Source organism: Orcinus orca, chromosome 5 (genome assembly GCF_937001465.1).
Source record: "Orcinus orca chromosome 5, mOrcOrc1.1, whole genome shotgun sequence".
NCBI classification, from domain to species: Eukaryota; Metazoa; Chordata; class Mammalia; order Artiodactyla; family Delphinidae; genus Orcinus; species Orcinus orca.
The window spans coordinates 145,981,413-146,085,922 of NC_064563.1; the positions used below are offsets into that span (position 1 = coordinate 145,981,413).

A 104,510-nucleotide genomic window follows, 5' to 3' on the forward strand; every position below is an offset into this window, starting at 1 on the left:
TCAAAGGAAGGAATTAAGTATTTACCCTGTCTTCCCAGGAGGACAGTATTTCATGGGAACCAAATAAATGCACATTTTACAGCCTGATAAATGCAGAAGGAACGGTGGTTAGAAAAACCATTTTTTTAAACCGTAATTGTAGTGGGCTGAATGGTGGCCCCAAAGACAGCAGGTCCTAAACCCTGGAACCTGTGAATGTTACCTCATTCGGAAAAAGGATCTCTGCAGATGTGATTAAAGATTTGGGGATTATCCTAGATCATCCAGGAGAGACCTAAAGCTAATCACACGTGTCCTTGCAAGAGAGACAGAGGGAGGTTTGATACAGATGTGAAAGGAGGCATCGACGCGGTGACGTGGCCACGAGTCAAGGGACGTGGGAGCCACCAGAAGCGGCAGGAAGGATCCTCCCCCGGAGCCTCTGAGGGAGCACAGCCCTGCCGGGACCTCAGTTTTGAATGTCTGGCCTCCAGAACTGTGGGAGAATAAGTTTTAGTTGTTTAGAGCCACCCAGTTTGTGGTAATTTGTACAGCAGCCCTAGGAAACCAAGACAATAATGAAACTAACTCAGACAAAGGTTATCCACTAGTGTTGAAACTGTCAGGTAAGTGACTGTGGGGAATTGGACGGGCACACAGAGCCAGAATCACACCTGGCACACAACTGAGCAGCAAAGGGGACCAGAGGGGTATCGGCCACTGTGCTGGACCAGGGTCAACCATGACGGCGGGTCAGCCAGGGTCACCACACCTTCTGCTTAACGAAGTGGGGAGTACACACGACCACAAACGGTGAATCATCACGCCTTTAGCTGTAACTTCTAGAACATAAGGAATATGGGGACAGAAGAACAAGCTAAGAGAATCCAGACACATGGAGAAGGTCAGATAGTCTGCCAGGGAGTGGCTCAGTTTCTTCAAAACCAGTGTTGCTAAAAAAAACATTATAAAAAACAAAACCAAAAAACCCCAGAGATGTGAGAGGGACTGTACAAAATAGAGTGTGAAGGGCAGAGGGGATTTATCGTGACTTCAGCTCACCAACCTGGGCGCTTCCAAGACCCTGACTGTGCATTCATGTGGTGACTTTTTTTGTGTAGTTGCAGAAGCAAAGTATTTTAACCATAATCACCTGCGTCCTCCGTCTCTTTTCTCCCGGCTCATTCAGACACGTCCTCACGATGGGGTCACTTGAACAATCGGGGCATTTTTAGAATCCGTTTAAGGGAGCATTGAGTGAGCTGAATTGAGGATAGACTTAGGAGTTTGGGTTTGGTAGAATATATGTATCTGTGTGTGACAGGTTTGCAGTAACTTCCACGTGTAGTTCTGTCATTGCTAGCTGTTCTGGAAAAGCTTCCAGAAACACTCCTGCCAGCCATTTGGATAACTTACCCAGGCTTCTGACACCCCAGGGCGTGGGGTCAAAGGTCAAGTCTCAGTCTGAACTTGTCTGGTGAGTCCAGCACCATAGATGTGGGAGTGGAGGAGTACAGGCTCCAGGCTATGGGAAAGCATTTCAATCATCAGATGTGCAGAGCTGTAAGGGAGGTTACTACTGATGCCAGATCAAAACAGAGTATCTCCTGTGGGGAATGTGATGATACAACGTATACAATTTGTTTTCTTTTTTTTTTTTATTGAAGTATTGGTAATTTACAATGTTGTGCTGGTTTCAAGTATACAGCAAACTGACTCAGTGATATATATATATATATATATATATATATATATATATATATATATATATATATATATATTCTTTTTCAGATTCTTCTCCTTTGTAGGTTATTACAAAATATTGACTATGGTTCCCTGTGCTATACAGTAGGTCCTGGTTGTTTATCTATTTTATATATAGTAGTGTATGTATGTTAATCGCAGTGTATACAATTTTTGAGGGACTCACACGCAGTGGGGTTTATCACAGTGCTTGTTTGAAATGCCAAGCTGGGGCAATTTTGTGAGTAGCAACATGCCCGCAGGGGAAGATAAGCGTTTTGTGCCCCTCGACCATTGGTATTTCATAAACCACGCTCAAGGAACAACTAATTTTCTTGCTAATGTCCCTATAGAAAACCTTACAAAATTACTGTCGTAAGAAGAGGCAATCAAAGAACATGCCGGCGAAAAAATTGTAGGAAAAGAAATACTAGAGAATTGTATTAGGCAATGAATTAGCAGCAGTAGTCTGACGGTTTTCTAGTTGTGCTATATGTGGATTTGTCACCTTTTAGCTCATAATCATTTTGAAATTTCTCATTCTGAATAAATATTTGCTTCATGTAACTTTATATCCATAGTGCTGTGTGCTGTTTCTTACAGAGGCCCCACGTTCAGGGGCATAACCACCAGATGCAGTGCGTGACCTGCGGCTGGGCAGACCGGCTCCCAAGGACATTTTGGGGTGAACTGGAGACCCTTGCCCTCTGAGTGACTCTGGGAACAGGGGAGGATGGGTGAAGCCGAGCTGGAGAAATGGGAGGCGGGGGCTCCTCCGGAGTTCATGATTTCAGAGCAGTGCGGCCTGAACTGGTGCTGGGAGAGAAAGGCGGGGCCAGGAGGGACCAACGCAGGCAGACCTCAGAGAGACTGCAGGTCTGGTTCCAGATGACAGCAATAAGGCAAACATCGAGGTAAAGCTAGTCACATGAACTTTTTGGTTTCCCTGTGTATATAAAAGTTACGTTTACACTATACTGCAGTCTATTAAGTGTGCAGTAGCCCTAGAAAAACAATTTATGTTGGTGGGAATGTAAATTGGTACAAACATTATGGAGAACAGTACGGAGTTTCCTTAGAAAACTAAAATTAGCAATCCCACACCTGGGCGTATATCCGGAGAAAACCATAATTTGAGAAGATACATGCACCCCAGTGTTCACTGCAGCACTATTTACGATAGCCTGGACATGGAAGCAAACTAAATGTCCATCAACAGACGAATGGATAAAGAAGATGTGGTACATATATACAACAGAATATTACTCAGCCATAAAAAAAAGAACGAATAATGCCGTTTGCAGCAACATGGATGGACCTAGATGTTGTCATACTGAGTGAAGTAAGCCAGACAGAGAAAGACAAATATGATATGCTTTTATCTGGAATCGAAAAAAACTGGTACAAATGAACTTATTTACAGAACAGAAATAGAGTCACAGAGGTGAAAAACAAACGTATGGTTACTGGGGGTAAGGTGGGGGAGAGGGGCAGGGAGGGATAAATTGGGAGGTTGGGATTGACATATACACACCACTACATATAAAACAGATAACTAATAAGGATGCCGCTTATAGCACAGGGAACCAGGGTCCACCATGTAGAGCACAGGGAACTCTACTCCATGCTCTGTAATGAGCTATATGGGAAAGAATATAAAAAAGAGTGGATACATGTATGTCTATAACTGACTCACTTTGCTGTACAGCAGAAACGAACACAACATTGTAAATCAACTCTACTCCCATAAAATTTTTTAAAAATAAAAATCAGTGTACATACTTTAATTTTAAAATATTTTATTGCTAAAAATTGCTAACCGTCATCTGAGCCTTCCGTGAGTCAAAATCTTGCTGCTGGTGGAGGGTCTTTCTTGGATGTTGACGGCGGCTGGCTGGTCGGGGTGGTGGCTGCTGAAGTTTGGAGCAGCTGTGGCAGTTTTTGAAAGAAGACCCCGATGAAGTTTGCCACGTCAACTGACTCTTCCTTTCACGAATGATTTCTCTGTAGCAGCAGTGCTGTGTGATAGCATTTTGCCCGCAGTAGAACTTCTTTCAAAGTTGGAGTCAATCCCCTCAAATCCTGCAGCTGCCTTATCAACTAAGTTTATGTAACATTCTAAATCCTTTGCTGTCGTTTCAACAGTCTGCACAGCATCTTCACCAGGAGTAAGATTCCATCTCAAGGAACCACTTTCTTTGCTCATCCATAAGAAGCAACTCCTCAATCGATTAAGTTCTATCATGAAATTGCAGCAATTCAGTCCCATCTTCAGACTCCACTTCTAATTCTACTTCTCTTGGTGTTTCCACCACATCTGCAGTTACTTCCTCCATGAGGTCTTGAAGCCCTCAAAGTCATCCACGAGGGCTGGAATCAACTTCTTCCAAACTCCTGTTAATGTTGATGCTTTGACCTCTTCCCATGAATCACGAATGTTACGAATGGCATCTAGAATGGTGAACCCTTTCCAGAAGGTTTGCGACTTACTTTGCCCAGATCCATCAGAGGAACTATCATCTATGGCAACTACAGCCTTCCGAAATGTATTTCTTAAATAGTAAGACTTGAAAGCTGAAATTACTCCTTAATCCATGGACTGCAGAGTGGATGTTGTGTTAGTAGTCATGAAAACAACGCTAATCTCACTGTACATCTCCATCAGAGCTCTCGGGTGACCAGGTGCCTTGTCAGTGAGCAGTAATATTTTGAAAGGAATCTTTTTCTCTGAGCAGTAGTTCTCAACAGTGGGCTTAAAATATTCAGTAACCCATGTTGTAAACATATGTGCTGTCATCCAGGTTTTGTCGTTGCATTTACAGAGCACAGGCAGAGTAGATTTAGCATAATTCTTAAGGGTCTTAGGATTTTCAGAATGTTAAATGAGCAATGGCTTCAACTGCAAGTCACTAACTGCATTAGCCCCTAATGAGAGAGTCAGCCTGTCCTCTGAAGCTTTGAAGCCAGTCACTGACTTCTCCTCTCTAGCTATGAAACTCCTAGACGGCATCTTCTTCCAATGCAGGCTGTTTTGTCTACGCTGGATAACAGATGTAGCCACCTTCATTAATTACTTAGCTAGATCTTCTGGATAACTTGCTGCAGCTTCCACATCAGCACTTGCTGCTTTATCTCCTACTTCTATGTCAGGAGACGGCTTCTTCCTTAAACCTCATGAACCAACCTCTGCTGGCTTCAAACGTTTCCTCTGCAGCTTCCTCACCTCTTTTAGCCTTCACAGAATTGAAGAGAGTTAGGGCCTGGCTCTAGGTTAGGCTCTGGCTTAAGGGAATATTGTGGCTGGTTTGATCTTCTATCCAGACAAGTAAAACTTTCTCCATACCGGCGATAAAGCTGTCTCGCTTTCTCATCATTCGTGTGTTCACTGGGGCAGCGCTTTTAATCTCCTCCAAGAACTTTTCCTTTGCATCCACAACTTGGCTGTTTGGTGCAAGAGATCCAGCTTTTGGCCTGTCTAGGCTTTCAACATGGCTTCCTCACTAAGCGTCATCATTTCTAGCTTTTGATTTAAAGTGAGAGACACGTGACTCTTATTTCTCTTGAACATTTAGAGGTCACTGTAGGGTTATTCAATGGCCTAATTTCAATATTGTTGTGTCTCAGGGAACAGGGAGGCCCAAAGAGAGGGAGAGATGGGACAACAGCCAGTCAGTGGAGCAGTCAGAACACTCACAACATTGATCCATTTAGTTGGCCATCTTATATGGGTGCAGCTCATGGTGTCCCAAAACAATGGCAATAGTCATGTCAAAGATCACTGATCACTGGAATTATCACTGAGCCATAAAAAAAGAATGAAATCATGCCATTGGTAGCAATGGATGGACCTAGAGCTCATCATACTAAGTGAAGTAAGACAGACAGAGAAAGACAAATATCATATGATATCGCTTATATGTGGAATCCAAAAAAATAAGATAAAAATGAATTTATTTACAAAACAGAAACAGACTCCTCACGGACATACAAAACAAACTTATGGTTGCCAAAGGGGAAAGGTCGGGGGAGGGATAAATTAGGAGTTTGGGCTTAGCAGATACACACTGCTATACATAAAATAGGTAACCAACAAGGACCTACTGTACAGCACAGGGAACTATACTCGATATTTTGTTATATATATATATATCTGAATCACTTTGCTGTACCCCTGAAACTGACACGATATTGTACATCAACTCTACTTCATTTAAAAAAAAAAAAGATCACAGATCAGATCACCACAACAAATATAAAAATAATGAAAAAGTTGGAAATATTGTGAGAATTACCAAAATGTGACCCAGAGACGTGAAGTGAGCAAATGCTCTTGGAAAGATGGTGCCAATAGACTTGCTTGACACAGGGTTGCCCCTAACCTTCAATCTGTAAAAAAACACAGTATCTGCAAAATGCAATAAAGCAAAACACAATAAAACAAGGTGGGCCCGTACTCAAGGAACTTGGATGTGACGTAGGTGTCAGCCCCCAGCCCACCAGGAGGCCTGAAGAGCGTACACACAGGCCAAAGCCATCTCTGCGGTCAGCCCTGCCCCTCAGCCTTTTGCGGGGACCTCCCGGCAGGGAGCCCTAAAGCCCACCCCGAGATGCCGAAGGCGCAGAACGGATGGGAGCGCCCCCTCCGGCGGCACCTGAGGGTTTCTTACCCAAGCCTGACATGTATTTGTTACGTTGCATTTTATGAGCATTGCACACAGGAATTCTTATTTTCTAGGTGTTTTCCTGGCTCGCTTGAGGGTAATTTGAGAGAGGGACTTCACTATCTAGTCACTCAGCTAACTTAGCCAGAATCCATTTCCATTAACCATCTTCAGCAGAGTTACAGTCATATGATGTTTTTCTTTCTCCTAGGAGAAAACAGCACTAAAAAAAATCATGGCAAAATAACCTGGTAACTTTTTTTGTTGGCTGCGTTGGGTCTTCATTGCTGCACATGGCCTTTCTCTAGTTGTGGCTAGCAGGGGCTGGTGGCTTCTCTTGTTGCGGAGCACGGGCTCTAGGCACGCGGGCTTCATTAATTGTGGCACACAGGCTCCGTAGTTGTGGTGCACAGGCTTAGTTGCTCGGCAGCATGTGGGATCTTCCTGGACAAGGGCTCAAACCCATGTCCCCTGCATTGGCAGGCAGATTCTTTACCACTGTGGAACCAGGGAAGCCCCAACCAGGTAACTTTTAAAGAACTGGAAGCAGAGGCTATTTCATAAACAAAGGATAATGAAGAAATTTATTTGCAACTCTAAAACATCTTAACAAACAACTAAGTAAGAAAGATTAGTGATAGATGAGTAATAACTACCCTGGTAACAGAAGCATCTTTAAGACTCAACCTCCTACCACTCGGGCTTTTGCTTCATCTTAATCCAGCAGCTCTGGCTGTCTGGCTTCCTCTTCTTCAAAATTAACGTTTCCTGGGAAGAAAAAGGAAATGTGAGTGTGTTACCTTTTTTCTATTTAAAAATGCATGATTTGCTAGCAGATCTTTTGCAATAGGTATTATAAATATTAAACATTTCTATTTATCAGGCAAAATCATGCAACGTTAAATTTTATCTTATACAGGCTTTTATAGTTTTTCTTTTGGTACCAGTAATAAACTAAGCAAAAGGTTTATTCAGAGTAAATGCTAAGACAAAGAACATCCATGTAAGTGAGAGTAAGGTCCAGCATTATCTTTTGCCTGCGCGCACTCATCAGTGAATAAAATTGCTGGACTATAATTTATAAGTAACACTGTTGAAACTCTGATCTCTGTGGAAGCTGTACTCCACGCTTCCCACCCTCCTCCCACACCCCCGTAAGAGCATTTGTGTATTAATGCTGAAAAATTAAATGGTAAAAGGGTTTAAATTTTGAAGGTGTTTGCTGTATATTATTATACGTGCATTATTATAAAGCATTATAAAGGTGAAAAGCATGTAGTAAAGTGAAGCCGTGGGATCAATCGACTGGGACCTGCAGCCCGAGGCATGCCGTATTGCTGAAATGCAGATTAGCAAGGACCCAGTTAGAGAGAACATGCATCGCACGGCTGTCCCTACCAGGACACCTAAGAAGGAGCGACATTCCCAGGGCAGGTCCTCTGAGATGTCCCATCCCTCAGGCCTGGCCCAAGGACGGCCTCAGTCAAAGGCAGAGAAAACCCTGCGCCCACCCCAGCGTGCCTGGTGCCTCCTTCCCTCCCGCCCTCCTGGCCCCCAGAGCGCAGGCTCACCCTGCTCTAAGCTGTCGTAGTGGAATTCCTCTCCGTCCTCCCTGCTGGCGTCTCCCTCCTCCTCTCCAGGATGCACTGAATCTAATTCCCCCTCTGACATGTCGTCGGTCAGAGGCTGGACCTCCTCCACCGGCTCTCCCCCGTCTGAGATGGAACAAAGGGAACCGGTATCAGCAGATGCCTTGCCACACCCACCCTGCTGACAGCAGTGCCCGCTTCTCCATCAGGGGACCACCCCCTAACTCAGAGTCACAGCTCCACCCAGGCCTGGCATCTGCTCCCTCATCCCCATCACAGTGATAGGCTCAGGGATGGGCATCACTGCTCTGAAGCACTAATTCCCAAGGGCTTTTTATTTTAAGTATACAATATATATCCCAAGGGTTTTGATGAGCATTTGGAGAGAGAAGCTCTCTGTTCCCTAGGGTTCTTGAGCGGATTGGGTGGCAATCTGATAAAGTCACTGAGCTTTGGTCGCCAAAGGGAAGAGGATGCTGGCAAGCAGAGCCAGTGCACAGGAGAGAGGACATCCGGGCGCGGAGCCCTGATCCAGCCACACCTGAGGCTCTCTCCTCCCCCCACCGCTCCAGTTGTATGAACCAATGAATTAGTATCAGTATTTTTCCACTTAGGCCAATTGGAACTGGTCTTCAATCACTTGCAACAGAAGGGCTCCTGCCCAGTGTAACCTACCTTCGACACTCCACAGCCCCCTGAGGACTTCTTAGGAAGCCCCCAGCGAGGGTCACAGAGAAACACTGTCCAGATCCCCTTTAGGAAGGACCTGTCATCCCAGCTGCTGTCGGAGCCTTGCCCAGGTCACACCCACCCAATCACTGACCAAGGGGAGGGACTCAGAGCCTACTTCCCGGGGAGCCCTACTCCATCTGCCCCCCAGGGCCTCCATATACCCTCAGCTCCTGGGGCCTCGCCCTGGCTTGGTCCATCCGCAGCGGGCTGCTCCTGGAGGTGGGGCGGGGTCCACAAGGCCAATTCTGTGATTTTGGTCACTTTCCATTTTGGAACGACAGTTACCGGTGTCTCCTCCTCATCCTCTTCTCCTCTTTCCTAAGTTAAAAAATGTAACTTGACCAACATGCATGGGACATTTAAAGTGAGGGGAGACGGGACAGGTTTTGAATTGCATTGGGGCATTTTTATAACAGGATTCAGTGATCAGGATAATTGCCAACTCTCCGTAGTATAGTCCAAGGGCTGAAAATGAATCTTGAAAGAACGAGGATGAGACACGAAGGTGAGGGCAACGCAGTTCCTGTACTCATTCCGCTGACGGCACAAAAGGCGTAAGTCTTCCCAGTTAAGAAATGACCAGGACTAAGCGCCCTTTGCAGCCGCTCAGCCACATTTCAGCTCTAAGATTCTTTAAACATAACAGAACAAACACTGAAACTGAGCAGGACCTCGTGGGGCTCCTGGACACCAAAGCCTTTGTGTGCCCCATTTCTTGTTTTAGGGAATAGGCCCCAGCCTCCATGACCTTCCCTGAGTTCCAAAGGGCAGGTTCAAGCGGTTACTAATCAGGAAAGGGAGGGGATGCAGAGATAAGAGGGGAGGAACCAAGAAACAGTGGTGCAGCCTTGGGGCAGGGTCCTCGTTCTGCCTCAAGGGACACACAAAACAATGTCTCTGAGCTCTTCTGCAGAACTAAAACCCCCAAGAAATGGAAGATGTTCATTTGAAGATGTGCATTTGATGAAACTGGAATGTTTCATCACTACTTGACGAAACATTGTTCATTCCAGAGAGAAGGTCACAGTTTGATAACCTTGAGAAGCTCATCAAGAGACCTCCTGAGGCCAGATTAAAGGAGAGCAGGCCCTGCACACACCCTGATCCTTATCAGCAGCCCCACCCTTGAACCATTGCTATGAAACTCCTCACCAAATTCCACCAGGTTGGGACACACAGTTTTGAGGGCATGAGCCCACTGTGTCCCCCCCCTTTGCCTGGCAAAGCAATAAAGCTGTTCTTTTCTGCTTCACCCAAAACTCTGCCTCTGAGATTTGATTCAGCACAGGTGTACAGAGGCCACGTTTCGGTATCAACATCACTGTAAGAAAAAGCCTAAAAACACACAAAGACATCCATGGAATGACATGGAAGGGCATAAACCCTGAAGCTCTCGTCTCAAGGGTTATGGAGAGAAAAATAAAATGCAGTGGAAGTAGACAAAGTTCATCAGTTCCAAACGTGGAATAATTTATAATAATGAATAATTCCAACAAAGGTTAACAGCCAACACGTGGCAATCTTACCAAGCATATTGGTCTACTTCTCAGTTTTGTAACTATCACAAAACTCCAAAGATTGAACATCAATCTATAAATATGGAAAACTTCACTGTCGCAAAGATGATAACACCTGTGACAAAGAGTGACAGACCCCTGCCTATTACTTCCGTTGAGTCACTCAGAAATACACTGCTTTCCTCCGTGTCCAAATGTCTGAGTTTCTCCAGGACAGTGGTGCTTAAACTTGAACTGCACCAGAATCCCGTGGAGTGGTTGTTGAAGTCCAGATCGCTGGTCCCAGCCTGAGTTTCTGATTCAGGAAGAATGGGGTGGGGCCCAAAACTCTTCATTTCAAACAGATTCCCAGGTCGGGCCAGAGCTGCAGCAGGGACTGCGCTTTGAGAACCGCCCCCAAGGGTGTCTGCTCTCTCATTGGCTCCTGTGTGATCATGTGATCTCCCCCGCCCTTCAGGCGCTCACTCCTCCAGCTGCTGGCCGTGTTGGCAGCTGGTTGCTCATAACAGAGTTCCTCCCAGGAACTGCCCTCCATCAAAGGAGGCCACATTGTCCAGGTTTCATGCCCCTGTCCACGGGCAGCCCACAGCCGGTGACTGGTCCACACGTGGGTCACAGGTCCTGGCCTCCATTCAGGACACTTTGAAGGGTCATCCCATTTCAGAGCTCCCATGGGGTCCCTTCAGAACCCAGCTTCCCCTTCTGCCCAATCCCCTTTCCTATACTCCCTTGGGGCAATTGGTCCCCACGCAGATCTGTAGGATCCGTATCACCAAGCAGCTCGTTTGCCTATGAACGTAGGAGTGATATAGACTCTGCAACCTACCACATCTGTTAAGCGATATTCCCCGTGCTGTTCACAGCCAATATCAAACACGTACTTTCCAGGGCCAACGGGCTACGAGCAAAGAGAAACCAAGAAATACTTCACTCTTGAGCGTCAACACCCAGTAGAAAGTACAAAATGCTTTATAAATGTGACTTTCATAAAACCTACCCCAAATCATGGAACTGGGGAAAATTCAGTATGGATTAAAGATGCTTTTGTGAACTAATGGCTAATGGAATGCAAAGTATAGGCCCCCTTTTGTTTGTTTTAAAAAAAAACTTTAACTACATTTTATAAAAGTAATGTATTTATGACAAAAATTTCACTTAGTTGACCCACACAAACTAGCTAAAAATAGTACTATTGATATTTTTTTAATTTTATCTAAATATACAATATTGTGTTAGAACTACTAATATTTTGATGTAGTCTCTGTAACCTTATTTCTAATACAGAGATTTTTTTTTAAATAAAAATCTGACCGTAACTACACGTGCTGACTCTTATTCTATCTTTACTTAGAAATAGGGCATGAATGACCTCCCATATCACAGATATTCTTCCATAACATCAGTTGTCAACCTGGTATGTTATTTCATCAAAGAATCATAATCTGTTTTACTCACCTACTATTGTTGACATTTGGTATGCTGATACTTTGGCAAAAAATGCTATGGTAAACATATTCTGAGTTAAATCTTTAGGTCCACCCGTGGCATTTTCCTCGGGGTAAATTTTCAGAAGTTGAATTTCTGGATAAAAGTATGTGTTTTTATATATATATATATTTATTTATTTATTTATATTTATATATATTTATATATATATATATATATTTTTTTTTTAAAACCAGAATAAGGCTCTAATAATTTTCTTTCCCACAACAGCACTTAAGAGCCTCTCGTCCGCAAACCCTTATTTTTTCTGGGCTTAACATTTGTTATACTTTTACATTTTTTATATACATGTAAAAACAGGACCTCATCCTTTGAAGTCACACCTTTTAAGTTATTAGTAAGGCTGAATTTTTTTTCAACATTTTTGAAATGTAAATCACGTTGATTAAGTGCTTTACAAATTAAATGTTACAAATATCCCAACCCCTTTTGTCAGATAGCTTTTACATTTTCTTTATGGTACTCTCTAATCTATACTGGCTTATTTTTATCAAGTGAAACCTTTTGGGTTTTCCTTTCTATTTTTGTATAGAACGTCCTCTTCCTCAATCCAAAGGTCATAAATACTTATTCTTCTATCTGTGACTTTCTTGTTTGCATTTAAATCTTTATTTCTTCTAGTAAGTATCTTCCTCTACATGCTGGAGGACAAACTTTGGTTTTATTTTTTCTCCCAAATGGTCATCAAGCTGTCCTAGCACCATTTCTTTTTTTTTTTTTTTTGCGGTACGCAGGCCTCTCACTGTTGTGGCCTCTCCCGTTGCGGAGCACAGGCTCCGGACGCGCAGGCTCAGCGGCCATGGCTCACGGGCCCAGCCGCTCCACGGTATGCGGGACCCTCCCGGACCGGGGCACGAACCTGGGTCCCCTGCATCGGCAGGCGGACTCTCAACCACTGCGCCACCAGGGAAGCCCTCCCAGCACCATTTCTTGACTTCTCCCCACCATGCCTTTTAACTGGAAATGACATCCTTTCAAGTGCTAAATTATTTTATATACTTCGATCTGTCTGTGGACTCTCTAACCTGCTTCACTGATCTATATTTCTCTATCCTAGTATCACACTGTTTTCATTATCGAAGATTTATAGTGTGTTTTCATAACTTGTCAGCAAGGATGTGAACAGGTAATTGTCTGAAGAAAGAAAGTCAAACCAGCAATAAAAGTGTGTAAAGGTGCTGGGCCTCACCGGGAATCAGGGAATTCCACATCAAAACTATGAGATAACATTTTTTACCCACCAGATTTGAAAAGAAAATGTTAAAGACTAATACTATCCAATGTTGATGGAAGAAGTGATGAAGAGACTCCCATAGCCTGCTGACCAGAGTATAAACTGGCTTAGCTTTTCAGGACAATTAGAGTAGTCATCATCATTTAAAGTATCAATACTTGTAGATTTCGCAATTCCAGTAACTAACCTACATAAAAACTTCTGAATACACAAAAAGATAGCTTTTGGGGGGGTATATTTTTGTGTCCTGATATAGTGTGGTTCTATTTATGTAATTAAAATCCCCATGCTGTAACTCTGTATAAGCTGTACGTGTAAGTCTGTGCCTTTGCGATGCTTGAGGTGGGCAGGTGGGATCCAGAGTCTGGGCGTTTCACGGGTGGAACTACGCTCTGGCACGACTTTAAAGTCTTTTTCTAACTAGCAGAACAAAGCCCCACTCTGCTCTTACTCCTCAGATGAGTCTAGGTTCGCAGCATTCATTGGTTCCTCCCAATTAACTCGTATCAAATTCTCTTTCTTCCACCCACCTCCGTGTGCCGAAAACTATCTCATGAGATTTTGCTGGGAGTGACGTATTCCATGTACAGATTTGAGGAGAACGTGCCTACACTTACAAAGACTAAAAGCAGAGTCTGCAATTAGGGTGTGAATTATATGGAAATGAAAACTGAGTTTTAAGGGTCTGAGGCTACTCTATTAAATCAGTTAGATGTTCCTCTGTCAAACTCTTAACACCTTTCATTTGCTCAGCAAACTCTTTCTTTGGGGAAAGTTTCTGCTCAACCCCTGATCAAGGCTACATGGCAAATGCAGGGTGGTAGGTAGGTTTCAAATTATTCAGGGTTTCTCTGCATCCCATCAGGGCTCGGGCAACAAGGACAGGTAAGGCCACAGAGTCCTCCAAACAGAAATGACCCATCACGGGTACTGCGAACCGGAAACCTTCAGACGCAAGGCCTCCAGTCCCACCACCACCTGGAGCAGGTGGGTGGGCGTGGGGCTCCAGGGAGGACCTGGTGGGTCTTCCTCCCTGCAGCTCCGGCTGTGGGCCTCCCGGGGGAAAGAAAGTCAAAAACACCCACAGGCTCAACTGCAGGAAATGCTCCGTCGTTGCAGACAAATACGTATTTCATATCCGATTTACTCATGAGACCAAGGTCAAGATGCCCCCAGTGCTATAATGATTCCCGCTGCTGGGAGAGAGCATGGATGTTACTGAGATGCAGAGAAACTATCTGAGCTTCCCCCGCCCCCGCCCTGCCCTCTGTGGGTATCAGTGAGGCTCGGAGCTCAGCACAGCTGCCCTGTTTCCCTATCTGGAGGGGGTGGGAGGGTTTGCCTGGGTTTGTCCTATTTTCTGCTCACACATTTACACAGGCTCGGGGAGGAGGGTGTTGCTTATTTCATTGGCAAACATCGCTGCCCGTCGACTTACATTTTTGTTCAAGAACTTGCCCTGGTACCTGTGGTTCAGGTGGATGAGCTCGGCCGTGCCCTTCTGCTGGCCGTTCACCCAGGTACCCACGTACTTGCTGCCCGTCTCCGCGTAGAAGTAGGTGCCTTGCCCGTGCCTGGTGAAGATGAGGACCACGATGCACTCGGTTCTGTTGCAGTGAAAACCCTTCCAGGTTTATGAGATACACATTTGTTTTTTGTTTTGTTTTTTTTGCGGTACGTGGGCCTCTCACTGCTGTGGCCTCTCCCGTTGCGGAGCACAGGCTCCGGACGCGCAGGCTCAGCGGCCATGGCTCACGGGCCCAGCCGCTCCGCGGCACGTGGGATCTTCCCAGACCGGGGCACGAACCCATGTCCCCTGCATCGGCAGGCGGACTCTCAACCACTGCGCCACCAGGGAAGCCCTGAGACACACATTTGAATCAAGGGGGGCCTAGGCTGAGGTGGGCTCACCAGTGGCTTCTATATCTGGGCCCAATCTAAGCACACCTCCTGCTCGCGGCCCCAGCTGAGAGCAGGCATCCCTGCTGGACAGCGGCGGCCTCCTGCCTACCAGCTGGCTGGCGCGTGGAAAAGGCAGGGCTCCTGGGAGCTGCAACTCAGCGCCCAGAAGGTTCTCCCGTGCCCTCCGTGGCCTGGGGCCCTTGGGTGGGTTCCCGGGAACCTGCAGTCGCGCAGCAGTACGTTGCTCCCACGCTGGCCTTAAAGCCATGAACCATGGGGCAGAGCTGGCCAGTGGGCTCTCCAGTCATGATTCTGTTGCTTAGTCACCGTCATGTGCTCATGACGTGAACTGATCTGCGGGCCCAGGGGGAGAACCGAACCTTTGGTGAGCAAACCACTCCCCGGTGTAGCTGTCATTGTTGACGTAGTAGTACACGCCGTGGCCATGCCTCAGGTCGTCCGCCCACTCCCCTGGAAGGGCCACACAAAAGCAGGGGTCAGGAGGAAACAGCTCCACCCTTCACTGCTGTCCCTGCCCACTCTGACCCCCCTCCATCCCTGCCTCTCGGCCGGACCGATGGACACCTGGAGTGGGGAGCCGGCGGAGGGAGGCTGAGCCGGGCGTCTGGGGGGACAGGCTGGCAGGTGTATGTACTGGGCCACTGTCGCCTGCATGTGCTAACAGCGGCTTTTTCCCACTTGGCCGGCGGCACAGCAAGGCTTCAAGCCAGGGTTTGCTGCCCTATGGACAGTGGCCTCAGCTCCACACCCCTGCTGCCTCGTGTGCGTTCAGTGATCCAGCAACAACTTGGAGCCTCGGTGGTCTATTCTCAGCCACTTGCCAGCATTTCAATCTGTTTCCCACCTCGCACCTGCTCCGGCGCCTGGGGCCGCACCCCCGCACACCTGTGTTGAGCATCTTCGCCAAGTGGCCGCGAGCCGGTCTGTGCCCCTTTCGGCCAAAGCAGCGGCGAAGAAGTCCCATGTTAACTTGGGCTTTGGGCTGGAAGACTGTGGACTTACTGAGCTAAAATGAGTACTTAGCCTCCGACCTCAGAGAGGAAATCCCTGGGCAGTGACTGCGCCCTGCACCCATTAAGGTACAAACCCATAAGGAGACACGACAACTTACAACTGCCTCCAAAGGCGTTTTATATGTTAGCTAATAACCTTCGCAGTAAAAATTCCTTCAACCCCCTACTCTGAGCGCGTATATGTGTATCTCCACATATGCATATATCTTCTCATACATCACATATATAATATGTATAAATAGATATGTTGTTCAAATTAGATGAACATCTACGCTGAAATCAAAATGACAATAATGAGATTAGGTCCATCAGAATCTGGAAAGAATTAAATCCTAAATTAGATGGTGTCAAGTTGATTTCAAAAGCAGATGGGTCCTACGTCTGGAGCCAGGCTTCTAAGATTTACGAAACAAGACCAAAGAGCAATTCCGTCTCTGGTAGGAACAGCAGTGACACTGTCCACCCAGGTGTCAGATTCCGGCAGAAGCCCTGTTTGAGGATGCCTCGGTTCTGGTTTTATGTGGCCACCAGACCCGCAGCTCCAGCCCACACCCTCAGAGGGTGGAATCCGTGGTAAGAAGCGCTGCTATCGCACAAGCTGCATTGTGGCCCCCCGACGTTTACTGAACACATACGATCCGTCAGGTCTGGTTCTGAGCATCTCACGTGTGTTCACTCCTCTGACCCTCGCACTGCAGGGGAGAAGGCTGAGGCAGGGAGGGATGGGGTCCCCTGAACCAGGTCACACCTACTGTCACACCAGTTCCGGGGTTGGGCTCACAGACCTTTTTGGAAATCTGATGAAAACCAGATAACTTCCCAGAAAAGCAGCCCAGAACATAACCTTTGCACACCGTTGGCGAGGCTCACAGCCCACCCCCGCGCGTCTCTCTCGCTGGGTTAGGAACGGCCTTCACCGGTCTTTGGGGTGAGACGTCACACTGTCGTCACACCAGGTGACAATGGTGGGTGGGGCGGCAGTGCGGTTCTTGGAAATAAGGGGACAAGAGTTCCTGAGCCACATAACACTGGCACGTAACACACTGCGGCAGAGGTAAGGACGCCACGTTAACGAGGCAGAACGCCTCCCAGATCAGAAGCCTTCCGTGAAGGAACCACCATCTAAACCAACAGCGTGCTCATCAGAAGAGGGGCTGGTCAGCAATGGAAGACAGCAAGAGCAGCTCCAAGGACACTCTACCACTGAGTACCAGTTGACCTGGGTCCAACCCACCCCCCGAGGTCCGTGCTCGCCCAGCAGCCTCTCTCAGCGCATGGGCCCCCAGGAGGGAATGTGCAGGCCACAGGGACAGTCACATGTCCCCCTGTGGATCAGTTCACTAATTACAAGGCTCTCTGGTTTCTGCATCAACCCTGTGAACACAGGAACATAGATCGTATTTGTTGAATGACTGGGGAACTTGAAGCTTTCCTGTGTGTCTCAGCATTCCCAGAGAAGTTCCGTCCCCAAGTCCTCCACAACACGGAAGTCTGCTTTGTGGTAATACTTTACCTTCATATCTTGATCCGTCTGGATAGATAAAAGTGCCTCGACCGTGTTTTTTATTTTTAACATATTCTCCAATGTACCGCGCACCACTTTTAAATTTGTAGGTCCCCTGAAACACATTGATTATATAATTCATATCAATCCTGAATTTAATCATTGCTAACAGAGTATTAAATTGGGTAAACCACCCACTCAAGTCACCAATTCTGACCTGGCCGTGCCTTTTACCATATTCGTATTTCCCTTCATACGTGTCCCCATTGGGCAGTCTCGCTTTCCCATGTCCATGCCGCTCACCGGCCTCGTTCCGCTCCCCTTCGTATTCCTGGACCGAAGAAAACAAGATGATCACAGTTACCATTTATTAAGCACTAATCAGGGACCTCCCTGGTGGTCCAGTGGGTAAGACTCTGCGCTCCCAAAGCAGCGGACCCGGGTTTGAACCCTGGTTGGGGGACTAGATACTGCATGCTGCAAGGAAGATCCCACGTGCTGAAACGGAGACCCAGCGCAGCCAAAATAAATTTTTTAAAAAATGAATAAAATAAATAAAAGCACTAGCTATGTGTTAGGCATTTTATAAATAGTATTCCATTGCCTCCTCCCAATCCTTGGCCTTGTCTTACAGGTGAGGTAGGTACCACACCTGGGTGACATGGAGCATCCGTCCAGGGTCACACAGCTGGCACCTGTCCATGGTGGGACTTTCACTCTCTCCCTCCAATGTATTATGATAATCCTTTACACTGTAAACAAAACTGACCATTTTGAGGAAAATGCGAGGTGCACCAAGTTGTGTTCTTTATAGGAACACATTTGAAGTAGCATTTGCGGGTGGAACGTGTCCTAAACCCACCTTCCTCCAATAATACAGAACTTAAAATGCAAATCATCCCTGGGGTGTCTGTGGCCTGAAGACAGCTTTGACCTTCAAGGATGGTGGGAGAGGGGCAGGGGAGCTGAGGAATAAACTGGGCTCAGTTGTCAACTTGAGTCTCCCAACTCAATTTAGTTTATCTTATTTTTAAACTCCTTATCAAGAGACTTAAGGTTCAAACGCTCATAGCTAAGATCGATAATTAATCTATCTTAAAAGTAAATCAATAAAAAACATAATACAAGCTTGTCGCTTCCCTATTTTCTCCATCCTTCATGAAATAAACGTTTCTCAAGCACCTAAAACATGAGTGTAGAGTGCAAACAATGAATGATGAAATGGCGAGGAGCAATGAAATGAAATGGCATAGAGCAATGACTTGACATGGCGCTAGATCTGGATAGACATTACACATAAGCTCAGACACATTAAGTCAAGGGCTTCAGAAACAAACATTTTTGCAGTTCTTGTGCTTTTCTAGCACCGTTTGGCTCAGAAATTCATGCTCAGATTATAACGCAGAATTTTATAACCTTACAGACTTGTTTCAGGGTTAGTCTACGTCAAAGTGTACAAAAGGCTCCTCCTGCCGCCCCAAAGACCTCCCAATACACCCAGTACTGAGACGCTGGGGTGCCTGAATAGGAAGAGAACCCTTGAAAATGACCCCAGCTGTGAATCGAACCTGAAAATTATGGACACTAAAAAGTTACAGATCGGTAGGGCCATTTGAGGGGATGAACTAGAAAGCTTACTGGGAAGGTGATGTAGCTTGGGTTCCCCAGAAGCAGACCCTGGAGAGAGATTTTTTTTTTAAGTGCTCCCAGGAGAAACCAGCAAAGGGGGTGCGAAAACAGACGTGAAAGAGGTGGCTGCCAAGCATGGGGGGGATGTCGGGTGATGTCCCAGACTCAGCCTCATCGCACAGGGGGTTCTGGAGTGTAGATCACTGCGGTTTGTCCTGCCTTTTAGCACTAGCTGCTGGCTGTCCCGGGATGCATACATCCCAGGCACTTCCGCCGCTCCCTACTGGCCAGGTGACTCCAGTGCACAGAGGTGCTTGTCTTGAGCAGCAAATCAGGCAGAAGCTGGAAGATGGGTGTGCAGAGCCAGTAAAAAAAGGTCTGAGCAAGCACATCTATCTCAGCAGGGGTGCTAGATTTTTCAGGTAATTCTGAAACTATTTCAACTCTGTACCCTGCACACACACAGCGGATGAGGTTCCCGACCTGCCAGCCAGGCAATAGTCACCCTCTGGCTTCGGGCAGCACAAATACGCCCACATGGAGCCCAGCTCGCATCACTGAATGTGCATCCCTTACCTCCTCTCCGCTGTGTAAACCAGGAAATATTTCCAACGACCCGGGTCATTTCCAACAAGAGTGAAGAAAGCACATGTGATTACAGGCCTGTATGGTGATACTTCCGGAAGCCTTCGCTGAGCCTGGGACCGCCTTAGCATTTCTTGAAGGCTTCCAGGAAGCAGCTTTCCTCCATCTTCCTTTAATCCTGAGGAGCCAGGCTCCATTACAGAAATAGTTTCAGAATAATACACAAAAATACATTCAAGAATAGTATGGTAGCTTGGGATGACCCAGCCATCCAAGGAAACTGCCTCGATGAAGGGTGACAGCAGAGAAGAGGACGCTTCCAAAGCCTTGGATTTGGAAATCTTTGCCTTTAACGATAGGAGGAATTGGTGGAGGGGGGAGCGAGAAGGGATTCGGCAGGCGGACGTCATAACGTTTCACCTTTCACAGCCATCTTGCAGGACGCAGCGCCCGCTGTGGCCTGCGTGGTCCTTGCTCTCGGCTGGGCCTCCCAGTGGGACTGTGGCTGGCCTCCAGGCCACCCCACTCTCCGAAACCGGCTTCCAAGGGTCCGCGCACCCCTGGGAGCTCCCCCCCCCTTACCCGGAGATCTCACCCCAAGATATTTCTCTCCCTCCTCCTCCAACTCTTCCGAGCCCAGGTCCGACATGATCCCGCCCCAGTCTGGATCCCGGCTGCCGCCTGAGCCTTTCTAGTCGGTAGGTACCAGCTGCCTGCACCGCGTCCGCCGTCGCCACGGAGACGCGGCCAGGCCCGCCTTCCTCCCAACTGGGGCGTAGAAGCCGAAAGGTGGGGGTAGGAGTCACTGTTAACCATCGCATGCTGTCATAGCAACGGGATGCATCCACCAATCGCCGCTTGGGACGCGAGAGAGGCGGGGCCTGGGGCGGGAAGGCGTAGGGAGAAGCCAATGGCAGCCTTCGGGGGCTGTCATAGCAACGAGAAGGGGAGCCTCGGCCAATCGTCGCGCAAGAGAAGGGAGGGGGCGGGGCCTGAGGCGTACTAGGTACCCACCTGCTCGCTAACCTGGACACCACGTGGCTTGCCCCCTTTAACCAGCTGCTGGGTGATGCTGCAACGAGGAGGGGTGCAGGAAGCGCGTCGGGCCAGTTCTCTTGAGGCCTTCACCCCTGCCTAGGGCTGGGCACTGCCCCTTCCCAGCCCCGGCCAGTGGTTCCTCGGATCCCTCGGCAGGCCCTCTTCACCTTTCTGAGCTCTCTTCTGATCCTTCGGTGTTGGCGGTCCACAGAGATGTGTTCTTCGAGATCTTTTCTCGTGTTTGTAAACATCTCCTCCTGACTCAAGGAGTCAGCTCCGACCTACTAGCAGATGCAATCTACCCTGATGCCCGTCAGGGTTTGACGTCTCTCCTCCACCCTAGGTGTGAGTCCAGCCCCCTGGGGTTCCCATATGGAGCTCGCTCCCTCACACACGCCTAGACAGTCACTCACACGCGCACACATACACCTGCACATTGACACTCACTCCCACTCGTTAATGGGCCCCTCCTCCTAGCTTCCCTCTGGTCATCTGACCCTCGGCCTGCCCAGGGCCCCTCATGATCTCCTTCCCAACTCGTCTGTCACCAGCCCTGATCCCAGCCTGTAAGTTCTAGCAGTGGTCTCTAATTCAGCCTCTCTATCTCCAGCCTTTGGTACTCTTCACCACCTCACGTTCCTCCTCTACTCCGAAGCCCAAATGCAGACCAGCCTTATCCACTGGCGTTCAGTCCCTCCATGTTCAAGCCCTAAGTCATCCTCTCAGCCTCACAGCCCACCATCCCCTTCCTATACTGGTTTAGATGCTTCAGACAAAAGAAAACCACAGGCACTTGCCCCAGTACATCCTTCACTTCCCCACTTCTATGCCTCTGCCTGTGCCAGACTCTCCCTGGAAAGTCTTCCTTCCCCCAGCCCTGCCTATCAAAAGTCATAGCCATTCATCAAAGACTGGATACGAGACCACTTCCAGAAAAAGCTCCAAATTCATGATAAGGGTGCCCTCGTGGAGGAAGAGGGGAATGGGGCTTAGAGAAAGAGGAAAGGACTTCAGCTCTGTATCATCTATCTGGCTATCATCCATCCATCTACCTATATATGTTAAAGGTCTGAGTGTGACAACATGCAAAATTTAATTTTAAGTAGTGAGTTTTTATTAGTATATAATAACCATATTTCTCTGTATTTTTAACTTTTTGCTCTAAATGTTGGACACCTCCCTTCAGTTTCTATTGATCCTTCAAGTTAGCTGTGCTCACTGCGTCTCTCTTAATTCCCATCGTGCCTTTAGCCATCTTCATCAAATACACAAGACAAGTTCTGTCTCATGTGACGGTCATCTGGGTATCAGGAGCCATGCCGCCCTCATCTTCGTTTCCCCCTCAGCACCTCATGTTCTGCACACAGTGGATGTTCAACCAAGCCACGGAAATCCAGTCCATGTGGGCCTTTAGATCCCCTGGTGAGATGGAAATGTTTCTCCTTTATCACTTTTACTTAAAAGAATCTCTGTTTTGTGTGTGGAAGTAAACAAAGACCACCCAACGAGAACAAGCAAAGAGTATTTATTCGCGGCTTGCTATAGCAAGGGACTCAGCCACCATCACTTGCATTTCGGCAGAGACTCAAAGGCAGGCAGAGGAGTGGGACAGCTTTATAGTGGGCAAAAGGAAAGGGGTTGGTGCCCTGACTGCAGGCTGTGGGTGTGGGAAAGCTGCCGGAGGGCTCACGAGAACCGAGACAGCCCGTGTGTTTGGTTACAGTAAAAATTCAGCTTTCTCTGGTTGGTCCTAAGGGGGAAGGGGGGGGGCAAAAATTAAGGTGCCTCTCAGTTATAATCAAGTCCAGGCCATTTGGAGCCAATTGTTAAAGGGGTTATTGTTTGTTACTGGATCAGCTAGCAGAGCTAGCGACTGACTTCCTGCCAGTCTGGCCTGCAGTAGGCCGGCTTCTTGCGATGGCTACTGTAGATAGTGGGTTGGTTTCCTGGGCTTTGTCGCTGCCACTTGTGGGTCAGAGTTCTATTTCTATATATGGTTTGGCCATCGTACATTTGTATATCCAATTTTAATGTGTTTTTGCAAATTATACAAATAACTGTGTTTCATCTTAAATCTAAATATTGTATGGTGCTCTTAGCTGCTTTTGAGATTTAATACTTCAACAATAACCCCAACTTTTTGTTTATTTAAATCTAATATTTAAGTATTTTAAAAAAGTGATCTAAATGGAGGGAAAACAGGTCTTAAAGTCATCATCATTTAGTGGAAATATTACTCCCCTAGAGCCGGAATGCCCAATGTCAAATTCTGGGTTCCCATGGCCTATTCGCTTCGGTGACCTCAGGCAACTCACCTGCCCTGAGCCTCAGTTTCCTATTCTGTAAACTGAGGTGGAATAAACCCTTCCAAACTCGAAGAGCTGCCCTGGGGATCAAAAATGGTACCTTATTAATGTATTGTTATTTATTATGATAGCTATATAATGCCATCAATGAAGATCTAACAAAGAAATCACATATCGTTAATAGAAAGTTCTCCTCGCACCCACCCACCCCCCTCCCAGGTGTGTCGTGTGATGTTGCTGGGGGATGGCGAGATGGGGGAGGGTAGCAGTGCCTGAGGAAACACAAAGGCCAAATCCATGAGGTGAATGGCTGAATAATCAACAGATCTTCCAGAAGACACACAGCATGCCAACGTTTCCCTCTGAAACAACAGCATAATGGAAGGTTGCAATCTCAACCGCATCTCAGGCCCAAATCCATCACTTACCGAAAAAAGAAACAATGTACAGGCAAATTAACACACAAGACCCTACAATTATATTGTTTGTTAGTTGCAAAGAGAAAAAGATTGTAAACACCCCAAATTAACAGTTTTTCTTGTGGGAAAAAGTGGGGACTTTAGAAGGACCGATGACTATGGTTTTCTTCTTTATACTTGTCAGTTGCCACATTTACTACAGTGGGGTGTGTCTTTTTATAATAATACCTCAAAATATTTTAAATATTAGAGATCTGGAATGGTAATACAATCAAGAATATGCAACCAGATGTTAGCTTTTTTGCATATAAAAATAAATGTCAGGAATTCAGTTTTCAAATTTTCTCTAAAAATGCCAGTGAGTAATGTTTGCTAAGTTCTGACTCTGTGCTGGCAGTGTTTGAAGAGTTTTATATATGAATTATCTTAACAAATCCTCACTGTCATTTCTCCATTGTACAGCTAAGGAAACGGAGCCACAGAGAGGTAAAGACATTGCTCAAAATCACACAGCCAGTGGGATTCAAACCATGCCATCTGACCCAAGCTATTGCTGTAAATCACTACACTCTACTGCCCCCCCAGATCTCTGATTTAAAGGCATAACTGTGCTCTTCTGGGAGTGACTTTAACCATCTACCAAGCAGAGAACCACTGGCTCAAAGAGCCTTCGATTAAAAGACTCAGAAAGTGGTTTAAGCACACCCTGTCCTGGATCACATCATAAGCAGCTGGGTGCCTAGCCATTGAATTATTGGATCCTAAAATTTACAGCTGGATTTATGGCTTATGCAAATTAGTCGGAATCCTCCCCACCCGCCAAATCTTTCAGTCAATCTATAGTAATTTCATTACCCTGCAGGTTTAACAATCGTCCAAATAAGGCAAGATCAGGTAAACATCAGGACCGGCCTCCCAGCCTCCTGCAGCACAGAACCCAGAAACTCCTTCCAGAAAGAGGCTGCTCCCCGCTCACGGCAGGTAGGAAGCCCCACCTACCCTCTCCCTATGAGACCTGCGTAGTCCAGAAAGACCTCATTCGGCCAGCCTGATGCCGGGCAGCCCCAAACTCCCTGACCCTTAAGCCCCACGTGACACGCAAGTACTTGGTGATCACAGAAGCAGCGATTTCAAAATCCGAAGGCCTGCGAAACTGTGGCATAGCTCATCCTCCTTTCCCGGAGACAAAAAGGTGAGGCCTCACTAGGAGGAGTTTCTTCACTGGAAAAAGGAGGAAATCCTACTTCTCAACCTTGACAGGGAGGCACTTCCCCTACTCCCCCAGCCGGTCCTTCCCATCACCCCCCGGGAGGGGGTTCCCATCCTCTCCCCTCCCCCTCCCCCCCCCACCGCAGGGAGCGTGCGCAGATGAGCCCTCCGTGGAGAAGGGAGGGGCGAGGCGGCAAGGCTTCAGGTGAGCCGCGGAGGTGAAGGACCACGGTTCCTCCCAGCTCCATTCCCCCAGGCAGAAATTATCTTCTTGCTTTTCTTAAATATAAATGAGACCCTCCTCTCTCTACTTCTCCCACCTCCGCCAAAAGAAGGGGTGAAGGACACCCGATCCGTGGTTCTGCCCAGAGGGGCGGGGGATAGTGGCTTCGGCTTCTACGGTGGGACCGCCCCGGGGGAGGAAGGTGACTTGGAGGCCTCCTGGGGGTCCGCTTCCCGTGTTCCACAGCTTTCTGACCCACCTCCGAGCTGGGTCGGGGCTGCCTGGCAGTTGCCATGGCGACTGGCTGAGGCCCTGAGCCTGTCCCTTCTGGACCGTGGAGGACAAGGCAGAGGGGGGTCGGCAAAGTGCAAACAGGGTTGTTTCTGTGTTTGTTTACAAACTGCTCAGATAAAAAGCAGGGACTTTCAACAAAAGGAATTCAGGCCCATCTTCGGTGTGGAAATGTGTGGTTGTTTATTAAAATACTTGTGTTCTTGAGAATGGAACTATTTTTTATATATATATATATGTATATATATATATATACGCACATTTATAAACATACACTTTTAGGTATATCTATAGGTAGATATAAAAACACAGGCCTTGTAACTTCTTTTTTAAAATGGAGTTTTTATGGCATTTAGTGGGTAGGAGTCAGACCCAGGTTTGAAATCCTAGCTCTGTTTGCTTCTTTCTGAAGCCAATTTACCCATCTGTAAAACGGAGGTAATAGTTCACTGCCCTTTTAGGGCTGTTGTGAGGTCCAAATAAGATGTTTATAATGAGCTTAGCACGGGCCTAGCACACAATAAAACATCTAGTAAATATTAGCTATTACTAATAATTGTATTATTGTTACTCCGCACTTAGTAAATGTTAGCTATTATTGTTAATAATTACACTGTGGTTACTCACATAGTAACCAAGCACGTTCTGTCTATCCATGGGTCTTTGGGGAAGTTCTGACGTCAGGTTGTCTAGGTCATTTTCAATTGTGTCTTCCCGGAGAGAATCAGATTGCCAAAGATGTTTCAACCAGGTAATCGTGACAATCAGAAGTTAGTCTGTGAAAAACAGATTATGTTTAATGCTTATATCCATTAGCACTGATACACATGAGGATGGGAAGAGACCGAAGTTTCTAGAAAGATATTGACGAGTAGATTCTTACGTAAAAGGAACTCTTTTAACTGTTTGACGTTATGTCTCTTATAAAAGTGACAACTGACAAGGAGGAAATAAACAGATACACACACCCCTACACACCTACGTGAGGTATGCGGTTTCATGGAAGGATATTGAGAATGCTATAGTCCAGAAAGGAAGTAAATTCTTTTCCATCCAGGTAGTGGGATTATTCAGTAATTCAGCAGCAGCAGTGGGCGGACGGGTTCATGCAGTCAGGCAGGGTGGAGCCAGGAGACATCAGGAAGTTGGGCCAGCTCGAGTTTATGTTCGGCAGCAACTTGAGGGCACAGACTGTGCTCACCTGTGCTCACCTGTGCTCCCCTCACCGCCCCCCCCCCCATAGCAGTGCCCGGCACATAGTAAGTCCTCAATCAAAGAAGCTTGTGATCATGGTGTTAGGTAGCATTTTGTAACAGAGTTGTACTTTATGCAACACTTGGGAAAGAAAAAAAAGGTAAAGTATATCAACTTCTCATTCTTTTTTTCTTCTATCTTGTTTTTTTAATTCTCCTTAAATCAGATTCCATTTTCCAGGGGCTCTCTCAGTATGTCAGGTAAATAACTATGGCTTAGTGTGTGCTGGGTCCCTGGTCATATACTAGGGGTTATGAGGAAATGAGGGAAGAAAAAGTACAGACCCATTTGGGGCAAGTTTGACATTAATCCATGCTATTTAAAAAATTACCAAAACTATGATATCTGATGGCTACATGTTAGTGCCTCAACCTAGAATGGATGTCCTTTCCGACTAGTGGATAGGAAGGTTGCTTCTGTGTTTGATATTACCTGTCACCTTGCTCTGGCCAGTGGTAGAGGTGGTGGGAGAGCCCATGGTACAAGGGGCTGCACCTTCTAGGCCTAAGGATGGAGCAGTCTCTCTGAGCAAGGAGCAGGTGGGGAGGCTGCAGGCCGCTCTTCCCAGAGTCGGGCTCACCCTACCCAACCTTCAGGAGGTCGTAAGGACCAAATAAGACGGTGAGGATGAGAATGCTCTGGAAACGGCAGATGCTGGAGAAACGTAATGTGTAAGTTGAACTCACATTTTTAATTCACTGATTGTACAATATTTGATGCAAACAGAAGAATACATGTTCATATGTGTCAGTGATGTAGCAAAGTCACACACAAATACCCGGGAACCTACTTCCCCAGATAAAGAAATGAATGAAGAAATAAAGAGAATCACCACGGACATCTGAGTGCAGAGATCTCTGTCCACACCTCATATCCGACTCTGTAGAATTTGGTTATAGAGAATGAAGAGTTACTGGGCCGGTGGGAAGGAACCTTAAGACTAAATACCTACTACCACATTGCCTTTTAGAACGGCCGGCCTGGGCCTGCTCCCTCCAGCAGAGTGACCGATTCCTGCTGCTGCCTGGTCTGCTGTAAGTCCTTTCTCTTCTTTGCTAATTTGCTGGGCAAAACAGCGTCTCCTGGTGCCTTTACTTTGTACTTCCTTGATTATTTGTGAAGATAAGCACTTTTCCCTAAGGCTCGTTCTCCATCTACATTAGCTGTTGTTAACTATTTAGATCACATGTCTCCAGGACACCCTCAGAGATCCGTGTATGTCGTGCTCTCTTTCTGAAATGCAAGACCTACCTGGGTCTTGTTTCTCTACCTGGGGAATAGTTCTTCAACTTTACCCAGATGTCACCTCCTGGGGACGCCTTTGCCGGCTGCTTCAGGCCCCTCTGACCATCCCTCTGGCTGTGCCTGTTGCCCTCCTTGCATAGTTGTGACTTGTGTTTCGGGGTCAGCCTCCCTAAGGGTCCCAGGGCCTTGACCCCTGCAGTCTAGCGCAGAGCCTAGGCTCGGATTATTAAAAATTACTAAACGCTCTTGGCAAATTGGGGAAATACAGTAAAGTACAAAGAAGAAAGTAAAGAGGACCACTAACCCCACCTCCCAGAGAGAGGTGCCCCTGCTGGCATGTGGTGCGCGTCCTCCCGGGCTTTTTGAATGGGTACATATAATGTGTGTGCTTAATTGAAGTCGTTTTATTTATCACTTACCATTATGGGGTGACATGTCCAAACTTCTTCAAAAGTGTTTAAAAGATTGAAAAGTATGTCACCTTAAGGATATACCAAAATTATCTTGACTCAATCAAGATTTGATAAAAGAATGAATGGGAATGTTTAATACAAGTTTGAAGGATGTAGGGGGCGTTACCTAAGGAAATTGTACTCCATTGTGTTACTAAGAAAATACCGTTTCAGGTGTCTTTTCTGGGTACCTCATTCCCCCCTGCTCTGGGATGACCCCCAAAAGCCCTTTCTCAGCTCTGGGTGCTGGCCTCTCCTCTGTGGCTCTGGCGTACCTGCTTGTCTGTATGTACAGGCCCAGAGGGACCTTTAAAGTACAGTCCCTTGGTTTATAACACGTATTTTACCAAACCACACCTAGGCTGAAAAGTACTGAGCCTTGCTGAAGACCGTATAAAAATATTCCAACTTGGTTATCCTATTTATCTGCACTAGCTCAGCTGAGGGGTGACTCCCTAGTTGATGGACCGGTTTCCTATTTCCCTTTCCCTGACCTGCTATGACCTTATAGGCTTAAAACTAGGAGGAATTTACAGCGCATGGGCTCGGGCAACACGTGAGCTCCAGAGGGGAGCTCCACTGCCAGGAACACTTGGCCGATGGAAGCAACAGTCCCTGCATCCGGTGCAAGCCTCTCTAGCAGCCCCGCTGGAGTCAGGGTCCAGCTACGCCCAAGGCACTCGGGCATCCTCCAGCGACCACTCCCCTCACCCCAATACAGAAGAAAAGCAAGAAAGCGCTCAACTAGGAAAAACTGCCAGGGTCCTGGAAGCAGGGACCTTTGCCCACCTGTCTTCCATGAGCAGTTCGCCCAGGACCGCCCTCGCAAATGGCAGTTGTCTCAAGTGTTAGGTGTTATCGTAGGACTCACAAGGCTCCTCTCCCCCAAATGCGTCCCAACTCGGGTATCACGGGGTCTAAAATCCTACCGCTAACAAGCCGCTGCCTAGGCTAAGCACGTCGTTCTATGTTTTATTTTTTTTTAACATTAACGTTTATTTTTATTCTGTTTGAAAATACACGGCTTTGTCCTTTTTGTGCCTCTTCTCACAGCCCAGAGGCAACTGCTTCCCACTCTTAGCCCTTTCTCCACGTTTCTAAAGACGATGAGTACACCGCGACTTTACTGTCCAGCTTAGACCTCTTGCTCTGCAGACGAGATCTAGCTCTCTGACGTCCCCGAGGATAGTTCTAAGTGCTGTTAAGGCTGCTGCCTGAGATTTTCCCATCCAGGAGGAGAGCCTTGGGTGGGGACAGAAGGGGTGACTCACAGAATACGTGAGTCAACTAGGGTCGAATCAAGAGGTCTGCAGCCCGAGGCAGCCGGAGGCCTGGCCGTCTCCTCTCTGGGCCCCTGGGGACCCAGCAGACCTGCTCCTCCATTCTCGGTCAGGCTATGGCTCCTTGGTGTGTGGACTCTTGTCTGCCTGGAATACAAGATGTGCTTCTAGTGGGAGGCTCTTCATTCAGTTCTTTACCAACAACAGTAGCAATGGAACCAAAAATCTCCCCGGCTCGCCGGTTGAGCGCCCCATACTGCTAAAATCCTTGCTTTTTGATCAGTGGAGATAAAATGAAACTCCTTCACGGTCAGGAAACGCGTTCCGTTTCCTTCTCTCTCTAATAATATTTCATGCTTTTCTGCTTTCTAAGCTGGAGGCATTTTCACGAGCTCTGAAGCCCAGTATCCTCAAAGCTCCCTACAGGGAGCCATCGGCCCGCTTCTGCCCTCCCCAGGCGATGTCTGCTCCCCCCTGGATGCACACGCCTCGTGGTTTTCCTGCAGAGACAGAGCTTCTGGGCAGAAGGTCCTTTTTCCCAGTCTGATTTCTCCTTGCAATGCCCAGCACTAGCACAGAGCTTGTTTGCGCATAGTAGGTTTGCATTCCTAGTGCCTCTCTACCATGGATGACCCAACCCTCCAGCAGGTGGCAGAGTTACCTCTTTCTTAAGACCAGGGAACAGGAGTGAGTCTTCCCTGCGAGTTGGGGGCCGCGAAAGCCAACCCTTCCAAGTGGAGCTGTCCACCTGTCTGTCCTCTCTCAGCGCCGCTGGGGCTCACGGACACGCTTCCACCACCTCTCAGATGGGCGCTGAGAGAAGTTCATTGTCTCATGACCTTCCGTCTTGTCTCCGGGCCACACCTGCTGTCCCCTCCCCAGGGTTCCCAATGGTTCCCCGGAACCCTCTCCATTTCCCCAAAACACCTCCCTCTTCACTTTCACAACTGACTCCCTTCTGCGACAAAGGGGACAGAGGGAGGAACCCTCCCCTCGTACCTGCCCACCGGCAAAGTGACGGCTCTCCCCCCTTTTTCCATCGTCTCTTCTCCAACCCGAGGCTCATTCCTCCTCACATGTTCTGGATTCCTTGTCTTTCTGCCTCTGAAGGGACGTGTCATTCAAGCACGCAGCTCCCTTTCCTGGACGTGTGGACACCCACCCTCCCTTCTGGCTGCTCTGGGACCTGGGCCTCCCGTGAGAAGGGGCTAATTTCCAGGTCTGGGGCAGGAGGTGCATGGGATGAGCTTGTGAGGACATCTTGTCACCCTAGAAAGCAAGGACACTATCAAAGGTACCCGGGTCACGTCAGAAGGACTCACTGGCCAATGCGATTCAACAAGGAGAGTAACTGGAATGGATGCAAATACAGCAACTGTGGCTCAGGCCACTCATGCGGAGAATAAAAAAGCAGAACAAAGGAAATCTCACGGCTAACTTTTGAAGAATAGTAGAAAGTCAACTCATTATTTTGACAAGTGGCAAATAAAGGAATTCCACGTGTATCCTGCCTCTCCTATATAAACCGTGCTTCAGAGTTAACTAAGTAACTGATGAGGGGAAGTTTCTCTTTATAGAAGTAGGTTAGCAAATAAAAAGGAAACAATGAAATTATGATGTCCATTTCACAACTATGAATTCTACTTCTAATGAATTAATGAACTTAGGCAAGGAACGTCTAAGTACGGCAGAAGATGACCAGATACCAGGTGCCTCACTGGCTTGAATCGTCCCGAATCTGATCACGCCTCGGGAGCTCCTTGCCAATTTCAGGTAGTACAGGAAGTACATAAAGAATATGTTCGACCCTGTCACAACGATGGGGTCAGCACAGTGCAAAGCGTAGGAGACTCTGCAGGAAGAACGGCCTGGCCTCCGTGATAACAGCAAGACATTGCTTAGGACAAAGATGCAGGGGAATCTCCAGATGGAGAGATCTAGGAGACACATCAGACAATACATGTGTGGACTGTTTGGGTCCCCATCCGAACATACACTGACAGAGTGAGACCATCTATAGGGCACTCAGGGGAATGAGAACACGGGCTGGGGATTTGATGCTATTATGGAATTATTCTTGCTTGGGGAGCCCTGATGACGGTAGAGTGATTATGTTGAAAACTGTATCTTTTAGAGATATACACTGAAACTTTACAGGTGAAATATAACGTCTGGGATTTTCTGCAAAGTATCCTGGGAGAGGAAGTGGGTCAAGACAGAGGAAACAAAATCGGTGGCACATTGATGAAGCCAGGCAGTGGGTACCTGGGGCTTCATTATAAGGTTCTCTCGACTTCCGTCTACGCTTGAAAATGTCCATGCACTTCCCTGGTGGTCCAGTGGGTAAGACTCCACACTCCCAATGCAGGGGGCCCGGGTTCGATCCCTGGAGGGAGAACTAGATCCCCCATGCACGCCGCAACTAAGACCCAGCACAGCCGAAAGAAAGAAAGAGAGAAAGAAAGAGAGAAAGAAAGAGAGAAAGAGAGAGAGAAAGAGAGAAAGAAAGAAAGAAAGAAAGAAAATGTCCTTGCGTTTAAGAAATGTCCTTCCTCCCCGAGTCCTTCTCCAGCTTTGGGCCCTTCACTTCTCCCCAGCGCAGCCAACCTTCCTGAAATGGTTTTCTGCTCTCCTTCCTCACCCCCACCCAGGCCTCTGCCACCCCCCACCCAGGAAGCTTCACGACCTCCAGGGTGAGGCCAGTAGACAATGACTTCCTTGCAGCCTCCAGCTCCACGCCCGCTCCCTCCCCATCAGCAAACACTGCCTTGCTGCAGCTTCCTGGACATCACACTCTCTGGCTTTTCCCTCTGCTCCATCCACAGCTTCCAGGCCCTCCTCCCTGCCTGGCCCTTAGATACTGGCACCCCTGGGGGCTCAGCCCTAGTCTCTGAGCCCCGGGCAAGCTTTCTCCTCCCCTGCTGTCTGTACCAGGCCTCTCTCACCCACCTAGGATTCTTCCAGAGACTCCAGACTCACACATCCAACCCCAGTTAACAGCCCACGGGAACCAAATGCTCAACAAGTATAAATTAATTCCTTGCCCGCACCCTGCCCCTCAAGTCTGTCTGTCCTTCCAAGCAAGCGTGGAAGTCTGTCGCCTCGCTCCACGAAGATGCCGCCATCCAGCTCACTGCCCAAGCCAGACAGCTGGGTGTCATCCCAGCTCCGTCTTCTGCTTCCTCTCACCTCTTGGGCCTTCCTTAAGTCTGTGCTCCCAGACAACCATCCTCAGGCTGGATTGCTGCCAGGGTCCTCAGCCTCCCCCCTCCCTTTCCCTGCTCCGTCCCGCTCCCCATACCAGCCTGCGGGCTTGTGTCCACGCTGTGCTCCCTCTGCACAGACCATGTCCCTTCTTTTCCCCGAGCGCTTGGCCAACTCCTTGTATGCTGCTGAGATGTCACCTCCTGTGACCATCAGGTCTGGGTCAGGTGACCCTCTTTTGCACCCCATGTCCCCTACTGCACTGTGTGACACAGTGCTGTGACATCGCTGGTGACCTGTCGTCTGACCTCTCCACTAGCTGGGAGCTCTAGGCGGGGAAGGACCACATCTGTCCTGGGCTGCACTGCGTCAGGGGGTCTCCCCCGGCCTCCGCCCCCCTCCTAGATCAGGGCAGTTGGAGGGCAGGAGGGGAAGTGGGGCTGCGGACTCCCTGCTTCTTCCCCACTGCTGCTTCTCTACCAAAGTGCCGCCCTGGTCCAGGGGGTCCCTCTATAGCCTCAGCGCCCTGGGTTCCAGTAATGGCTCACTTCCCTGGCCTCTTCAGGCCTCGGGTGCCAACTTCCTGCTGCCTCTGGCCTGGGAGTGCCTTCTCCACCACCTGCTCAGACTTATTTAGCCTCGTAGTGGGTTAAATAATGTCCCCCTCCGGCCCCGCCCTGCCCCGCCCCACAAACTCATGTCCCTCCCTGAAGCTCTGAACGTGACCTTACTTGGGAATAGGATCACTGCGGATATAGTCAGTTCCGTTGAAGTCCTCCCGGAGTAGGGTACAGCCTAAATCCAACATGACTGGTGTCCTTACAAGAGGGGGGGACACAGAGACACAGACACACGGAGAGATGATGTGAACACAGACAGGCCAGGTGACGACAGAGGCCTATTAGAGCGATGCACCTACAAGCTAAGGAACACCCAGGATTGCCAGCGACGCCGCAAGCTGAGAGAAGGGCACGAAACCCATTCTCCCCTGGAGGCTTCAGAAAGAGCACGGCCCCGCCAGCATCTTGATCTAGACCTGTGGCCTCCAGACCTGTGAGACCATAAACGTCCATTGTCTTAAGCCCCCCAGTCCGAGGTCTTTAGTTATGGCCGCCCCAGGATATGAACCCAAGTCCCTTCCACTCTTGCCGCAAGCCTCTTGCTCTGTGGATTCTGCAAAGGCAAGGCCCCAGTTGACTGAGGCCTCAGCGCCTGGCACGCTCTGGCCCTGGTAGGCACCCAAGACACATCTGTCGGATAAGAGTGAATGTGCCTCTCATTTGGTCTGTTCCTCTTGTTCTGAAATAAAAATCAAAATAAATTCAAAGCAAGCGTGGAAGTCTCGAGTTAAAGCAGAGGCCCGGCCAGGCAGGTGTGCTGAGCGGGCAGCCCCAGGTCTGGGCACCCTGGACTCATCTCTCTGGAACCCTGGCCATGGGCTGTGGCAGCGGCAGCCTGAGGGCACACCTCCACCGGTCCCCACGCTGTGTCATGAGTTCAAAAAGCTGGATATGAAAAGTTCAACTGGGTTAGAAATTCATTTATTGATTCGCACAAGAAATATCAACATTACACCTAGAAAGAAAAGGAAGAGTGTCAGATTCTTAAAAATAATTTCAACTTTTGTGAAATTTGTGTGATTGTAAAAAAGACTTTAAAGTTATCATCTACCTGCACCAAGAAAGAGTGTCCAGAGTGACATCCCAGCTGTGCTCCGTCCTGAGCTTGTGTGCAGTCATTTCAAGCATAACACCTGATACGATCATCAAAGCAATCACACGTTTTCGTTTCAAAATGTGAACCGTTTTATTTGGAGATTTCATACAATTTACTAACTTCCCTAATCCATTTTAGGTGTTTCTTACAATCATACGAAAGATTAATATAGAAACTAATATTTTCTAAAAGATTAATATTTTAATCTTTGTAAAATTCATAGATGAATATTTTCGGCAAGTGTTATGTAGACCACCTCAGGTCCGTCTGGTTTTCCCCAGTGTGCCGTACAAACATCATCATTTTCTAGGTGAGAAATGGTGTGGAAACGTGGAGCATCCCCGTGCTGAGTCCTTCCGCACCTGTTCATGCACTTGGCAAACGTGGATGCGACCTTCTGAGTAGGGCAAGGCCCCGAGAACCCCTCCAGTCCCAGGCTAGGGGCCAGGAGACAGATTTAGAAATAACCAGTACCAGTTGGGTGTGCTAAGTCAGGAGCAAGAGGTATCTACAGTGCCCTGGGAAAGGAACAGACAAACACCTGACCTGGGTCTCGAAGTCTGAGCTCACTAGGAAGAGCCGGGGTCTGGAGAGCTAAGGCAGAAATAGCCACTCAACGTGTGAGAAAGTCCTGGAAACTAAAAGAGCGGTCCTGAGCTTTGGTCGTGAAGTCGAGAGTGGGTTAGGGTCTTGTTTTCCAGCTACTAAGGACTGAGGCTCTTTCCTGATCCGGAGGGGGATCTCGAAGGGTTCTCATCAGGAAAGCCAGGGTCCCATCTGCTTTAGGAGGGCAATGTGAAGGGCTGGAGGAGTGGATTCGGGAGGGGAGAGCTTGCAGGCAGGGAGGCTGACGCTCAGGGAGAGAGGAGGAGCCCGGAGCAGAGCCTGGGGTGGCTGGAGAGAGAGGTGTGCCAGGGTGGGCAGGCTTGCATCACCATGGATGGAGAGTTAGGGAAGGGAGGGAGGAGGACTGTGAGAGAGGAGGTCTGCGGAAAGAGACCTCGCCAGGGGGAGGGAGGAATCAGGAGGCGCGGGCCACCTCCCTTGCAGGATGAGGGGCCGGCAGCCATCCTGCGGCTGAACCTCAAGGCTACAGTGAGGCTGGCTCCTTCCTGCACTGAGAACGCTTCTCAAAGGCCTACAGAAGCGATGCATTCGACACCCAACTTAGCCAACGGGAAAGGATAGCAGGGTGTCCCCAAGCGCAGGCCTGGCAGGAGGTGGGTACCTGCCAGGAGGCTGTGCGCACTCTCCTTCTGACCTCTTTGGGCAGTTACTGCCAGGCCTTGGATTGGTTTTGTTAACATCTTTATTGGAGTATAATTGCTTTACAATGGTGTTAGTTTCTGCTTTATAACAAAGTGAATCAGCTATATGTATATATATGTCCCCATATCCCCTCCCTCTTGCGTCTCCCTCCCACCCTCCCTCTCCCACCCCTCTAGGTGGTCACAAAGCACCGAGCTGATCTCCCTGTGCGATGCAGCTGCTTCCCACTAGCTATTTTACATTTGGTAGTGTATATATGTCCATGCCACTCTCTCACTTCGTCCCAGCTTACCCTTGCCCCTCCCTGTGTCAAGTCCATTCTCTACGTCAGCGTCTTTATTCCTGCTTGGATTGGTTTTAACTTTAAGCATTGTTTTAACAAGGGGGAGACTTCTTCCTGCAATTTCTTCTGCAAAACATGCTTTCTGCCTCACTGGGCCCTTCCAGGGAGGTGCTTTCCTGGGAGCTGGGCACCTGGGCTGGATTTAGATGCCATGTGTCTACCGCGGGTGCTTTGCAGGTACCCCAGGAAAATAATCAGGCTTGTGCGGGGCGGTGCCCGGTCACTTTTTGGCAAGAAGTGAGCGTAGCATTCGCGAACACTGTTCCTGGGTGAGGTGGGAAGCCTGTTATGGTACCGGGGAGGGTCCGTCTGGTTCAGGAGACTGAGACCCAGTGCGGTTCTCCAGCACAGCCACGTGAGGGGCGTGTCACACACACACACACACACACACACACAGGTGTGATCAAAGATGGTTCACCACAGCCGATCGTGGGCCCCACTTTCACGTAATACGATGCTAGTCTCATGAGTCTGACCCCTGAGAGGAGGTAATAAGAATAATGTCCAGGAGACCAAGGCTGGCCCCCTTTAGTGCCGGTCCTTTCTCGGGAAGCCCGGCTCCGCTGCTGTCCGGGAGGACTTACCTTGAGGACAAAGGGTCCTTGGGGAGCTCTTCTTTGGTCAGTTTCGAACTCAAGCCCGGGCGCCCGCAGGCAGGTGCAAGGAGCGGGGACCGCGGGGAGGAGTCCTGAGCGGCGGTGGCCTGGGGTCTCCTCGTGGCGGCGTCCCCGCCCGGCCTCCCCGGGGCTGGCTGGGCCTCCGGGTGCGCTCCGGGGCCGCGGGAGGACCGGCGAGGGGATGAGGGGGAGGGGCCGAGCCGCCGCCGCCGCCGCCGCCGCCACCGCCCGGCCGGGCGCCCCGCTGCCTCAGGAAAGTGAAAGGGCCGCCGGGGCCTCCGCGCGCCGCCCCAGGAAGTCGCGAGCAGGAAGCGCCGGCGGCCGGGCAGCGGGGCGCCGGCCTGGGGGCGCAGGTGAGACGCGGGGACCGGGAGGGGGCCGGTAGGGAGCGGGCGGCGCGGGGGCCCCCTCCCCACCGCCCGCGCCGGCCGGGCCGCGGGACTCGGGCGCCGCGGCCGAGCGACACCTGCCAGCGCGGGCGACGGGCGGGGAGGCCGGGGGTCCCTGCGCCGGGCGCGCGTCTTTGTGCTCGTCCGGGGCGGAGGCGTCCGGCGGGCCCCGGGCCCGGGGCGGCCCTTGCAGCGGGCGGGGGCGGGGCTGGAGGAGCGGCCGGGCGCCCCCGGACCCGGCGAGCGGACCCCGGGGGAGCCGGTGCCCGGCCAGCAGCCGCCCAGCGGAGCCCCGGGCGGGGGCGAGCCCAGCCGTCCTCCGGGCCTTTTCCCCGACCGGGCGACCGCGGTGACAGCCCAGCCCGGGGCTCGAGAGGGGAGCCCCGCGCGGGGTGGGCGGCGCGGCGGGACGTGGGTGTGCCCGCCAGTCCTCCTCCGGGACGGGCCGCCGGGGAGGAGCCGACGCCAAAGCCGGCGGGAGGCTCGGAGCGCCGGCTCCCTGGGCCTTCGGCTTGTTCGTCTGAGCAGCTGGTTCCCGGAGCCGGTGAGCCTCCTGGAGGGATTTGACTGGACTCAAAGCCCCGGAAAGTCACCCGGCTTCGGGGCCCCAACCGTCAGGCTCTTTTTTCCAACACCCCCCAGCCGCCGGCCCTCCCAGCCCCTGCAGCCACGCTGCTGATCCTGGGGACCTGGCGACCTAGGACTGCGACCAGGATCCTGGAAGGCCCCTCTGCACACCGCCAGGTTTGAATTTCTCCGGGTGGAATTCCAAAGCCCGCCTTCCCTTTATTCTCCCTGAGCTTTCTGTCTGGAAAGTGCCCACCTGCCCTTGAATCTGAATTGTGTGAGGATGTTCGAGTTGGTAACTAGATTAGATCTCCCCCTCCCCCCATGGCTCCTTCTTTAATGTCTTTTAAGGTCAACCTTGAGAACCCAGGGCTCTAGACCTCCAGTGTCTCACCATGTGGTTTTGGAACGGCATTTGCATGTTCTGTGTTGTACCCGCCACCTTGAGGTTCTGTTTGTTGGTGGGAGAAAGTGGTACAGGTAGAGGATTCCTTTTTGTATTTAAGCCCAGGAAAGAAATACTGGCTATTGTCATTAATTTTTGATATTGCTTACAGCCTTTAAAGCACAGACCATACAAAGTGTTTTCTCTGAAAAGGAAGTTGTGTTTCTCTTTCTCTTTCTCTCTCCCTCTCTCTCTCTCTCTCTCTCTCTCTCTCTCTCTCTCTCCCCTAAGAGAAAAATGTCTGAAAACTTGTTTGGGGAACATGCATTCCCCCCGCCCCCTTTCAGTGTTACGCGCATCATTGCTTTTGAGACTCATTTTCGTCTCCAGCGAGTACGGAACTGTTCCCCAGGTAGTGTGCTGAGGGTGGGGCTCCGGAATGTGTATTGCCCTCAGGTCATCCCATTTTATAGTTATGTAGTTTATAGAGTAGGTTGGGCACTTCCGGAACATGGGTATAAAAATGTATATTTTAGATTGTAAGAGAGATGCTCTAATGGGGTGTTTCTGAAGTTGCTATCTTTAACAGTAGGATGAAACTGGGTATTCTGACACTTTTCCCTACTGGAGTGGTGAGTTCCAAGGGTGCCTATTAAGAGCCGTTTTTTTTTAAAGTACGTTTTCTTTTTTATGTGCTTGGATTATGTGCCAAAAACGGGGCTTAAACCAAGTGATCTGCTCCAGTTCTGCCACCCTCTCTTTGGAGGAGACCTGCCCAGAGGAAGCAGGTTGGAGGGAGGAGGGCACTGAGGGAAACTGGACCAACCTGAATTTGCCCCACAGCGTCCAGCCAACCCAGATCAGCCTCCGGGCCTCTTCCTCGACAAGGCCGTGGGGCTCACAGGAGAGCACGGAATTTGTCACTGATGACCTTGGCGGTCTTGACTGGCTGTCGCTGGAATGATTTTCAGTGGGCACCGTCCAGGCTTTGGAGGAAGGGGCCTCATTAAATAGAGCTCTTAATGTCCTACGTGTAAAATCTCTATGTTTACACATCTTAATTGCACTTACAGTGAAAACTTATAGCGCTTGAGTTCACCCATTTTACAGAGGTAAGAACCATGGTTTTAAAAGGAAATCAAGATTTTTTTTTTTCCTCCTGACTTTTCCAGTGTCTTCTGGATTTCTTTTTTTTTTAACATTACAGGTTTTACCAGAATTGAATTGAGGTTCATTGATTAGTCGATGTAATAGATGGCAATAGAATATTTCCAGATGAGCTGTAGGTACCTAGAGAAGCAGCATCTGGACAGAGGAGGAAAGTTGACTCTGACCATCCATTTCCAGGTGCTGTAAAACTTAGCCCAAATCCTTTACTCTAAAGGAGTCACTCAAAGATTGTTTCTCAAAGTATATTTAGGCCCGAACAGGAGTCCACTCATTCTGAGCAGAATTTTAGTAAAATGGTTTTTTTAAATATAGAGATTTGAGCAAAAACATTGCGAAGCACTTGTGGAGCTTGGTTCAGCGCATCTCCTGACCGCTCGCTCTGTGCTGGGTTCTGAACCAGGGGATGGGGACCAGGTGGCTGCCTGCAGCGCTGGGCCTTCCTCCCTGATTTCTACTGAGACGACACCAGCTGCTGTTTACGGAGCATCTCCTCCCCACCGGGCTCTGTGCTGAGGGCTGTCCATAGATCACTCATTTCATCTTTATAACAACCCTAAGTAGGTACCATCATCCCTATTTTTTAGCTGGGGAAGGTGAGGGAGCAGAAAGCTGGTGGCGTGCCTGGGATTACCCAGCCCAGGGTCAGCTGTCGGGGCAGGTGGCACTCTGGTGGGATGAAGAGCTGCGGCTGTGACATAGTTAGGACCCCGGTGGGGTGTGGGTGCAGGCCGAGTGGCCAGGCTGGCTGTCCAGAGCAAAGCTGTAGTTCCCCTGGCTGGAGCAGAGGGGCCTCAGTGCCTCACTGAGAGGAGATGGGGGGAGTGGGGAGGGTGTGAGAGCTTGGCAGGGTGCATTTTGAAAACTCACTCTGGAGGGAGAGCGGGAATGAACACGGGAAAACTCTTTTAATCGGGAAGACACAGGCACTGAGAAAGAGTTTAGGTCTTCTAAGTCGGAACTACTTGCTATTACTTATCTGTTCTCTCAAGGAAGTTGTTTAAAGACACTGAATACATTTCAGCTTTAACTCGAGATGAATGTTTAGTCAAAAGTCGCTTTCTTGAACACCGTTATATAACCTGTGACTTTTCGATAAGCATTAAGGTGGAACAGCGCATGCTTCTGCATGCACTGTGTGCTGTGTGATTTAATGCATGGGTCCCGAAGATTCCTTGTCACCGAACATAGGAGAAAAACTGAAGAATGGCACGAGTCGTGAGGTTGGCTTTGGGGCAGGAGACCAGGCCTCCCTGCGCCTTCCTTCCCGTCTGGCTCTGCCTTCAGCCCTGACTACAGAATGGGGCCGTTTTCCAAGGCCGCTGAGGTGACCACAGGTGTGAGAAATGAGGTGGCACAGACGAGCTGAAGTTCATTCCCACGGCATTCGTGCATTTAACTGCATTGCAAAGCCACAGTCAGATGATGGGCTTCATGACCTGCCACCTTGTCCAGGCCTATGTTCCTCTCTGTTACTGGCTCAGACGTAGCCCGGGACACAGCTTGGGGGAATGGAGCACGGCCAGTTCCCTGGCACTCTGGTGGTGGAGCACCTGGTGCGACCACTGGGCACATATGGGTCTCCTGTGAATATGAATGTTAGCTCTGCAGAGTACTGTGATTGGGAGTGAACAGGTTGATCTCAGGAGGGCTTCCAGATAAAGAGGAATTCAGTGGTTCTTTCTTTTTTTTTCCACTGTCCATCTGTTTATTATTTTTTTTAACATCTTTATTGGAGTATAATTGCTTTACAATGGTGTGTTAGTTTCCGCTTTATAACAAAGTGAATCAGTTATACATATACATATGTTCCCATATCTCTTCCCTCTTGCGTCTCCCTCCATCCCACCCTCCCTATCCCACCCCTCCAGGCGGTCACAAAGCACCAAGCTGATCTCCCTGTGCTATGCGGCTGCTTCCCACTAGCTATCTATTTTACGTTTGGTAGTGTATATATGTCCATGCCTCTCTCTCACTTTGTCACAGCTTACCCTTCCCCCTCCCCATATGCTCAAGTCCATTCTCTAGTAGGTCTGTGTCTTTATTCCCGTCTTACCCCTAGGTACTTCATGACCTTTTTTTTTTTTTTTTCCTTAGATTCCATGTATATGTGTTAGCATACGGTATTGTTTTTCTCTTTCTGACTTACTTCACTCTGTATGACAGGCTATAGGTCCATCCACCTCACTGCAAATAACTCAATTTCGTTTCTTTTTGTGGCTGAGTAATATTCCATTGTATACATGTGCCACATCTTCTTTATCCATTCATCTGTCGATGGACACTTAGGCTGCTTCCATGTCCTGGCTATTGTAAACAGAGCTGCAATGAACATTTCGGTACATGACTCTTTTTGAATTATAGTTTTCTCAGGGTATATGCCCAGTAGTGGGATTGCTGGGTCATATGGTAGTTCTATTTGTAGTTTTTTAAGGAACCTCCATACTGTTCTCCATAGTGGCTGTACCAATCCACATTCCCACCAGCCGTACAAGAATGTTCCCTTTTCTCCACACCCTCTCCAGCATTTATTGTTTCTAGATTTTTTGATGATGACCATTCTGACCAGTGTGAGGTGATATCTCATTGTAGTTTTGATTTGCATTTCTCTAATGATCAATGATGTTGAGCATTCTTTCATGTGTTTGTTGGCAATCTGTATATCTTCTTTGGAGAAATGTCTATTTAGGTCTTCTGCCCATTTTTGGATTGGGTTGTTTGTTTTTTTGTTATTGAGCTGCATGAGCTGCTTGTAAATTTTGGAGATTAATCCTTTGTCAGTTGCTTCATTTGCAAATATTTTCTCCCATTCTGAGGGTCGTCTTTTGGTCTTGTTTATGGTTTCCTTTGCTGTGCAAAAGCTTTGAAGTTTCATTAGGTCCCACTTGTTTATTTTTGGTTTTATTTCCATTCCTCTAGGAGGTGGGTCAAAAAGGATCTTGCTGTGATTTATGTCATAGAGCATTCTGCCTATGTTTTCCTCTAAGGGTTTGATAGTGTCTGGCCTTACATTTAGGTCTTTAATCCATTTTGAGTTTATTTTTGTGTATGATGTTAGGGAGTGTTCTAATTTCATACTTTTACATGTACCTGTCCAGTTTTCCCAGCAGCACTTCTTGAAGAGGCTGTCTTTTCTCCACTGTATATTCTTCCCTCCTTTATCAAAGATAAGGTGACCATATGTGCATGGGTTTATCTCTGGGCTTTCTATCCTGTTCCATTGATCTATCTTTCTGTTTTTGTGCCAGTACCATACTGTCTTGATTTCTGTAGCTTTGTAGTATAGTCTGAAGTCAGGGAGCCTGATTCCTCCAGCTCCGTTTTTCGTTCTCAAGATTGCTTTGGCTATTCGGGGTCTTTTTTGTTTCCATACAAATTGTGAAATTTTTTGTTCTAGTTCTGTGAAAAATGCCAGTGGTAGTTTTATAGGGATTGCATTGAATCTGTAGTAGAGTACAGATTCTGGGTAGTAGAGTCATTTTCACAATGTTGATTCTTCCAATCCAAGAACAGGGTATATCTCTCCATTTATTTGTATCATCTTTAATTTCTTTCATCAGTGTCTTATAATTTTCTGCATGCAGGTCTTTTGTCTCCTTAGGTAGGTTTATTCCTAGATATTTTATTCTTTTTGTTGCAATGGTAAGTGGGAGTGTTTTCTTAATTTCACTCTCAGATTTTTCATCATTAGTGTATAAAAATGCCAGAGATTTCTGTGCATTAATTTTGTATCCTGCTACTTTACCAAATTCATTGATTAGCTCTAGTAGTTTTCTGGTAGCATCTTTAGGATTCTGTGTGTATAGTATCATGTCATCTGCAAACAGTGACAGCTTTACTTCTTCTTTTCCAATTTGGATTCCTTTTATTTCTTTTTCTTCTCTGATTGCTGTGGCTAAAACTTCCAAAACTATGTTGAATAATAGTGGTGAGAGTGGACAACCTTGTCTTGTTCCTGATCTTAGTGGAAATGGTTTCAGTTTTTCACCATTGAGGACGATGTTGGCTGTGGGTTTGTCATATATGCCCTTTATTATGTTGAGGAAACTTCCCTCTATGCCTACTGTCTGCAGGGTTTTTAATCATAAATGGGTGTTGAATTTTGTCGAAAGCTTTCTCTGCATCTATTGAGATGATCATATGGTTTTTCTCCTTCAATTTTTACTATGGTGTATCATGTTGATTGATTTGTGTATATTGAAGAATCCTTGCATCCCTGGGATAAATCCCACTTGATCATGGTGTATGATCCTTTTACTGTGCTGTTGGATTCTGTTTGCTAGTATTTTGTTGAGGATTTTTGCATCTATGTTCATCAGTGATCTTGGCCTGTAGTTTTCCTTCTTTGTGACATCTTTGTCTGGTTTTGGTATCAGGGTGATGGTGGCCTCGTAGAATGAGTTTGGGAGTGTTCCTCCCTCTGCTGTATTTTGGAAGAGTTTGAGAAGGATAGGTGTTAGCTCTTCTGTAATCAGTGGTTCTTTCTTACACTTCATGTGAAGTTCATTTCAGTGACCTTTGAACAAGCTGCCCCCCACCCCTCCCGAGGACGGATGCTCTACCCCTACCTGGTGGCTCTCGTGGTGGGAGTGCCCTGTTGCAGGGAAGTCCAGCTCTGCTGTGGGCTGGGTGACCACACCACGTGCGGTTACTTCTGCCAGGGCCTCCGACGGTGCCATTGTCAGAACACTTGACTTTTCCACCCCTCCTTTTCCTTATAGAGAGCCGAGCCTCTGCTGGAAGGAAGAGGGGAGGCGAGACCCCACAGGACACCCCTGCATGCTTCCCAGGATTAAGAACCTATATATGAAGCATCTTATTTCGTGACCGAAGCTCCACGGTCAGTGAGACGTAAATGGCCCCACTTCCCCCCGGCATTCGCTTCATCGTCTCGTTCTCCAGGGATCAGTGGTAAGTCCTTGGGCACGGTGCCTCCGTGCAGCCAGTGCCCCCTGCCCCCAGTTTCATGATAAAACGCACGTGGATGACCAGCCTCCCCAGAACTGTCGAATGGTTTATTGGTGATGGAAGCGGTGACCAGGAACGGCTGAGCTGTCCATCTTTGGTTCTGACAGTGACAGACAGACTGAAAACCTTCGAGGTTTTCAGTGGTTTCTGGTCCACTGAAGATAATCCTGGCCCCCACCCACAGAAAAATGACCACTGACTACTGGCAGGATAATAAAAGGGCTGTGGGTGAAATAAGTATATTAACTCTGAGCTTAGTGAGTGGCCTCGCTGGGTCAGGACTTTCAGAGAGAAAATGAAACCTGAACAAGTTACACGCAGATCACTTTGTGTTCTGAGAGCGCCTGGTGTGCTCTGAGAAGCTCTCTCACAGGAGATTCGTGAATCCCACACTCCCTGGAGCAGGCGGATGGTGAGGGCGGAGTGCAGAGCTGGGCTGTCTAGTCTCTAACCCACACTCTCAGTGGGTTTTCTCCCCTGCTGATCTCTGTTGGGAAGGAAGAATTGTTCCTCTACCCTCATAGGTTGAATGATTGGGGGCATGTGAATTAAACTGACAGAAAAACAGATTCACAAGAGAAAAGACAGATTTAACCACGTATGTGTGGGAGTTCACAGAAAAACGTGACTCCAGGGGGCCTTAGAATTTGGGGATTGTATGCCATCGTAATAGGGGAAGAGGGGCAAGAGGAGGGCGCTTTTGGGAGAACAGGTAACTTTTTGGGAAGGTAGATGTGCCCTTAGGAGACTAGCTGAGAGCTAGGGTACCGTTGTGCCAGTGTCTGTTTAGGCGTGATGTGGACACGTCCCGTTTCTGGCATTAAGACTCAGTCTGTCCTGGCTGCTCCCAGGGGAGGATGTATGACAGCTGAGTTCTTTCTCAGAGGCTCTGCTTTTAGGCAGATAAGCGATTTCAGGACTCACGTGTCTTCTGCTCAAAATAACGCTGATGCTGCAGCAGCGTGTTCTGAATCCCTTCAGCTCCGTCTCACCGGCGCACTCTTGGCCTCCGCGCCTTTTGCAGTTTCTCAGGCCCAGGCTGGTGGGTGGAGCGCCCACAGGATCTCAGGTGTGACTTCAGACATCTGGCTCTTGCCACAGCAGTTCGCTTGTCCACTGGTCTCCCGTCTACTGCTAATCTAGCCACAAGTGGTTCCCTTTTATTTAGCGGGTGTTTATCTTTCCCTTGTTTTGAAACTTTATTTTGATACAATTTCAAACTCACAGAAGAAAATAAGAATGTTACCAGGAGCTCCTGTAGAACTCTTATAATCACAAATTCTATTTTTTTTTTTTAAGGTTGAGACCTACAGAGATAGAAAGGTGCTTCTCACACTTAGTGTGCCTGGGAATCACCTGAAACATGTTAAAATGCAGATTCTGACTCAGTAGATCTGGGTGGTAACTTCACTTCCCAGGTGATGCGGTGCTTTGCGTCCATAGACCACACTGTGAGTTGCAAGGAGATAGCGTATTTGTCTTCATTTCTATTCCATCTCTACCTCCAACTTGCTCTTTGACCTTGAAAGGTTATTTAACCTTTCTAGATCTCAGCTTCCTTAGCTGTAAAAGAAGAGAATTAGCTTTTCTTCTAACATTCCTGCGAAGGACATTTTTTTCTGTTTTTCTACCCAGCATGCGTTGCCTCTTCCTCACAGCACTTTGATTTCCTTTGGGGAATTGACTTCCCTCCTTTGTGTGCAGGTGTGATAGGTAGGTGAGTCTCAGGATTTTCCATCCCGTTATGGCAGCCCCGTGACCTTCCGCCATAGCCCAGGTCCAGCAGGAGGCAGGAGAGGACCTAAGGTGGGCTACGGGCCTCTCTCTCCTGGGACTTTCCGTCTTGAGTTGAGTGAACCTAGGGCAGAGGAAATGGTGAATCGCCTCTGGTCCAGCCGTGGGGGACCAGGTTCAACTGGCAGACAAATTCTTAACATTTGTCCTCATTTGCTTCTCCCCCTACTTTCTCTCATCTCTGTGTGTGTGTGTGCGTGTGTGTGTGTGTGTGTGTAGATGTGTTGTGTATGTATGGGTCGTGTGTGCGTGTATGTAAAATGCCCTCTCTCTGCCCGCTGAGGGGCCCTGGGAACAGTAACACCCCGGCAGCAGTGAGCACACCCGGTGCTGCATCTCAGTTTCTCTGTAACGTTTTCCACCGAAGGAGCCAGTCAGGCATCCTTGGAGGCTGGGTCAGCACTGGGCAGAGAAAGTGAGATGAGCCTGGAATATCTTGTGCCAAGAAATAAGGAAGTGCTTAAAAATGAAGGGGCACTCACTGGCCCAATCTGGGTTGAGATTTGAAATAAACGATACCAGTAATGGCTTATAGCCCATTGAATAAAACAAGCATCCAGTGAGTCCATTCTGCTATAACCAAATAATGCATAAATGGGAGGAAGGAAAGCTCCTTCCTGCAGTGCAACGCCAGCCGCTAAGTAGAGCAGGAGTGTCCAAGCTGGAGCGTCGCCACCTGAAACCATCAGGGCTGCTTGGTTTAGGCAAGGATCATCGATGGACACACACGACGGGGGGAAGGTTGGAGGAACAGGATATCTAGGTAACCTCAAAGTACGTACCCACAAACTCCTTATTGACTACTAGAGGTTTTACTAGCTCCTCTGAGGGGTGACCACGCAGAAAGCCCCTAAACCAGGCGGTCAGTGATAACATCACTGACGTCGTGGCCCTCCTTGAGGGTGCTCTGGAGAGACACAGTAGGCCTCGTTTCCTTGTTCCTAAATGAGGGATGTCTTCTTACTAATTTCTGTGCCAAACGATACTGTTCAGTGACTCTCGTCTAAAGAACTTTTTACTTATTTGCATATGACTGAGATAAATAACACTCAGATAAGGAAAGAATATTCTCCCTTGAGTCTCTGAATTGTCTGGGAATGCCTGCAGCATTCTAGAACATCGCTGAGGAAGCTTTGAAGGTGCCTCGCTGAGATAGGCTTTTTTTGCTAGAAACTTGGGGTTAACCCAAACACTATTCTTGTAGTATTGGTGGATACAGAGAATGCTATCTATTGTTACAGAAGGTAAGTGGAACACTGATGAAGTAAAGGTTTAAATAATTCATTTTTAATTGTATTTGCTTAATATTCATAAGCCTAAATGTAACACAAAGCAGAAATTAAAGTATCGGATTATATTCGCATCCTGGCGCTGCTATAACAAGTCCACAAACTGGGTGGCTTAAAAGAACAGAAATTGGGGCTTCCCTGGTGGCGCAGTGGTGGGGAGTCCGCCTGCCGATGCAGGGGACGCGGGTTCGTGCCCCGGTCCGGGAAGATCCCACATGCCGCGGAGCGGCTGGGCCTGTGAGCCATGGCCGCTGAGCCTGCGCGTCTGGAGCCTGTGCTCTGCAATGGGAGAGACCACAACAGTGAGAGGCCCGCGTAACGCAAAAAAAAAAAAAAAAAAGAACAGAAATTAATTTTCTCGTGGTTCTGGAAGGCAGACGTCTGAGATCAAGGTGTCGGTAGGGCCGTACTCCCATGGAAGGCTCAAGGGAAGCACGCTTCCTTGCCTCTTCCCGTTTCTGGCGGCTGCTGGCGGTCCTAGTTTTCCTTGTCCAGCTCTACCTGCATCACCCTGTGGCCTTCCTCCCTGTCTGTCTCTGTGTCTCCCCCTGGCCTTTTATAGGGACACGGAGCTGGATTTAGGATCTTAGTGGATTTTAGGTCGTACGTGAGTTAAGTATGACCTCAAGGTAACTAATTACATCTGCAAGACCCGATTTCCAAATGAGGCCACATTCTAAAATTTATGGTGGACATCAGTTTTTGGGGGGACAGTATTCAACCCACTGCAAGATGGATAAAAGGAAACAAATATTATCCAAAGTCCTTGCTTCACAAGTGATAAAGGAAGAGGGTGGACGAGGATAGAATTACCAAATGGGAAAGGGCTTCTGGAGGATTGTTTAATCCCCATAACCCAGGATAGCCCTGCAGAAGTAAAAAGTCTGCTCGCTCGCCCGGACGGGGGTATTGCCATGGCCGCTAGGAAGGCACCAGCCCCACAGTGGTTTAAAAGTGACTAGTGGGGCTGTGTTTAGGCCTTCCAGAAGTGGAAAGCTCAGCCTCTAGCTGCTGGGTCTTCCCCTCTCCCTCCAATCCTACGTAATAAGATGAGGAAGGAGAGAGGAAGGAGTTGAAAACAGAGGGAGTAGAGTTGGCCTGATACTGGCGAAATGAAAGATCGGGTTTCTCTTTAGGCGACATACATTCTGTGTGTGTCTAGGAAACTCCCGGTTTGCAGGGTAGGTTGACCCTTTGCCCTGATTCTGCAGAGCAGGTTCCCTCCGAGAACCCTGCTAACTGGCAGGCCAGTACTCTTCCCAAAGGACCTGATTCATCAAGGTGTTTCACCTCCACCCAAAACTGAACTGAAAATGTCTAGAGGCAAGTTCTCCACTCTGTAGCCCTCGGTGTTCTCGGGGCTTTCATGGTTGTGCTCCAGCGTGTGGCATCCCCCAGCACGGGGCGGTCACGGGAACCACTTCCACCCCTGCAGGCTCTGAGCAGGTGAGCATCCCATGCAAGACCGCCCGCTAGACAAGAAGGCGAGGGCCCGGGAATGGCCGCTGGGTTCCAATAACCTGGACAGCTTGACAGCCTAGTAACGAATGCAGGTGTGTTAGGGCCCCAGGGGTCTTCAGACCTGATCGAGGCATATGGACGAGCTCGTTATTTCGGGGTTTATTTATTCTATTTAATAAATATATTAAATGCACTTAATAAAACTGGAATATTTATAAGTGGAATGTTCTGGGTAGAGAGTGGAGACCATGAACCTGAGGCCCATTTTCTTTTTATTTATTTTATTTTTGGCTGCGTTGGGTCTTTGTTGCTGTGCACGGGCTTTCTCTAGTTGCGGCGAGTGGGGGCTACTCTTCGTTGTGGTGTGTGGGCTTCTCCTTGCGGTGGCTTCTCTTGTTGTGGAGCACGGGCTCTAGGCACGCGGACTTCAGTAGTTGTGGCACGACGGCTCAGTAGTTGTGGCTTGTGGGCTCAGTAGTTGTGTCTCGCGGGCTCTAGAGCACAGGCTCAGTAGTTGTGGCACACGGGCTCAGTTGCTCCGCGACGTGTGGGATCTTCCCGGACCAGGGCTCGAACCCGTGTCGCTGCATTGGCAGGTGGATTCCTAACCACTGCGCCACCAGGGAAGCCCCCCCAAGGCCCATTTAAGTAGACCTGCTCTTTCCAAATCCTTGTGAGCTGGGTGATGATGAAATTCAGAGTCTCCTGGCCAATGGCACACCTGTAAGCTGGCTGTGTGTAGCATCCTTGAGGGCTCCAAATCCTCTCAGACTCCGATTTGGGAGGGGCTGGAGGTAACTCAGACTGAGAGTATTTTCTTACTCCTTGTGGAGATGGGAAAAGGGAGCTCTGTACCCAGATGGGGGCCGATCGGGGTCCCCCGCAGTCCCCACTAGCCCTAGCAAGTGGGCATCAAGCAACCAGTGGGTCTAGCTACGGGCTGGAAATTCGGGTGTTGAAAGTTCCAGTGGCCTAGAACCTGCATAAGCTGCTGCAGAGGAGCAGGGGGTGGGATGCGGAGAGCTTCCAGCAAGGAGTTGAGAGACCTCCGCCCCCTACCAAAACGGATGACTTTCAGAAACACAAGGACAAAAGCCTAGACTTTTGTCACAGGTCCACTGTACTTGCATAGTCTGTGTTCTTTGCGATAGACGACACACTCACTGGGTTTTAGTTTCACTTTTTTCCTACCTGCTCATTGGCAGGGGTTCGAAGAGAAAAGTCCTAGGAAAACCATCAGTCAGTGTTTCCTTGATGAAGTGGGCGTGGTGCCCTCGCTGAGCGCAGGTGTTCCGGAGGTTGACGGTTTGAGTCCCACGGTACTACCAAGCCTTTTTTCCCACCTGAAATATGACCTTTTGTTAAAAAGCTGGCAATATTTATTTGACTCCTGCCTTTTCTGGTGGCCAGGGAGCCAGACACCCTCAGGAGTCTTCGTGTTAGTTAGTCCAGAAAGCTACCCTTGAGAAGTAAATCACAGCATTGGAAACGTGGGTGGGAGACAGGAGGAAGGTCCTCTCCTCATCGAGGGCCTTGAATGAGCCGCCTCCCCGGGGACCGTGGCCCCATGCAGCCCCTGTCTGTTCTGTCGCCCCTGCCTCCGCCTTGGGTCATTACGGGTTTAAGCCCGCACACAGTTGGAAGGTCACTGGCCTTTGCAGACCAGAACAGGACGGGTTCTTCAGGGTTAGGGGCCCCAAGGACTTTATCCTCCTGACCCGTTGTCTTCCCCGAAGGGCGGCTTTTCTATAGGGTGGTTCAAACATTTAGAACCACATTTAGACTTCTTGCTAAAGTATCTTCTTGTCTGTAGTCTCCATACACCTCAGCACTTCCTCTCGAACTGCTTTTCTCATAAACCAAGCGCAGCAGCAGGGCTTTGGGCCACTAGTTTTTATGCCATTGGCCTTATTCATAGCTTGTCAGCGTCATTGAGCTGTTCTCACTGAGGCCGGTGAAATAGTTATATTTCCGCCTTGCTGTGTCCTTCTAAAAAGTAAAAAATAAATATGATCTTAAATGCCCAGGGTAGCAGGCTTATAAGTCGCTTGCAGTTGATTCCGTTACGCACTAAATCATCATTCCTTTTTGTCTGCTTTGTAAACCCATGTGTACATCTGTGTCCCAGGTTTCTCTTTGGTTAGTTTTTCTCATGATGGTTTAAATAGTTTCAACTAACAAAGTAAAAGTGGCACATTTTTAAAATATTGTAGTGGTGTTATAAACAGGATTGATCTTTGATGTCGGACTGAGTAAAAAAAATACAGCATAAGGAAATTTAAGAATCCCGTTGTAATGGATTCTTAATGCACCTTTTTTTTTTAATTGAAGTATGGTTGGTTTACAACGTTGTGTTTAATTTCTGCTGTACAGCAAAGTGATACATGTATGTGTTCGTTATACATATATATGTTCGTTTTCATATTCTTTTCCATTGTGGATTATCCCAGGATATTGACTACAGTTGCCTGTGCTCTACAGTAGGACCTTGTTGTCTATCCATTCTCTATGTAGTAGTTTGCATCTACTGATCCCGAACTCCCAGTCCAGCCCTCCCGTCCGCTTCCCTCCCCCTTGGCAACCACAAGTCTGTTCTCTATGTCTGTGAGTCTGTTTCTGTTTTGCAGATAGGTTCACTTGTGTCATATTTTAGATTCCACATATAAGTGATAGCATATGATATTTGTCTTTCGCCTTCTGACTTACTTCACTTCGTATGATAATCTCTAGGCCCATCCATGTTGGTGCAAACGGCATTATTACATTCTGTCTTACGGATGAGTCATATTCCATTGCATATACGCACCACATCTCGTTTATCCATTCACCTGTCGATGGGCGTTGAGGCTGTTTCCATGTCTTGGCTATTGTAACTAGTGCTGCTACGAACAAACAGAAGGTGCATGTATCTTTTCGAATTACGGTTTTGTCTGGGTGTATGCCCAGGAGTGGGGTTGCTGGATCATACGGCATCTTATCTTATTTTATGTCATCCCTGCCACTGTTTTGTGTTTCAGGTACAGAGCCTTCATTTTTATTTTGACATTTTTGCTGTATGCAAGTTTTCACTTATCTCGAAAGCCTATCAGCATAGTTAAGGTAAGAAATCATTAAAAGCACCCGATGTCATTTCCTGCCTGTAATCTCTGTAAGGAACTAGTGAGCCGGTTGGGGGGAAGGGGAGTTTGGGGGAGAGCAGTAAGATAAATGGAGAAAATGGATTGTTGAGAAGCAAGGTACTTTGCTGCTTTGGTTTTTAGTTTCTCTTTTCTGAAATTAATAGCTTTAAAATGGTTTTGGGATTTATAATTTCAGAGGTGGTATACTTTCGGTTATATTCGTTGACTGTCCCAGAATTCTAAAGCTTAATTACATATCTATTCTGTCTCGTGTGAACTTTCCCTCCGAATATATCCAGTCTAAAAATGTTCCCCAAATTGCTTCTACGGTCATTAGGCTTTGATCCTAAGTCTGGCAGTGGTGGTGTTTCTCCATTATTCTTAGAACACTGAGTTCCTGTGTGAGTGATGGGTGGGCAGGAAGTTATTAAGCAGGCATTTAACTCGACTTGGGGAAAAGAAGCTTAAAGGAGACAGTCCTGCGTAGTACCCAGTTGTAACCTGGGAAGAAGCAGAGTCGTTTTCTTACCCGCACTGCAATGACATCATTTTGCCTGCAGACTGTCAGCTGGCTTGAATGGCTGCTGAGCCTTTATCATAGAAGGGACGAGGAAATCGTCCAGGGCCAAAGGTAGTTCATTTACAGCCCGACTACCCCTCCGTCACTTTCTCCTCATTGGCCGGGACGCAGGTCCAGGACTGTGATTCCACTGACCTTTGTAGTCCTGCCTCCTCTGCTCCCCGGGTCGGGGGGGAGGAGGGGCCGACTGCTGGACAGCTGTCGTCTCGGGCTCCCGGCCGGTGGCAGAGGCAGTGCCGAGGCTGTTGCTTCTCTGGGCGGTTCTGTGTTCCCCGGCCTCCAGCAACTCCCAGTGGGCGTGAAACATCATCCGTCTACTCCAAGGGTCCTAAAATTCCTCGACCCCTAGTAAGCAGGCATTTCCCCGCCCTTCCGGTCGCTTGCAAACTTCTCCCTTTCTTAATGTACGAAGTTTGAATAACTATGGCAATCTTTGCAGACCTTTTATAATGCAGTTTTCAAAACAGAGAAAAGGATGGGACAGGAGAGGGTGGGCCGTCATCCACTTGACCAGTGTCTCTAATATCAGTACCAAGGACCAACCCGCCCCTGTCAACTTAAATACTACTAATTCCTGCCTTCCTGGCTAGGGAAGTACACAAATGACTCAAGAGAAAGGCAAGTTATGAAAAGGGAGGAGACCGTTGAAGGGACCTTAGGGAGTGCCTAGAACTGAAGGAGCCGGCGGGGTCGGGAGCCTTCCTGCGGCTCCGATGGATCCTGCAAGGCCGGGCGAGGGTCCTGGGGCCAGTCCTGGCCTGCTGGGGGCGTCGCGGTGCAGCAGCAGCCTGGCAGGCGCGGGGCCCGTGTTGGGACCGAGGCAGCATGCTGAGGGGGGCTGGACACTGGAGGGTCTCCTTCTGGTGGCCACGAGGGTCCCCATTTAGCCAGGAAGGGATGCGGCATTGTTCCAGGCCACTCTCGCGGCTTCCCCGTCGGGGGCTTGGGGCTTAGTGACGAGGGGTCCAGCTCTTAGTTAAGTTTTCATCAGTCACGGTGACTGCCACTGGCTGAGCCCCGCGCCTGACAAGGTACGCGCCTCCCTTATTTAACCTCATCGTCACGGCAGTCCTGTGCGTGTCCTTTTGAGGAAACTGAGACTCAGGGGCCTAGTTCCTCTGTGCAGGCCAGGGCCACCTCAGGTGAATTCCACAGGGTCGGGCTGACTCCAGGGTCCCTGCCCTTACCCTCCCTGCCACGGGTCTCTAGGGCAGGTGTAAGAAGCTGGGTACAGTCGCAGCATCACACCCAGATTTTCTTCAACACGCAGATTGTCTGACTTAGCACCTTAGACGTGCCTGGATGTGTGGATTGGCCTAACGCAGAACCCCGGGGCTTCTTTGCCTTCTGAGATAGATAAGATGTCACACTCCATACGATAAGTTACTTCAATGCCTTGTGCTTTATTTAGCTCATCTTATTTATAAAACTAGAAGTAGTAACGGTGCTGTTGACCCAAGGAACAGCCTGAATTATCTATAACCTATATTTATTAGCACATTATGAGCAAAACGAAATTAAAATACATTTGCATACCTGGAATTGATCACCAGGGGTGATGAATCCTAAAGCGATTCATATTCTTTAATGTCACTTCCAGGGACGTGACATGTCGTGGTGGCACGAGGCTACTCTGTTTAGACTTAGTTTAACCACTGATGAAACCTTTCGTTTTTCTCTGATTTTAGTATATAGCAAAAAGGAAAAATAAGTGATAGTGATGAAAACAGGGCTGGGAGGAGGTGGGGTTACAACCCCGCTGTCTTCTGAGAGCTGCTCCAGTGCTAGCCCTGCTTCTTAACTGGAGGCCGATGGACAGGTGGGGCCTGCACACTGCCCGAGAGACACTCTCGGGGGCTCTTCCCTGGCCCCCCACCCCCGGTCTGGGCCAGAACAAAAGCCTGAAAGCAGAGGGTTTTCGGGGAGAGCCTGAGCTGCAGGGGATCCCCGAGGGGAGCCGTCACATTGACCGGTCTGCGTGTGAATGTCCAGCCCTCTCTGCACACACGGGACCCAGGAAAAGAAAGCCGTGAAATCCTCAGTGGCGGACAGAAAACAAAGCCTGAAAGGCTGGAAGTGCGTACCTTGGCTTTGGGTGGGAAACTTGCTATCTGGAAAGTTCTGCCGTTCCCAGTATTCGTATTTAAATAGGACACAACTCCAATGAAAATCTCAGCAATGTCTTTTTTAACTGAATAAAATAATCTTAGAGTTTATGTGAAAAGAATGACCAAGAATTAATTACCAAGGAAAGTGTGGAAAAGGGAACATTTTTAAAGCCACTATAATCAAATTATTATGGTATTGCATGAGGATAGACAAAGAGGCCAGTAGAAAAATATAGAAAATACTGTGGAAACATACAGTGGAATGGCTGACAGAGGTGACGGGAAAAGTATAGTTCATCTAATAAATGGTGTTGACACAACTGCAGATTCATCTGGAAGAAATAAAGTTGAACGCCTATCTTATAAAGAATAGATGGACGGATTAAGGATTTAAATGGAAAAAATAAAAAGTGAAAACCCAAGAACAAGATGATGTCCCTCTTAGGGGTATGAAGCTGGGAAGTCCAAAGGAATGATGGACGGGGGGGTGAAGAGGCAGTTCACAGACAAGGGATATAGGGATATACCACTTTATACCCACAAAGTGGCAAAACCCCTAAAAGAGTAATAGCCCCTGCTGCTGGCAGTGATGGCGGGAGAAGACTTTCAGGTACGGGTGATAGAGATGTGAAGTGTTACGGCCTTTTGGAAAGCATCTGGGTAACACCTGTTGAAATTAAAAATGCTTGTCCTTCAGTCCTGCTTCTGGGAATCTCGTCCATAAGAATGGAAGCGCCAGCCCTTAGGAGTATTCGCATAGGCATCTTTTTTGCAGCATTGTCTGCAATTTTTTTTTTAAAGGAAAAAAATAAAACGTGGCTATTCTGTGAACTTACTCAGCAGCTGAAAGTGTGAATAAATTGTGGCACATCCATATTCCGATATGTGCAACCACTTAAAAGAATTAATTGGAGCCAAACCAGTCAACTCAGAAAGATTCCCAGCAGGTATTTTTGAGTCAGAAGAGTCAAGGTGGACATAAGTCCATGTAGAATGATCCCATTTAAAAAAAAAAAGACAGTGACCCAAAAGCTTCCCTGTGTATTTCTGTACACCTCTGTGAGTGGGTGTACCTTTGCATACGTAGGTGTGTGTCTGGTCCATCTTCACGTGGCTCCTGTGCACTGACCACCTCCTGGGTGCTGGGGCCCAGGTTGTCTGTTCTTCCTGTTTTGAGCGCTGTCTCATCCACTCTTGCTGCCGTAACAAAATACCATCGACTGGGTGGCTGTAGCCAGCAGACATTTGTTGCTCACAGTTCTGAAGGCTGGACGTCCCAGATCAGGGTGGGTGCAGCAGGGTCAGTTTCTGGTGAGGACCCTCTTCCAGCTTGCAGACAGCCGCTTCCTTGTAGCTTCACTTGGTGGAAGGTTGAGGAGCTCTCTGGGGTCCGTTTAAAAGAGCACTAATCCCATTCATGAGGGCTCCACCCTCATGACCTAATCACCTGCTAAAGGCCCTACCTCCTAGTACCGTCACCTCGGGGGTTAGGTTTCAACGCGTGAATTTGGTGGGAACGCCAGCCTTCAGAGCATAGCGGGCGCCAGAGCTTTCATTTCGCTTCTAGGACTTCTTTTGCATAATGCTTTGGAGAGTTCTTTTAACCGAGAGCTTCATAAAAGGAGTCTAAAGGACTAGTTAAAATAAAAGGACCCACACAACCTAATGAACCCTAGAAAATTTACTACACATATACACTCTGTATAGATTATGGACACACACGTGCACGTACGTGCGCACACACGACACTCCGTGTGTCGTTCAGAGGTGAAGTGAAGCTGACACAGCCCCCCTCCTCCTGATGAGGCCCGAATCCCCGGCTCTCAGTCTCCTGCCCCTCTCAGCATCTTCTAGACCCCTTCCCCACTCCCACAGGCAACGAGCAGCTCGCTGTAGCCTTGGCCAGAGAACCGAAGAGCCCATGTTTTTGGAATGAATGAGCGCATAAAGAGTTTCTCAGGGTGAAACTGCTCAAGTTCAGAGTTTAGCGCGTAGAGTCTTTATTAATGTACATTTATACAAAAACATTGGTGCCTAAGGGACTGCACGGGCCGGTGTGTGTGGAGCTTACGGGGAACATGTCACCTGCAGCTCCAGCTGCCCAGTGCTGGGGGTGGAGGGCGCTAGAGAGGGGATCTGTAGGTGGGAGGTAAGTGCACACCCCCATGTCTCTGCTCCTCCCCCCCCACATGGTGCTTCGTGACGTCATGGCTGTTTTCTGCATCCTTCCATCATGTCCACACCTGTCTTCTCTCACTCCCCACCCACCCACCCCACCCCTGCCCACCTTCCAGTCACTCTGGCGTCTTGCGGTTTATTGTGTTGTTGCCGTTCCTTTGTGTATTACACAGACATTTCTAAACACTTAGGAGCCCCATGCACCTGGAATGTTCCATTCTGCTCTTCCCCCTTGGCGTTTCACAGCCGTATTTCTCGGCTGCCACATTGTCTTTTGAATGATCGACTTTTTTTTTTTTTTTTTTTTTTTTTTTTTTGTGGTACGCGGGCCTCTCACTGTTGCGGCCTCTCCCGTTGCGGAGCACAGGCTCCAGACGCGCAGGCTCAGCGGCCATGGCCCACGGGCCCAGCCACTCCGCGGCATGTGGGATCCTCCCGGACCGGGGCACGAACTCCCGTCCCCTGCATCGGCAGGCGGGCTCTCAACCACTGCACCACCAGGGAAGCCCTGAATGATCGACTTTTAATCACTGCCTGGTGTATTTTGATTAATTTTATGTGTTATCTGTTGAAAGGCACATGTGTAAGAAATTTGCAAAGGAGACTGCTTTTATGAAAGCAAAGGACTAGCTCCCCACCCCCAAAATGATTTTATAACATGGTAAGAATCAGTTCCCCTGGTGAGTTTTCTTTCTGACAAACTAAGTTTATCTTAGTTTCATTAATCCTTAATTTTCCTGCAAACACCAGGTTTGGGGAATAAAACTCATTGGAAAGTTAAAATACGGCAGAGTCTTATTAAAAGCTAACATGTGGTCATTTAGTATCCTCAGAACTCTTTATGCTCAAGTAATGTCAAGCCTTTTATTGCTTTTGCTTCAGCTTCTCAGCGGGGTGGGCTGGAGATTGCATTCCTCATATGAAGGAGGAGGTCTGGGGAGAGAAGGGAGCTGAATGAGATTAGGGCCAGCTGGAGGCCCTGGGGTGCCCCTGTGTGGGTGGACCCCAAACACACAGCTGCCAGTCGCTGCGCCTTTCTGGGCGAGGGACCCGGAGAGGAGCTCTCTGCACACACCTCCACGTGCTCGTCTTTACAGCAGTGCCGACGGGCCGCGCCGTGCCGGCTCCTTAAGAGGCTGCGGGGAGTCCCCGTGAGTCGGCCGAGGTTGGAAACTGGGACAGCAGCACCAGGATCCCGGCTCGGAGCCCGTCTCCCTGACCGGCACCTCTCATCCCGGGACACACCAAAACAGAAAACCTGTTCTGCTTGTTAATGAAACAAAAAGGGATGATTTCTAATCCTTTATATCCCCCGTGCATGGTGAAGGAGGATGTGGACCTGCCAGTGGGAGCTGCGTCCATAACGGTCCTCTTCCCGGGCTTCCGTGTAAGGCGTGTGTTAGGAACCCCACGCCAGCCCCGCTCGAGGGTCCCCCTCAGCCCATGGGGGTCCTTGCGTCCTGCCTGTGGCTCCCTTATTGAAAGGTGAATAGACAGCGTCAGTGGTGCCTGCAGGCCCGGCTGGCTTCCAAGAGAAGCAGCAGAGAAAGGTGGGCGGACACACCTGACTTCTGAAGGCAAAGAGGAGAAGGAAATGATCACATCAGGCGGGTGGGGAAGTGCTGGCAATCCAGCTTCATGCAGAGAGGCAGGGCTCCCCCGTGTCCCCGTCCCAAATTCACAGCCACGTCCACAGTTTCTCAGGCGGGCAGGGAAGGAGCTCGGAGGATCCCAGGACGACAGCGCCCGGCCTCCACCACCGGGGAGTGGGAGCTCGGCGGAGGAAAGCTGTCTGCAAAGGGTTACTTTGAGTTTGGAAAGCGGAACCTTGGCTAGTTTTAGCGGAACCTTGTGTTTAAATTACAGCAGAGCAGCCCAGCGATGATGACAAAGCCACGTAACCACAGAGTGGCTGGGTCCTGTGTGCCAGGCCGGGTCTCGGGGGCACGTGTCCGTGTAAAACCAGGTGTCCCGCCGCGGCTGACCACAGCCCTAGCAAGGCGGCCTTTTAAAGGAGATCAGCCTCTTTAGTGACCCCTCCTGAAGAGGCGGGGTACCCACAACGCGAAGGTGGCGGACAGGCCTCCTGGCTGGCCCCGCACCTGGTGGACTGGGGTGCAGCTCCCTGCCCGCTGCCCTGTGTCTTGACCCCGGGGTAGATGCTTCTTCCGGGGCCAGGCTTCCTCACAGCCCCCCAGGCCCAGCCTCTCTCAGGTCGCAGCTCACTAAAGGCCGCCCCTTCGGGACCTCTGCTCCCCCTGAGAGCCACCTCCTTGACCTTGAGGACGCCTCCTTTCTGCCCTCGCTCACACCTGATGGATTGGTTCATCTGAGCCCCGTGTAGCGGAAACCCCAGAAAGCGCCCAGCAGGGGAGAAGTGGGAGCCGGGGGCCACCTGGGAGGGGACACGTGGTGGCACCGCAGGCGCATGGAGTCCTGTCTGCTGCCCCTTGTGTTTTAAGTCACCTGTTACTCAGGTCCCCATACCAGGACGGCCCCGGCTGCCCTGCGGCACTCTTCTGGAAGTGTGGATGCCTCCTTAAGGAGCACCTTGAGCTAGTTTTGGGCGGGGGAGTTGACATGTGATTTGCACATAGTAAAGTGCACAGATCTGCGGTGTCTAGCCTAGCAAATGTTTACACGCTCACCCGGGAAATCATCACGCAGGTTAAGGTCTGGTCCCGTCACTGTTGCCCTTCCCTAGGTGATGAACGTCACCTGGATTTATTCATTTCCCTCCTCCGGAGCTTCGTAAACAGAGTCCTCCCATATGTGCTCCTTTGTGTCAGGCTTATTTTGTTTCGAGATTCATCCTCGTCCTTGTGGACCTGTAACTTGTAGTCAATGATATAAATCCAGCAGGATGAATCCATTCTTCCATCTGGGCAGGTGGGCCCCCATGCTGCCCGGCTGCTCTGAGCAGTCGTCTCTGGGTGGCCCGGTACAGGCTGTGTCGGCTGTGCTCAGGAGGAGATGGCCGCTAGGGAGCTGGAGGAACCGTCCTCGTTGGCAGGCACTCTGTGGGTCCCCTAGACACACTGCCCCAGAGGTGCCGTATCCCCCTAGAACGCAGTCACCCTAGGACAGCTGTAAGGAGAGGGGCGGCTGAGCCCCACCTGAGTGCATTCTCTCTCTCTCTGGCTTCTGTCCTCCCCGTGGATGTCCCAGGGTGAGCTGCACAGCTACTGCACGGCTTCATATGAGGGGGAGGTCGGATTCCACAGCCAGAGCCCAAAAGCCGGGGACACCCCCGCTCAGCAGCTCCCAGACAACGGGACCGACTGTGGCTGGGCCCCATTTGGTGAGTTCTCCGTCCGTGCCCCTCCTTTCGTCCCGTGGCTGAAGCTGGCCATTCCTGCGGGCCTCCTCCACAGGTGGCAGTCCCCGAGCCGGCTGGCTGATCTCAGCAGCGGTGACGATGCTGTCAGATGCAGCCGCGCCTCCAGGTGCGAACTAACCTCTCCTCCCAGCAAACCAGCCTCGCACCTTCAGCTGCTGCACGTTTCCCGTGCCCGTGTGCAGGGGTGTCGCTCAGTGGTCAGATCTGCTGCAGGTCATCTGCAGGTTGCATTTGTCCAAGCTGGAAGTTAGGACTTACAGAGCGTAAGCTGTGGGTGGAGAGAAGAGAGCAATCTCAGAGCTGTGGTGTGGGGCTGGCCTGTGGGGCCCGAACCAAAGCCGGGGTAACATGTGAAACAGAACAGAACCCACAAGCTCACCGCCAGCAATGGGGATTTGACCTGATGGGAGTAACGTTTATGTAGCGATTATTGGAAACATGGTGACTTGATTTCCAGTTGCTGTATTTTCTGTGTTCCCTTCTGAGGACGCCACCCAGACGTAGAGAGCAGAGGTCTCGTACGTCATTGTACCTCTCCCGGACATAAATTGGTGTTTAGTGAAAAGTAAACAATACCCTCCTTTTCCTGTTGCTTTTCGCCCCACGTAGATCAGGACAACTTCCAGCAGCTGCTCGGCGCCCTGGACTACTCCTTCCTGTGTGCGTACGCTGTTGGCATGTACCTGAGGTAGGTCTGGCTAAGACTGCAAGACCCAGGTGGTCCGCTGGGTGCAGAGCACAGCTCAGGTACGGCTGAAGACGCGGCCCCGCCCGCAGGTGGCTGGTCCTCCGGTCTCTCTTCAGAGACAAGGGTGAGGTAGAAGCCAGCACACGGCCCGGGTGTCCTGCAGATCGGGCAGACTGTCCTCGGACGGCTTTCCTGGCCCCGGGGTTGGATGCACCGTGAGCCCTGCCGGGACCCGGTCTCTCAGGAGCAGGGCCCTGGCAGCTCCCCACCCGGTGAGCACGGCAGAGCCTCCTCTTCTCTGGTTTCAGGGGCCGCCGTCTCTTTCCTAACCCCGCCTGGCATCAGAGCAGTTCACACAGCGGGTGCTTGGCGTGTCCACCTGGGTGGCCTGCTAGGCCGGAACAGAGCCTCCCCTGAGTGCCAGAGGCCGTCCTGCCTGGCGGTGGGAGGTGTGGACCCCAGAGGCACGTTGCTGGGATTCGATCCCGGCTTGACGGCCCGCTTGGGTGGCTTTGGACGAGTTACCGCACCTCCTTGGGCCTCAGTTTCCCCTTTGCAACATGGGGGAAACAGTAGTTCTTAACTCACAGGAGTGTGGTGAGGTTTAACTGAGTTAATACGTGCAGAATGCTCAGAACAGGGCCTGGCCCGTGCTGTGTTCCCAGTGCCTGTTACATACGATCGTTAGCCCATTCTTTTTTTTTGTTTTGTTTTGTTTTTGCTGTATGCGGGCCTCTTACTGCTGTGGCCTCTCCCGTTGCGGAGCACAGGCTCCGGATGCGCAGGCTCAGCGGCCATGGCTCACGGGCCCAGCCGCTCTGCGGCATGTGGGATCTTCCCGGACCGGGGCATGAACCCGTGTCCCCTGCATCGGCAGGCAGACTCTCAACCACCGCGCCACCAGGGAAGCCCTGTTAACCCATTCTTGATCCAGTTCTGAATTGGCCTAGGGAGGTGGTAAACACTAGTGGGTAATAACAGGACGTGCAGTTGGCCGCTTAAAAACTACTGCTACTGTGTCGGTCCAGCCAGGTTTAACAGGAAAAACAAAACAAAACTTACAGGGACTAAGGCCTTTAGTCCAAAGAGGGCTTTGTTCAGAGACACAGAGTTTCAGAGCTTTGGGAATCTCTGGAATCCCTGTAAACGTTTACCTTCTTCCCTGAGATCCACCCAGACTGTGTTATCACCGAGACCTGGACCCCGTCCCCAGCTCAGGACCGTCTGGTGTCTGGTACCCAGACAGGCGGTTTCTGCTGATGGAGTGGCTGTCACCCCTTTGTTGAACTTGCACATCTGCATGGAGCTGCAGGGCTTGTCCGAGTGCGGAATGCATAACACGGATGCAGCGCAGAATGGGAGCCCAGCTGCGGAGAAGGACAGCGTAAGCCTCAGGCGCCTCAGGGCGTGGGCTGCAACCGGGCTGCCAGCCGCATTCCATCCTGCGGTCAAATATTTATGTTCTAAAAACCGCAGTTTTACTGGACACCAATCATCAATAATATAAAAAGACCCCAAGGTTGGAGTGTGTTTTTCTCAGTCACTAGAAAACACTAGTTAAAGGTGGTTCTCAGCTGGGAGTGATGTTGTCTGCTAGGAAGCATTTAGCAATATCTGGAGATAGTTTTGGTCATCTCAGCTGGAGAAGGGGGTGCTACTGGCATCTAGTGGGCAGAGACCGGGGGTGCCGCTAAGTGTGCTACAGGACACAAGACAGCCCCTCGCCACAAAGAATTACCCAGCCCCACATGCGAGTGTGCTGAGGCTAAGAAACCTGGTTTGAATAAAGTGGTTTCATTATTGCTTATTTATTGGCAAAGATCGTTCTTCATGCAACTCGCCAACGAAGGTTCTTATTAAATAATTTTATTGTGAAATAGCATTATGTATTTCATAATAACCTAATGTGAAATCCACTGTGGACTTGTGACGGGGATGAGGATGTACCCTGCTTCCTTGCATGCTTCCTCGCATGGCTTCTTAGTGACATCATGACACGTTGCTAGTGAGATGGATGGTGTTAGCATAGCAGGTAACTCAGACGTGGTGGCACCTTCGCTAACCCAGGTCATTGCTGGCAGGTTCAAGCAGGTGTGGCGTGGCCTTTATTACCTGTAGGAGCCTGATACGACGTGGAATGCTGTCCATTCCGTTAGGCCTTTTCTTTAAAACTTGAAAATAGAGACCAAGTTGAGTCCCAGTATGGTCTAGCAAGACTAGAGGACGTTTGTAAGCCCCGGCCGGCCGATGGCACTAGCTTGCAGGAGGCCCATCTGACTCTGACACTTACTCCGTGACCTTGGGCAGGTCAGCCAGCTCCTCTGGGACATGCCCCCTCTTCTCTGAAGTGAGCAGGATGAAGTGGATAATTCCTTTAGCTCTCGAATGCTCTCGAGTTTGTATGTGATCAGTTTCTACTCAGCTTAAAATTGGACCTGAATGCTGTTTACAGTTTTAAATTACTTCCTCTGCTTTAGTGTTTAATAGGTCATCTGCGTGATACTAGGTTGATCTTTTTTTTTTTTCTTTGGTAAATTCTGAAGGAAGATCTCGCTGGGGTATTTGTTCTTGAGATGAAAGACCAGAATTTTGGAGCTGGTTCCCAGGGTCCTGTTCACAGGCAGGCAGGCAGGCGTCATCCTTCATTACGTTTCATATCTATCTGACTCCTAGAATGATTACGTGGAAGAAAACGAGACCCACAGAGTGTATGTAGAGATTGCAGAAGGCTCACAGTCATTTGTGGTTGTTCTCCAGCTCTTTATTCACTTAAGTCACAGTGTCAAGCTGTGTGACACAGTGACATGTCCTACAAGGCAGTGAAGGACGTATTTCACATGGCATTGGGTAGTGAGGCGTGATGGTGGTAAAGGCCTGTTGAATGTATGTCCCGTATGAAACTGGGGATTTTCACCCTCCCCGGCAGCACTGGAGCTGTTTGGTTGAGCACCCACTACCTTGCCAGGCACTTAACCGAATTTATCTCGTTCGAGCACCCAGGCAGCTCTAGGAAGCAATTCTCCAGAGAGATGAGCTCTTCATGGCGTCATGTTGCTGTTCGAAGGGAGCATGGAGGCTTTGCCCCACGTTTCAGACTTTACCTTAAGGAAAAGGCTCTGTCTTTAAACCAGATCACGGTGCTCGTGGCCAGAGGGTCGTTGGGAAGAGCGCCTCTGGCCTGGCCGCCAATGCAGCGGCTTAATGCCAGCCCGAGGGCCAAGAGACGTGCTCAAGGTCACAGGTGACCCCTTTTCGTATTTGTCTACAGTTCGACAGTTAAACGTGGTTCTCTTAAAAATATACGTTCACTGACTGTTGTTTATATAAAACAGGATTAGCCAGCGGGACAAGGTTTTGGTTTTGTTTTTTTCATTGGCAGGCATCATATATGTCAGAGTGTCTCCGTTTTATTATTTGACAGTGACTTTTGTTAGAAATAGAAAGTCTTAAAAGGTGTTGCCAGTTTCTGGTTAATAAATGCTCCATTGAAAAATGATTGTGATGAAAATTTACTGGGAATTGGAGTGCTTTCGAGTTCTAAAAGCTCAGAGCACGAAAGCACCCAGCCAGGAATCGCTGGGTCATTTGCATCATGGGTGTGTTTGTTTTCTCACATTTGTCTTTCTTTTTCTCTGTCCCCAGTGGCATAATAGGGGAGCGCCTGCCCATTAGGTATTACCTGACTTTTGGAATGGTGGCCAGCGGTGCTTTCACTGCCCTGTTTGGGGTAGGGTATTTCTACAACATCCACAGTTTTGGATTCTACGTGGTGACCCAGGTAAGGTCTGGTCCACGGCTCACCATGTATGGGATTTCCGTGATGAGCCGGACGGGGTGTTAATGTCACAGGTCCCAGGTTCTGCCAAGAGAGGACATGGCAGGTGGTGGGAGGGGGCGCAGCACTGCGTCCTGGCTGAGGCCAGGGTCAGCGCCATGGCAGGTGGCGGGAGTGGGCGCAGAACTGCGTCCTGGCTGAGGCCAGGGTCAGCGCCATGGCACATCCAGCCCCTTTTCTCTCCTCTGCTCTGAAATTCCAGCAGCCGGGAAGTGTTTCTTTTTTTTTTTTTTTTTTTTTGTGGTACGCGGGCCTCTCACTGTTGTGGCCTCTCCCATTGCGGAGCACAGGCTCCAGATGCATGTGGGATCTTCCCGGACCAGGGCACAAACCCGTGTCCCCTGCATTGGCAGGCAGACTCTCAACCACTGTGCCACCAGGGAAGCCCCGGGAAGTGTTTCTTAGTTTCAGGAGTTGCCGCCCAAAGAATCCTACTTGTCGGTACCCCAGCAGGGGGCTTGAGGCATGAAGCCCTTCTGAGTCCTTCTGCCTTAATTTGGGCGCATTTGAGATGTTCTGTCTTGTGTCAGACTTGACCGCTCTGGGGTTGGGGGAATGAGGGGCGTGGGGAGGGGAGGAGGTTGAGGGGACTTGGGGATTGTCGGGGGCAGTCATCGGGGGGGTGGAGGGGGCGGGGGAAAGGCCAGGGCCTAAGGGTGCTGCAGGGGAGTGAGGGCCGGGCGAGCATGCGGCCTGGCCCTTCCCGCGGGGCTCAGTGCTTCCAGGAACCCTTGGATCTGCCCCTCCCCACAGCCCGGTGGATAATATTAGGTAGAAATGGAAAATGACTTGAAACGATGACGCTCAACTTCCGAGGCTCTCCAGACACAGCCCAGGGAGATGTGGCAAGGTCATCAGGGCACATCGTATGTAATTTGCTTTTAAAATTTTTACCATAGGACTTGAAAGAGTTTGGCTGTTTTCATTACCAAAGCGATGCACACTTTATGGTGATACAGAAAATCGGAGAGAAGGAGAAACCCTATTTCCCAGAGTTCCGGCACGTTCCTGGAGGGAAGGCTGAGCCTGGCTGGCCCTGAGGCCGGACCAGCGGCTCCCAGTCGGCCTCTGGAGGCTGGTCCTTCCCGGGGGCAGTTGGAGGAGGCTGCCCCTGAGGCCCCTGAGACTAAAGCAGAGCCAGTTGCTGATACACTTCCTGAATCCCTTCTTCAAACAAGAGCTCGGGGCGCTCTTGGCAAGTTGGAGAAATCATTTCTCTAGGCAGTAGTCAAGGTTCCGCTCCCTTCGGTCGTTAGCAACAGTACCTTCTTCGTGATATAAGAAGGGAAAACATGCAATTCACAAGCCACCCTTATGGTATCATCACAGTTCTATAAAAAGGAGAGGGTTTTTCTCTTTGCATAAAGTTTTAGCTTGGAAAGAGAACGGACAGCTTGGCCCCAAGCTGTTGACAGTAGTTCATCTCTGAGCAAGAGATTTTCTTTTCTTTTTTTTCTCTGCTTACTCCAAAATTTTCACAATAGGCACGTACGACTCTCGTGGTAAGATATATGCGTATATTGTTAAAATACACGTCTGGCTGTCGAGGCTCATATCGAATCGGGTTCTGCCCCTTCCTTTTGTGAGAGTCCCCGCTGGGCGCCCAGACCCCTGAGGCCAGGCTCCCGGGTGTGGGTGTCCCCCCTCAGCGGTCTCTTCCTTTGCCCTCTGTCACAGATCGTCAACGGACTGGTACAGACCACCGGCTGGCCCAGCGTCGTCACCTGCCTCGGCAACTGGTTTGGCAAAGGGAGGTAAGGAAGGCAGCCCTGCTTCCAGCAGTGTCCGTTTTCAGAAGATTCTGATGAAAACCAGACCGCTTTATGTTTAGTTTTTCTTTAGATTCATTACAGAAAAGAACACGTCAGTCTACTGTATGAAATAAGGTGACTGAAACCTCTGCGTCTTGAGGGTCTAAAATTCAGGCAGGCCTCTGTTTCAGGAGATGCCACCCCCGTTGTGGGCAGGGCGGAGTCTGGGTCATCTGCGCAGCCAGCCAGCTGCCCGGGCCTCACCTGGCCTCCTGGGAAGCCGGGAGAAATGCAGTCAGGGCCTTGCCCCAGGCCTTTCGGAGCAGAAGCTACATTTTCACAGGACTGAAAGGCACAGGGAAGTGTGACCTGTCCAGGTCACCCAGGGCCTGGTAGCAGAGCTGTACCCAGCCTCTGGTGACCTCACTGCGGTCAGATTCCATCATAACGTCTGTGTGACAGGCAGCATGGCTGGGCCCACGGTTAGGAAGTGGTCGAAGATGCCGGACAAGATGGGGAAACTAAAACAGGAAACTCACTCCTCCAGCCTTACTTAGCCTCGTTCGTCTGGCAGGTTCTTCAGCGTGAACTTTGGTTAATGGGGTATTTCATCAAATGATCGTATTTAGATTGCAAAGGCACAAATTTAGATTTGGGGCCTTCCAAGAATTCTAGGAAAAGGCCTCTTTCTTCTTTTAGTCATAGAATGAATAAGCTCAGAGACATGTAATTATGCAGCCGGAGGTAAGTGAAGATACTGTCCTCTCGTAAACACCCCTGGTCCCAAGCCTTGCAGAGGTGGTGTGTTGCGCTGCCTGTTTACTTCTCCACCAGCTCTTACGCTGTGCAGGCACTGTTGTAACCTCACGTACTGATCCGTGTAAGCCCCGAGACATCATTTGCCCCCTTGTGTTTTGCTGTGTTGCAGGCGAGGTTTGATCATGGGGGTCTGGAATTCCCACACGTCTGTGGGCAACATTCTGGGGTCCTTGATCGCTGGCTACTGGGTGTCCACGTGCTGGGGCCTGTCCTTCGTCGTGCCTGGGGCCATCGTGGCAGCCATGGGGATAGTGTGCTTTCTCTTTCTCATTGAACGTAAGTACCGGTGGGTGATGACCTCTCCCCGGGAGGGCTTTGCAGGGTTGCGGGGGGGCGGGGGGGCGGCGAGTTTAGGAGAAGAGGCTGCTGCTGCTTCATCGCAGGCAGGGATGGGGTTGTCCGGCTCTCCCTTGCCAGGAAGACTTCCTTCTTAGGTATAGGCTTCCCTGATGAGCCGCTGCTCTCCTGGTCTTGCTGGATTTTCTGCTGTTTCCTGATTTCTGGAGTAACCAGTGTTGACACTCCTCCCGCCCTGTCCTCTGGCCCTATGGCACTGGGCATGCGTGGTCTTCTGCCACGCCGCCCGCTGCCCGGCCCACGTGGCTGTACCTGCTCACGCCAGTCCTGCTGCCACAAACTGAAATGGGCCTCACCAGCCTGTGTGCCTTCTGATAAGATACAGCCTTGTCAGTGTTTTCAAACCATGACGTGACTTAAGATCATATGCCTTACTTAGGCAGTGTTGTACCAGAAAATCCAAGCCTTTGGTCCATCCTAGACTCAATCCCAGGCTTCTGTTTTAACTGAATTTTAAGTTAATCTTTTGAATAGAAATCGGCAGGACAAGCATTGCTGACAATTACACTAATGATAGAGAAGCAGGTGCTCCCTTAGCTGGTACGCGTCAGGGTGCTCCAAGCCCACGAGCTGTTCTGATGAGCTGTATTTCGCGTTTGCCTCTTTGATTTGTCTTAAAGCAAAATGAGATCGTGTGGCACTAGGTGGCTCCCGCTGTCAGCTCGCAGGTAGGGCTGCTCCGGGGTCAGACAACCTCATCCCTGGGAAGCGCCAACTGTAGCCTCAGCTTTGCGTTCTGAGTTGAGTTGCCGGTTTTATCTTCCAAAAGGTTAAGGCGCTGTGAAGTTTCTCACTTCTTTTTGCTTGCTGCTAATGCTAACCTTTTCATTTTTAAAATAACCGCCGCTTAGTGGAGCACACGTGAGGCTCTCAGGCCAGCGTTGTGCTGTCAGTGAAGAAGGAAGCCACGGTTAGATGAGGAATCAGACGCCCCCCTCCCCTGGGTGTGAGCAGAGGGCACGGGGCTGCTCAGCTCCCATCTTCACCGTTTTCTCCAGGGGCCCAGTAAGCTTTTAGCAGCATCTCGAAATGGCCCAAACAAGTGAATCGTTGAACAGATGGGGGCGCGGGGGGAGGGTGGGTATTGTGACTTCCTTGCCGACATGCCGACCTGCGGCATCAACTGTCGCTTGTGTGTCACCGGAGATCCAGGAAGGATCGTCGTGTCACCTGGACTCTCCAGGGGCTGCTTCCACACCGTCACCTGGACAAGGATGCGCTTCCTCTATGTTAGTGCAGGGACACCCCCCCACCCCCGCCCCCGCGTGCCTTCGGCCCGAGGTCCAGAGTGCACGGTGGCTTTTATTCTCTTCCTCAACTGATAAAGGGGCGGCTCTGGGGAAAGGGGCGGAGTGACAAGGAGCGGAGGGCATGGCAGTGGACGGGAACTTGTTTTCTGGCCCGGCCAGGGCTCTCAGCGCCAACACCGTTCAGCTCAGTCATCCTGGGCGGGGCAGGATTTCCAAGAACGCGGAAGCCCTGGTTTGGTCGTTTATAATGAAATGAGAGCGTCCTTGCACTGAGCCGCCGCTCCTGTAGCTCCCAAGGGGGCGCGAGGCTGGGGGGCTCTCCTGGAGCTGCTTCCCCACCGCTGGCCGTCTTCTCACCCCCTCTCCTGTTTCCATGGTGACCGTGGGGCTCTGCCTCCCTCCCTCCCAACCCCACCCCCGCCCCGCCCTGGCCCACTCTGGGATGAGATGCACTCGCTCAGCTTCCCCCAGGCCCGTAAGGTGTTCCTGGGAGATGTCCTGGTACTGACTCAGGGAACAGATGAGCACTCGTGCCCCCTCCTTGGCCTGTGCGGAGGCATCCCCAGCGGGCACTGAGAACGGACGGGGCCCTGGGGGGCCACGGGCCACCGGGAGGGCGCTGTGGGCTGAAGTCCGGGCCCCAGAGGCCGTTCTCCCCTCCTCCCTCAGCCCATCGCATTCCCCTGGGCCGTGTCGGTTCTTTTCACCTGGAGTCTTAGCCTTTAGCTGTTAGGTGTCCAAGGTAAACATGGTCAGGGTTGTGCAGGATCGTCCGTTGAGTTCCGTGCCCCCGTTCTTCATGAGGCCGCCAAAGATTTCCTCCCCCTGGGCCTCCTTTCCTGCCCTCACCCCTGCGCTCCCCTCCCGCTGTCCCCATGGCTGGGGCAGGGCTCTCTGGTGTCCCGCGAGCATCGCTCAGTCACCTGGTCCTCGCTCTCTCCGCCGTGGACCGGTCACCTTTCCCCGGGACTGGCCGGCTTTGTCCGACCGCCCGCGGCTGCTGCTTTCCTTGCCTGGCCTCCGCCCAGCTCACCAGGGCCCAGCTTGTGCGGCCGGGGGCACCTTCCGGACTTGGCGTTTCTCCACCTTCTCGCTGAACGTCTTCCTCTTGAGCTCGGGCTCTGGAGGCACTGCTCTGCGCACATGACTTGGACAGGACGCCCGCCGACCGTGCCTCTGACACTTTCTTCTGGGGGCAGCTCCTGCAGCCGGCCTCACGGGAGGAGGCGTTTCTGTGGCCCCCTAACCCTCCCACGCTGGGACCCGGCACCCAGGGCCCCGTGTCCACGAGTGTCTCAGCGAACGGAGAGAAGCCGGTTCGCAGGCTCGGACACCCTTACTCCTCCTCGCGCAGCCCGAGCAGGGCCCTTGTGAACAAGGCCTCTACTCCTGGGCCCGACGTCACCTGTCAGCCTGAGTCCACCGCAGGCACAGGCCTGTTGCTCTAACAGACCCTCCACGGCGGAACGAGAATCAGACCGCCGGGCCCTCTCTGCTGAGAGGATTGGTACCTGTACTCCCCCTGGTAACAAGGAGGTGGTGTCCGTATGAGTGATGATGAAAGCCAGCTGCAAGCAGTGACCAGCACATCCTGTGTCCAAGAGCAGAACACTGCAGAGAGGAGAGACCGGATCCACGTGCATTGCATCTCGGTGGCTTACTTCTGCTCCCTCCCGGTCCCTAATCCCCTACTGCAGGGTGGGCGGGAAAGCCCCAGGAGCGCCCCTTCTCGTGACCAGCAGCGAGGGACCGGCTCGGCCCTGTTCCCCCTTCCTGCCGGGGCTGGGCCCAAGGGACAGGGCACCCCATCCACAGGCCCCTCCAGGGCTGCCTGGGAAGCTGCCCTCAGACGTGTCCCAGCCAAGGGTCACTGATACTAATGTCCTGCAGGGTGAAAGCCCAGGAAAAGCCGTGTCCTGGGGACCGGCCGCACCCCATCGAGACTGACCCTGGGGCTCACAGCACAGCTGGGGAAAGCCACGGGCTGGGGAATTGCTGATGTCACTGCACATCCCCAGGGCCATCGGGACCATCAGGGCTCCCCAGGCCCACCCTCTGCAGAGGGCGGCGGGGAGGAGCCTCCAGCCCAGGAGCACATGTGGTCCAGGGGCCCCTCCGCGGCGTCACTCTCTATCTCGCGGGAGGGAACGCCGCTGTGGGAAGCTGAAAGCCCTGTGGCTCGGTTTGTGTTTCAGGGTGGTTAAACTGTCTCACCAAAACTTATAAAAAAAGACCCGGGTTCTGGGTGATGGGGAAGGAGCAAAGCTGTTACAAGGCGGCTGTCTAGATTCTCAAGAAGTGGAGTTTGCTGGCCAGGGCGACTCGTGGCCCTGAGCCCGGCTCTCGTTCCTGGGTCACACCAGCGTGATCTTAAAGTACGAAGATGAAGAAAGCCTCGCTTCTGGTTCTGTCCGCTTCCACATGTCCTTCCCTCTGTCGACAAAAAGTTAAGCAGTGGATCTAAGAAAACAATGGGACATTTTATTCAAGCTGAATTTGAGGATTGTAACCCAGGAAGAGCATCTCAGAAAGCTCTGAGGACTGTTCCGCCCATGAGAAGTCAAGACACAGTTATGTAAGGTTTCTGAGACAGAGGGATTATTGACAGTTTACGTAACCCAGGTCTAAGAGGCATCGTGGTGGGTCACGTGGTCCCTTACGGGATCAGTAAGGAGTGTTTAAGGCGTTGTCCTGTGGATGCTGGGAGAACGTTGCTCCTCTGGGCTGCACAGGTATTCCTGCTCGTGGGGGAGGTTTGGTTGATGCCTCCTGTGGATACACGATGCACGGTGCGCGGCAGAGGACGCCCAAGGGCAGAGAAGCATTTCGATGTGCGCGTGTTTCTTGTCCTGCCGTAAAACGCGAATTTTATTTCACATCTCCTTGCATTTAGGCAAAAGGCATTTTGTTCTGTTTCAAGGTCGATGTTTTGTGCCCGCTAATTTTCCTTCTAGTTAATTCCATAACATTAAATGACTCATCCCAAACGTTATTCAGAGCCCCGCTACTCTGATCTGCGGGTCATGTTTTTCTAGTTCCTTCTGATACTTACGTCCTTTGCATGTACCTTACACGGCTCGTCACCATAGTGTATTTAAGCTCTGCTTATTTTTATTTGTAAACTATTTTCCATGTTGCAAAGCAGCCTTCATATTCGTGACGATTTGCGTTTGTCAGTGCTGGTTTCGTACCCTCCCGGCTTCGGTGCGTGGGGATCAGGCAGTCACGGGGCCCGCGTGAGGGAAGGGGCACGTGTGGGTTCTTGCGGGGGTGGCCGAGCTGCGCCCTCACCCCACCAAACGTGCTGCCTCGTGCATTGTCTTTTTCTGAAATTGTTGCTGATGTAGTAACAGCATCAGAGGGTGCCTTGCTTTGGTTTACGTTCTTGTGTCGGAGGAAGCAGCCAGCCCTGGTTCACACTGTTCCGTGTTTGGTGTTTCAGATCCGAAGGACGTCGCCTGCTCTTCCTCCCCGGCCACGGTAAGGACGTGCTCCCTGCTTCTCGTGTCCTCAGTGTGCTGTGATGATGACTGTCACCAGCCTGGCCCTTCCTGTCCTGTCAGTGGGTAACAAAGTGTGGACAGAGGTCCTGCCCTGAAAATACGGGCAGTTTTAGAAAAAGATGAATCATAATGATAACAACCAAAACCAGACGAGGAGCTTGGTGCAGTCTGGGTTAGGGACTCAGAGAGCGACCAGGAGCTGGGGACCGGCCGGGCCTCACGAGGAGCAGGGACATCATACTTTTCCTGGGCGGGTGTGACTACAGGCTGACGCAAAGCTAAGCTGGCTGACGTCACTTGAACCTGGCGTCCACACCTGGCAGGTGGCCCGCTAGGACCGCCCAGCACCAGGACCACATTCCCTGAGTCATTGTCACTGCTTACCGCCCCTGACCTGCTCACGCCCAGCTGCTGAGCAACCCTGCGGTCTTCGCGGCCCTGGAAGGGCGCTTGCCCTGCCGGCGTCCACAGAGGTCTCTGCCTACCCCCAGATAACTAACTCTGGGAGCTGCCCAGGCCAGCTCCCCGCCCCTGGCCTTCGGCTTGCCCTCTCTCCTCTGTCGCTCCCAGCAGGGGTGTCGCCCTTGCACCCGGTTTCCTGCTTAACCTTAGGGTAGACCCCCCGAGTCGTGCTCCCTGACTTCCCTCTCCCGGCTCCCCTCCTGTCCTCTGGCCTCCACCGCTCTGCCAAAGCCACCCGCCAGGGCCCCCAGCAGCACGGTCTGGCCGCACGTGGTCAGCGCTCTGGCCTCACCCCTGACCTGTCACCAGCGTGTGATGCGGTGGTCTCCTCCCTCCATGAGATGCTCCCTTTGGGGGCTCGTAACATGCTCTCCTGCTTCTCTGGTAACATGCAGAGCTCTTTGCTGGCCCTACTCTGGCAGACCCCCAAACATGGGAGCCCCCCCCCGGCCCGGTCCTTGGCCCCTTCTCCCCTCTTCCTGCTCTCACCGTAGGAGATCCTGCGTGGGCCTGGGGCTTTCAGCATCCTCACGGCACCTCTGTGTGCATTGATGTGCAGTCCCCAGCGTGGTCCTCTGCCCTGAGCTCCGTGGTCATAGGTCACACTGCCCACCCGACATCCCCACAGAGGCGTCTGGGTGTCTTCCCAGACTTAACATGACCAGAATGTTCTCTTTATTTCACCCCATAAACTTGCTAGGCCCCTGGCATTCCCTGTGTCAGTCAGAGAACTGCTGTCCGCCCGTTGGACAGGCTGGATTCCGAGGACTCGTCCCAACTCCTCCTTCCATCAGCCCCGTGGCCCATCCATCCCCAGGCCCGTCAGCTGTGTGTGTGTGTGTGTGTGTGTGTGTGTGTGTGTGTATGCGTGCACGTGCACATGTGTGTGTGGAGTCATCCTTGTGCACAGCTTCAGACGTACGGGAAAGCATACCTGTGCTAGAGGCGTTCCTGCACTTGTGTGTGTGACCTGGGGCCCAAGCTGTGTCGTCTTCCCCCGCTGAATCCTCCCTGACAGCTCACTGAGCCTCCCCAGGGTACATGGGGTAGGGTGGCCCACGGAGCTGGGGTTCCTCTTCCTCTTTCTTCCTCACAGGGGTCAGTCAGAGGGAGAGATTGGACTGATTTCTGGGGGCGTTTCATCAGCTTCTGCCACAGCCCCAAAGTTCTCTTTCCCACAGGAACTCTACTCACTTCCTGTAGGGCCCTGGAGAGACCGGTGTCACAGGGCCTTCTCGAGGGGCCCCAGAGCCTGGGGAAGTGAGGGCAAGCTGGGCTGGTTCTCTGTCCGCTCTGTCCGTTTGCACCTCCCCCCTATCGTAAGCAGAGCTTCCGTGCAAAGCCGGATGCACTTGCAAGACATCTCACAGGTGCTGACTTCTAAGTAGAGCCGTGTCCTGGGAATTTCCCATCTGAAGGTGTTATTTTCAGCATCAAGTTCTTCTCCTTTCCAGTTCTTTAAAGTTTTCATTATGGAAATTTTAAAACACGTAAAAAGGTAAAAAGAATAGTATCATGAACCCGCATGTGCCCATCACCCTGCCAGTCTTATTTCATCAGTACCCCTTCTAATACTCCCTCCGTCTCCTCATGATTTATTTTGTAAGCAAATACCAATCATCATATTATTTTGTCTCCAACTATTTCAATATATGTTTCTAAACTCTAAGGACTCTTTTATTAAAAACAAACAACAAAAAACATTACTGGGGCTTCCCTGGTGGCACAGTGGTTGAGAGTCTGCCTGCCGATGCAGGGGACACGGGTTCGTGCCCCGGTCCGGGAAGATCCCACGTGCCGCGGAGCGGCTGGGCCCGTGAGCCATGGCCGCTGAGCCTGCGCGTCCGGAGCCTGTGCTCTGCGACGGGAGAGGCCACAACAGTGAGAGGCCCACGTACCGCAAAAAAAAAAAAACAACAACGTTACTATACCATTAGCACACCTAGAGACCAACAGTAAAGAATAGAAAAAAAAAAATAGAGGTAATCAATTAAGCCTGACAACTGAAAAAACACACAACCTAAAAGTTGTGAGTAATGTTTATTCAGGGACCTTACTGAGGACTGTAGCCCAGGAGACAGCCTCTCCGTAGCTCTGAGGAACTGTTCCAAAGAGGTAAGGTAGGAGCCAGGATATATAGGAGCTTTTGCTGAAAAAAAAAGGCCATGTAGTCAAACATCGAGAAAGATTACTGTTAATCACAAAAAGCAGACATCTCAAGTTAATGATTTTATTGCTTGTCTCTATAGGAAGATGCAGGGGTCTGGGCTCATTGAAATTATTCCTTAGATATGCATCTTAACGATCTAGGGCCAGTATCCAGTTTCTCTCCTTCCTGAATTCCCCTCAGGGCACACAGTTGGGAGGGGCTGAGGTGGGGACTGCAGCGGCTGATAGCTTGGTGGCAGCAACATTCTTTGTTTACTGAAATGGCAGACAACATTTTTTGTCCACAAGCCAAAATTTGTTCTTCGAAAAGATCAACAAAATTGACAATCCTTTCGACTGACCAGGAAAAAAAGATTCAAATTACCAAAATCTGGAATGAGAGAGGGGACGTTACTGCCAACTTCACAGAAAGAAAAAGAATTATAAAGGAATACTATGAACAACTGAATGCTAACAAGTTAGATAACTTAGAATAAATGGGAAAATTCCTAGAAAGATGTAAACTACCAAAACTGACTCAAGAGATAGAAAATCTGAATACACCTATAACAAGGAAAGAAACTGAATTATTAATTTAAAAATTGACTACAAAGAAAATTCCAGGACTAGATGGCTTCATTGGTGAATTCTGTCAGACATTTAAAGAAAAATTAGCACCAACTATTCACAAACTCTCCCAAAAAATAAGAGAACAGTCCCCATTCACTCTCTGGGGTATTATCCTGATAACGTAAGGAGACATCACAAGAAAACTAGAGACCAATCTCTCTTATGAATGTACATGCAAAACTCAACAAAATACTAACCCAGCAACGTATAAAAAGGATTAACTATCATGATCAAATGGGATTTATTCCAGGAATATACAGTTGGTTTAACATCTGAAAATCAATTAATGTAATACTTCACATGAATAGAATACAGGACAAAAACCACAGGGTCCTTTCAGTAGAAGCAGAAAAAGCATTCGACAAAATCCAGCACCCCTTCCTAATGCAACAGTCAGCAAACTAGGACCAGAAAGGAACTGCCTCAACCAGATAAAGACGATAAAAAGCCACAGCTGGGCTTCCCTGGTGGCGCAGTGGTTGAGAGTCCGCCTGCCGATGCAGGGAACACGGGTTCGTGCCCCGGTCCGGGAAGATCCCCCATGCCGCGGAGCGGCTGGGCCCGTGAGCCATGGCCGCTGAGCCTGCGCATCTGGAGCCTGTCCTCCGCAACGGGAGAGGCCACGACAGTGAGAGGCCCGAGTACCGCAGGAAAAAAAAAAAAAAAAAGCCATAGCTAACGTCATACTTAATGGTGAAAGCTTGGACGCTTTCCCTGTAACGTCAGGCACAAGACAAAAGATACCTGCTCTCACCATTTCTACTTAACGTTGTACAGGGGGTTCTAGCCAGAGCATTTAGGCAAGAAAATGAAATAAGAGACGTGCAGATTGGACAAGAAGAAGTAAAAGTGCCTCTGTTAGCAGATGACGTGATCTTGTATATAGAAAATCCCAAGGAATCCACCAAAAACCTATTCGAGCTAATTAAAAAACTAGCAAGGTTGCAGGATACAAGATCAGTATATAAACATCAATTCTATTTCTATACGTTAGCCATGAACAATCCAAAAACGAACATAAAAAAACTTCATTAACAGCAGCATCAAAAGGAATAAAACACTCAGGAATAAATTTAACCAAGGAAGCACAAGACTGATACACTGCAAACTACAAAACATTGTCGAAAGAAGTTAAAGAAGACCTAAATAAATGAACAGGCACCCTGTGTTCACCGACAGGAAGATTTAATACTGTCAAGATGGCAGTATTGCCCCAAATCGATCTACGGATTCAGTGTAATCTATATCGAAACCCCAGCTGGCTTCTTGGCAGAAATTGACAAGCCGATCCCTGATTTCATATGAAAATTTAAGGAATCCCGAGAGGCCAAAGGAATCCTGAAAAAGAACCAAGTTCCCAATTTCAAAACTTATTACAAAGCTGCAGTATTCAAGACTCTGTATTACTGTCGTAAGGGTAGACATACAGATCAATGGAATAGAACTGAATTCAGAAATTAGACCCTCATACTTATGGTCAGTTGTTTTTTGACAAGGCGCTAGGACCATTCAGTGGGGAAAGGGTAATCTTTTTAACATGTGGTGCTGGGACAGCTGGGTATCCACAGGCAAAGAGTGAATTGGGAACTGTTTGTCACGGCGTACACAACATTTAAATGCATCAAAGACCTAAATGTGAGAGCTAAAACTATAAAACTCCTAGAAGAAAATATAGGAGGACATCTTCATGACCTTGGATTAAGCAAAGCCTTCTTAGATATGACACCAAAAGCACAAGGGGTGGAAGGAAAAATAGATAAATTGGACTTCACTGAATTTAAAGCTTTTATGCTTCAAAGGGTACCATCAAGAAAGTGAAAATACAACCCAAAGAATGGGAGACAATATGTGCAAATCATATATCTGATGAAAGACTTGTATCTAGAATACATAAAGAACACTTAGAACTCGGTAATAAAAAGACAAGCTAGTTTAAAAAGGGGCAAAGGATCTGAAGAGACATTTTGCCAGAGAAGATAAATGGCCAGTAAGCACATGAAAAGGTGTTTAGCTTCATTGGCCATCAAGGAAGTGTAATCAAAATCACAATGAGATACCACTTCAGACCCACTAACATGGCTAGAATCAAAAAGACAGATAATAGTAAACTGGAACCCTGCTGGTGGGGATGTTAAAATGGTGCAACCACTTTGGAAAACAGTCTGGCAATTCCTCAAAAGATGAAGCATAGAGTCATCATATGACCCAGCAATTTCAGTCCTAGGTATATCCAAGAGAAATTAAAACATACGTTCATTGTACAGACACACACACGCGTGCGCGCACCCCATGGCTCCAGTGGTCGAGCTCTGTCTTGTCCGGCAAGCCATGCTCTCCTTCTATATGGAGGGTGTTTTCTTCCTTCTGAATCGATCTGCTGTTGTAGGAAGTGACTGTGTTTTTCACTGGTTAGAGGAAAAGTCGTTTAGAAATGTCAAAGCCGTTAAGGAGAGTTGAGTTGCATTCATCGGCAGTTTTACGTTTCTTTATTCCTGGGTCTTGGATTATTCTTCAGGAAAGGATTTGATTTTCACCCTCCGTTATCTGAGGGTCTGGAGCCTTGAGATTAAACGGATTAGCCTTTGTTTTGTTTTAATCATTTGTCTTATTTTCCCTTGATAGCATTTTTGTGAAGATATTTCGTGTCCTTGCTGCAGTGAGTCTAGGTGTAATTTCTGTCCATTGATTCGGTAATTGCTCTAACTACATTTTTTTCTCCCAGCATCCAAAAAGCTACAAGAACGGCACGCACAGATTCCGGCCACAGAAGCAAGCGCTAACCGAGGAGAGGAACAAATCTCTGGTGAGTTGCACACGAGGCCGCTTGGCAGGAAGGCAGAGTCCTGCCTCAGCGACATCTGTCGCAGACATCCAGGGTCTTGTATTTCTTCAGTTTGCCTTTGTTAGTTTGTGAATCCAATTTGTAAGCGATTCATTCATCTGACAGCTGTCTGCAGCATTCAGGGTTGCAGCACCGGTGCCACGGACATCAGTCCCAGTGTCCTGTGGAACTCACATCCTGGGGCGGGACGCGTGTGGGGTAGAGAGAAAACCAGCAGCAGACAGAGCCACCCAGAGGACTGAGCAGGCACTAATTCAGGCCTGGTGTTGGGCGCTTCCCGAAGCTGGTGGCTTTGCGTGGAGCTGTCAAGGAGGTGAGGAGTGAGTCTGCACACACGTGGCCCAAGGGGGTTTCAGGTGGAGAGAGCGTAGGTGGTCTGGGAATGAGAGCGACCCGAAGGCAACATAGAAAGTCGACTTCCAGCCCTCCACCCGTTCACAAGTGGGGAGGCCAGGATGCAGTCCAGGGCTCTTCCCCAGCGCTGGGCTCACCCTCCCCTCTCCTTTCAAGATGCAGTCAGCCTCGTATCCCCAGATGCGCACCTGCCCATACAAGGGCTGACTGTACTAAGCCATTGTACGTGAGGGACTTGAGCGTCTGCAGATTTTGGTCTCCGCGGGGGATCCCTGGGACCAACCCCCTGCAGATCCCGGGTACCAAGGGATGACTGTCCTTCCAAGAAATTCCTCCCATTGCTTCTGCCTAGCTGACCGCATGGAGCCGCAAGGGCATTTTAGGTTTGGTTTTAATTCTTGAAAGTATAAGATATTCTCTTTTCTTTTTAAATCCGTTAGCTTAAAGGATAAATGTGCTAAACAGGCTTCTTACTCTTTTTTCTTTAGTGCCCAAGGAAGTTATTTCCGGTGGTTGAAATAATGGAAGAGGGAAACATGGTGTCTCATACATCTTGGTTCTTAGATCTTAGTGAAATTCAACTGAAGTGCTTTAAAATCTCTACTCACTTCTGAGTTTGCATCAGAAGCAGGTGTCTTAGATTGGGCTGCTGTAACAGAAATACCCTAGACTGGGCGGCTTAAGCAGTAAACATTTACTTCTCGCATTTCAAACGTTTGTTTCTGGAGGCTGGGAAGTCCCAGATCAAGGCACCAGCAGGTCTGATGTCTGGTGAGAGGCTTCTTCCTGGCTGGTTGGCAGCCGCCTTCTCTGTGGATCCTCAGGTGAAAGAGCAGGGAGAGAAGCAAGTTCTCTGCGGTCTCTTCCTGTAAGGGTATTAATCCCATCATGCGGGCTCCACCCACATGGCCTCATTACCTCCCAAAGACCCCACCTCCTAATACCATCATATTAGAGATGGGGGTTCAACATACAGATTTGGGGGGAACACAAATGTCAGTCCACAGCATCAGGTCTTAATCAATGTCCAAATGGCTATAATTCCTCTCCGCTTGTTACTGAAGACTTATCTTTTCTCTGAGGCAAGAGCCAGGCCCTGTGTTCTAATGTAGCTACTGACCAGTAAAGCTAGCGCGCTCTTCTGAGCATAGCTTCCCTCTTCCTTTTTTCTGTTCCTTCTATTAAAGTCTATTTACTAACATGTCACCAAAGAGACAGTTACGTATTTAGACGCCCCCGTAGGTCCTGTTTCAGGCCCGGCCACGCCACAGGCTGACTTTGATGTGGACATGACGGGGCAGGTGTTGGCCGCAGTGGACGGGTGTCCCCTTTCAGCTGGCCCCTGCGCGCTAACCAGGCTTTGTTTGGTCCCCGCCCTTCCTTAGCGTGGAGAGCTCACGTGCTGGAGGTGGCTCCTGGGTCAGCAGGCAGGATGTCCCACATGTGACCTGGCTCAGATCCATGGGCTCGGAGTGGAGCCTTACCCAGGACCCTGATCACCACTGCTTTTCACCTGGGACTGCTTAATTCCCTTCTGTGCCAGGCATGGTTCTTAGACTTTGTGGGGAAATACGTAAAGAAGGGGGTGGGCAAGGAAGAGAATGTGAACAAAGAGAAAGAGGCTCCGGGGTCTCTCGCCACGCGGCGGACCTGCGTCCAGCCCTCGCGGGTGTTTACCATGTCGTCTTGGGGGTGTCGACCTCTGTCGTCTTTGTAGTCACATGTCCTTCATGTCATCCTTGGCTTCTCTGAGGGTCTTTATCTTTCTTCTTTTTAAATTCTTTCCATTTTGTGTTCTTATTTTTTATTTTTATTTATTTTTGTTTATCTTTTTAAAAAATTTATTTTCTTTGACATATAGTTGAATTACGACGTCGTGTTAGTTTCTGCTGTACAGCAAAGCGACTCAGTTATACATACATATATATTCTTTTTCATATTCTTTTCCATTATGGTTTATCACAGGATATTGACTAGAGTACCCTGTGCTCTACAGGAGGACCTTGTTGTTTATCCATTCTCTATATACCAATTTCCACCTGCTAACCGCAACCTCCCAGTCCAACCCTCTCCCACCCCTCTGAGGGCCTTTCTGATTGGCTGTGGCTCAGCGGCCACTTCAAGACCGCTGAGTGGGTGTTTTGTTGCTGCAGATTTCTCCACCCGGCGTGCCAGTGCGACTCCATCTGAGGCCAGCACGCGCTGAGGCAGGGCTGAGCCGTCATTCGTGCAAACGCCCCGTGTGTGTTTGCTCTCATCACACGAGCCCTTTCACTCTGTGCCTGTATAAACCTCAGAGGAGGGTCCCCAGCTGAATAAGCCCCCAGCCCACTGAGGGCTCCCCATCCCAGCAGATCCCCCGGGGGCTCCAGGCACACCGCTTCCCCTGCCCTGTCCTCCCAGCAGGTCTCTGTTGGCTCCGAGGAAGAGGCAGCCTTGCTCTCCTGATTTGCTTTGGAAAACCCGCCATGACCTCACGCATCCCTCTGTCTCCTCCAGACACTGCAAAAGACTGGACTTGGGTGGCTGGGACGGCCCCCACCCCCCCGACTGTGCATAAAGGATGAGCAGGTGTGGGCAGGAGGCCCATCCTCAACGAAGACAGGGCCTTCCCTGCCTGCCTGAGGGGCTGCTCGTGGCTTAGAGCAGAGGGGCTGGACCAAGGCTTTAAACCAGCCCAGTTTACAGAGCAGGGAAGGGCCAGGTGCTGACCCAGGGCTGTGACCTGGTGGGTTTCTGTGCTGGACCTGCAGTTACTACTGTCCTGGCTGAGCAGAGTCTCTTGACTTTCTTTTTTCTCTTTATCTGGCTGTATTTCATGGTCTACCAGTCAGACCGCTTAGTGTTAAAAAAGTCTGTCCTGTGGTTCTCAGCCTGGACTACACATCGGGCTCTCCTGGGGCCTGCCCCTGAGACTGCTGTATTCGGTGTGGGGTGCAGCCTGGGCACTGGGGTCTCCCAGAGCCCCCAGGAGATGCCAGGGTTGAGAACTAAAGATTTCATCTCCTACACTGGACAGCCGGCGTAATTCACGAGAGAAAACTTTATTTCCAAACGCAAATCATAATTCTCAGTTTTCATATACCTTTGCGGAATGGTCGTCAGGAGGATGTTCTGCGTCCTGAAACATCAGAGCACGTGGTTACCTGCGACCATGTTCACCAAAGGCCGGTTCTCAATGCCTGAGTCATGGCGGGCACTGGGCTTCTCGGTGATGCAGCCCTTGCTGCCCGAGAGCTGAGGCGCTGCGTGCTCAGTGCCCGTAGGGCTGCGGTTGCTGTAACCTGCCAGCCTGTTGCCCAATTTCTGTCTTTCACCGGAAGAGAATTCTAATATCAACAGTGGGATACCGCAATGCAGTGCCTTTTTTTTTTAATTTAACTGCATTTTTTAATCTAACTTGTGTAGATTATAGTGAGATAAGTACAATAAAACCTATTTGGTTTTGTGGTAAGTCCAATATACATAGAAACATTGCTTTTTCAATCCTTGACCTGTATAGTGCACTCATGAAGGACACTTTTAGATCATCCTTGCTCTGACTTGATATCCCGCCCAGAGTTGAGGACCACAGTTCTTTGTTTTAATGAAGATAAACTTTTTTTTTTTTTTGCGGTACGCAGGCCTCTCACTGTTGTGGCCTCTCCCGTTGTGGAGCACAGGCTCCGGATGCACAGGCTCAGCGGCCCTGGCTCATGGGCCCAGCCGCTCCACGGCATGTGGGATCTTCCCGGACCGGGGCACGAACCCGCGTCCCCTGCGTCGGCAGGCGGACTCTCAACCACTGCGCCACCAGGGAAGCCCTAATGAAGATAAACTTTGTCCTTTAGGGATGTCTGGAATCAGAATTTATGAAATAGTGGAACTTGTTTATGAATTTTAAAATAATATTGTTTTTGATCATGTATGTCCTTTGTGAACTCCTTAAAAAATACAGGATCATGGAAAGAATTTATCGACATTTCATACAAATTACATGTAATTCTACCATTCAGTGATAACCATTGTCGGTTTAGAATTTAGCTTCTTTCTTCCTATAAATAGATCCTTTAGTTACCTACTTACAGAGGTACATATTTAAACATTCTTTGAGATCGTGATGAAAATGTGCTTTTGAATGATGTCTTATTACTTAATGTATCATAAGCACCTTCCTATGTCATCAAATCTCACAAACTTTTTTTTTTACAACTGCAAGATATTTATATGGATGTACTTTAGCAATTTTTCTCAATGATGGTGTGACATTAATTTTATCATATAAGTATTTTTCCACTTCCCAAATTATTTTTCACAGAGTCCTAGAATTGTTGGGTCAAAGGATAGGATTTTGTGTGTTTTTAGTTAGTATTTCCCAAAACCACGTGAATGTTAATGGTCATAAAGCAATGGCCACAGTGCAGATGTCACCCAAGGCGTTCCCCAAGGCCTTTAGTGGGGCAGCTTACCACACCTCAACCAAGCAGACTACCTGGTGACACCTTTTCTTTTCTTTTCTTTTATCGTTTCTACGGGATCTGTCTCTAGGACCCAGAGATGCAGTGCTTACTGCTGTCGGATGGAAAGCGCTCCGGCCACCAGAACCACGTGGTCGTTCTCCCGGCAGACGGCGGCGGCGGCATCGCGGCCATCAGCTTCGTAGGGGCCTTGAAAATTCCCGTGAGTTACACGTGTCCAGGAGAGTTTCAAAAGGGGGCATTTATGCTCACTATGAACAGAAGCTGGCCTGTTGATAACCAAGCTTAAAAAGAGAAATCCGTGATTCTCTGTATCACGTAATCCATAAATTAGAAATCCATAGCATGAACCAGAAGTTGCAGACAGGTCAGCTCAGGAATGAATAAGGCTGCAGAGTTGTGTTAGCCTCTTAATAGTTATAAAACATATTGTACGTGTATAGTATGTATACGAAATTCATGGGCTCCCTCAGCAGAGCATCTGGGGAGCCATGCGGAGGACTCTGAGGAGCTGTGTTCTGCTGACGGGGAGCCGTGGAGGGTGCTGAAGACAGAGCCAGGAACAGAGGCAGGATGAGAGGAGGGAACACACCCCGCCCCTGGGGCCCGGCATGGACGGCCCCATGGGCCACACTCAGAAACACCTGGGCTCCTGCCCTGGGGTCCTTTCCAGGGGAACAGACGTGGGTCTCATACAGCAAGATCGCTTCCCTCACGCTGGCCTCGGGGAAAACCAGCAGAGAGAACCCAGAAGCTCCGTAGCGCCCGTGTGGGAGCTGGAAACTAAACAGTCCACCCAGAGCCTTAGAATCACGGCCCAGAAACGAAAGAATTGAGAACTTCGGCTTGAGAACAGAAACTTCTGCCAGTGCCCAGATGAAACTGGGCTGTGGAGGACCCTGTTGCCGGTTTCCTGCCAGAAGAGAATGTTGAAGGCCAGGCCTGGACATCTCTGTGGGCTGGCCAGAGGACATGCTGGTTCTAAATTAAAAAGTTATTTTTTAAATGTTGCTAATAACAACAAGTAACTTTTCTGTTGTACCTTATTGTGTAGCCACCTCAAATACTTTTGCTAAAAAGTAGGGTGCACGCTATAAATAGAAGTGGGGTGGTGGAGAGAACAGGCTTCAGAGCCCTGGCCTGGCCTGACCTGGCCCTGCTGCAGATGAGCTGGGTGTGCCTGGCAAGGGTGTTAACCACTCTGGGCCTCCATTTCCTCACTGTAATACAGGCTCAGGACCTGAATTACTACTTAATGCTGTTCTGGGGATCAAATGAGATCATTAACTACACAGTAAGCACAACGCCAGGCACATGGTAAACATGCAGTACCCCACCCACACACACCCTCATACTGGGTCTGACTGTGAAAACATAACTTGCTTAATTTCAAAGGTACTGCCATGAATTGCATATTGTGTGCTTTGCCTAGTTTCGAGGGATGTTCGTAACTATGCAGTATAACCTGGGAGGAGCAGGGGACCTTAGTGTTACCTGATTTCTCACTCAAATTTCCCAAGTGATATCTGGACTTACTGCCTCACAAGGGCCACCTCTTTGTAAACGCAGACATAAGATGGAACACAAACAAGCGTTTCACAGTAGCCGTGAGACTCCAAACCTCAGTGTCCTCACTGAGATCTACGTCTCCCTTTTGGGTGTTAACCAAACTCCAGTTCTGCTGCTTGCCCTCGAAAATCAATACTCGAGAGGCAAGTGTTGGTTAGAACGGAAAGTCGCTTTAAGCAGAAAAGCTGACAACCGGGGAGAAGGCGGACTCATGTCCCCAAAACCACCTCCAAAGATTCTGCTTGGCCATGAACGTTTTTAAAGAGAAAAGGAGAAGAAATCTCAGTTAATCATTGAGATAAGGGGTCAGAGTTGTCACCATCCCCCAGTGTGTGCAGGCTTGTGTGCAGGCTTGTTGACTTCTTGTGATCTTTCTTTAGATGCTATCTTGTTCACACAATTTGTTCACAGCCTTACGGACAGGGAAGCTAAGGAAGAGATCTGGTCATCCATTGATGTTAATTACTAATTCTTCATTTTTACTTCTTTGATCTAGGAAAGAACGAACAGGTTAGGCAAGGTATTGTGTAATCAAAAGATTTGACAGGTGTGCTTAGGCCAGAGACGCGTAGACCATGGGGGTGCCTGGTTTAAGGTTAGTTACAGTACAGCTCTGCTAAAGTGACGAGAGAAGGGGCATCTCCTGCAGAGAGCTCTTTCCTTCCAAAAGCTGCTGACAGATCCCCCTTGTCAGAACATCATCCCATTTCTATGAGTTCATGGGGGAAGGTCCATCTTCTGTAACTTCTTCATGCTGACATAGGATGCCATATCCTCAGAGTGGGAGAAGTTGACATGGGGCACCTCTCTGCTGACAATTTTAGTTGCCTGCTTATGTGCATGGGCAGAACAAGCTACAGTTATTGGGTTGGCCAAAAAGTTCATTCAGGTTTTTCCATAACACCTTATGGAAAGACCCAAATGAATTTTTTGGTCAACCCAATATTTTGATGCCCACAAAGACAGAGATTATTATGTGCAATAGTGTTAATCCCATTCTCTTGAGGCCAGTTCTCAGTACTGTGCTAACCGTAGATCCAGTACAGCTGAAGATGCAGCAGCTGTGTCATGGCTACAGTCTGGTCACCACGCAGTCAGCTTTTTCCTCTGGTGGCAGTTACAGTATCTGTAAAACAACCCGGGAATGTGCATCAGTTACTGAAAGATTCTGTGACTCTGTTCTCCTGGTTACTAGCAGCTCAAGCCTATTCCCTTGTGACTCAGGGAGGCCTGGGAGACTTCAGCTTCTCAACAAACAAGAGGCAGGGGCATGGAGGGGCCTTTGTACTTGCACGGGGAGGGGGCGTTGCAGGGTTCTGCCTGGTTCCGTGGGTGTTTCCCCAACACCCACTAGCTTGCTTAGTCCCAGGCAGGCGGAGGTAGCCTGTGTATCTTACAGGATGGTAGGAATCGTTTGTGCTGTGTGTTTCCAGATCTCTGTCCTTTGCAGTGATTTCAGTTTTAGGGGAAAAGAAATAGCCAGTAAATACTCAGTAACTAGATGACCCTGCACGACGTCTGTGCCCTTTGAGAACCCCTTTAATGGCTAAGTTCCAGAGAGATATGGTGTGAGAATTAAACCAGTAGTATTTTTATTGACTCTGACCTGATGTAAAGACATTGAATTTCAACCTTAAAAGGTAAGAGTCCATATCGGTCAGTTCTCCAGTTACCTCACATCCTCCACAGCAGTACAGTATCCGTGCATCTGGAGGTGCTAAAACCAGACCCAGGACGTGGGCTGTTTTTATGGGAATGAAGTGCTGTGCAATTCTATTGCATATTTCAGCAAACCTGCTGAGTCCACTTTCAGGGTGAACCCCTGCTCTCTCTCTCTTTCAGGGCGTGATAGAGTTCTCTCTGTGTCTACTGTTTGCCAAGTTGGTCAGCTATACTTTCCTCTTCTGGCTTCCACTGTACATCACAAATGTAGGTGAGTTCGTGTTGCTAGCATCACAGCTGGGAAGTTCTGTGCAGGGTCTGTGATCGGGACTCCCTTTTATCCACTGGTGTCTGTAGTCTTGGAAAGGAAAGGGATGCATGATGCTTTTGAATCAAACAACATGATTAGTAGAAATGTACAGACAAAAAGAATTCAGACAGCAACGTTTCATTGCCATAATGGTAACCTATATGGGGTTTAAAGGGTTGGCACAGTATATCCCAGCTGTGGCTACAAATTCCATGGGGTTCTTCCTATCTGGGGCAGCATACTTTTAATGTAGGCTGCGTCGGACTTTGGGTCACAGCAGCTGGTGAACAGGAGCAGAGGCCTGAGGGATCTGAGATAAGAAAGGCTGAGTAACTGGCCTGGAAATTGCTTCCTGGAGATGAGCTCTAACTCTGGGGAGCAGACAGTTTGTCTCGCATTTCCAGTCCAGCAGGGGCTGAAGCCGGAGATTCTGACAGAGCAGACTCGCCCCGCAGTGACGCCCACTCCCTGTCCCGTGCGCTCACGCACGGGAAGATGGGCAGGGACCAGCAGCTCCTCCGGGGAGAGGTCCTGTGCAGGGACCGCAGCCGCGGCTAAATGGGGACAGGGATGGTCAAGGAGGGCCCCGAGCTCTGGGCCCCGGGGTCAGGGAGTGTGAGGACAAAGTGAAGAAACCAGGGTCCCCCGGAGGAGCGGGCTCTAGCGAACGTGAAAAGAGGAGACATTTGGGACATGGGGGCTCCAGAGTACAGACCAGTGACTCCCGGCAGTGTCGTAGGAGCAGCAGAGGTGGATGTGAGCCCGAGGCCGCAGGGCTGAGTTTCTCGGGGATGGAGGTTGTGGAGGCGGCGAGGGGACCACCCCGTGTTAGCAGGGACCCCGTCAAGGCGGGGCTTCGGAGCTTCCTTCCCGGGCCAGCGACCTCCACTCGTTACCGCAGGCAAGGCGCACACAGTGTAGACACGTGGGTGCCTGATAGGCCGGCCCTGCACCTTCCACCCCAGCGGTCTCCTGTGACTGCGAGGGGCTCACATCGTGAGTTACCGGCGTTTACCGTCCGAGGCATTGTTTGAAAAGAGCAGAGTTCCCGGTATGTGCCGTTTGGGCCTCTGGGAAGGGCAGGACCTGATTCACAGTCCGGAGGCTCCACCTCCAGGCGCTGGCCAGCCGGAATCCAGCTTGAAGCTCAGGCTAAGTCCAGCGATGGATCCTGAGCTGAGCGTGAGGACACCTCGGTCTCCTCCTCTGGAGGAGAAGGTTCCAGCCGCCCCCGGCCTGAAAGCTGGGGGTCCTATGGTCCGTGTCCAGGGCGCTCTTGCGGCCAGCCCCTTCCCCAGGTGGTGCCCCACAGGCCCTGCCTCGCCTTCGGGCTGTGTCTGACTTCACGGCTGCCCCGAGGGGGACCCAGAGCAGAGGCTGGGTGTTGCTTGGACGGAGCCAGGGGAATCCGCACCTTTAAGTGAAGAGTGTTCAGTTCCCATCCTTTCTGTGTGTCTGCCCACAGAGCGGACTCTTTCTTCCTTCTCCTCTGTAATTACTGCCTTGACACTAATCTGATAGTGGATCTAATTGCTGCCTGGTTTAAATCATGCTTCTGAAACAAAAGAGCGTTGTGTGAGGCTCGCACGCTGCTGCGACGTGCTTGCGGTGACGCTCTGCTGTCACGTTAATAGATCACCTCGATGTCAAGAAGGCCGGGGAGCTCTCCACCTTGTTTGATGTGGGCGGGATCTTCGGTGAGTTCATTTTTGTTCTACTTTGACTGAAGCCTTCACCGCCGTAGCGCTGCGTGAACGCCCGTGGCCCGCGCGCTCTTGGAGTGGACTTCCAACCAGGAGGCCCCCGAGCCAGGCCTCTGAGGGCAGGTCCCTCCCCATCCTGGGCCGTGAGCGGTGCTCCCTGGGGACCAGGGCACGCCTCATGTGGGCGACAGACGGGCGGTGTCAGGACCCTCACAGGCAAAGGGGCTTTGAGGCCAGCCTGAAAGCTGACCCCTAGACCTGGTGCCCTCGGGTCACGGGTCAGCAGCGCTGAGGCGGCTTCCCGCTCACGGGCTGTGGAAACGGGTCTAGAGAGGAGGTCGTTCTCTTCCTGCCGCTGCTGCAGCACGGGTCCTGCTTCCTCTCCACGGGGTCCTGCCCTGGCCACACACGCCCCTCAGGACCCTCCCTCTCCCTTGCAGGTGGGATCCTGGCAGGTGTTATCTCCGATCGACTGGAGAAGAGGGCCTCCACCTGCGGCCTCATGCTCCTACTCGCAGCCCCGACGGTGAGACCAGCCCCCAACCTCGTCAGGGCACCTGCGCCTCTGCAAACAGCTTCTCTGTCTTCCCCGCAGCACACACGCCAGCTTCCCGGGCCCCCTCCTCTCAGGGCTCTGGTTTCTGGGAACGGGCATCACCTCAACCCCAATCAGTGCCCTGGTGTTCGGGACAGACAGCCTGGGAGGGGACACGGAGCTCAGGGGGAGCTGCCCCAAACCCAGGCCCCTCCCCTGGGAGCTCAGAGTGGGGCCACCCCCCTGGGTTCCCAGCTCACAGGGTGATCAGACCCTGTGTGTCTGGGACAAGCCTGGGGGCAGTTGGCCGAGCACTCTGGCTGCCTGTCTCTGGGTAGCCTGCCAGGGCGGCGTGGCCTTCCTTCCTTTCTAGGGGTTTCCACTGTCTGGTTGGCTGCCTGAGAATCACTTTTCAGAAATACACATTCCTGGGTAATCTCTCAGCTAGTCGTAGTAAACCTTTGTCTTTCTCTGGTTTTGACACCGTTCACAGCTCTACGTATTCTCTGCCATCAGCAAAATGGGTCTAGAAGCCACCATCGGTGAGTCTATGAGGCCTTTCTTTACTTTCACACACATTTTTTTTTTGTCCACACAGCCTTGTGAAATGAAACTTAAAAATCAACAAAGAAGCAGTTTGTGCGACGTAGCTACAATTGTCCCTGTGTCCCTCTTTGGGGGATGGGGGGGCAGATGGGAGGGGCCCATAGAGACTTCTGCTCCCAGACCTGAGGCCTCAGGTTTAAGGGCCAGCGTGGGAGGGTGCAGGCCCCTGGGCTTGGGGCGGTGAGAAGCTCTGGGTGCCCAGTGCAGGAGGCACTCAGAGAAGCCGCACATGCCCCGGAAGGCAGCAGGCGGGGCTGCGGAGACCTGCACCCCCAGCATCAGCAGCCCAGGGGCACCGTCCCCTCTTAGCTGCTCTGTCAGCTGCCATCCTGGGCACCGTTGCTATTTTTAACTTCCTGCAAGGAGCGCTATCAAATTATGGCTCTGACACTGAGTAACTACTTCTTCCGTTGTCACATGACAGCAGTGGGGCTTGGCAGGGACCCCGTTAAAAGTTATCCACAGGGCAGCTTCCTGATTCAAGGAGACCATGGAGTTTCCTGGGACCCCTCGGTCCAGAAGCTTCCACACAGAGGAATGTGAACCAGGGGATGGTCTGGGAAAGTGAGCCCAGGGGACAGGTTATGAGCTCGGTGGTCCCGCCCATGCGGAGCTGGGCTGTGCAGCTGTGGGTGCAGAGAGGAAGCCCCGTCTGCTGCAGACGAGGCTGTGGCTGGTGGTGGCATCCAGGCGCTCACCCGCGTCACGTCTGTGCCCGGGTGCCGGGGCTCTCAGTTCCTCTTGGCTTTGGACAACACTGCTGCCCATCACGTTTGAGCAGGCGGGGACCAGGTCCTCTGAACGGCGCTTGGATCTTTGGGAAGTGTGATTGGACTTAGAGACATCTCAGGGCAAGTTTGAAGGAAGATGTTTGTGACGCTTGCCCCAGCAGTGGCCACTCCCCGCACCGGCCTGCGTCCCGACCCGTGTGTGATGCCGGGATGCCCACCCAGGAGTAGCTAAGACGGTAGAGGCTCTCCCGCAGGGCCCTGTTCTGCTGGCTGAACCCCCCCTCCCGGTTTCTGTTTCCCGCAGCCATGCTACTCCTCAGCGGGGCCCTGGTCAGCGGGCCGTACGCACTGATCACGACCGCCGTCTCCGCCGACCTGGTGAGTGAGGGCAGCTCAGCGCAGAGCCGGGGCCAGGTGCTGCCCGGGGCGGCCGCTCCGTCCATCATGACTCAGGGGTCTCTGTTAGTAAAACGGTCTGTTTCTATAAGCACTCTTTTGCAGATGACCAGTAAGGATGCCAAGAGTCTTCTGAAGGAAATAAGGGGACATGGCAGTCCCGTCCCATAAACAAGTGGGCTGAGATGGTCTGAGGCCCGAGGTCCGAAGCCAGCAACTGGCTCGCTCCTCTGAGCTGTCCTGGCAGCCCCGGAGGCTGGTGGCCATGTGCCCCAGAGCCCCGCCTCAGGGCCTCAGCAGAGCCCAGCCCACCCCGGGTGCCCCCTCTGTGCCCAGCCCCCTGCTGGTCTTGAGGACTTTAGGGACAAGCCCAGTGGGGTCCTGGCCCTGGGAGGACACACTCCAGGTAGTAGGCCAACATGGTAAAGAAATGGTTCCGGTACAGGGTGGTGAATGCCACGGCAGGGCCACCCAGGGCCTTGGAATCCACGGGGGCTCCTGACCAGTTCTCCCTGGAGGGGAGGCTTCTTACAGATAACATTTGACTGTCGACCTTAGGGGCCCTGAGAGAGCAGGGCTGTCTCATCCACCTGATAGGAAAGACAGTCAATTTCGTGCAGTGGCCACGTGCGGACATCTGAAGGACACACTGCACTGAAATACAAAATCCCCTGTTAGAAGGTAGTTTCCATAAATAAACGGGAGAGAAGAGGCAGGTGTCCTGCACAGAAGGGTTTATGCAGGTCCTCTGCCCTGGGGGAGGGAGAGCACCTCCCCTTTCCTAAGGGGCAGGCTGTGCACAGGGATGTCCTCCCACAGAGGGCAGCGTGGGGAGGGGGAAATAGAGTAACTTCTCAGGGGAGAAACCTGACAGCCACACCTCCACCAGGGGTCACTGCATTGATGCACGGATGCCGGGTAAGAGGCGACGAGCACGGCCCTTCACGTCCGTGGTCCCCCTCCCAGAACCCGCACCCCATCCAATCACAAGAAACAAGGAAAGTCCCAGAAATAAAGTCTGAGAAGCTGTCACAGCCACGAGGAGCCCCAGGAGACACAAGGACTAAATGTTATTCAGTGTCCTGGGTGGGATCCTGGGACAGAGAGAGATTAAATTAGACACTAGGTAAAAACCCAGGGGGTCTGAATCCAGTGTAGATTTTCATGAGTACTGCCTCGGTAGTGGGTCATTCATCATGATGAACACGGCCGAAAGGTGTAAGGTGTTAACACGGGAAAGTGGGAGCAGGGTTTGCCACAATCTGCTCTCTCTTTGCAAATTTTCCGTGACTCTAAGACTATTCTAAAATTAAAAGCGTATTTAAAATCACGAGCAGTTCCCCAGAAGTGGTTTACAGACTTGTGAGCAGGGCTGCCGGGCGTCTCAGCCATGTGGTCCTGTGTCCCCTCCCCCAGCTAGCTCCCGAGTGCCCTTGAACTTTCCTGCCAGCTCCAGTGGCCCCCTCTTCACTTCGGCGTCTCTCAAGTCCTTCCTGCGTCAGACCCAGAAGCCACCAGCCTCCAGCTCACTCTCCCGTTTAGAAACCACAGCAAGCCCATGTCTCTGCAGTCCCCACGCCTGCTCCCGCGTCCCCTTCTCTTAGGGCCGCGGGCGGTGCGTCTGCCTGGCCCTCGGCCCTCGTAGAGCCACCAGCCTGCCCTCACGCACTGTCGTCAGCATCCCAGGCTCTTTGCTTCCAGGCAGAACCAGAAGTCCTGACAGGAGAGCAGAGAGCAGAAGAGGAAGGAGGGGGTGCTTTTCTCTTCCTCGTCCCCACGAGGGCTCTGGCCCACCCTCTCGTTGACAGACGGCTCCTAAAACTGCCTTTACAAAGCGTGTCCAAGCTCCTGTCTGTGTGAGCACAGAGAATTCGGGAAGGGTGTACACCGGCCCAGCAGCGTGTTTGCCCTCATGGAGTTAGAGGCGGAGGAGGGACTTTCACAGATTCCGGAAGACGTGGATCCTGGGGGATTAACTCGTCGTGTGTGTGTGTGTGTGTGTGTGTGTGTGTGTGTGTGTGTGTGTGCTTTATTTTATGCTGTAGATGTCTGCGTACACACACAAGCACTTGTATTTTACAAGCTTTGGTTTATTTGTACAGTTTTAGGCTTCCAGGCACTATTTTTCCTGCTTTATTTTTTCCTTTTATTGTCCTCAGTTTGTGATTTTTTCCCCCCAAACCTGTACGTGTGCTTTCTGAAAACCAGAGGTCCTGCTGGTTTTTCATTTAGGACTTGTGCCCCCTCCGTTGGTTTCTTGGGTCCTGCCCTGTTACCCGTCCCCGGGCACTTGCCACTAATTAGACACTGCAATGGCGTCTCAGCCACGGCACAGAAAGCCCCAGGCAGACTCGCGGACGCAGGCATTAGCACTGGTACAGCTTAGGGACCGGACGAACACCATTCATCTTTTCATTTTCCACGCTGGCCGATACGGTGCCTCGGTGATAGTGCCGAGGAAAGATTTGCTTACTGAAGAGAATTCTAAGACCTTTTTCAAACTAGAATATATTTGGACAAGTATTTCTGATGAGTTCTTACTATTGAAAGCACTTGAAACTTTGCATCTTTTTCCAAGGTGAGATTGGGATGGAACAGAACTTAAATTTTCTGATGGAAATACCCGTTTTGCTTTGCAAAGGGATTTGGGTGAATTGTCATAGAGGAGGTGTAGGTTTATTTCTGCCTCTGCTGTTGCTGGGACGTGTTTCACATTTGTGTTTCCCTCTCTTCTAGGGGACTCATAAAAGTCTGAAGGGAAACTCCCATGCCCTGGCCACCGTGACCGCCATCATTGACGGAACTGGGTCTGTAGGTACGTGGATGCTTTTAGCCCATCATTGTGGCCCTAGGGGAGACACATGGTCACATCCTAGTTAACAGACGCCCAGGATTCCAGTTGCCTTGGTGATGTCAGGATCAGCTGGCCTTAAAATGTGAGCAGATCAAAAGCACGGGCAAACCCAGAGCAAACAGGTGGCTGGCCCTGCCTATCCTCTTTGGTCGGATGGTTCCAGAGGAGACCTGCGCACATGGCTGGCAAAACCAGGTTTCCTCGGTCTGAAAGGAGGTGGACCCAGGTTTCCTTCCAAGCCGGTGGTGGGCAGACTATGGCCCACGGGCCTCTGGGCCACTGAGTGTTTCTCACAGTCGTTTCAAGGGAGATAGGATCTTATGTCAATATAAATGACAGGTGAACTGGCGGGTCTCGTGGCGCACAAGACTCCGAGTGTTACCAGCCCCGTTAAGGATCTTGGAGAGAATGCAGTGGCATATTCTGGAGGGAAAAAGGAGCAACTCACGGCTCTGAGCTGGGCCGCTGGGAGCTGGTCAACAGCAAGCCTGTCTGACTGATCCGTGAGTCAGAAGGCTGACAGCAACGTCCATGACCTTGTTGAGCCTCTTGGGAGGAGCACACAGACCGGGACCCCTCCCGCCAAGCCCCCGGAGCTGCCTGCCCCGGGCTGCTGCGTCGGTGAGGGCCCCTTTCTGGAGACACGGGGACTGGAGCCGGGAGGTGGGCTGGAGTGGCCCCGATGGCCGCTGCGGAGGTGTCACCTGCTGCCCCAGGCCCCTGAAGTAGGGGGACACTGAGAGAGGGGGCAGGCCAGGTGGGGAGGGCCCTGGGGGGTCTGGAGCACCCTTGTAGCAGTAAACCAAGCGCTTGCTGGACAAAAGCGGCTCTGCAAGCACAGTTCCACCCAATACTGGCCTCTCCTTGGGCCCTCCTCGGTCCACCCTGTCTGGGGCGTGCAGACCCCTCCCTGCCCAGGCTCAGGGCCTCTCCCCGCTGGCCCGCCCTCCTCTGGAGCACCGTCCACCTGTCTGCTCTGTACTGTCCTCTCTCCCTGCACCTGAATGGAAGCCCCAGGAGGACAGGAGTTTGTTTCGTTCTCGGTTGTACTCTGAGCCCCGGGACGGTGCCTGGGATGGAGCAGGCACTCAGTAAGTGGGTGAGGAAGGGATTGCCCGGTGGCTCTAAGACGGGAGATCGCAGGTGGGCGGGGCGGTCTCCCATCCAGGCTGTCGGGTTCGAAGATGAGGGGCCGGGTAGCAGAGGCCTCAGCCTGCACGGCTCACTGGGACAGGGCCGCACTGTGATACTGGTCTCACCACCCTGATGTTCTCGGTGAGAACATCCCCTCGGGGGCGCCTCCTGGGAGCCGGGGTACAGGTCTGGGGTTAGGGAGGTCGGGCAGGGGGCCGTGCCGGGTGACGGGTGTCCGCGGTCTGCCAGCACGCCCCCCCGGGCTCACATGGCCCCTGAGAAGTTTCCCACAGCCTGGAAGATGCGCTGTCGGGAGACCCCTGGGCTGAGCACGGCTCTGAGGGGCTGTGTGACCCGGCCGCATCCTCTCTACCTCCTGTCCACAGAGGCCTCTGTCTGAGTCAGTCCAGCGCCCACTGTGACACCCTTTTCTGAAAGCAAATTGAGAGCTTGGCCGGCAGCCCTGATTGCATTTTAAAGCAGAAGATGGGGGGTTAAAAAGAAGGAAATTATGAAGTAGCCTAAAGAACACATTTCTCTTGATCTTCTCAAAACAAGAGGGAAGCAGAAGTTCTTGGCCCAGGGTAGAGACTCTGCGTCTCTAATTGGGGGCAGGCTCTGAGCTGCAGGAGGAACCAAAGCCCAGCTCTGGACACCTGTCACCCCTCACAGAAGGAGGGCAGAGGCTAACTCAGACCATCCCTGGCCTCTGCACTCGCTGCAGGTCCTGCATCCTGGGTCTGGCTGAGCCTCGGACTCCACGGGCTCTGGCAACCCCAGTGCACCAGGACAGAGGAGGTGGTCACCATGGAAACGGCAGGCAGGCGCGTCCACCACTGTGTCTCCCCCACTGTTTCTCTGCTTAAGTGCTGCCCAAGTAGATGGAAGCAAAGCCAGGCTCAGGCAGAGATGCACACTATTCCAGCAGAAGTTCTGTTCACAAGGGCATTTACCCTGATGTGTTCATTAAATGTTGTAAATGTTGGTTCCAACGGAGACAGAGCTCGACTAATTGTGAACAAGCTGGTGCCTTCTCTCAATTCACCAGAGCCAGACGGTTGCAGGGACACCAGTTCACGTGTTTGGTGCGTTCACAGGGTTGAGAACTGCATCCCGGTGGGCTGCAAGGCTGGCTGTTTCTTTATGTTTATGCAGGGCGATTAAATAGAGCCCTGAATTTATTCAAGTTAATTTTTATTTTCTCAAAGTAACACACACTGTTACTTTAGAAACCAGATAGTAGTCTTAGAAACGTATTATAATGCAAAGTGACAGTCCCCTGCCCACGCCCCCTCCGCCCCCTCTTTCTAGAAGCCATCGCTTTCGACCATTCTGTCCCGTCTTCCCCACACACACAGTCACACGTTTCTTGATCCATCACCTTGTCTGCTGTCCTCCTGGTGAGGAAGCTGGGGCCCCTGCTCCCCACGGCCCCTCCTCTCGTCCTCCCCAGCCATCCTGACTGCTTCACATCGCTCACTCTTGAGCCCAGAAATAAACTTTAACTATTACACCCTTAATATGCACGTTTTTGGTTTTCCCCAAAGTAACAAACGTCCTGTTTTCCCTTTTGTTTACTGTTCTGTCTCGGCTGTTCCTTCCTCTCCAGCGTGGCCGGCAGCCTGCGAGGGGCCCTGCAGCCACGTGACCCCTGTGCTCTGCCTAGGACACGGCTCTCATCCCAGAGCTGCTTGTACTGCCCTCCTGCAAGCCCCGTTCATGTCTTGGCCACGGTGGACCCCTGTTTCCTAGACCCCGTGTTTACTTCTCCTCTTTGGTGGAAAACATCTCCTAGTAGCTTCCGAGGAATGGTTTGCAGGAGGCAGATTTGAGGGCTCGGGAGTCTGTGGGGTCTGGATTCGGTTCTCTCCCTTGGGTATAGAATTCTAGCCGAGAGTCCTTTTTCTCCAGAATTCTAGTGTCTTCTCGCTCCCGCTGTCACCACAGAGAAGCCCGTTGTCACCCTTAGCCCAGGCCTCCACCTCTGACCTCTGGTCTTTCCTCTTGGAGGCCCCCAGGCTCACTTTACCTCTGCAGCCTCTTTGCATCCCCCGTGCCCCGGGCACCTGGGGCCCACCCAGTCTGGAAACACATGCCCCGCATCCCTGGGAAAGTGCGCTGTGTTTTCCCTTTGGCAAGTCTCCTCTCCTGTTCTTGTCTTCCTAGAAAACCCATTAGTTGGATGTTTCTTTCTGGATTCATCCTTCAGTTTTCTTTTTTCCTTTTGCCTGACGATGCCTTTGTTCTCCTCTACTTTCTCCGAGATGCTCTTGGCTTTCCTTCCCAACTTCCGTGCTGAACTTTTAATTTCAGGCATCACCATGTTATATTCATTAGTGTCATCCTGCCCTTTCAGTGCATCCTGTTCTTCTTGGATGCAGTGTTGTGAGATTGAATGCTGTGAAACTGCTGAAGCTGGATGGTTTTCAGACACAAAAGTGGGAGTTTCGCATGATTCAACTCCTTTTTCTGTTAGTTCTCCGAGGGTATGACATTTTCCGGGGAATGTTCTTCTCCACGGTTTCTTTATTTCCTCCAGATTCCCCCTCCTCCCGGCTTGTCTGCTTTCACGTTGAGGCTTTTTCCTCTACACGGGTGAACCTTGGCCATCCCATCATATATTCATATTTAAGACGGAGCCACTAAGAACTCGTCAGCAGCCCTTTCTGCACGGGGCGCATGTCAACTGCTGGTCTTCGGGGTCCGACTGGGGTCTGGAGGAGGAGACCCGCCCCCCCAGGACCCACAGGGGTGTGACCTCACAGCCAGCATTCTTGCCACTGGGAGGCAAGGTTAAGCTTCTGCTCTCCTGGGGTGTGGGTGTCAGGGGGTGATCACTGAGTAGTGATGCTGAGGGGAGAAACCTGGGATCAGAGGGGCCGGAGGGTCATATCTAGCCGTTCATTATAGAAGAGTCTCAGCCAGATCCCGTGTTCTCCTACCGCCCCTCCGCCCCTGCCTCGTGCACTTGGGCAGTCTGGCTCTGAGCTGGGAGTCCCCGGCCCCTTCTCGTGAGCAAGGAAAACCATGCCAGTCACGCCCTTTAAATCCCATCCTCAAAAGCAGTGCCTTCTCTCATCCACCCGTCTCCTTGTGGGTTTTCATTTTTTTTAACTCAGTTATGGTTCATCCTGGGGTGTTCGGGAGGGAAGAGAGAAACACGTGTGAACAGTCCACGTTGACCTGGAGTCCTTCTGTGACTTTCAAAAAACACAATTGCTTCTCCGATTATAAAAGTAGTAAGCGCTCTTTGTGAACGCTTAACGCTAGCACGTCTGACGTAGGAAAGACCCTCATCAACCTCTCTCTCAGAGGTTAAAGCTCAGTCAGGAACTTGGTGGGAATTCTCCACGCTTCTTCCTGTTCCGAGCCACTGAGCCATCCTCCACGCGTTTCATAACTTATTCCAGTCTCTCTTAGGAAAATAAACAACTGCTGCAACAAACGTTCTTAAACAGATATTTCTGGATATTTTGAGGAATATTTGCTTTCTTTTGTTTTATCATTTTTTAAAAAATTATTTTGACATAATTTGAGACTTACAAAAAGATTTCAAAAATAGTACAAAGAAATCATATTTGCTTTATCATTCCCTCTCCCTCCCTCCCTCTCTCTTTTCTCTGTCTCTGTACATACACACCCACACATGGGCACATACGCATGCACACGAGTGTATACTTATGAATGTACACGTGCATGTTTTTTCCCAAACCACTTAAGAGTAAATCGCAGACATGCTGCCCCTTTTACCGATAGCTATGTATTCAGCGTGTATTCCCCCAAAACAAGGAATTCCTGGTATAGCCACAGTACAATGATCAGAATCAGGAAGTTAACAGTGATACAGTATTAACATCTACGAACCTTATTCGTATTTAACCACATATTTTTATAGCATAAGAATGTCTAAGGTTGTGCATTAGGTTCTGACTACTTTATAATAATTTTTTAATGGGATTGTTTGGTCAAAAGAATGGATATTGTAAAGTGAGGACACATTTTTAGATTTGCCTCCAAAAAAAGCTTGGACCAATCCTGCTTCACCAGTACAAGTACCAGGCTTTTTTATCCCTGATCAGTCTGACAGGTGAGAGTGAAATTTTAGCGTTTAATGTGGTTTTTCTTTTTTGGGGTCATGCTCCGTGGCTTGCGGGATCTTAGTTCCCCAGCCAGGGATCGAACCCATGCCCCCTGAAGTGGAAGCTTGACGTCTTAACCACTGGACCGCCAGGGAAGTCCCCTTAACGTGCTTTTTTAAGTTAGGAGTAAGGTGTCGAGCACCTTCCTGTATATTTACTGGGCCTGGGTATTTTGGATGGTCACGTTCCAGAGTTTTCTGCACACAGCGCCACGCGTGTCCCTTTGCCTCGTTCCAGGAGCAGCGCTGGGCCCACTGCTGGCCGGGCTCCTCTCCCCATCGGGGTGGAGCAACGTGTTCTACATGCTGGTGTTTGCAGACGCCTGTGCCTTAGTGGTGAGTCATCTTGCTTTCCAGCCAGGCAGCTTTCCCGAGTGTCTCTGTGGCTGTCAGCCACACACCGGGGGCACTTTTTCCTGCGGCTCTTGGCAGAGTTTGGGCCGGTGACAGACCCCTAAATGTTCGTGGTCCTAGGCCCTTTCTCTGGTTTAAACAGATGTCCGAAGCAGCAGCAGGTTGGGAAAGAGGCCGAGAGGGGGCTCGTGTGGGCCTCGGGCGGGTTCTTGAGCCCCTCTGCTCCGAAGCACCCACCTGTGCAGTGGGCAGAATAACGGCACCAGGGACGGGATTTACTGTGGGGGTTAAAGGGGACGGTGCACTTAGCTGGCCTCCTACCCGGTGCCGTGACTGCTCCCACACCCCTCCTGCCCCCAGCCGGCCGCACTGGGGAAGCAGCTGGTTCCCGCACCCAAACTGTTCTAGAGCTCAGAACAGGAGCCGGGGCCGCCCATGCAGCACTGAGCACTGCGGTCTCTGCGCCCCGCGTCTGTCCCCTCCTGCATGCGAAGGTCGGAGGCTTTCCCCGGGATGGAGAAGGCCGGTCCCGACGGCACAGCCCTGCAGCGGCCACCTGCAAGAGTGGCCACCGCGCCCCTCGACTGGTCACCCCGCGCAGGGGCCCAGACCTGAAGCCACCGTCTCCTCTCGCGTCACCCGGAAAACCGAATGTTGATCCCATTACAAATGAGTTGAGGATCTTGGAAATATCAACTCCATCAATTAAATGAAACCTTTATGTTTTCATTCCCGGAAGCCCCAAGACACAGCTCCCCCCATTTCATACAGAATCAAATACCGACTCTCAACTTATGAACCTGTTAGGTGTTAAAAGCAGCTCTTCAATTAAGTCCCCAGATCATTTCCGCCAAGTAGCAGTGAAACTTCCGTCGTTATGGCTGCTTAAGGCTGAAAACACTTCAATTTCAGAAATACCAAGTAATATATACACTAAACTTCCTTTTAAAGCACAGCTAAACTCGTAAGAAAGGAAAGGATATCCCCAGGACCCCAGAATGTAAAGACAACTAAAATAAGTACCCAGGCTGATGCTGGAGCAGCCAGGGTGAGTCGTCGGTCTCAGGAATTGAGGGGCTGGGTGGTTATGCCTCCCCTCCCACAGCCCTGGGGCTAAGAGGCGCGGTGCTGGGCTGGCCCAGGATGCGGAGCTGGCAGTGGAGACCCCTCGTCAAGCCCGGACCGTCGGGGGTCCCTGCGTGTGGTGAAAGCATGCACGTTTGCACGCTGGTACAGAAGACAGCCAGGATGCGTGCTGTCTCAGCCCACACGCCAGACTGGGGGCAAGTCTGCCCTGAGAACTTTTAGCCATGGACCTGCTTACAGTAACCTTCCATTTTTTAACTTAGCATTATGTAAATGTTATGGAACACCTACAAAACATTAAGTAAAGTTGGTTCTAGGGTGGTGATGTACCTGGTTCTTCGGCAGAAGCAAATCCCAAACCATGTGAGAGGAACAAAGTTCACCCCCCGCCGCGTGGGGCCTCTAACACCCAGCTGCAGATGAGCTCACACTCCCAAATCAGGAAACAGTAGGGAATGGCCCGCTGTGATGCAGTGACAGGCACAACACACAGACCCCCGAACGGCAGGTAAAAGGGTTATCGCATAAACCGTAAAAATAAACACTTGTAACGTTACTAAGATGATCATACTGAGTGAAGTAAGTCAGAAAGGGAAAGACAAATACCATATGATGTCACCTGTGTGTGGAATCTAAAATATGACGCAAATGAACCATCTGCAAAACAGAAACAAACTCGCAGACATAGAGAACAGACTCTGGTGGCCAAGGGGGAGGGGAAGTGGGGGAGGGAAGGGTCGGGAGTTTGGGGTCAGCAGACGCAAACAATTATACAGAGGATGGATAAGCAACAAGGACCTACTGTAGCGCACAGGGAACTATATCCAACCTGCAGGGATAAACCATAATGGAAAAGAATATGAAAAAAGATTGTCTCTATGTGTATAACTGAGTCACTTTGCTGTACAGCAGAGATTGGCACTACACTAAATCAACTAGACTCCAATTTAAAAAAGATGAAAAAAAATGACTAAAGATGGCAAAGAAGGAACTGAATTCACGTGCAAAGAACAAGACCTAAAAAAGACGGAGCTGGTGACATACAGGTATAAGGAAGTCATCCAGAATGAGCCCAGAAAGGGGAAGCTGGAAAATACTAGGGAGCAGATAGAGATTGGAGGCTCAGAGGAGACGGCCCGGCACCGTCCAGCAGGAGTCCCAGAGGAAGAAACTGGAGAACCTGAGGTCGAAGCAGTCGTTGAAGAGAAAAGAGCTGGGAGTGAGGGGTGTGGGAGAGGACCCCACCGGGTCTGCGGTCACCAGCGGACGGCAGACTAGCTTGGAAACCCCGACTCCAGTTACTTACAGGAAACACACCTGAAATGTCAGAAAGGACGAAAGGGAAAACACATAACAGGCAAACAATAACTGCGAGCCCGCGGCACCGGCTAGGTCAGATGAGAGACTCCAGCCAAAATCGCTGCAGGAGAGCGAGCGAGGACAGCCAGCAGACGGCTCCGTGGTTCCACTGAGGACAGTCTTTTCAGCCTTAAAGACCAGACACGGGCTTCCCTGGTGGCGCAGTGGTTGGGAGTCCGCCTGCCGATGCAGGGGACGTGGGTTCATGCCCCGGTCCGGGAAGATCTCACATGCCGCGGAGCGGCTGGGCCCGTGAGCCATGGCCGCTGAGCCTGCGCGTCCGGAGCCTGTGCTCCGCGACGGGAGAGGCCACCACAGTGAGAGGCCCGCGTACCGCAAAAAAAAAAAAAAAAAAAGACCAGACATGCCTCTTCTCTTCTGGGGTCTGTAGGCCAGTTTCACCTCCTTCCACGTCTGAGGCTGGACCTCCACGAACCCGGCAGGTGACTCTGGGGGCCTGCGGACTGTCTGGCTGTGATCACGCCTGGGGCCCTGCTCTCCGAGCCCCGGGCCTTCCCCTCTCCCTCTGACCCCCGTCACACGGGGCTGCAGCCACCTGCGCGGGCTCTGGGGCCAAGAGGACCTCTCCCTGCTGGGCAGTGCACACAGACGGCCGCTTTTGTCACGTCTGAGAAGTTGGTGGGGCGACCAGCAGGCCCTGAGGCGGCAGGGCCGGGGCTCTCGCGGAAGCTACCCCGTGAAACAGGGCTGCTCCAAGGGTGGCCGGGCAGCCTCCGGTGCTGCTGGCTGCGGACCCTCGCCTCCTCCATTACCCTGGCCTCCCCCAGTGTCACCGTGACCATGGGTCACCTTGTCCTCACTCTCTGTCTTCTTCCCATTTGGACACTTTATGACTGGACTGGTTTCATTTTAAACAGACATCCTTCTGGCTGGAATCTGTCCTAAGGGCGTTATTCCCAGGAGCACGGCCTCCGCAGTGACACACGGGACTCGGTGCCCAGCAGCCCTGCCCTGGGACCCGGCCCGTGGGCAGCTGTGCGGGGCACTCCCACCGCTCTGCTTGAGGCTTTTAAGTTCTTTACGTTCTGAGGAAGAGGCCCCCTCCGTGGGCAGCTGGTCCCCAGCGCCCCACGGGAGAGCCGCAGACACGGTGAACTTGAGCGCCCGCTGGGTTGGGCTCCTGGGGGGCGGGGCTGCTCTGGCACCTTCCCGCTGCCAGCAGGGCACCACCCGCAGGGTCTCCCAGCAGTAACCGTGGCCTTGTCTTTGCTCTGGGTGCAGTTCCTGCTCCGCCTCATACACAAGGAGCTGAGCTGCCCGGGGTCGGCGACGGGAAACCAAGCTCTGTAAGTGCGCCCTGCCCCCTGCGCCCCTCAGCCTCTGAGCGCCAGCCCGGCCTGTCTGCCGCCACACCTGCTTCTCCTAAAAGACCACACCTCACCCGTGGTCCCTGGCACTGCACGCCTCATTCACGCTCATTTTTCCTTTCCTAATCAATACCTGGTGTGGGTACGATCCCGGCAACCTCTCCTCAAAATGGAGTGAAAAAATGTGCGGGAAATTTACCTCTTTTCTGCTCTTTGAGCTGCAGCTTTCAGACAAACATAGCAGCTCCCAGGCTCAGCCTGGCTCTGCTCCCGCTTCCTGTGCCCTCTCCCCTTTTCTGTCCCCAAGGCCTCGGGACAGGAAGGGAGAAGCTCCAGGCTCTGCGCTTTGGGCGTGAATTGAGCGCTGCAGGCTGGGAGACCAGCTGCTGTTTCGCCCTCCTCTTGCAGGTTTAAGGAGCACTGACCCCTCGAGTCCCGTGGAGGGAGGCTGGGCCAGTCCTTCGCAAACGGTCTTTCAAGGAAGAGTTCAAGTAAAGGATCCTGTGTTGAAAAGAGTGATTTACCCTTGTCTTTTGTACATTCACCTGGGAAAGACACACAAGCCACTTTGAGAAATCCTGGTGCTGTGTCAGCCGGGCCGTGGAGCTCCCCGGCAGTGGTGGAGCAGCTCGTGGGCGGTGCTGGCTGCCGCCCGCCGAGCCCCACGAGCTGGCACCTCGGGGCGCCGGGTGGCCCCTCTGCATCCTGAGTGGCAGCGGCCGGGACTGGTGTGCAGCGCCCAGGGGAGCCTCGGTCTCTCTCAGGTATTTCAGCGCGGGACGTCCGAGTGGGTGGAGCTCAGATGGCAGGAACGTGCCGGGGGACAGTCAGGATGCTGCAGGCAGTCGGGGTGCGGACCGCAGAGACACCTCTGCAAGGACAGAGCTGACACCTGCATCAAAACCAAGACAGAGCTCAGACCCATCGTGTCACCCAAAAGATGTCCCCAGCACTTCCCCCTGCTCTGCACCCACCCGGAAACGGTCCAGGGTGGACTGCGGTGAAGCCGTCAAAGCCTGTGGACAGACTGGAGGACAGACGGCCGCCCCGGAACCCCGGGGGTTCCCGTCACCAGAGCCCCAAGGGCCCCGAAGCCACTGGCCCCGGGTGGGGTCGCGGGGAGGACGTGGTGAGGCCGGGCCCGCAGCCCAGCCCTCTGTCTCCCCCCGTGACGCCACGCGCAGACCTGGGCCTGTCCTTGGTGACACAGCACTGGGGCGGATTTATTTGCTGAAATGGGTGATGTGTTACAGAAGCTTAGGGAACATACGTGGCATCTTGTCATTGATCCAGACAAGCTCCGATGGTTTTCCAACCACCTGTTTCCTCGGGTGTTGCCTCTCGGTTGTTGACCTTTGAAATAAAATGTTTAAAAGAAAAACCAACTCAGGCAGAATGTTGGTTATTTCTGCTCACGTCTCCATTACATTCAAAAAGGAAAACTTCCAAATAGAGCTTCGCGCTCTTGGTTTTCTCAGGGTCGGACACAGTCCGTGGTTTTGCAGCTGGAAGCAGAGACCGTTTCCAGCAGAGAGGGGGTCACCCGCTTGCAGACAAGTCCCCAGTCTACACAGAAGGTCGTGCCCAGGCCCCAGCAAACCCAGCGGCTGGATGTTTTGTAAATCATGTGATGCAAGGAATACCCCAAGGTTTGTCCTTGACCATGAAATGTCACACCGGCAGGAGCAGGGCTGCACTTGAAAACTGCACAGTTCAGGGCAGGCTTTCAGACGTCCTTCTCAGAACAGGCATCTTCTAAGGTGACACACGTCTTTGTCAGACAGGGTGCCGAGTGTTAACACCTGTGCACTGAAAGGCAGGCT

At 50.7% G+C, this 104,510-nt stretch overlaps 3 protein-coding genes across 29 annotated transcripts; 1 reads left to right on the forward strand and 2 right to left on the reverse strand.

The window, feature by feature from the left end:
* Positions 1-3,426: 3,426 nt before the first annotated feature.
* RSPH1 (radial spoke head component 1) lies at positions 3,427-20,350 on the reverse strand. Of its 3 annotated transcripts, XR_007477353.1 has the most exons (10): positions 18,054-19,768; positions 17,619-17,732; positions 17,411-17,516; positions 15,244-15,334; positions 14,400-14,535; positions 11,048-11,119; positions 8,866-9,022; positions 7,955-8,098; positions 7,040-7,151; positions 3,427-6,936 (listed from the first exon to the last, which is right to left on the reverse strand). XR_007477353.1 is itself a non-coding variant. In XM_033418388.2 (9 exons), the coding sequence occupies exons 1-9, from the start codon at positions 20,262-20,264 to the stop codon at positions 7,099-7,101; spliced, it is 927 nt and encodes a 308-aa protein (XP_033274279.1). In that variant the 5' UTR covers positions 20,265-20,350; the 3' UTR covers positions 6,940-7,098. The 3 variants fall into 3 exon arrangements, 2 of the variants coding, with proteins under 2 accessions (XP_033274279.1, XP_049565658.1); XM_033418388.2 differs by lacking the exons at positions 3,427-6,936; positions 18,054-19,768 and adding an exon at positions 20,211-20,350 and having other exon boundaries at positions 6,940-7,151; XM_049709701.1 differs by lacking the exon at positions 3,427-6,936 and having other exon boundaries at positions 6,940-7,151.
* A 6,604-nt stretch (positions 20,351-26,954) lies between these two features.
* On the forward strand, positions 26,955-104,072 carry SLC37A1 (solute carrier family 37 member 1). Of its 25 annotated transcripts, XR_004480497.2 has the most exons (21): positions 37,113-37,614; positions 43,711-43,900; positions 51,519-51,600; positions 59,655-59,787; positions 60,436-60,514; positions 64,157-64,292; positions 66,027-66,103; positions 67,029-67,195; positions 71,969-72,006; positions 77,992-78,072; positions 82,993-83,124; positions 86,334-86,424; positions 88,098-88,160; positions 88,607-88,692; positions 89,195-89,243; positions 90,343-90,416; positions 93,171-93,249; positions 98,799-98,896; positions 102,238-102,470; positions 102,602-102,666; positions 103,096-104,072. XR_004480497.2 is itself a non-coding variant. In XM_033418377.2 (20 exons), the coding sequence occupies exons 2-20, from the start codon at positions 43,845-43,847 to the stop codon at positions 103,109-103,111; spliced, it is 1,602 nt and encodes a 533-aa protein (XP_033274268.1). In that variant the 5' UTR covers positions 37,113-37,614; positions 43,711-43,844; the 3' UTR covers positions 103,112-104,072. The 25 variants fall into 25 exon arrangements, 17 of the variants coding, with proteins under 17 accessions (XP_033274264.1, XP_033274267.1, XP_033274261.1 ...); XR_007477350.1 differs by adding an exon at positions 99,686-99,835 and having other exon boundaries at positions 100,308-104,072; XR_007477351.1 differs by adding an exon at positions 99,686-99,835 and having other exon boundaries at positions 100,346-104,072.
* LOC117199323 (basic proline-rich protein-like) lies at positions 34,062-43,668 on the reverse strand. The gene is made up of 3 exons (XM_033418567.2): positions 43,558-43,668; positions 36,449-37,437; positions 34,062-34,289 (listed from the first exon to the last, which is right to left on the reverse strand). The coding sequence occupies exons 1-3, from the start codon at positions 43,666-43,668 to the stop codon at positions 34,277-34,279; spliced, it is 1,113 nt and encodes a 370-aa protein (XP_033274458.1). The 3' UTR covers positions 34,062-34,276.
* Positions 104,073-104,510: the final 438 nt, after the last annotated feature.

Bases quoted from the DNA above. Each gene is read 5' to 3' on its own strand.
- RSPH1 (XM_049709701.1), bottom strand. From the start codon at position 18,173: ATGGTCAGTTTTGTTTACAGTGTAAAGGATTATCATAATACATTGGAG. The intron at 11,120-14,399 runs GTAAGTCGACGG...CTTTGCTCGTAG, and splicing joins GCAAGTTCTTGAACAAAAAT to CCCGTTGGCCCTGGAAAGTA. The intron at 9,023-11,047 runs GTAGGTTGCAGA...TTTTTAACTTAG, and splicing joins AATATCGCTTAACAGATGTG to GAAAGAGGAGAAGAGGATGA.
- LOC117199323 (XM_033418567.2), bottom strand. From the start codon at position 43,668: ATGGCACCGTCGGAGGCCCTGGCAGAAGTAACCGCACGTGGTGTGGTC. The intron at 37,438-43,557 runs GTAGGGGTAGAG...CTTTGAGTCCAG, and splicing joins CCCACCACGAGAGCCACCAG to TCAAATCCCTCCAGGAGGCT.
- SLC37A1 (XM_033418373.2), top strand. From the start codon at position 43,845: ATGGCCCCACTTCCCCCCGGCATTCGCTTCATCGTCTCGTTCTCCAGG. The intron at 66,104-67,028 runs GTAAGGAAGGCA...GCTGTGTTGCAG, and splicing joins AACTGGTTTGGCAAAGGGAG to GCGAGGTTTGATCATGGGGG. The intron at 67,196-71,968 runs GTAAGTACCGGT...TTGGTGTTTCAG, and splicing joins CTTTCTCTTTCTCATTGAAC to ATCCGAAGGACGTCGCCTGC.